General features: G+C 40.4%; 2 protein-coding genes across 2 annotated transcripts; both read right to left on the reverse strand.

Annotated features, from left to right (window-relative positions):
- Positions 1 to 36,566: 36,566 nt before the first annotated feature.
- Positions 36,567 to 103,372, reverse strand: LOC148641868 (uncharacterized). Its single transcript, XM_088616822.1, has 3 exons — positions 102,688 to 103,372; positions 38,035 to 38,235; positions 36,567 to 37,536 (listed from the first exon to the last, which is right to left on the reverse strand). Exons 1-3 carry the CDS (start codon positions 103,037 to 103,039, stop codon positions 36,668 to 36,670), a joined length of 1,422 nt encoding a protein of 473 aa, XP_088472948.1. The 5' UTR covers positions 103,040 to 103,372; the 3' UTR covers positions 36,567 to 36,667.
- Positions 103,373 to 108,200: 4,828 nt separating this feature from the next.
- On the reverse strand, positions 108,201 to 113,756 carry LOC148641869 (uncharacterized). Its single transcript, XM_088616820.1, has 10 exons — positions 111,832 to 113,756; positions 111,474 to 111,608; positions 111,221 to 111,355; positions 110,906 to 110,971; positions 110,342 to 110,433; positions 110,094 to 110,220; positions 109,879 to 109,999; positions 109,288 to 109,346; positions 109,066 to 109,180; positions 108,201 to 108,500 (listed from the first exon to the last, which is right to left on the reverse strand). Exons 1-10 carry the CDS (start codon positions 113,749 to 113,751, stop codon positions 108,484 to 108,486), a joined length of 2,787 nt encoding a protein of 928 aa, XP_088472946.1. The 5' UTR covers positions 113,752 to 113,756; the 3' UTR covers positions 108,201 to 108,483.
- Between the last annotated feature and the right edge of the window lie 30,423 nt (positions 113,757 to 144,179).

Raw genomic sequence — 144,179 nt, forward strand, 5'->3', positions numbered from 1 at the left:
AATATTGATGATATCTGAAAGCAGTTGCATGTGTGACAGTTTGTGGAGCGGTGTAAAAGAGTTATTTTTCTTAGATAAACTAACTTAAGGGTTTTGGAACTATCTGCGTAACTGTGGAGCACTATGGGGTTTTAAGTAGACAAAGAGTTCATTCTTGTACATATTACACCTCAATGGTACCTGGCACTACATCACAATATACCTATTGGATCAAAACAACTGATGACCAATCAATGATCAAATATTTCTTTCCTTGTTAGAAAGGAGAGTGAATAGTGTAACGCTTACGGCCGACAAGCACTGTGTGTAAGAGCCGGCGTACCAGAGCGGGTGACGTCACCGCCCTTCCCTGTGATAGCAGGACCACAGCTACTGGGCTGTGGAGAGATCTCTCTTTAGCTCACGGGGCTAGGTCGCTGCAGAGAGACGCGGAAGTCCCGGGTTCGAGCCACCTATACTTTGGGCCGATCAGATGCGGCAAGGGCGCCCGCCTGAGCCCCCGTTGCGTTACATTGGTGTCAGAAGTGGGATGGGATAGCCCTTCGCCGGGGACGGCGATTTAAGCGGGGGAGAGTGTAACGCTTACGGCCGACAAGCACTGTGTGTAAGAGCCGGCGTACCAGAGCGGGTGACGTCACCGACCTTCCCTGTGATAGCAGGACCACAGCTACTGGGCTGTGGAGAGATCTCTCTTTAGCTCACGGGGCTAGGTCGCTGCAGAGAGACGCGGATGTCCCGGGTTCGAGCCACCTATACTTTGGGCCGACCAGATGCGGCAAGGGCGCCCGCCTGAGCCCCCGTTGCGTTACAATATATTCCATGATATACATTCTAATCTTCATCTGTGTGAAAGAACTGAGCACTTTTTATCGTTACTATAAATTTTTGTGATTACTGACATTTGCTCTGCTTTCAATAATCAACAAATGACACAGTGGGTGACAGTAGACTTTGGATCACCACATAATTAAAAGCCAACTTTTATACTTGGAGAAAAGTGGAGAAACTTTGGAAAACATGGAGAAAAGCTGGGGTATGCAAAAAACAAATTCCTAATGCAAGAAATTGTATAGGGCTAATATAACATTATACTTCTTTAAATTCACAATAGAAGGGATGATCAAACCTCCCGCCAGTGTTTCAGCCACTGCCTGTTAAAAAATAGCACACTGCAGGTGAACCATTGTAAAAACTATTTAATTTCTGTTAACTTCTTTCTTTCTTATAGGATTGTTATTATGTAGATTAATCATTTAATCCATTATTTAACCTCTTACATTTAATTTTACTTCTTTTAGTCCTTTTGTACACTTGTATATACTTTTACATTTTGAATTTTGTATTCTGGTGCTTTTATATACGATCACTTTATTAGCGATATACAATTTCTTGTATTAGGAAATGTCTTTTTCGCATACTGCAACTTGCTCTCCATGAGACACACAGACAGGGAGAGAAGCTTGGGGTCAGAGTGCAGGGTTAGGCACACCTAGAGCAGTTGGGGTTAAGGGCCTTGCTCAGGGACCCAAGGGAGTAGGATTCCTCTGCCAGCCATGGGATACGACCTGGCAACTTTCCTGCCACAGGCACAGATCCTCAGCCACAGAGCCACCACACCGCCCCTTGATTAACAAAGACAATAAAAACTGACTCAGTCGGTATAGCATGAGCTTCTTAATCTCAGGGTTGTGGTTTGAGGCCCATGTTGTGTGATTTGGATGTTCTTATTTAAAAAAAACTTCCTGTTGATCCTTGACCATCTTACACCTTAATAGTTTACCCAGCACTAAATTATGCATGTATTTAATCAAATTACAAATTGTCTAGAAACAGATTTCTTTCCTTGTTTGAGCATTTGAGCAGATAAATTGGTTTGCCAGCATTGATCTCCAGACTGCCATAGAGCACAGCTGAGGTACAGCGGACCACAGGGGCACAGCTCCATCCCACTGTAATGTTTTTGGTGATAAAACCACCGGGTAAAGGTACATGGCAACATTCAGTTCAATTGGATATGATTGAATATGAAAGACTGATTAAACTGTCACCATTCTGTTAATGTCTATCTATTGCATTTATATGTGAGATATGCATTAAATTCTGTAATAGTGGCAATATTTTAAAATCAAACTATAAGATAGTCAGGTTGCACAAAAACGTTTTTTTGAAACTCATTTATAAGACCCACACATTGAAAACTACTGTCTCTTAAATATTTTGCACAAAAGAAGGAATTTGCTATGACGCTCCCTGGAAGTATACAGGCTGTGATGTGCTCCTGTGGACAGGACCTGCTTTACGAAGAGGCCCAAACAGAGCATAATAGGTAGGACTGCACTGTGTACAGCGTCTCTGGTTACTGCTTTTTACTGTTGGTAACAGCATGGCTATAGGCACCTTTTGTAAATATCCTTGTTCTATTCTGTATTCTATTTTGTCATCTCATTATAAAAAAACCTTATAGTATTTTGTTTTTCAAAGTAAAACAGTACTTTTATAGTAGTCTTATTGATAATTTAGACATTTTCACACTTTCAATTATGGTAAGGATAAAACTACAGTTAGCTACAAGAAGATTGAGCTGTGGAAAGTTGTGTTTGTGTTTGGTTCTACTCAAAGGTGAGAGAGAAGTGGGTGAGGCCAGGAGCAGAATCGTTAGATGCAGAGAGACTCAGGTCAATGTTTTGTTTAGTGAGCTGTGGGTTGCTTTCTGTGTGTATCTGTTTCATGTCAAAGGTGAGAGAAAAACAGATGAGGTGAGACTGAAAAACAGTGATCAAAAGAACTGAGAAAACTATATAGACAATTAGTCTGGTAGCCAGTTTATCTTGAAATGATCAAAACAATGAATCTTTACAGGACAGTGCCCAAAATGGCTAAGAATTATATTTTGAGATACAAAGAAAACCTTGTCAGGTCAGTAACATCACTACTTCTGTTAATGGAAATGTATAGAAAGGTGAGTAAGTGCACAGAAAGAGAGAGAGATAGGTCTGACAGCTGTTGTTTTGAAATGAGAGGATTTGTCTTGCCCAGGTATTAAGGATAGATTTGGGGTACCTCAGGTCTCTCCAGAAAGGCCACTTTTTGGATGAAATTTTGGATAAGGGAAAAAAAAAGTGAGCAGAAAATGTTATCTTTATGCAATGTATACTATGAGGTGCCAGAAAGTAAAAGCACCCGGAGAAAATGCACACAAACATGGGCAGAACATTCAATCTCCACACACATAGTATCCCAATAAATAAATCTAGGGCTCTACCATTGCGAGGCACCAATGCTGACCACTGTGCCACCCTGTAACCCTTGGACAAATACAGTAAAATTTATATGTATCAGTTCTAATGCCAAATTAGATTCCAAATTGAAATCAAAGGTTATATGTTGATGAGGTTTCATACCCTCAGGCCATATACCTATTTCATTAAAACAAAGGTTAAGAAAATAAAGAATTTAGAAACAGAAATGAATAAATGTCTGAAATCTGATATATGACTTGCCAGCTGCAATTGGGGAATTCAAATTGCCACCTGCAAACTGCAGCTCTTAGACTGGTCCAGAGCTCCTCTGCGACTGAGAGGGCAGAAGTATTACTGGGCGGTGACAGGTGAGAACAGTCCTGAGACTCATCAGTCACTCTGACAATGGAGCAGCAGGAGGTGAGACTGCAAACAAGTTGAGAGCGAGACAGAAGATCAATGACTGATATCAATGAACAGATAGAGCTGGAAAGCTGTCACACACCTGCATAATGTAAAATACCGTCATTTCTGCCATACACCGACAGCTGTGTTCCTGTGATAACTCGCGCTTTTGAAAAGTGCGCCATACAAATACTTGTTATAATGGGAAAAACACAATTAGAGGCAAACAAAACAAAATAATCTTACCATGCAAAAAAAGTACCCTAAATACATAAAATAAATAATACGTCAGGCATACATAGAAAACTAAAATTAATAAAATATTAGTTACATCCAACTTTTGTTCTACAGTAAGTCATTTTTTTTCAATCTCCACCAGCATAGCGCTTTCTGTACTGATCGTTGTCACCTTTAATTATAATAAAGAAGGCACAAAATAGTAAAAAATCTAAAAATAATGAAATAATCCAGCAAAGCTCATAACTGCTTAGTTTGCCATTTGTAAATAAACACTGAATTTGTAAAGAAATACTGAGCTTGTAAAGAAATACTGAGCAGCTACATGCTACTACACTGCAAGCACTCTTTTCTTATGCGTGTGATGTTAGATTCATAATAAGATTGCACTATATCCAATTCGTAATAGGAAAAATGGCTGTACAAGTATGTACAGAGCTTGCTTTATTCAAATCATATATTCTTTTATTATCTTTATCATTATCTTTCCCTCTTCATCGTTGTTGGTTTTCTAGACATAGAATATTTAGAAAAAGAATGAAAAAAAAAATTCCTGATCCTTTGCAAAGATCTTGAGACGCTTCAACAAGTAAGTCAGTAACGCCCCCTGCTTCCAGTGTGAATTCACACCCTAGCCACGGATATACACCCACATATGATTTCAGTAGAACAGCAGAGAAATATATCTGTATTTCTGTTCAATTCTGAAAAAAAAGATGGTGAATTTTCTGTTAATTTTGGAAAAATGAGCTTCACTTATTCATGAAGGTTTAGCTCAAGTTGATCATGTACGGAGTGTCGGTTTTCCGAAACAGGATGTCTGACTCTGAGGACGAGTTTCAAGACAATCTCTGCAGCATCTCTCAGATTCTGGTGAGGCGGGCCATGTTTAAAATCACACAGTGTGTGCAGGACAGTTTCGGGAGTGAAATGGCGCAACTGAAGAAGGAAATTGAGAACCTGAAGTGGAGATTGCAGCTGTGGGAGAAGGAGTCGGGAGCAGGAGGAGATCTGGGACAGAGATCATGTTGGACACACGCTTCCCCGTGAAGTCACTGCAGAAATAAAAGAAGAAATGGACACGAAACTGGAGCAGTCAAGTCAGTGTGTATGTTTAAAAACAGTGTCTTTAACTTCTTCACTGGTGAGAATATAGTGGAGACATGCAAAGTGAAGTGGGTGTAGCGGCAATGCTTGTTAATAAGACAGAATTAAGTGTTGCTGTGCTTTCCCAAATGAGGCCCTATCTCTCTCTCTTCATCTCTGTGGTGCAGCCACAGAGAAGCTATTCATGCAGGCTGATTTAAGGTTTCTTTTGATAAGGGACAGCTCTCAAATGGGGATGCACTTAGCTAAGCCTGGCTATCATGATCAATGGTCATCCATTGGCGCCTATCTGTCTAGGGAGTGCCAGATGGACATCTGGACTGCATTCCTAAGTGTCAGGAGTAAGTGACTCATTTCTCACCTTGATCAACCAATCAGGAACTGGTAGGGCAGAGTAACCACGTGGGTCTCTGATGCCCATGAAACTTTCAGCCAATAAACGAGCTGAAGTTCCTCCAGGTAAAAACAGGCAACACAGAGAAGAGTTCGAAGGAGAACTATTCAAAGGAGAATTCCAGGGGTGCGAGAGAATTCCAGGGCAGGACGGCCCAGAAGGGCTCCCAGGGGCTGGACATTCTCGCAGTGCGCCTCCTGACCATCCTGAGACTCAGCCCGGACCACCACATAACGGCCAGTGTGTCCGAGTGCCAGAACTTTGCTTTGTTCTAAGAGTCCAGAGCGGAGGTTGCCACGAGTAACCAAAGGATCCACCCGAGGTTAGCATCAGCAGCAAGCCTCGTGAACAGGTCAGAACTGTGGACAGCTGAATCAGTATTCAGAACTAGCTTCATCAGGAACGAACCGGTCCTCTTCCTGACCTGCTGGGACCCACAGTAACTTTTCTCCTGTGCACAAACTTTGCTAGTTAAAGCCAACACTAACTAGCCGGTCTTCAGAGAGCAGCGCAAGCATCACAGGATCTCCACCACGTTGCAAGCCACAACAGCACGGCCACTGCTTGGCACCGAGCCAGAGAGCACGGATTGGACAGCAACAAGCCTGCAGCTGTTTCTTTGTGCCCGCAGGAGATCTGAATCCCCAGAAATTGGATGAGTATTCAACTTCACTGCATTACTGCTTGAGAATTCAATTGTTATCCCAACCAGTTGATATCAATTTAATTCCTAAGAGTTATGTACTTGTTTTGAGTATCTAATGTACAGATGCAGCCATTCAAAGTGCGCGGTACAGACACATACCGGAGGTAATAGGCTACGGCGTCGCGGATCGTGACGCAAGATGACGCGGGGTACCGCGGTACGTGATTGGTTGACCGACAGGGGCACTCGTGGTCCGTTGGTCTGTCGTAGAAAGATTTACAGTAAATGTCTTTACTGTGCCCGTTGTAGTATTTAAAATTCATATGGAATTTTACCACTGAAGGGAAATCTTAGTGCCTGAGCATAAAAAGAATAAGAGCATACTGCAATGCATGTGAAGGCCATAAACAATATTAATTTTGGAACTTAAACATACAGTATATGGCTGGTCTTGGTACTTTAAAGTAAAAAATACACTTCTCCCTAAACATTTTAAGCATCGAAGTCTTTAACTAAAGAGATACCAGAGTCAACAAGCATACTTTTAGATTTTAATTAATAGGGAATATAATATGGAATCGCGTATCTAAAGAATTTAATAACGATATGATTATATTCGTGTACTGCGACAGGGCTGTGTAGGGCTGTTTCGCCTCCCTCTTCATGCGACTTCCCTTATAGCCTACTGGTCTATGTGCGTAACTAACAACTCACAGGTTGTGTGTTCAAATCCAGCTGGTGCTGGACTTTTCCTTTAAAAAACATTTCTTCGAAAAAATAGAATAGCGATATTATGGACATTTAATTGACTTTTATATTTCAAAATATCACAACATGATCGATTCTAAGTCGTTTTTGATAACAATCAACAAACAAACATTTCTTTGAATAAATGAGACGTTTCCCTTGGTCAGAGATATAAATATATAATATATAAATAAATTAAATTTAACTAACGTGAACTAGCGTGTGAAAAAGTGGTAGTTTTAAGCTTTTCTGCTAATATAATATGGGATCGCGTATCTAAAGAATTTAATAACGATATGATTATATTCGTGTACTGCGACAGGGCTGTGTAGGGCTGTTTCGCCTCTCTCTTCATGCGACTGTACCAGGAAGAGGATTTCTTTCTATTCGAAACATGTATTTTAAAAGAAGTAAAAACCTCACAGCGTACACAGATTTCAAAACTGATCAGGATCGTTATCATTGTCTTATGCATAATAATGTTCACTGCTCTGTCCAGCAAATTAATCATAAACTTTATTTTATATAGCATTTTAAACGAATAAGTAATTAGATTGCTCATAAACCTAATCACTTGCTTTTTCTTTTTATTTAGGCTCAGATTTCAACTATAGAAAGTATTATTAATAACCACAATAACAACCAACCAATATAAAAACAACCATATAAACATAATACCAACCAAAAACATAGATAACGACCACAATACAAAATCAAATATATCAAACCATTATACTCTCGCAAATTCCTCCAATTATCATAATCCCGCCCCTTATGCAAAACCAAACCCTCCTCCCATCCCAGTTTATCCTCTTTATCATAAACAAAATCCACCTCAATTTTCAACATAAAGCATTACTGCTTACTGGGTTTTTGAGGGGGGGGGTGTCTTTCGCTGGAAATCTCGCCTGCTCCTACTTTACGAGTACAACCCCCTCTCTGCCGGAGTGCTGGCTGTGACGAATTAAACCGGTTTCACAGGTATTTTCAAAGTAGGAAGTACAGTGTTAACTGGTAGCTGGGATTCATTCACAGACCATGTGACATGGGAGTCAGGAAACTAACACACAGCGCCACCAGATTTGATAACGCTATAAAAACACTATAAAATAATGTGACTAGGCACAGAACAAGTTTACAGCACAGTACAGTAATAAATGCTGACCATGACTTTAGAAGCATAAATTACCTTACACTCAATTTAAACACAAGCTGTCTTTAGCCCTCTAACCTGGTTCATACAGAAATGTAGAGATCCAGGCTCAGAACACACAGCTTCATTATGCAGGACAACTAGAGAAGACGTTTTACAGAGGATGGATTTTTAGAAACATCCCATCAGTGAGATCACTGAAGTCAACTCCTAGGTACTGTAACTGTCGTGTGGATAGTTTCACAAGAATCAGACAAAGGTTTAAGCATCGCTTGTTCTAAATAAAACTGCAAAAAAAACAAAAACAACAACCCATAATGTACTTCTTTGCGGCTCTGTTTGCCCAAATCATATATTCATAACGTGAAATTTAGAAAATAATATTACGTAACCAAAATCCGCAATATGGAAACAGAACCTGTGTAATTGTTGACGGATGATGTACTCGTAACATTTTTTCAAGACGAACTACAACATTTAAAAAATGACTTGTATGTATTTGATATCTCTAATCAATCCACGGGTCCCAGCACAAAACGAAACTAAAACGCATATCGTTTCGCGCTTCTTATTAGTTGCACAAAAGTAATTTGACCGTATGAAATGCATAATATAAACCTAGAAACATATAGGTGAGCAGTACTTAAGCACTGTAGTATCGGTGTTAAGACATACCTCTCAAATACTGTAAATCAAGTTAAAAATATCTCAAGACCGATTCTGGTCATAATGAAACCATGTTTCGTGTATGTTTTCTTTTTCATCTTGAAATAACTCATTTCTAAATACCTTTTTCACTGTTAACATCTTGCAGCAACTCTGCAACAAAATATACACTCTGACAGTTCATCCTGCTACCAACATTAAATAAAACAAATCTTAAGATTTCTATATTTATGTCTTTATTTAGTGGTTTCATTAGTGACAAAGGCTAAACTTTCTTGGAAAAATGTCTTTTATGTGTTGCGGAAAAAACTGACTTGCTTTAACAAAATATGTTTACAAATCCTTTCACCTGGCATTTTCGTAGTTAGAAATTATGGAACGCTCTGTTAAAAGCAAGGGAGTTTGTCCCAGCACAAAACAAAACTAAAACGCCCTGGGCATACCGTTTCGCTCCTTATTAGTTGCTCAAAAGTAATTTGACTGTATGAAATGCATTATATAAACCTAGAAACATATACGTGAGCAGTATTTACGTACTGTAGTATCGGTGTTAAGACATACCTCTCAAATACTGTAAATCAAGTTAAAAATATCTCAAGACCGATTCTGGTCATAATGAAACCATGTTTCATGTATGTTTTCTTTAAAGTACCGAGACCAGCCATATACTGTATGTTTATGTTCCAAAATTAATATCGTTTATGGCCTTCACACGGGTTGCAGTATGCTCCTAATCTTTTTATGCTCAGCTACTAAGATTTCCTTTCAGTGGTAAAATTCCATATGAATATTCAATACTTAAATGGGCACAGTTAAGACATTAAATATACATATACATACTGTATACAGTACAGTTTTCATACGGTAATATGTTTATGTTCCTAAATCAATCTCTTTTATGAGCATGTGAAAGGCATGGTGAATCGATTCTCAAAAATTACTGTACTTTGCATGATTGGAAACAAATGCGTGATTGCGAAATGCTGTGGTGTTACTTTTACAAAGACGGTCAATGAAAAAAAGAATGTTGACCAGGGCAATACTTTGAGTTTACACTTACAGCTTGTCCAAGGTCATTCATTATTAATACTATTAGTAATATCTTCATTAAAGACTTTGATGGCGACAGCTCAAACATGAGAGGTTGAGTTTTATTAGCTCCACCTTGCGGAAATTCAGGATACTATTATTTTGCTTGTCGTATTATAGGAGAATTTACGGTAACTAGCGGTATTTGCCGGTAACTCGCGGTATTTACCGGTAATTTGCGGTAGACTGCGTACAGCGTACCGGAAAATAATGCGGTATCGCCCGCGCATTTTGAATGGCTGCATCTGTAGAAGTTGTAACCAAGTTCATTCAAGAAACGGTCTAAATGAATGATGTACTAAAACGTATGTCCTCTTGATATGTGTAACTCTTTGTAACTGAATGAATGAATACCTTTTGTATTCTGCTAACCCTCACGATAAGATATATTAGGTTTACATGCATATTCTATGTATTAATAAATGTATCCTCATGTATTAGTACCTGTGTGTGTGTGTTGTTTGAGTTATATCGCATGGTTGGATTCTAAGGCCATTAAAAGAATCATTTTGTGACTTACTGCTACAATTAATAATTGTCCCAGTAAATGCCCAAAACCCTACAGAACTGGTGCATCATGAGAGCACACTACATGGGAAAGACTTGTATGATGTAGCAACGGGATTCTTTACTGGACGTTTAACTGTTTGTCGAGTTATGGTACTTAACATGTCTAAAACACTGAGAAAAATCCATCATTCAGACTAAATAATTGTATAAAATACTCAGAATTGATTTGTATCAATTGTGTAAAGTCAAAATCGAGGTCTTCTTGTCGCTGGGTGTTAACCAGCAGCCGGCAGCCATATCACTCTGCAACTCACAACTGGCAACCCACTGAAGCTAAGCATCTGTGAACCTGGTTAGTACCTGGATGGGAGACCTCCTGGGGAAAAACTAAGGTTGCTGCTGGAAGAGGTGTTAGTGAGGCCAGCAGGGGGCCAGTTGACGGGGACACTATACTGTAAACAGGCGCCGTCCGTTGGCAGAGACATAAAACTGAGGTCCTGACTCCCTGTGGTCATTAAAAATCCTGGGGTGTTTCTTGAAAAGTGTGGGGATATAACCCCGTGTCCTGGCCAAATTTCCCATTAACCCTTACCAGTCATGGCCTCCTAATAATCCCCATGTAGGAATTGGCTTCATTACGCTGCTCTGCCCCTCACTGAAAGCTGATGTACGATGAGTGTTCTTGTGCACTATGGCTGCCATTGCATCATCCAGGTGGATGCCGCACATTGGTGGTGGTGGAAGGGAGTCCCCATTACCTGTAAAGTGCTTTGAGTGTCCAGAAAAAGTGCTATATAATGTAAGCAATTATGATAATTATTACTTTGGGAAGACTTTAAAAGACTTTGGGAAGATATCTTTATTCTCTACAGAGATAAAATATCTTTATTCTCTACAATCTCAAGTTTAACTGCAACATAAATGCTGTTGTGCATTTAAAAATGGATTAAATGCTACATTAAGGTGTTTTTTGCAACAATTACGATAATAGAAAGAGAAACACTAAATACAAGTTTATTTAGTTGAGTGAACATTTATCATTTCCTGCCTTCTAGTGCTTTGTACTGGTTTATCTGAGTGCTATAAAATCACTGTGGTTTGAGATGCAGCATAAAGTGAATATCGGGCTGTCTCTAGTGCTCTGTACTAGTCTGTTAAGGTGTCTTGGTTTTTGGGTGCTGAACATGATCCTCTTGCCTGGTACATGCTTCTTCTCTCTCCTCGTGTCCCCCTTCCTCATATCTCTCCCCTTTTCTGTGTTTTCTTGCCCGATGATTCATATCAACCAGGCACTTCATTAACTAATATATGTCAGACAATTTCTTTGATCACTGTGTTTCAGATCCCTACAGCTCAGCAAAACCTGTCTTTATATTCCATCCATTGTGAAGGGATAAGAGAGACACCTGGGAAGTGAGATAATATCATTTTTTGTTTTTGTATTTTTACAAACTTTTTTTTGGAATTTTTTTGGCGCGCCTTCTCTTTAAAGCCCTGGCCAAATATGAAGACAGTACGTACAGTTATAATTCAAACGGAATTAAAAACTACACATCCCAGTTACCATGGTGGTGCTTGTGATCATTGCGTTTAACCAACGAAACAGGGCGAAAAATCAGTCACATGACTTTGGGGCAGAGTTTCAAAAGCTTAACCTATCAGCAACAAAGCGAAATTTACACGATAGGCTACCTCAAACTGTCAGTTACACGACTGTGAATGTCGCTTAAGCCACTCCTATTTGGCATTTTAGTTACGGAGGCGAGAAAATGCGCCCCCCCACCCCCCCACTCTGGGTGCCTGATTTGCCGCTATCTTTAACTGTTCCGTGTCCGAATCGCAGTAGCTACGCGTACAAAATAAAGTTAATCTCAGCTACAAAACATTTTTGTGGTAATAGGGAGCAAAACATCAGTATTTTCTGCTTTTAATTAGTGTACGATTTATAGTTGAAATCTGAGCCTAAATATAAAGTTAAAATCTCGACAAAGCAATGTAGGAAATACAGAGAAAATAAATCCTTTCTGACATCTAAAATCAGTTTTGATCAAGGTCTCTAAAACGAACAAGAAAAAGAGGATTTTCGGAGGGCAATTACGCTGTGTTTATATAGAATAAGTGATTTATGAGCAATCTAATTTCTTGTTCGTTTAAAACAGTGAAATGTCAGCTGCAAAAGATTGCACCAGAAACAGCACTCTCTCTGCCTGTCATAGACGTTCAGGAAATGGTGAATGAAGTCATGTCAAGTACAATAATTCGGTGATCAATAATAACAGTTGTAGGACAAGAAACAAAAGATAGTGAAAACTTAAGCTTTTTAAGGCTAAAACTCAAATTCATTCTACAAATTAAGGCAAATGAAAATTCAGGATGTTAAAGTGCTAGAGGTGTAAAAAGTTTTAGAAATGGAGCAGGTGTTGCTTTGAAATAAGCAAACAGAAAAAAAGCCACGACTATAGTGCAGAAGAGGGATGCAGGAACACTTGCTTAGATATACAAAAAAATCACAAAAAGGTGTATGTTACAAAAGAACATTGCGATCAATAAAGTCTTATCTATAAACATAAAACAGAGTGAGGAATCAGAAAATTAACATGCATAAAAAACAGCAATTCTGTCAGTGAGCTCTAAATGAATTAATAGCAACCATGGTTTCATGGAGGGCTTCTCAGATAGTTGGGCATTCAGGTAAATTGCCAGGTGAAAGGATTTGTAAACAGATTTTGTTAAACCAAGTCAGTTTTTTCCGCAACACATAAAATACATTTTTCCAAGAAAGTTTAGCCTTTGTCACTAATGAAACCGCTAAATAAAGACATAAATATAGAAATCTTAAGATTTTTTTTATTCAATGTTGGTAGCAGGATGAACTGTCAGGTTGAGCTGAGTGTATATTTTGTCGCAGAGTTGCTGCAAGATGTTAACAGTGAAGAAAGGTATTTAGAAATGAGTTATTTCAAGAAGAAAATTTTCAGAATAATTGCAAATATAGCAGGATAGAGAAAGTACAGAAAACAGGCAGTTTGATCAGTTTAGTATGAAAAGTCATTTAGCAAAGGGAATGAGAAGAGTGACAAACTAGTATACTTTAGATATTTTTTTCTGAACCAGGGAAAATTTGATCATGTTTCTCTATAAGAATAATAAAAAACTTTATTTTATATATCACCTTTAAAAGTGTCATCTCAAAGCAATACAGTAGATGTAAAAACAAATAAGAGGACCACAGATTACAAAGTAAATACATATAAGAAAGACAAGCAGTTAGAGGTCCTACCAAAATTAGAAAATGAAGCAGATACAGACACTGTCTTCTGAAAAGAAAGGTTCTGAGGTTAGATTTAAATGCACTCAGGGTACGTGACTGATATCACTGGGAATACAAATTGAGAGCTCTGGGGTGCAGCTAGAGAAGATCCTGTCACCCACAGAATGTAGATGTTCTTGAGGACAGCTAGAAGACCAGGGTCAGACGGACAAAGTGGGGAGTAGACAGATAATCAGCCATATACTGTAGGTACTGAATGAGGATGAGGATTTTGAAGTTGACTCGAAACCTGATAGGTAACCAGTGCAAGGACTTGAAAACAGTTGTAATGCATCCCTGATAGGATTCTCGCTGTCATATTCTGAACATATTGAAGATTGCTCAGTGTGGATTTAATTTCCCCAGTGAACAGGATGTGCATTTATTGATTCTAGAAAAAAAAACCTTTCTTAATTTCTCTAGTTCCCTTTAAAATAAACTATTATTCCACAATGCAGAGTATCACATGGACAGTATTTACACATGATATTTGTGATTTAAAGAAATTAACACAAGCAGCTTTTGGGGATTTAAGTGTTGGGTGAGTTATTGCAGGATAAAAGACTAGAGATGTTGGTAAGAAGAAGATAATTTTGGGAAAGCTGAGGAATACACTGATAACAGGAACACTTTCTAATGGGGTTAGGCATACTTTTGATGAAGATTATGAAGTTAACAGACTGTATGTTAACATAGATACTGAAATGAGGATTGTTTTTTAGATTTTGTGTAGTTGCTAGCATTGAACTGTGTGTTGGATGCACATGAATTGAAGAAATGGGCAAACATAGCTGATGCAGATTCCCAGAGCCAGCATATTAAGTTGTTTATAATTAGAGGCAATTTGTTTAAATAACTAGGTATGGATACTGATGTGCAAGAGAGGTGGAAAGGCTGTTTCCTTAAGCCAGCACTATAAAATATTTTATTCTCAGTGAGATGCTGCCATTTCATGGTCCATCCACACAGTGCCTTTACTTCCATCCATTTCTAATTTCTTTATCCAGTACAGAGGATTTGGAGCCTATCCCAGTAAGCAACGGACACAAGGCAGAATACACCCTGGACATAGCGCCAGTCCATCACAGGACAGACAGACACAAACACACACACACCAGGGCCAGTTTTCCCATAAACCAATTACCTTACCAGTATGTTTTGAAGCGCGAGAGGGAGTCATATCACACATATGGAGAAAAACCAGAGAGAACATGCAAACCCCACACACACACAGGATGGCAGGAATTGAACCTAGGACCCCAGTGCTGCAAGAGAGCAATGCTAACCACTTCGCCACCATTTGAAATAGATGGATATCTTAGTTATCTTTCTAGTTCACAGGTTTGCATGCATAATTTAATTTTGAAAGCCATTGAGACATCAGGTACTACTGTTGTATTTATGAAAAATAAACAAAACAAAAAGCATACTAACAACTGTGCCATCCTACTCCTTAGTTAATACATTTTATTATTCATAAACAGTTAACATTGTTAGCAAAATATTTTGAATTATATTTTACCCTATTTTTTCTTTAGTTTTGTATTTAACTTATTATATGATAGTCAGATTTAATGTATATTTGAACAATGAAAATATATTTTTACAAAATGTGCAACAACTTATTACAGTGCTAAATTTAATATTATTGATTGCTAATAGTTTATGCTAACACCTAACTTTCTTAATTAGATGTATTTAAAACAGTGAACTAAGTTTAACATACCATTCAGAAATACAATCGAGAATAGTTTTGTGGTGTTTGTATGGATGAAATGTTTCTAAAATGTATAACATAACAAAATTAAAGACGATTAAAATCTGTATTTCCACTTGTAATGTCATTAGACAGAACAACAACTTTCTGCTTTGTCTAAGGATGGTATCAAAAACTAGTCTAAGTGGTGAGAAAGCTGTGCTTAATGATAATTAAGTGACTTAAAAGTAAAAAGAGATGCTTCATATTGCTTGATTAATTTTAAAAACTAAGTTATAACTGCAGACGCGATTGCTGCCATCAGCGCTCCAGGCAGCAGAACGTTCGTTCTGTACTGCTGAGCTCCGCGCCTCTTCCCTCTCTCGGTGCCGCGCTCCTCTCTGACGGAGCGCAGTGGGCGGTACACTATTTTCAGAGCCTCTGATTGGGAAAAAAAGACCTGCTGATCAGTTTCACACAACAGGAAGAGAAAAGAATGGGATTTTTTCTCTTCGAAACGTGTGTTGTCTTTATGAAATTCGTGTATTTTAAACATTTAATTTATAAGTAAAAACCTTACAGTGTACACAAAGATTCTGAGCTGATCACAAGGAAGAAAAATCACCCATTTTTTGCGCATAAAAAGTGTTTTTTAACTCTCGAAACCTGTTTTTATAGGTTTTAAAGTCGTGCAATGTCTAAGTTAAGCAGGAACACATCATTTTATCTAATTTTTATTTCTTAAAAAAAAAAAGTAAAAATTGTTTGCCCAGCCTACTAACAGTCCTAGGCTAGGGCAGAGTTATACACCCTGACAGCCGCCGGGTGGAAAGACCTGCGGAAACGTTCCCTTGAACACCGTAGCTTTAGCAGTCTGTTCCTAAAAGTGCTCCCGGTACGCAAAAAAATCCAGGTGTTGTATCCTGGTACACGACTGCAGTACTGCTGACGGTAGTAACTCAAACTGTACTCGCAGAAGAGCCAAGGGTGGTAATTCAATTAAAGTGTGTTATTAAAGCCAGGATTTGGAACCTGGTCCGTGTTCTGAATTTTGATAGTTTGTCAGGCTTTCTCGAAAAATTAGTAGAGGTGTCTGACTGGGTGTCAGAGAAAAAAAAAGAAATTAGATGAATGCAAAGTGAAACTTAAAAAGAAATATGGACTGTCAGACGGAATTTGGTCTGAACAGGAATGTAGAAAAGTGTATGAACAATGGGCTAAAAATAAACAGAGAAAGGTTTTATTTTAGAGGAATATTTGAGAATTCAACAGAATAGCATAGAGAAAACGGAATGGGATAAGATGCAAAAATCCCTGACAGAAAAGCTAAAAGCAATGGCTGAACGAAACGAAGTTATATATGCAGAAAAATAAAAAGCAAAGGAAGAAATAGAACGCCTTAAGAGAGAATCTGGGTGAAGGGTGGGAATTAGTGTGGAGATTTTTGAAAGAGCATTACCCACCAAAAACTGATTGGAGAAAAGTAACATGTCAGCAGATGGAAAGTAAGGATGTTTCAGATTTTACAGTAAGGTTTATAACTTTATGGATAGTATCCTTGGGGTTAGCCGATGAAAAGGAAGTGAATGAGGATACTTCCACAGTAATAAAACAAACTTACTTGAGTGGGTTAAAACCTGATGTTGCCAAGAATGTACAACTATGCTTTTCTAATATTATGGAGAGCGGAGACAGATTTGATTTAATAACTTGCAAAGCATGTATGCAAAAGTGCGAGCACTGCTAATGGGAGGTAAAAAGACTTGATAACAGAGATAAGCCCTCGGTGGGCACTGCCCTGCCACTTTTATTATGATCAAGGCATACACTTCACAGGGAAGGTGTGTCAGGCAGTGGCTGTGCTGTTTGGGGTGAGATGGGACCTTCATTGCACCCATCACCCTCTGTCTACAGGAACAGTGAAATGAAGGAAAAGACCTCTGAAAGATCGACAAAACATCAGACTGAAGGAACACCATGGGTAGATGCTCTGTTTGCTATCCTGTGTAGCCTGCGGGCTGTGTAACTGAGCCTGTTTGATATCGTCACGGGCCAACCAATGGAACTTCGTGGAGGGCCAAATCTGGCTAAGGGATCGTTGAATTTGCTATCTAATTCTCTATTGTAGTATTGTACAGATGCAGCCATTCAAAGTGAGCGGTACAGACACGTACCGCAGGTAAGATGACGCGGGGTACCGCGGTGCGTGATTGGTTGACCGACAGGGGCACTCGTGGTCCGTTGGTCTGTCGTAGAAAGACTTACTGTAAACGTCTTTACTGTGCCCGTTGTAGATATTGAATTTTACCACTGAAGGGAAATCTTAGTAGCTGAGCATAAAAAGAATAGGAGCATACTGTAACGCGTGTGAAGGCCATAAACGATATTAATTTTGGAACATAAACATACAGTATATAGCTGGTCTTGGTACTTTAAAGAAAAAAATACACACCAGTATTCCATTTCTCCCTAAACATTGTAAGCTTCGAAGTCTTTAACTAACGTGATACCGGAGTCAACAGGCATACTTTTAGAATTTGATTAAAAGGGAATATAATATGGAATCGCGTATCTAAAGAATTTAATAACGGTATTCGTGTGCTGCGACAGGGCTGTGTAGGGCTGTTTCGCCTGCCTGTTCATGCGAGCTGTCTTGTAGCCGACTGGTCTAGGTGCGTAACTACCAACTGGCAGGTTGTGTGTTTGAATCCAGCTGGTGCTGGACTTTTCTTTTAACAAACATTTCTTCGAAAACATAGAATAGCGATATTATGGACAATCAATTGACTTTTATATTTCAAAATATCGCAACATGATCGATATTTGCGATATTTTGAACATATCTTCCCTTCTGACAGCGGTTCCTGCTTCTATTGTGTGTGTGTGTGCAACAGAGTAAATTTTTATAGAGAAATGGAGGCTGGACAGTATGCGTTACAATATAAACATTTATATTGATTTAAATCGTGTTCTGATTTAAATCGCAAACGCGTGTTTAATTATATGTGTTTTTTAATCATAATCAGGCTAATGCATTTCTACATTTTCTGTATGAACCAGCTTAGAGGTTCATACAGAAAGACAGCTTGTGTTTAAATTGAGTGTAAGGTAATTTATGCTTCTAAAGTCATGGTCAGCATTTATTATTGTACTGTGCTGTAAACTTTTTCTGTGCCTAGTCACATTATTTTATAGCGTTTTCATTGCGTTATTAAATCCGGTGGCGCTGTGTGTTAGTTTCCTGACTCCCATTATTTAAACTGCGACACTGATCATTCATCTCTAAATAAACTTTATTTTATATAGCGTTTTAAGCGAATAGGTAATTAGATTGCTCATAAACCTAATCGCTTTTTCTACATAAACACAGCGTGATTGCTCTCTGAAAATGCTTTTCCTTTATTTTTAAAGTAGGCTCAGATTTCAACTATAGATCGTATTATTATAAACTTTCTTGGAAAAATGTATTTTATGTAAACCATGTTTGCTATTAATTCATTTAGGGCTAAAATACGTTCATTGTCTTCCAATCGAGTCGAGTTGACATTGGAAGCCTGCCACACCCGGACTGTTAAACCAAGGCATTAGCACTTCAAAGCCCATTGAGGGTATTGAGCCAGTATTGGCTTTAGTATTCCCCCCCTCTCCCCTCAATTCAATTCAATTCAAGGTGTTTTATTTGCATGACAGATGGGTACAAGCAGTGTTGGGTATGTATATTGTAACGCTTACGGCAGACAGGCACTGTGTAAGAGCCGGCGCACCAGAGCAGCGCACCGAGGGAGCGTCTGCATTTATAACTTAGTTTTTAAAATTAGTCAAGCAATATGAAGCATCTCCTTTTACTTTTAAGTCCCTTAAATACATTGAGCACAGCTTTCTCACCACTTAAGATTGCTTTTGATACCATCCTTACACAAAGCAGAAGGGAGATCTTAGTGCCTGAGCATAAAAAGAATAGGAGCATACTGCAACGCGTGTGAAGTCCATAAACGATATTAATTTTGGAACTTAAACATACAGTATATGGCTGGTCTCAGTACTTTAAAGAAAACATACACACCAGTATTCCATTTCTCCCTAAACATTTTAAGCATCGAAATCTTTAACTAACGCGATACTGGAGTCAATAAGCATACTTTTAGAATTTGATTAAAAGGGAATATAATATGGAATCGCGTATCTAAAGAAATTAATAACGATATAATTATATTCATGTTACAAAAGAACTGCAACGGACATAAAAACTCCCTTGCTTTTAACAGAGCGTTCCATAATTTCTAACTACGAAAATGCCAGGTGAAAGGATTTGTAAACATATTTTGTTAAAGCAAGTCAGTTTTTTCCGCAACACATAAAAGACATTTTTCCAAGAAAGTTTAGCCTTTGTCACTAATGAAACCACTAAATAAAGACATAAATATAGAAATCTTAAGATTTGTTTTATTTAATGTTGGTAGCAGGATGAACTGTCAGGTTGAGCTGAGTGTATATTTTGTCGCAGAGTTGCTGCAAGATGTTAACAGTGAAAAAGGTATTTAGAAATGAGTTATTTCAAGATGAAAATTTTCAGAATAATTGCAAATCTACCAGGATAGAGAAAGCACAGAAAACTGGCAGTTAGATTGATCAGATTAGTATGAAAAGTCATTTAGCAAAGGGAATGAGAAGAGTGACAAACTAGTATACTTTAGATCTTTTTTTCTGAACCAGGGAAAATCTGATCATGTTTCCCTATAACGATAATAAAAAACTTTATTTGATATATCACCATTAAAGGTGGCATCTCAAAGCAATACAGTAGATGTAAAAACAGATAAAAGGACCACAGATTACAAAGTAAATGCATATAAGAAAGACAAGCAGTTAGAGGTGCTACCAAAATTAGAAAATGAAGCAGATACAGACACTAAGTCTTCTGAAAAGAAAGGTTCTGAGGTTAGATTTAAACTGGCCCTGGTGTGTGTGTGTTTGTGTCTGTCTGTCCTGTGATGGACTGGCGCTATGTCCAGGGTGTATTCTGCCTTGTGTCCGTCGCTTACTGGGATAGGCTCCAAATCTCGTACTGGATAAAGAGATTAGAAATGGATGGAAGTTAAGGCACTGTGTGGATGGAACTATACACAGTGTTAGAAACCCACTATGAAATGGCAGCATCTCACTGAGAATAAAACATTTTATAGTGCTGGCTTAAGGAAACAGCCTTTCCACCTCTCTTGCACATCAGTATCCATACCTAGTTATTTAAACAAATTGCCTCTAATTATAAACATCTTAATATGCTGGCTCTGTGTATCCGCATCAGCTATGTTTGCCCATTCCTTCAATTCATGTGCATCCAACACACAGTTCAACGCTAGCAACTACACAAAATCTAAAATATGAGCTCTACTTGCCACTTACAATACCAACAGTACCAGCTAACTTTAGTAGTGACATTTTCATGGATCTTTTTAACAATAAAATTTACAACATCAGACTTCAGACACAATTAAACAGGCCTCAAAAAAGTCTGGTACAACATTTTCAGCATGGAATAAACCTTTACTTTAATTGTATAAACCTTAAATGGATTCATATTCTCAATAAGATTTGGTGCTCAGTAACATGACTTAATAACAGAAGACATACGTATCATGCTTATCCTTCTATTTTTCATAATCGTAAACTCCTTAAGGCAGTTACATTTTCTCTGTTCTAACCTGGAGTTACAGAGAAATTTAAATTCTAATAAGAGATTTGTAATGAGGAAAGTCATACCAATCACTCATACCAGGATTTGCAATTACAATACAAATACTTTCTTTCTGTATGTGTTTATTTTGCAGTTTGAGTCTATGGCATTCCTTTGGGGGTCAATACTCCAAGGCATGACTTTTTTATGGGAACATGACATTTTTTTAAAGTCTTTTAATGCAAGCTTCATATAAACCCTTAGCAGTGGTTACTGTCTGGAGCAGGTACTTGAATGGCACAGATTCATTGAAATGATTCAATTTCTTTTGAAAATATTTGGGATAATACATATTCCAGAAATCACAGCCGTTGAATTATCCAGAAATTAATTTCTCTCAGGGTGTATTTAACCCCTCATGGATGGCATTGTATAAAATCAGTTTGTAGTTCCCCATTTGCCTCTATTATGAGATGCTGTGGACACTATTTTATACATTTTAGGAGTGTCCATAGGAAGGTATGTTCTAGAAAGAGTGAACTTCTGTTTTGCCATTATTTTTAATAGGGGCGTTACATGTTTACACTTGGTGCTCCTACTAGAGGAGAGGATATGATTAATCTAGGCTTATCACAGAAACTGAAACACATCTGGTTGGTGAGTCTACTGTGGGTAAAATGTTACTGGTACCGCATGTTGTAAAGCTCGGTATTTTCTCTCTTGGCCTGACTTTTTTTAATGTCTGAGTGTTAGAATCCATGTTGTTGCTGGTAAGGGAACGGTAGGTGCTGTGATTGACACAGTCAAAGCCTTGTACAGAGATACCATTGTAGCTGTTTGACAGTATTTTAGATGCCCTTAGTTAAAAGCATGGGAGGAAGTACTGCCAAGGGGAGGTGGGGGAGCAAGGATTTTTTCTTTGAGTTTGTGAGGTTATTTTTTGTTATATTGTGTTTCAGAAAGCAAGAAAATAAAATTTACTGTATGATAAAAAGAGAAAGAGCTGGAGTAGATCCTCAGATCAGTTTGCTACCATCAATCAAACAAAAAAAATGGAAAGAATTGTCTCCTCCTGATTGGAACCTTTCTTACTGTCTTATAATTTATCAGGCTACCTTTTAATTTCCACTGAGAGAAGGAAGTCACTTGTCATGCAGCTATTTTATTCTTCATTGCACAATATGCTCTAAGTTAGCAAATGAAACATGAACACTTATTGAAATAAATCAAGAATACGATTAACATGAATGTATAAACATCCAAACTATACTTTATCACATTTAATTATTGGGTTAGCTTTTTATTGAGCCAAAATGTTATAAATGTGTGAACGTCTGTAAAATGGAAATATTTATATTTTTCTCTTTTCTGTTACCTGCCTGACAGCATTTTGTATCCCATTCTGTATATTACTGGAAAATATTAGACCCAACCTAAAGAATTCATGGGGGTAGTGGGACACAGTACTGCAAAGAGTCTCCTAAAGGGACAGAGCTATTAGTACTTATGTGTTTGAGTCTGGAGAATATAGTAAACTCTAAACATTAAGGGAATGCATGGAATCGGAAAATATAAATTGCATAGTACACAAGACTTAACTGGTTTTATTCTAGGAAAGCAGACAAGACTGAGTCATGGGACTCAGAGGATCCAAGGCTAGACTGAGTATAATAGGCTTCGGGCTTCTATTGTGACATCTACTGTAAATTACAGAAATGTTAAAAGTAAACAAAATAAAGTAACTAAAATGTGGTCTGAAATCACCCCTTTAGACACCCCTTTTACTTCACTGGTGTCAGATATGAAAGGCAATAGTCTCCCGTTCTGTCTGCTGTGTGTTGCAGCAGAGGGACTCCCTGCAGCTGAAAGGGGCAGAGTAACTTGCATGCCCTCTAGTACAGTTTACACATGCATGACTTTAAAAGCTAGCAAGACAGGTTTCGATTCACATTAGCTGGCGAGCCTTGTTAAAAAAACGAATGATAATGTAACATGCCACTGTTCATGAACAAAGTTATACTGAGATTTCCTAAGATACGCGATTAAAAAATAAATAAATAAAAATTTGAATCTCCTGCGGAACACATTCCATAAGAATCAGCGGTTTTACAGTATATATCGCCTTTAAAGGTTGCTTCTCAAAACGCTTTACGGGATAAAAACAACCAGAACAGCAGCAACAACAATATTGTATTTCGTTGCACTTTGAAAACCAAGTAATAACTTAACTATACAGTACGTGCAAACGTTTCGTATGTTGCTGTCGTGAATGCCTGCGTACCCATAAGTATCTTATTTGCCTTGAGTCTGTCTACAGTATCTCTGTCCCACTACCCCCCTCTCTCCCTCAATTCAATTCAATTCAAGATGTTTTATTTCCATGACAGATGGGTACAATTCTTGTTGGGAATGTATACTTTGATATTTACACCCGGCGCGGCACCGAGGGAGCGTCTGCATTTATAACTTGGTTTTTAAAATTAGTCAAGCAATATGAAGCATCTCCTTTTACTTTTAAGTCCCTTAAATACATTGAGCACAGCTTTCTCACCATCCTTACACAAAGCAGAAACTGTCCGATGACTCACAGTACAAGTGGAAAGATTACAGATTTTAATCGTCTTTAATTTTGTCTTTAATTTTGCCTGTGGAGTGTATCTTATTAAGCTCTAAATTGCATTTTGAGCGCGGTTTTGACTTTTTATTAATTGCATTTTGGGCGCGGACAGCACATACAAGGGTTAATGAACTGTGCCAAGAAATTTAAAATAGTATTCTTTAGGTGTGAGGGTAGGAGTGGACCGCAGCAGGCATAATCAGCAAACCAGGAAAACAAAGAACAGGAGAGGTGAGATGTGTATCCAGAAAGCGAGTGATCAGAAAAAGGAAATGGAAAACGCAGAAAAAGGAAATGCTTTACAGGATAAAAACAATAACAACAGTAGTGGCTGGGCAAACGATTTTTTTATCGAAATACAAATTGAGATACTGTACTGTATAATGATGTGCATGAACAAAGGTATACTGCAATTTTCCTTAGATACACGATTAATGCTTCGTAGGAGGAGGCGGTCTTTTCCTCTTGTCTAACAGTCTGTCCACAAACAAAACATTCCTGTTAGACAAGAGCAATTGAAAAAAAACAATTTTGTCAATGAAAACCGGTGTGTGTGTCTCTCCCTGCAGGATGTCCCTCTCACAAACTGCTGAATGAATAAAATAAATGTATTGAAAACGCGTTTGCGATTGTCTGGTATTTAATTTGGTCCCTTTTAACTGTTTTTCGATCTACTGTATTGCTTTGAGATGCCACTTTTAAAGGCGATATCTAAAATAAAGTTTTTTAGTATTGTTATAGAGAAACATGATCAGATTTTCCCTGGTTCAGAAAAAAAGATCTAAAGGTCTACACATAACTTTCTTAATTCGATGTATTTAAAGCAGTGAACTACTGTAGGTGTAACATAACATTCAGAAATACAATCACGTATTTGACAAATAAAAACGATTACAATCTAATCCTTCCACGTTTGATCCCAAAATCCCAAGAAATATAAATCTTGATGGGTAGAAAGCTATGCTGAAAGTTTATTAAGATACTTAGAAGACAAAGATACTGTATCAATTTATGTTGCATTAGCCTGATTATGATTAAAAAACACATAAAATTAAACACGCGTTTGCAATTTAAATCAGAACACGATTTAAATCAATATAAATGTTTATATTGTAACGCATACTGTCCAGTCTCCATTTCTCTATAAAAATTTACTCTGTTGCACACACACACACAATAGAAGCAGGAACCGCTGTCAGAAGGGAAGATATGTTCAAAATATTGCAAATATCGATCATGTTGCGATATTTTGAAATATAAAAGTCAATTAATTGTCCATAATATCGCTATTCTATTTTTTCGAAGAAATGTTTGTTAAAAGAAAAGTCCAGCACCAGCTGGATTCAAACACACAACCTGCGAGTTGTTAATCAGGCACGTCGACCAGTAGGCTACAAGACAACTTGCATGAACAGGGAGGCGAAACAGCCCTACACAGCCCTGTCGCAGTACACGAATATAATCATACCGTTATTAAATTCTTTAGATACGCGATTCCATATTATATTCCCTATTAATCAAATTCTAAAAGTATGCTTGTTGACTCCGGTATCACGTTAGTTAAAGACTTCGAAGCTTAAAATGTTTAGGGAGAAATGGAATACTGGTGTGTATTTTTTTCTTTAAAGTACCAAGACCAGCTATATACTGTATCCAAAATTAATATCGTTTATGGCCTTCACACGCGTTACAGTATGCTCCTATTCTTTTTATGCTCAGCTAATAAGATTTCCTTTCGGTGGTAAAATTCAATATCTACAACGGGCACAGTAAAGACGTTTACTGTACAGTAAGTCTTTTTTACGACAGACCAACAGACCACGAGTGCCCCTGTCGGTCAACCAATCACGTACCGTGGTGCCCCGCGTCATCTTGCGTCATGATACGCGACACCGCAGCCAATTACCTGCGGTACGTGTCTGTACCGCTCACTTTGAATGGCTGCATTTGTACTATGCACCTGTGTAAGTTTAATGACAATAAAGTTGAATTGAATTGAATTGAATTATTTAGGTTTAATGGCATGGATAAATAGTTCTGCTTTTAGTCTGAGTATAACTCAAATGTATTAGAATGGAACTAACCATATGCTCCCCGCTATAATCACAGTTCTAGGCCATCCTCTATTAGGGTGATAGGCTCAATACATATTTGTGGGTCTGGTATCATTTGTGATTATTATATTGTTAATATCCTGCTTGAAAAACATGTAGACTAAAGCTGCTGCTTCCGTGCTGATAGTACACCCTGAAGAGATAACGTATGTCAAAAATGATTACATGGGAAAGGTTTCTACATCTCTTATCTAATGGCAGAACATGATTGGTAGAACAATATGGTTCTAAGGGGGGAATGAAGAGATAAGAAAGACACCTGGGAAGTGAAATAATAATATCATTTTTTGTTTTTGTATTTTTGCAAACTATGCAGTGTAGTGGCTTGACGTTTGCATTGTGCCCAATTATATAAAGATGCTGCCTTTCCTTGGTCAGTGTGATAAAGGGTTTGTATTTGGTAAGCTGGCTGTACGCCCAGAATGTAAAAGAACTAACTGTTGTCTAGCCTGCAACTTAGATATAATTAATTGGCATGTGTTGCTGTCTTATCATTTGTTTAGAATGTGTCATAGTAACTTGTTTGTTTTAAGGTATAAAAGACCATCTTTAGCTACTTATTTTTAAGTCTGGTGGTTGCAAGCCGGACTTCCATATGCATATGAAATAAAGAGACTTCTGCTTCACAGACACCTGAACATTGTCATTTGTATGACACAACAATTGTTCCTACAGGCTTTGAAACCCTGAGAAACATACACATAAGATATAACAGTTTTTTAGCCAACATAGAAATTGAGAACTTTGACCTAAGACCCTGCATTCAAGTATAGTGCCTCAACCAGTGTACAAAAACCTTATATGTAAAGTAGGGTCTAAACTACATAGTATTATGACTGGGGTCAGTTTAAAATTTAACAAGGTAAGCAGTCTTTCCTATAGTACCTGATTTGCTTCCTCAGAAGGTTTTGGGAGACATAAACTTGCAGTAAAACATAGATCATCCTAATGATTTACTATGGTTATTTACCTTCACTGTGAGTAGTCTAGACCAGTGGTTCTCAAAGTTCTACCACTTACACCAAGTCACAGATGCGGTTGACCACCTATACCTACGTCCACCCTGTAAAAATCATAACCTATTAATGTACTAAAAATAACTAATATTGAATTACATTTTATTAAAAGTACTAATATTTTACAAACATAACTGCATATTTTGCAAATGTTTTATTACTTAAAAAGTTAATGTCAAGAATGGAGCTGCTTTTTTTGAGCAATCAGAGAAGTGATATCTGGATCCAAGCTGGACAACTTTAGTCTCATGTTCTGGAATAGACGAAGACATACAATCAAGCACACCTTCTGATTCCTTGCACATCGCATTTATCAAACTGTTGTAATTAGAATTTCAGCACTGCTGGTATGGTTCACAAATTACCTCACTTGCATTTTCACTTCTATTCTGCATCTTACTCACACTTGCGCTATCACTATCACTGATTTGACTGTCTGCAGATGAGGTGAGGAAATCTCTGCTAAAAGTGAACACACGCAAGGCTGCAGGACCCGACGGCATACCCAGTCGCGTCCTCAGAGCCTGCGCCAATCAACTGGCTGGTGTATTCAAAGACATTTTCAACATGCCTCTGGCCCAAGCCGTAGTCCACACCTGCTTCAAGACAACCACCATCATCCCAATACCAAAGTGCTTAGTCCATTGCTCTACTCCCTCTATACCCACGACTGTAAGGCCAAACACAACACCAACTCCATCATCAAGTTTGCCGATGACACCACAGTTGTAGGTCTGATCACAGACAATGATGAGAGGGCCTACAGGGAGGAGGTCAATCTCCTTACAACATGGTGTGATGACAACAACCTCACCCTCAACGTCAGCAAAACCAAGGAGCTGATCGTTGATTTCAGGAAACTGCAAACCGGACATGCCCCTATCCACATCAACGGGACTGAAGTGGAAAGGGTCAGTAACTTTAAATTCCTTGGTGTCCATATCACCGAGGACCTCACATGATCTCTCAACACCACCTGTCTGATCAAGAAAGCGCAACAGCGCCTGTACTTCCTAAGATGGTTGAAGAAGGCTAAGATATGTCCCCAGATCCTCACTAACTTTTACAGATGCACTAAAGAAAGCACACTGACAGGCTGCATCACAGTGTGGTATTGCAACTGCAGTGCTGCTGACCGCAAAGCCCTACAGCGGGTGGTGAAAACTGCCCAGTCCATCACTGGGGTTACCCTCCCATCTATCCAGGACATTTATGACAGACGGTGCTTGAGGAAAGCTCTAAGCATTATCAAAGACCCCACACACCCCAGCTACAGACTTTATGATCTGCTACCATCTGGAAAACGGTACTGGAGCATTCGGGCCCGGACTACCAGACTACCAGACAGTTTTTACCCCCGCACTATCAAACTGTTAAATTCCCAGCCTCTCTCACTCTCACCTCTCACCTATGATCTGAACCTTCTTCCTTTCTTTCTTACAAAAAACCCAAACACACATTGAAAATCTACCTCTACCATACATGTCAAAAGCTCACTCCCCATAATTTCTATCCCTTTATTTTATTCTGTTGATGAATATTTTTGCACATAACCTGTTACCTTTTTGTTGTTTTGCACATTGCCTGTTGTTGTTTTTTACACATTGTCTGTTGTTTTTTGCACACTGCCTCTGTCAACCTCTGCCTTTCTTTTGCTACACAATTGTATTGTTGTTGTTTTTTTTTCTCTTGCACTACTTATGTCCGAGAGCTAGCTAAATAGCATTTCGTTATACCATATACCATGTATATGAGTGTAATGACAATAAACTTGAACTTGAACTTAAACTTGAACTATCATAGCTATATTTGCATTTCAGAGTCCCAGATTTGAGCCAATGATCCATGATAACCCTTCTGCTATGACTGCTTCTTTAAATTACACTTTGAACTTTTAAACTCAAAGAAAGATATTCCAAAGTAAGTACTAAACAGTATGAACAATAATAAGTGCAACGGTCGAACCACACTCACATATCACAACGTAAACAGAGTAACCATGCAATCATGACAACTAGTGATGCGTGGGTTGACTAGTTAAAAAAAAAGATTTTAGATCAGGTTGGGCAGGTGCGGGTTGAGATATGACCAAAAGCAAAATGTTGCAGAAAACCGATCATTTGTATCTTAAATTAAAGTGATTAAATTAAAGCGGCATACCGCGACACGCCCACCGGGGTATCACGCGGTATCACGTGTGTCACGTGTGTCACGTGACTAACTATCCGGCGTCGCCTTGTAAAACCGCCAGGGGGAGCTTAACCTCTCATGTACAGCATTCGAGCCTTTAATTTTGAACTGTGTATTACAGCATGTTAATCATCAGTCATTCAAATGTTGGTATATTTTATGAAAGCAAGATTGCTCAGTTGGACAAAAGTACACAACCTACCTTTATCAGAAATATTTATGCATCAAAGCCTTTACTGAAGATATTACTAATAGTATTAATAATGGATGACTTTGGACAAGCTGTATACTCAAAGTATAATTTCTTTAGCACATTTGTACAAGCACTTGGAATCTGTCCAAGCCATACTTTGTCAGGCATTTTGTTTTACTTCAACGGGCATAAAAACTTCCTTGCTTTTAACAGGGCGTTTCATAATTTCTAACTACGAAAATGATTTAAAATGCGACACCTATCATGAAAAGAAAAAAATACACACCAGTATTCCATTTCTCCCTAAACATTGTAAGCTTCGAAGTCTTTAACTAACGTGATACCGGAGTCAACAAGCATACTTTTAGTTGCTACAAGATGTTAACAGTGAAAAAGGTATTTAGAAATGAGTTATTTCAAGATGAAAAAGAAAACATACACGAAACATGGTTTCATTACGACCAGAATCGGTCTTGAGATATTTTTAACTTGATTTACAGTATTTGAGAGGTATGTCTTAACACCGATACTACAGTGCTTAAGTACTGCTCACGTATATGTTTCTAGGTTTATATTATGCATTTCATACGGTCAAATTACTTTTGAGCAACTAATAAGAAGCGCGAAACGGTATGCGTTTTAGTTTCGTTTTGTGCTGGAACCCGTGGATTGATTAGAGATATCAAGTACATACAAGTCATTTTTTAAATGTTGTAGTTCGTCTTGAAAAAATGTTACGAGTACATCATCTATCAACAATTACACAGGTTCTGTTTCCATATTGTGGATTTTGGTTAGGTACAGTATTATCAAATCCAGTGGCGCTGTGTGTTACTTTACTGAGTCCCAATCTGTGATTGAAACCTGTAAAACCGGTTTAATTCGTCACAGCCAGCACTCTTCAGGTGTGAGGGTCTTCTGCTCAGAATGAAACGCTAAAATGTTTGTGTATATTCTAATGGTAGTGGGGGCAGGGTGTGTGGGAACAGGTTTGTTCTTCAAACCTGAAACATTTTCTCTGAAAGGATTTTCTTCGCAGTTTAACCGATCTTGTTACAGCATGTTACAGTTTACTATTATTAACCATATTAATTTTAAGTGCTTAATGTAAAATCTTGTAAAAATATATTTTCATTGTTCATATATACATTAATATACATTAAGTCTGACTATCATATAATAAGTTAAATACAAAACTAAAGAAAAAATAGGGTTAAATATAATTCAAAATATTTTGCTAACAATGTTAACTGTTTATGAATAATAAAATGTATTAACTAAGGAGTAGGATGGCACAGTTGTTAGTATGTTTTTTGCTTTGTTTCTTTTTCATAAATACAACAGTAGTACCTGATGTCTCAGCTTTCAAAATTAAACTATGCATGCAAACCTGTGAACTAGAAAGATAACTAAGATTTTAATACTAATTAAATGACCGCGGGCACTTTCCACCCCCTCTACATTCTCAGAGTAGAACAGACTAACCTTCTAATGAAAGACGGTCCACCCCCCACGGACAGGAAAAGTGCCCACAGGCACTTAAACTTAATATGATCAGTAACAGTAAACAGTAACATGGTAAGAAGGAGCACGTACAAACGTTTTCGAAATAACCACATGTAAGACTCTGATGCTTAAAATGTTTAGGGAGAAAGTGGAATACTGGTGTGTATTTTTTCTTTAAACTACCAATACCAGCCAAATCCAACGTAGGGATTTCTATATGTCTTTATTTAGTGTTTACATTAGTGACAAAGGCTAAACTTTTAGCTTCAGTAACGTGTACATATCTCCCCTTTTTATAAAACGACTTGGTTGAAAACTGTTCCAGAGCCACTGTTGTTTCATCAGTGAAAAGTACATCATGAAATGCCTCTCCCTGTTCAATCCACTGGAAAAAAGAAAAGGAGCATAAAGCTTCTGATGGTCATAAACGATATTCATTTAGGAGCAGCATCAGAGGTTTGTTTTTAACTGCACTGCATTGGAGAGAATACCATAGTGTGTTTTTTTTTTTACTCCCTGGCGGAAACTGGCTTCCAGAAGAATCAGTATGGCTCAGAGATTAAATAAAACTTCACAGACATTAACGAAGAGCATAACGCGTGTACTGTATACACTGCAAGTACAACCCAACTCTCTGCAGGAGTGCTGGCTGTGACGAATTGAACCGGTTTCACGGGTATTTTCAAAGTAGGAGGCGAGATTTCCAGCGAAAGACACCCCCCCTCAAAAACCCAGTAAATACAGTACTTACTAGTTAAAGGCTAGGCTCCCGACTACGGCGAAAGGAACCCTTCTTTCATTAGAAGACAATGAACATATTTTAGCCCTGAATGAATTAATAGCACACATGGTTTACATAAAAGACATTTTTCCAAGAAAGTTTAGCCTTTGTCACTAATGAAACCACTAAATAAAGACATAAATATAAAAATCTTAAGATTTTTAAAATACATGACTTTGCTAAAATTTATTTGAAAATAAAAACAATTACAACCGCCAGGGGAGAGAGAGAACAGGGGAGGGATGTTGGTTTTGCATAAGGGGCGGGGCTATGGAAATTAGGTATGTTTGGGAATGTGTAGTTACATGTTCTGGCTGTTTGTGAATTATCGTTGTTGAGTATGGAGTGTTGAGGTATTGATTTTGTGTAATGCTTTATGTTGAAAATTGAGGTGGATTTTGTTTATGATAAACAGGATAAACTGGGATGGGAGGAAGGTTTGGTTTTGCATAAGGGGCGGGATTATGATAATTGGAGGACTTTGCGAGTGTAAAATGGTTTGATTATTTGATTTTGTATTGTGGTTGTTATCTATGTTTTTGGTTGGTATTATGTTTATATGGTTGTTTTTGTTGGTTGGCTGTTATTATGGTTATTAATAATACGATCTATAGTTGAAATCTGAGCCTAAATAAAAAGAAAAAGCAAGTGATTAGGTTTATGAGCAATCTAATTACTTATTCGTTTAAAAAGCTATATAAAATAAAGTTTATTATTAATTTGCTGGACAGAGCGGTGAACATTATTATGCATAAGACAAAGATAACGATCCTGATCAGTTTAGAAATCTGTGTACGCTGTAAGGTTTTTACTTCTTAAACTTTTAAAATACACGTTTTGAATAGAAAGAAATCCTCTTCCTGGTATAGCAAACCAGCACGTCTTTTTTCTCCAATCAGAGGGGTGTCAGATGGTGTCAGCCAATCACCATTCTGCGTTAGGTAGCAACGGGTGACTGTTCTCAGGCGGAAGATGTATACAGCTTAATGTTCGTGTTAAATATTTTTTTTTAATTAAAATTCATTCTATACAGCAGTCGCATATTTGGGTACCGTTTCATAAAACTTTCATGCTTAAAATGTTTAGGGAGAAATGGAAGACTGGTATGACTGTATTTTTTCTTTAAACTACCAAGACCAGCCATACACAGTACAGTTTACATACATACAGTAATGTTTTAAATTAATATCGTTTATGACCTTCAGATGCGTTATGCTCCTCTTCTTTTTATGCTCAGCTACTAAAATTTCCCTTTAGTGGTAAAATCCATATAAATATTCAAAACTAAGCGGATTAAAATGTGCACAGTAAAGACATTAAATGATTAAATCTTTGCACTACCAACCAATGCACCACGAGTGCCCCTGTCGGTCATTTTGGCCAGCCAATCACTTGCCCTGCGGTACCCTCCGGTGCCCCGCGGGTTTTTACCGCGCATTTTGAATGGCTGCATCTGTAATGACACAACTCCAGATCAGGACACAACTCATGAAACAGTGAGAGAAAAATAAAGAAGAGAGAGGATTAAAAGAGCCAGGTGGGAGAAGTTTGGTGAGCTAGTCAGCACAACAGAAGAAAAAAGCAAAGGTTATGTTATCAATTGTGAAGAACTTCACAAAAATGACTAGGCTACTTTGATGATGTTATCCTGTCAGTCGGATCCAACTCTTGGCGATTTTATAGGCCATCTCTCGCCACGCTTTCCAGTCTTCAACTTTCCCTTTCAGCTGTTCTATACCTAAGCCAGAGTCCGTTTTGATGGCATCGAGCCACCGCGTTCTTTGGCGGCCTCGTCTTCTTGTTCCACTGACCATTCAAAGCATCATTGCTTTCTCCAATGAATCTGATCGCATCACGTGACCAAAAAAAGTGAGCCGGAGTCTGGTGAACTTTCCCTCAAGCAAAATTTCTGGCTTGATGCGCTCCAGAACCTCTTTATTGGTGACCCTTGCTGTCCACGGTATCCGTTTAAAACAAGGAAACTAGATATGCTGTTTCAATAAATCTTGATCAAATAAATGTTCAGGTATTGTTCGGTGTAAGTTTTAATGGAGCAAGTTCAGACCTGCTTCGGGTCAGTACTTTTATAATTTTAAATCGGGTCGGGTGCGGGTAAAAAAAATGCCAACCCATGCATCACAACAATAGACTGCTGCACTGCGGCAAGGACTTATGGTGTATTTGATGAAAACATTAGCTTCATCTGTAGTCCTACTTCTTTAAATCTACTTACCCAATTTGTTCATAAATAATCCCTGCATCAAAGATCTTTTGGGAAAAATCTGACATACTCATTTTAACATTTCCTGTAAACACTTGCAAAGTTCAAATTAGACAATAATCAATATATCCTGAAACAAAGATATGTTATAAAAGTACTTACATAAAGTATTTAGTTTTATATGTTGTTTTTAGTGTGTTTTGCACAATTTTAGTTTAATTTTTTATTATATTAAAAAAACATGAAACAATTCACAAGTAGCAGGCTTTTTTACATTAGTGGTTTGAGTGTTCTGTGTGTTCTCCCTGCAAAGTGGTTGATATTGAAATATTGTGTCTTAAAAGTAAATGATTAAGCAAAACAATAAAAGTGAGGGTTATTAAAAAATCACGAATCATCCTGAAGAGAGCATGGCTGTGCTGTGCAGGCTGCAGTACCCAGCTGATCACAGGTCTCCACACAGCCCTCCACCCCTCAAAGAGCTATTTCCACACACACCAGATCAGATTGTGCCATCCCCACCTCTCTGCTCACCCCCTCCCCCAACACAGTACATGCAGTCTCTGTACACACCAGCTCAAAACATGCCATCCTAGCCTCTCTGCTCACCTTCACCACCAGCAAAGTACATGCAGTCTTCACACACACCGGCTCAGGATGGGTCATCTCTACCTCTCTGCTCACCAACTCCTAGGAACTGGAAGGTATCATCTTCAACTCATTCCCCTAACTAAGCACCACTTACAAGGACCAACGCACTGGTGAATTTACTGATGCCAAAGCCACATAAACTTCTCCCTGATATCCAACTTATACCCATCAGTCAAGAGAAGGAGGAGAAATTGTATGCTCAGTGCATAGGCATAGATGGGAGAGTGAGAGCCGACCTTTATGCTGCTCTTCTGTTTCAGAACTTGGTGACTTTTAAAACCTACTGGGGGTGGACCACATTTGTTAACTTCAACGGTCCCAGAGGCAAACTAGAAAATTACTTTCTAATCTTCGGGAAAGGATTATAGACATGGTTAATCAGAGATGGAATTCAGTGTCACTTAGGGACATGTTTCAGTGCTGGGGCTACTAACAGCTGACAATGTTAGAGAAGCCATACAGTATTCCAGTGTGATGTCCAGGACAAGGTCTGAGGTCATCTCCTGGATTCTGTATACCAGCAACCCCAAGGAAGACGAGGACAATAATGAAAAGAAAGAACTCCAGTACAGTATATGGTTGCCTTAGGGGACCACTTCAGACCCTCTAGATTCCTTGGCCAGTCAGTCCTACTCCCACTCTGACAGAACCTTTCTGCTGAAGAGTGTATGGTGGCCTCAAAAACCCAGGAATGGGGTCAAACAGTACATGAAGGAAAGCCAACAGAGTGGAGCTTCTAAGTCTTTGTCCTGCTGATGCCACAAGTGGATGCACCTGTAAATTCAACATTTACACAGGGAAAAGACAGGCAGTTGTCCCCTGAGAAATCCGCTGCCAGGCACAGAGATTGTGATTTATGTCCTGAGGACAAAGTTCTCACCAAAGCCCCTTGGAAGTGGGAGGGCTGCGATGTGTTTCAATGCCAGGTTGTGGACAGCAGCTGCTTCAGGAAGAGACACACGATGCAGCAAAAACAGGACTTTTCAGTGCGTGGGGCAAAAAAACCCCAATACAATATATTTTAATTCAATGTGTATACTGTGTGTTGTATTTAAATTGTTTGTGGTTTATTTTGTATGTCAAGTTGTTTATTCTTTCACATGTTTTGGCATTTGTTGTTGTAAACAGTACTTTGATAAAAAGCCTCAGTGCTTTTGTTTTTGACATCTGCACATTTTCAAGTCAGAGACAAATCTGCTGTCACCTATGCCATGAGGGTATTTGTAGGGTTATAAGGGATACAGTTCAGGCACCTCAGCCTCTCCAGAAAGACCACATTTGGATGAAATAATGCTCAAGAAAAACAAGTTGTAAACTGTTATCTTTACGCAATGTGTAATAACTGAGATGTCAGAAGGTGACATCACTAATAACATTTGCACATGAAACAGTGTCTGACTGGCCATTAGGTTTTAAAACTTTGTTATAATGTTACACCGAGCCAGTAAACCCCAAAAGGTGAATCATTGCTCATGTATTCATAATTTTACTGCAAAATTAAAAATAATAATTCTGTTTCATTCTATGTATCTTGTGTTTAAAGAACTAACCTACTTCAGATCAGATTTTGAAACCAAAGGGGTGCAGCTGCAGTAAATAGCTATAAAGCTGTGTTCTGCCATCTGAATGCTCTTCTGGAAAAAAGGTACTTCTTAATATTAAGTAATCTAATTTTCTAGCACTGTTTTATTGGATTTGAGATTTGGCCAAATAGGTGAATTACCTCAGCCATGTATTTTTCATTAAAAGATTAATGGAAGTAAAGTCTCAGAAGAATACCCTGCTTGTACATCATTCATAATCAGGGGTGTTTAATTATGTTAAAAAGTTATATGATAGGTATGTAGGTGATGGCTTTTGTACTCATCCTATAACACAATCAAGCTGATCTTTGGCAAAGAAATGGAACAATAAACTCACCTATAAACAATTTAGTGTCCTTTAAGTTCATACAATGCACCCCAAAATCTGCAGTATATGGAAGTCTAGTAAAAGGGCTTTTCATTCTGAACTTTAACAATATTGTCATAAAACACGTGTCAGGCATTTGTTGGGGAAGTGGGATTCTTACAAGGGCTGTGGTCATCTCATCAGGTGGATGCTGCACATTGGTGGTGGTGGAGGGGAGTCCCCATTACCTGTAAAGCGCTTTGAGTGGAGTGTCCAGAAAAGTGCTATATAAGTGTAAGCAATTATTAATTATTATTATTATTATCATCTTGAGTTTGTCTTCAGTGCTTGGAACTTGTGAAAACAAATTTAATGGTTGGATTTGGAGAATCTTGGAGATCACTTGCATGAACAATACTCCATGTTACTTAAAATAATGTTGTTTATGATGATGTTTAACTTAAGGGTGTTGTAAATGAAGCCCTGTACAGACACAGGCAGCTGTAAGCTTAAAGACCTCAGATCCTCATTTATTTCATGATATAGCCATGCCAAAATAGATTAAGAAAGACACAGAAATAATTATTTTTTTAATTAATAAATCAGTACACAGTGCTAACCTTCTGTGTATTGTCTTATCCTGTGTTTCTCTCTTGTGTGAACAAGTTGGTGGGTTTTTAAGTTGCCTGCCTGAAAAAATCTCTTTCCACACTGACTACAGCTGAATGGTTTCTCTCCTGTGTGAATAAGCTGGTGGGTTTTTAAACTACCTGCCTGACTAAAACTCTTCCCACATTGACTACAGGTGAATGGTTTCTCTCCTGTGTGAATAAGTTTGTGATTTTTTAAACCACCTGCCACAGTAAATCTCTTCCCACACTGACCACATTTAAATGGTTTCTCATCTGTGTGAATAAGCTGGTGGGTTTTTAAACTGTCTGCTCGAAGAAAGCTCTTCCCACACAGACTGCAACTAAAAGGTTTCTCTCCCGTGTGAATTAGTTGATGGTTTTTTAAAGTACCTGTCCTAGTAAATGTTTTCCCACACTGACCACATCTAAATGGCTTCTTTCCTGTGTGAATAAGTTGGTGAGTTTTTAAATGGTCAGAGCGACTAAAACTCCTCCCACACTGACTGCAAATGAAAACTCTCTCTCCTTTGTGTGTGCACTGGTCACTTTTTAATTTACTTGATTGATGTTCAGATGAGTCCTGATGAGAGTTCAGATTAATCTTCTCTGTAAAATCTTCAGATACTAAGGGACCGTGTATCTCACTCTCAGGCTCTGTCTTCATCATGTGCACAGAGTCCTGACCCTCAACACTCTGTCTGCTCTCTGTGTGCTGCTCACTGAGTCTCTCTTTCCCCTCTGCAGCAGTGAGCTCTGTCTCCTGCATCAGACTGGAGCCCCACTCCTCCCTACTGTGCTGCTGTTCAAGAGGAGCCCTTTCTCCAGCATCAGGGAGAGCACTGGCCACTGAGTCTGAAAACACAGGAGAAGAGAACAAGACCTTTAACATGGCCTGAGGGTAGAGATCAAAAGCTTCTCAGAAAACAAAATTTAAAGTAGCAATAACTGAATAATTATCAACAATGAAGACCAAAGAAAAATTTTGATGACAATAATAATAATAATAATAATAATAATAGAGATTAACATCTCTATTAACATTAACATCTATCAAACAACAAGCCATGCAAAGGCACAAGCACAAGACTACACATGCAATGCACACAAAAGTAGAAAGCTAATAATATTTCTGTTAATGTATGACTTAAGTTAATGTATGTTTGGATTATTTTATCTGCAGGGTCAGTCAAATTGGGGCTCCATGTCCTGATCTGTAAGATTAAACTCACCCAGTTCTTCTTTGAGTTCTTGTACAGAGACACAGTCAAGTTCATTACAATGTTCTGCAAATATTCTTGGTATCCAGATTATTAATCTTTTCTGTAAATATTAAGAGTGCAGGTGTCTTACTCTCAGGCTCTATCTTCATCATGTGCCCAGAATCCAGATCCTCGACACTCTGTCTGCTCTCTGTTTGCTGCTCACTGAGTTTCTCTTTCCCTTCTGCAGCAGTGAGCTCTGTCTCCTGCAACAGACTGGAGCCCCACTCCTCCTCACTTTGCTGCTGTTCAAGAAGAGCCCTTTTCCCAGCATCAGGGAGAGCCTCAGAGTCTGAAAACACAGGACAAGAAAAACAGTGCATTCAACTATCAATTCAGCAATGATTATCAAAAATGAATATCAAGGAAGAGTTTTGAGAAGTTAGATAATAATTATAATAATGCTAGAAATGAAAATAAAATGTAAACTGGCAAGTCAACCATATGTCAATTAACAGCTGGGTTATCTTACAAAAAGGAAAACATACTAATGCAATATATGCAATGCATATACATTAGTAATAATATATTGTGGATCACGTGGTTTTGGAGGGATGTCTGAACCTCCAGTCAATTATGTACATGTGACTAAAGCTTAGACCCTGTTGTAAGCGCTTTCCAGCACAAGACCCAAACCACGTGTCCTAGGCTACTGAAACACCAAGAGAAGGATAAGACAGGTCATGTGACCTAGTGATAATCAGCACACCAACCCTTGAGTGACTGTGTTCTCTGAAAACACAGCCAGGTTCATGCGATAATTAACACAATGTTTAACAACCTGAACTTAAGATAGTAAGGTTGATCTGCATGAATTCAAATCAGGATTGCTTCGATTTATTACAATAGGAAATTTTATTAGCAATAACATTATGCAAGTAAAAGGCTTATGGAAAGACATGAGAAAATGCTTAGAAACAGAATTAAAAAAGTGCAAGTTGCTAAGATATTATTGTCCAAAAAAGGAGAAACAATCCAGGTGTGTATGAAGCAGGAATTACCTTTATTACGTATGCATACAGGAGCCAAAGCCGATGAAGCACTGACTCAACTTACTGATACAAAAGGACACTTTTTATACAAAATCACAAACAGAAAACCCACCCAGAACAGTTTCAGTACAATTACATGCCATATATGGTGTAAAGCCAAGTCTGCTAGCCTTGGTACATGATAAACCATAAGAATATTCTTGGGTTCCTTTTAATTATTGTTTAAGCAGACATTATGTACTTCTAAATTTTGTTAATCATGGCTTAAGCAGATATCGGGCACTCTCAGTTCTGGCCAGGCTGCCCGAAGCTGGCTCTGCCCTTCACGTTCCGGGCACGCAGCCAGCTCACACTTAAGTTGCAGTTAGTAATTTTCCATTATTCTAGCAGGATAGTTAGTAAAATGATGTTAGTAAATTATTTACACAGTAAAAGCAGAAAAGGATAAAATAAGAGAAATCAATGTTTGATCCCTCAGTCCCCCCTTTAGAACATATTGACAATTTTCCAATCTTGTTCTACACAAACAAATGTAACAAACGTTCTGAATTGTCAGGACTGTCAGTACAACACTCAGCTCCAATTACTGCGCACATCCCCCCTTGAGAGGCTAACAAGTAGTCTAAAGCCAATCGATTTTGCATTGTGACAGTCCTCATGGCTACCATCTCATCATTGATTCTGCAGGAAGCCAGGGATAGGCATTCTTCCCACATACTAAGTAGGTGCGTTGGGCAGTAACCCATCTAACGAGTACTTCCCCACTCCCCAAGTATTAATGTCTCCTTTCATTATAAAGAATGGAGCTGTTTCTGTTTGATTACATACACATCTTCCCATAAACTGTGTATGCCGATTATGTGTCCTGTTAAAACATAACCATCCCCTGAATGGCCTGGCAAGGCACAAGGCAGGTGGTTAACTGTGATTATAATGAGGTGCGTACCAGCCCTCAAAATTTGTCGGATTCCACCCCTGCCCCTTAGCCATTTCTCTATATGGCTGCGTTAAGTTACCTCCCTTTACATTGGCATATATGCTCAGAGAAGTTCCATTTTTCCATTCTGGTATACCTAGATGGTCGTTCATATTAAAAGGAATTACCCCCCAAGGGCAACCCTCCTTATAACGTGTAAAGTGGTATGGCAATACATTCCCAACACAAGCTCTGATTATTCTTTACTGCGGAGAAATAAGCTAGTGACAGAAACACATTTTCTCCGTGTTCCCTACGTTGCTTCATGTCCCCTGTTGGACCGCCTTTTGATACATCAAACAGCAAAATGGCAAAATACAACATTTTTTAGTCATCAAATCTGCTTCACTTGGAGAAGCTCGCTGACAGTGAGCGACGCTGATCCAGCAGTCTTTCCCCACAAGTTTGATGGCTGATGCAGTGGTCAGCAGCACCTGGAACGGTCCTTCCCAATGGGGCTGCAAAGTGCGTGAAGGAAACTTCCTGACTCAAACCCACTCGCCAGGGAGCAGATCATGTCCTCTTTCTGGTTATGGTCCCCAGGCCTCCAGCACCTGGTCTCTGTCAAAAGCTGTATATACTACAACAGACAATCAGTAATTAAACCCAAAGTTCCTTTGGTTAAGTCTGGGCTACTCGGCAGCCTCACGGGCCGCCCTGTGTCTTGATGCATCAGAGACCATTGTCTCCAAAGCCAATGTTCAGTTCTAAACATGTCCACTTTTCTTCTCGAGGAGCCTCCTGTTATAGTTCCTGCAGCTGCTTGCCAGCATGCACCATCCTGATGTAGGCCTCACCTTCTCCTTCAGGTCTTAAGGCCACCTTTCGTGTTGCTGTATAGGCTAGAGCGTTCCCCTTAGCCACCAGTGAATCATTTTTACAATGTCCCTTGCACTTCAGCACTGCAACCTGTCGTGGCATCATTACAGCATCTAATAACTCCGCTACCAATTCAGAATTTTTTACAGGCGTGCCAGCTGCTGTGAAAAAGATCCTTATTCCTCCATAGTCTCCCAAAATCATGACACACCCCAGAAGCATACCGTGAGTCTATGTATATAGTGGCAATCTTGCCTTTAGCTTATTTACAAGCCTCTGTGAGTGCTTTGAGTTCGGCCTGCTGTGCTGGCTTCCCAGTACTCATGCTCCCTGTTGTGAGAACCTTAGTAACTGAGACTACAGCCCATCCTGTCTTTTTTTTCTCATGCATAAAGACTCATGTACTGCACAGGGTTACCGCACAATCAGGCCCTGGTCCAGCACTATACTGTTTCCTGCCTGCATTACTCTAAGGCACGGTCCCCAGCATTTTGTCACTGCATCCAACTGTCCAGAGCAATATCCAACCGGCCGAAACCTACCTTCGTGTTCCTGGGCGAGCACAGCAGTGCAGAGCCCTCACGCTCACTTACAGATACAGCCATTCAAAGTGCACGGCACAGACACGTACCGCGGGTAGTTGGCTACGTCATCACGCGTCATACCGTGATATGTGATTGGTTGACCGACATGGGCACTCGTGGTATGTGCTCGGTCATAGAAAGATTTAAATGTCTTTACTGTGCCCGTTTTAGTATTGAATATTTATATGGAATTTTACCACTGAAGGGAAATCTTAGTAGCTGAGCATAAAAAGAATAGGAGCATACTGTAACGCGTGTGAAGGCCTTAAACGATATTAATTTTGGAACATAAACATACAGTATATGGCTGGTCTCTGTACTTTAAAGAAAAAATACACACCATTATTCCATTTCTCCCTAAACAGTCTTTAACTAACATTTGAAATAGCACATCCTGTTCCTGTTTTGAGTCAACTTCAAAATCCTCATTCTCATTCAGTACCTACTGTAGATCACTGGCTTCAAACAGGGTAAACCAGTTTTTTAACAGGTTTGATTCAGGGTCCTCTGTGGCTCGACACCCATCCCCCCACAGCCACATGCTCCCTAACCCTTCACAGCTGCGATTGCCCAACACCTCCTCCATCCCCCCAACACCATGGCCACCTACAGCGACAACCCCCAACAGCTACTCACCCCCCCCATCCCCCACAGCTGCCACTCTCCAACACCTCGGTTATTAACACCTGCAGCACTGAAAGAGCTATGAGCACCATCCCCCAGGCCAGGCTGACCATCACGGCTGACCAGGTGAAGAGGGAAAAAAAAACCTTTCTTGATTTCTCTAGATCCTAGTTTCTCTAGTTCCCTTTAAAATAAACTATTATTCTACAATGCAGAGTATTACATGTCCAGTATTTACATATGATATTTGTGATTTAAAGAAATTAACACAAGCAGCTTTTGGAGATTTAAGTGTTGGCTGAGTTATTGCAGGATAAAAGACTAGAGATGCTGGTAAGAAAAAGATAATTTTGTGAAAGCTGAGGAATACACTGATTACAAGAACACTTCCTAATGGGGTTAGGCATACTTTTGATGAAGATGATGAAGTTAACAGACTGTATGTTTACATAGATACTGAAATGAGGATTGTATTTCAGATTTTGTGTAGTTGCTAGCATTGAACTGTGTTGGATGCACATTGATTGAAGGAATGGGGCCATTTCATAGTGGGTTTCTAACACTGTGTATAGTTCCATCCACACAGTGCCTTTACTTCCATCCATTTTCTAATCTCTTTATCCAGTACAGAGGATTTGGAGCCTATCCCAGTAAGCAACAGACACAAGGCAGAATACACCCTGGACATCCAGAATACACCCATCACAGGACAGACAGACACAAACACACCAATTAAACATAAACCAATTAACTTACCAGTATGTTTTGGAGTGCGAGAGGGAGTCATATCACACATATGGAGAAAAACCACGCAACCCAGAGAGAACATGCAAACCCCACACACACAGGACGGCAGGAATTGAACCTAGGACCCCAGTGCTGCAAGAGAGCAATGCTAACCACCTCGCCACCATTTGAAATGGATGGATATTTTAGTTATCTTTCTAGTTCACAGGTTTGCATGCATAATTTAATTTTGAAAGCCACTGAGACATCAGGTACTACTGTTGTATTTCTGAAAAAGAAACAAAATTAAAAGCATACTAACAACTGTGCCATCCTACTCCTTGGTTAATACATTTTATTATTTATAAACAGTTTACATTGTAAGCAAAATATTTTGAATTATATTTTACCCTAATTTTCTTTAGTTTTGTATTTAACTTATTATATGATAGTCAGATTTAATGTATATTTGAACAATGAAAATATATTTTAAAAAGATGCGGGGGAAAGTGCAACAATTTATTACAGTGCTAAATTCAATATTATTGATTACTAATAGTTTATGCTAACACCTAACTTTCTTAATTAGATGTATTTAAAACAGTGAACTAAGTGTAACATACCATTCAGAAATACAATTGAGAATAGTTTTGTGGTGTTTGCATAGATGAAACGTTTCTAAAATGTATAATGTAACAAAATTAAAGACAATTAAAATCTGTAATCTTTCCACTTGTATGTCATTAGAAAGTACAAGAAGTTTCTGCTTTGTCTAAGGATGGTATCAAAAAGTAGTCTAAGTGGTGAGAAAGCTGTGCTTAATGATAATTAAGGGACTTAAAAGTAAAAAGAGATGCTTCATATTGCTTGACTAATTTATACTGTACTAAGTTATAAATGCAGATGTGATTGATGTATTAAGCACCCCAGGAAGCAGAACTGAGCTCCGCGCCTCCTCCCTCTCTCAGTGCCTCGTTGGGTCTAAATATCTAAATATCTAAACATATATTAGATATCTATATAGCACGTAGTGTACAGCTTTTTAGTATAGATTACACTTTTCTAAAATGTATTTAAAAAATAAAAATGATTACAATCTAATCTTTCCACGTTTGATCCCAAAATAAAAGAAAAATAAATGTAAACGGGGAGAAAGTTATGCTGAAAGTTTATTAAGATACTTAGAAGACAAAGATAACAATTTATGTTGCATTTGTCTGATTGTGAATCAAAAAACACATATAATTAAACATGCGTTTGCGATTTAAATCAAAACACGATTTAAATCAATATAAATGTTTATATTGTAAAGCATATTGTACAGCCTCCATTTCTCTATAAACATTTAAAAGATCGTTTGAGGGGGGGTCTACTCTCAGTGACAGCTGACAATCCTCCATACAGATGCAGCCATTCAAAGTGAGCGGTACAGACACGTACTGGAGGTAATTGGCTGCGGCGTCGCGCATCATGACGCAAGGTGACGCGGGGTACCGCGGTACGTAATTGGTTACCGACAGGGGCACTCGTGGTCCGTTGGTCTGTCGTAGAAAGATTTACAGTACAGTAAAAGTCTTTACTGTGCCCGTTGTAGATATTGAATTTTACCACTGAAAGGAAATCTTAGTAGCTGAGCATAAAAAGAATAGGAGCATACTGTAACGCGTGTGAAGGCCATAAATGATATTAATTTTGGAACATAAACATACAGTACTGTATATGGCTGGTCTTGGTACTTTAAAGTAAAAAATGTACACCAGTATTCCATTTCTCTCTAAACATTTTAAGCATCAAAGTCTTTAACTAAAGAGATACCGGAGTCAACAAGCATACTTTTAGAATTTGATTAATAGGGAATATAATATGGAATCGCGTATCTAAAGAATTTAATAACGATATGATTATATTCGTGTACTGTGACAGGGCTGTGTAGTGCTATTTTGCCTCCCCTTTCATGCGACTTCCCCTGTAGCCTACTGGTCTACGTGCGTGACTAACAACTCACAGGTTGTGTGTTCAAATCCAGCTGGTGCTGGACTTTTCTTTTAACAAACATTTCTTCGAAAAAATAAAATAGCGATATTATGGACAATCAATTGACTTTTATATTTCAAAATATCACAACATGATCGATTTTAAGTCATTTTTGATAACAATGAATAGTCACCTTCTTCCCTTCTGACAACGGTCCCTGCTTCTGCTTCCTGCTTCTATTGTGTGTGTGTGCAATAGAGTAAATGTTTATAGAGAAATGGAGGCTGGACAGTATGCGTTACAATATAAACATTTATATTGATTTAAATCGTGTTCTGATTTAAATCGCAAACGTGTGTTTAATTATATGTGTTTTTTAATCATAATCAGGCTAATGCAACATAAATTGATACAGTATCTTTGTCTTCTAAGTATCTTAATAAAATTTCAGCATAGCTTTCTACCCGTTTAGATGTATATTTCTTGGGATTTTGGGATCAAACGTGGAAGGATTAGATTGTAATCGTTTTTATTTGTCAAATACGTGATTGTATTTCTGAATGTTATGTTACACCTACAGTAGTTCACTGCTTTAAATACATCGAATTAAGAAAGTTATGTGTAGCACTTTAGATCATTTTTTCTGAACCAGGGAAAATCTGATCATGTTTCTCTATAACAATAATAAAAAACTTTATTTTACATATCACCTTTAAAAGTGGCATTTAAAAGCAATACAGTAGATCGAAAAACAGTTAAAAGGGAGCAAAGTAAATACCAGACAAACGCAAATGCGTTTTTAATAAAATGCTTTTATTCATTCAGCAGAGAGTGAGAGGGACATCCAGCAGAGAGAGACACACACACCGGTTTCCATTGACAAAATTGTTTTTTTTCAATTCCTCTTGTCTAACAGGAATGTTTTGTTTGTGGACAGACTGTTAGACTAGAGGAATAGAGCACCTCCTTCTATGAAGCATTTCGTTGATCCGATCATGAATTCTTTTCCAGTCGCACGAAGTAAGGGTTGTAAAGCGCGAAGTAAAAAATGAAAAAGTAAAAAAATGTTTTGAATCCCCGGTGGAACCGGGCATCCATATGAATCAAGTAACAGGTTTATTCCATGCTGAAAAAAAGAAGAAAGAAGACACATTCCATAAGAATTGATTGAGCTCCGCTCTGTACCACGCAATGATCCCCCCGGAGTCTCTGCCCCGGGTTATTTGGGTTTTTAGACAGAGGGTAAAAAACTCTCTCTCTGGCTTGACCTCCCCCTCCATGGGTATTGTCTGTTTTTTTTGTTAACAAGGCTCGCCAGCTAATGTGAATCGAAACCTGTCTTTCTAGCTTTTAAAGTCGTGCGATGTGTAAACCACAATTCAAATAGAGAAAAAAGACCTGACTGACAAGCCGATACATACTCTTAGAGTTTGATTAATAGGGAATATAATACAAAAATATAGTACTAAAAAAGGTACTACCACTTTTAAAGGTGATATGTAAAATAAAGTTTTTTATTATTGTTATAGAGAAACATGATGAGATTTTCCCTGGTTCAGAAAAAAAGATCTAAAGTGCTACACATAACTTTCTTAATTCGATGTATTTAAAGCAGTGAACTACTGTAGGTGTAACATAACATTCAGAAATACAATCGAGAATAGTTTTGTGGTGTTTTTTTAGATGAAACGTTCCTAAAACGTATAACGTAACAAAATTAAAGACGATTAAAATCTGTAATCTTTCCACTTGTACTGTAAGTCATCGGAAAGTTTCTGCTTTGTGTAAGGATGGTATCAAAAAGCAATCTTAAGTGGTGAGAAAGCTGTGCTCAATGTATTTAAGGGACTTAAAAGTAAAAGGAGATGCTTCATATTGCTTGACTAATTTTAAAAACTAAGTTATAAATGCAGACGCTCCCTCGGTGCCGCGCCAGGTGTAAATATCAAAATATACATACCCAACACTGATTGTACCCATCTGTCATGCAAATAAAACACCTTGAATTGAATTGAATTGAGGGAGAGAGGGGGGGAGGGGGAGAGAGATAAACAGGACTCAAGGCAAATACAGATGCAGCCATTCAAAGTGAGCGGTACAGACACGTACCGCAGGTAATTGGCTGCGGTGTCGCGTATCATGACGCAAGATGACGCGGGGCACCGCAGTACGTGATTGGTTGACCGACAGGGGCACTCGTGGTCCGTTGGTCTGTTGTAGAAAGACTTACAGTAAACGTCTTTACTGTGCCCGTTGTAGATATTGAATTTTACCACTGAAGGGAAATCTTAGTAGCTGAGCATAAAAAGAATAGGAGCATACTGTAACGCATGTGAAGGCCATAAACGATATTAATTTTGGAACATAAACATACAGTATATAGCTGGTCTTGGTACTTTAAAGAAAAAAATACACACCAGTATTCCATTTCTCCCTAAACATTTTAAGCTTCGAAGTCTTTAACTAACGTGATACCGGAGTCAACAAGCATACTTTTAGAATTTGATTAATAGGGAATATAATATGGAATCGCGTATCTAAAGAATTTAATAACGGTATGATTATATTCGTGTACTGCGACAGGGCTGTGTAGGGCTGTTTCGCCTCCCTGTTCATGTGAGTTGTCTTGTAGCCTACTGGTCTATGTGCCTGAATAACAACTCGCAAGTTGTGTGTTCAAATCCAGCTGGTGCTGGACTTTTCTTTTAACAAACATTTCTTCGAAAAAATAGAATAGCAATATTATGGACAATCAATTGACTTTTATATTTCAAAATATCGCAACATGATCGATTCTAAGTCATTTTTGATAACAATGAATAGTCACCTTCTTCCCTTCTGACAACGGTCCCTGCTTCTGCTTCCTGCTTCTATTGTGTGTGTGTGCAACAGAGTAAATTTTTATAGAGAAATGGAGGCTGGACAGTATGCGTTACAATATAAACATTTATATTGATTTAAATCGTGTTCTGATTTAAATCGCAAACGCGTGTTTAATTATATGTGTTTTTTAATCATAATCAGGCTAATGCAACATAAATTGATACAGTATCTTTGTCTTCTAAGTATCTTAATAAACTTTCAGCATAGCTTTCTACCCGTCAAGATTTATATTTCTTGGGATTTTGGGATCAAACGTGGAAGGATTAGATTGTAATCGTTTTTGTTTGTCAAATACGTGATTGTATTTCTGAATGTTATGTTACACCTACAGTAGTTCACTGCTTTAAATACATCGAATTAAGAAAGTTATGTGTAGCACTTTAGATCTTTATTCTGAACCAGGGAAAATCTGATCATGTTTCTCTATAACAATAATAAAAAACTTTATTTTACATATCGCCTTTAAAAGTGGCGTCTCAAAAGCAATACTGTAGACCGGAAAAACAGTTAAAAGGGACCAAGGTTAATACCAGACAATCGCAAACGCGTTTTCAATAAAATTATTTTATTCATTCAGCAGAGAGTGAGAGGGACATCGAGCAGAGAGAGACACATTGACAAAATTGTTTTTTTTCAATTCCTCTTGTCTAACAGGAATGTTTTGTTTGTGGACAGACTGTTAGACTAGAGGAAAAGAGCGCCTCCTTCTACGAAGCGCTAGTTTAGTACTATAAAATACTATACTTTTTTAGTACTATATTTTTGTATTATATTCCCTATTAATCAAACTCTAAGAGTATGTATCGGCTTGTCAGTCAGGTCTTTTTTCTCTATTTGAATTGTCGTTTACACCTCGCACGACTTTAAAAGCTAGCAAGACAGGTTTCGATTCACATTAGCTGACGAGCCTTGTTAACAAAAAAACTAATAATAATGTAACATGCCACTGTTTGTTCATGAACAAAGTTATACTGATATTTCCTTAGATACGTGATTAAAAAATAAATAAATAAAAATTTGAATCCCCGGCGGAACACATTCCATAAGAATCAGCGGTTTTACAGTATATATCGCCTTTAAAGGTGGCTTCTCAAAACGCTTTACAGGATAAAAACAACCAGAACAGCAACAACAACAATATTGTATTTCATTGCACTTTGAAAACCAAGTAATAACTTATCTATACGTGCAAACATTTCATATGTTGCTGTAGTGAATGCCTGTGTACCCATAAGTATCTTATTTGCCTTGAGTCCTGGCTATCTCTCTCCCCCTCCCCCCCTCTCTCCCTCAATTCAATTCAATTCAAGGTGTTTTATTTGCATGACAGATGGGTACAATTAGTGTTGGGAATGTATATTTTGATATTTACACCCGGCGCGGCACCGAGGGAGCGTCTGCATTTATAACTTAGTTTTTAAAATAAGTCAAGCAATATGAAGCATCTCCTTTTACTTTTAAGTCCCTTAAATACATTGAGCACAGCTTTCTTGGGTCAAATTGGGTCGAAAACCTGGGCGTAACACCATTTCCTTTTTCTGATCACTCGCTTTCTGGATACACACCTCACCTGTCCTGTTCTTTGTTTTCCTGGTTTGCTGATTATGCCTGCTGCGGTCCACTCCTACCCTCACACCTAAAGAATACTATTTTAAATTTCTTGGCGCAGTTCATTAACCCTTGTATGTGCTGTCCGCGCCCAAAATGCAATTTAAAAAAAGTCAAACCGCAGCAGGCATAATCAGCCTCCATTTCTCTATAAAAATTTACTCTGTTGTACACACACACACAATAGAAGCAGGAAGCAGAAGCAGGGACCGTTGTCAGAAGGGAAGAAGGTGACTATTCATTGTTATCAAAAATGACTTAAAATCGATCATGTTGTGATATTTTGAAATATAAAAGTCCATAATATCGCTATTCTATTCTTTCGAAAAAATGTTTGTTAAAAGAAAAGTCCAGCACCAGCTGGATTTGAACACACAACCTGGGAGTTGTTAGGCAGGCACGTAGACCAGTAGGCTCCAGGGGAAGTCGCATGAAAAGGGAGGCGAAACAGCCCTACACAGCCCTGTCGCAGTACACGAATATAATCATATCGTTATTAAATTCTTTAGATACGCGATTCCATATTATATTCGCAGAAAAGCTTAAAACTACCACTTTTTCACACGCTATTTCACATGCTAGTTAAATACTTCGATGCTTAAAATCGTTAGGGAGAACGGAATACCGGTGTATTTTTCCTTTAAAGTACCGATTCCTGGAATCTGACAGGCTGACACCCTTCTGAAGTGGTTCCATAAAATCTGGTATACGGAAAAGAAAGCGTTGATACATACAAGTATCTTTTAATACAGTCTTTGCTGTGCTCTTGAGGATCCTTGTGATATTTTGAGCTCTAGTTGAATGATAAGTGTTGCATTTTAAATCATTTTCGTAGTTAGAAATTATGAAACGCCCTGTTAAAAGCAAGGAAGTTTTTATGCCCGTTGAAGTAAAACAAAATGCCTGACAAAGTATGGCTTGGACAGATTCCAAGTGCTTGTACAAATGTGCTAAAGAAATTATACTTTGAGTATACAGCTTGTCCAAAGTCATCCATTATTAATACTATTAGTAATATCTTCGGTAAAGGCTTTGATGCATAAATATTTCTGATAAAGGTAGGTTGTGTACTTTTGTCCAACTGAGCAATCTTGCTTTCATAAAATATACCAACATTTTAATGACTGATGATTAACATGCTGTAATACACAGTTCAAAATTAAAAGCTCAAATGCTGTACATGAGAGGTTAAGCTCCCCCTGGCGGTTTTACAAGGTGACGCCAGATAGTTTCCGGCATGACGTCAAATGACGCGCGATTAACCACGTGATACTGCGTGACACCGCGTGACACCACGACACGCCCACCGGGGTATGCCGCGAAATACCCCACCCATTTTGAATGGCTGCATCTGTACACTCAAGTGAAAAATTAATAATGCCAATGTAAATGTCGTATTTACAATTTGTTGATAATAGAAATGTTAAGTTCTTTTAAGCTTTGTGATAATTTACCCAGGCAGCAAAAGATCAGCTACACTGGGAAGATGCGACACCGAAGATATGATTAATAACCTTTTAAATCTGAAGGGAGATCTAAAGGGATCCCCCCCACACACACACACACGATAGAAGCAGGAAGCAGAAGCAGGGACAGTTGTCAGAAGGAAAGAAGGTGACTATTCATTGTTATTAAAAATGACTTTAATTCGATCATGTTGTGATATTTAGAAATATAAAAAGTCAATTAATTGTCCATAATATTGCTATTCTATGTTTTCCAAGAAATGTTTGTTAAAAGAAAAGTCACAGCACTGGCTGGATTTGAACACACAACCTTTGGGTTATTAGTCCAGCACATAGACCAGCAGGCTACCAGGGAAGTCACATGAGCAGAGGTGAAACAGCCCTACACAGCCCTGTCGCAGTACACGAATATAATTATATCGTTATTAATTTCTTTAGATACGCGATTCCATATTATATTAGATGAAAAGCTTAAAACTACCACTTTTTTTACCACTAATTTTCGTACTTAGAAATTATGAAATGCTCTGTTAAAAGCAAGGTTTTTTTTATGTCCGTTACAGTAAAAGAAAATGCCTGACAAAGTAGAGCTTGGACAGATTCCAAGTGCTTGTACAAATGTGCTAAAGATATGAGCAAAAAAAGTCATTCCTTTAACGTATTGGCTAGCTAATGTCCTGTCCTCGTTAGTTAGATCAACGAAATGCTGTGGTGTTTGTCAAAGAAAAAATAAAAGTATTTTCGCTTAAAATGACGGCTAGAAAGAATGTGGAATGTTTTACAAGGTGATTCGGGATACTTTCCGGCAAGACGTCAAATGACGCGATACACCGCATTATACTGCGTTTTGATGCGACACGCCCACCGCAAAAAACCCCACCCGTTTTGAATTGCTGCATCTGTATTATTTGACCTGCGTTATCATGCGGTATTATGCGGTTCTGTGTGAGAATATACCGTAACTTGTGGTATACTTCGGTATATAATAATAAGATTATTAGTATTGTATCATTCGTTACACTGTGGCTGTGTTGTCTGTGTTAAGCTGCTATTGCACTGCAATTTCCCTCACGGGATCAATAAAGTATCTATCTTTACATTTCTCCACAGTTTTAACAGACAAATATAATAGCTGTGCACCTGTGTCACATAACAATGGTACTTCTACATTATTCACAGTGCAATGTGAAACAAGTTCCCTCTTGTTAAACTCTGGGTCACATAGGGAGGCTACAAGAAGGCCTTATAGTTTCAATCCATACTTTAAGAAAAGCCCCTGTCTTGGCCACACTCATGTTTTTATCTGACACAGCAACCCCTTCTGCCTTTCTCTGTCTGTCGGGTTATAGGCTGTTGGTTTCCCGTCTCCCTTCTTATCTTCTGATTTTTTGCATCCAACCATTTTTTCTGCAAGTCTTCTGATCATGACTAAATTGTCGACAATAATGACAAATGACAAGCTGATTCCCCAAATGCTTGAGGATGGGCTCCCCAGATCTCTTTTTCTCCAAAATCTGAAGTTCCTATTTTAAATGCATGTACTTTAGTGCACATATTCCATTCTATTTATATATAGTATATATCTGTTTAAATTATCAAGGAGGTATCCTCATTGACATCCTCCTCACTAGCTAGTCCTGAATATTCAATCCACAGTGAAATAAACCTCTCTCTGAAATCTGCAACATCCTCAGATCCGCAGATCCTTCTGCTGTAACATTCTTCCAATCAGTCTTAGGTGGATATTGTTCTTTTAAAAAGCGCCACACCACCTGCCACCCCTGTTCACTATTCTCTATTCCTTGCCTCGCATTCCTGTCTCAGAGCCCCAGCTTTTCTTTCTTTTACTCTTCTCAAAATGCTTCTACCAGTTTAACACAGTAAATATCCATCAGTGTCTGGAGCGCACTCCAGGTCTGCTGTGTAGCAGCAATGCTTGTTAATAAGACAGAATTAAGTGTTGCTGTGCTTTCCCAAATGAGGCCCCATCTCTCTCTTCATCTCTGTGGTGCAGCCACAGAGAAACTATTCATGCAGGCTGATTTAAAGATGTTTTCTTTTGATAAGGGACAGCTCCCAAATGGGGATGCACTTAGCTAAGCCTGGCTATCATGATCAATGGTCATCCATTGGCACCTATCTGTCTAGGGAGTGCCAGATGGACATCTGGACTGCATTCCTAAGTGTCAGGAGTAAGTGACTCATATCTCACCTTGATCAACCAATCAGGAACTGGTAGGGCAGAGTAACCCACGTGGCTCTCTGATGCCCATGAAACTTTCAGCCAATGAACGAGCTGAAGTTCCTCCAGGTAAAAACAGGCAACACAGAGAACTATTCTAAGGAGAATTCCAGGGGTGCGAGACAATTCCAGGCCAGGACAGCCAAGAAGCAGAAAGGCTCCCAAGGGCAGGACATTCTCGCAGCGCTCCTCCTGACCATCCTGAGACTCAGCCTAGACAACCACGTAACGGCCAGTGTGTCCGAGTGCCAGAACTTTGCTTTGTTCTAAGAGTCGAGAGCGGAGTATTCAACTTCACTGCATTACAGCTCGATAATTCAATTGTTATCCCAACCAGTTGATATCAATTTAATTCCTAAGAGTTATGTATTTATTTTGAGTATCTAATGTAGAAGTTATAACCAAGTTCATTTACGAAACGGTCTAAATGAATGATATACCGAACGTATGTCCTCTTGATATGTGTAACTCTTTGTAACTGAATGTATACCTTTTGTATTCTGATAACCCTCACGATAAGATCTGTTAGGTTTACATGCATATTCTATGTATTAATAAATGTATCCTCGTGTATTAGTACCTGTGTGTGTGTGCGCATTGTTTGAGTTATATCGCAAGGGTAGATTCTAAAACCATTAAAAGAATCATTTTGTGATTTACTGTGACAATTGATAATTGTCCCAGTAAATGCCCAAACCCCTACAGCACTGGTGCCTCGTGAGAGCACACTACAGCTGCATACCCAATTTAGGGTGGGATACCTCTTTAGCCCACCGGTCTATATCCTCAGGTTTGGGTTTATCATCTAAGCGTTTTCATGTTTCTACTTCTTCTTGCAGATTACAGCACTTTGCCAACTCGTGCTTTACTATTTGCATTTTTCCCTTGAATTGTTCCTTTTCAAGAAATAAAAGGAACAATTTGTGATTGGTTAAGCATGTGCCTTATATGCCTAAGGTCAGAGGTTTGAGCCCAGCTGTCGCCGTGAGTTTTAACAAATAAACATTTCTTTGAAAAAGTAAAATAGCAAATATTACAGACACTATATTGACATTTTTTATATTTCTAAATTTCACAACATGTTCGAAGCTAAGTAATTTATTAATTACTATTAATTAATTTATTAATTACGGGACTTAATGACTCTTTGGCGTTACGAGTTTTTCGGTTTCTCAGCACTCGATGCGGTTTCATATTTACCGGTTTTAACACCTCAACACCCGAATCACCGTCAGACTGGGTATGACAGTCACAGTTAAACACCACAGGGTGCAAAGTCAGCTTTTGCTAAAAAGAAAAGCCAAGTGTTGAAAATGACATACACTAAGAGCAGATTGAAACAACAATCCCAGATCAGAGAAAATATTTTAGTAGCCTACCTCATCACTTTTCAGAGCAGAGGAATCCGATGTTTCGCCACTCATAGATGCCATCTTCACAGCAGTCACTATCTAGGCCTGACAGTTCAGGTGATGCACTTCACGACTGGCAAGTCATCTCTTTTTAAACATAAACGCCAAATCACGCTTATATAGCTCAAGACATTCTCAATTGGTTGGGTAAGGGTTAGGGTTATAAATGTAAATTATGTTCTGCATCGTAGAAAAACAGATGTTAATGAAAAAAATGCTAATATAGTGTCAAACAAATGACAAAGTTCAGGTGTCTGTGAAGCAGAAGTTCCTTTATTCATATGAATATGGAAGTCTGGCTTGCGACTACCAGAATTAAAAAATAAGTAGCTGAAGATGGTCCTTTATAACTTAAAACAAAAAGAGTTACTATGACATGTTCTAAACAAATGATAAGACAGCAACACCTGCCAATTAATTATATCTAAGTTGCAGACTAGACAACAGTTAGTTCTTTTCATGTTCTGGGCGTATAGTCAGCTTATCTTACTGACCAAGGACAGGCAGCATCTTTATATATATTTGAGCACAAAGCCTACGTCAAGCCACTAGACTGCATAGTTTGCAAAAAACATACAAAAACATGAAAATAATATTATTATCTCACTTCCTGGGCATCTCTCTTATTTCTTCATTCTTCAGTCCTCCCTAAAAAGGTTGTATGTAGAAACCTTTCCCAGGAAATCAGTCTTGACCTTCGTGATCCCTTCAGGGCGTACAATTAGCACAGAAGCAGCAGCTTTAGTACACACGTTTTTCAAGAAGGATATTAACAATATGATCATTATGAATAATACCAGACCCACAAATATGTATTGAACCAGAGACCCACCCCATGTTCCTAGCACAGACTGTAGCCAAGCACCAATGCCCTAATCATCTGCATTATAATTATGATATATTTTTATTGTTCTTCATCATAAATGTGCTGTGCTAAGTCATTAATGTGCTCAGAATTGTCTGGAATACAAGTACTGCTTGGTCTTCGCTCACCTAAGCAGCTGTCTGTCACCTTAATAGAGGATGTTCTAGAACTGTGTTTATAGCAGGGAGCATATGGTTCGTTCCATTCTAATACATTTAAGTTACACTTAGGACTTGGCCCTCCAGGAAGTTTCGTTGGTTGGCCCGTGATGATATCAAACAGGCTCTGTTACACAGTTCTGTTTGATCCAGCCCACAGGCTACACAGGACAGCAGGCAGAGCATCTACCCATGATGTTCCTTCAGTCTGATGTTTCGTCGATCATTCAGAGTTCTGTTCCTGCGTTCCACTGTTCCATTAGTCTGAGGGTGATCTCAGTCCATCTCACCCCGAACAACGTAGCCACAGCCTGACACACTTTCCCTGTGAAGTGTGTCCCTTCATCATAATACAACCGGCAGGGCAGTGCCCACCGGGAAAACAGATTATAAGAGCCAAGGTTTCCCTTTACAATTGTCAATTTGCCACTGCATGAAAGGTTCCTCAGGAGCAGGCCTTTTGTGCTGTAGCACCCGCACCTGAACAGTAGTTGAGTTCCTTTGATAAGCATCACATCGAGATACCACATAAGTGGCTACTGCTTCAAACCCGGTTCCCACCCAGTTCTGGGTAACCGGCACACCATTTGACTCACACCTGGGTGTCCGACAGTGCATTTGTCGGGCTACAAAGGGCATTAGACTGTAAGGGCATGCAAGGCATCCAGTGTGCTAGCAGCCCCACATACTTTTCTAACCATGTCCATTTCTCTGCTTTAGAGGCTTCAGCCTGAATGTCCTGTAGCTGTCCCCTTTTCACCAACAGAGGTTTCACAGAGGTCTCAGACTACTGCTCTACCAGGACTGCTCACCTGACAGCTGCATCTGCAAAGTTGTTCCCTCGAGTTACTGGAAACCCAGCATTCTCAACTGATTCTTTAATTCTTAAATCCCTATTCCTCCACCACCATCCAAAATTGTGGCATACACCAAATGTATATATAGAGTCTATATAAATCGCTACAATTTTCCATTTTAGCATATTTACAAGTTTCAATTAAATATTTTCATTAGGTCTGCTGGTTCTACTCCAGATTATTCACAGTTTATACAGCCAGGCAGGTAGCCTGCACAACACATAAACACGGCCCCTTGGCCACCGTATCCAGTGGTCCTGAATAATAACCCACCAGACGATGCCTACCTCCATGCTCCTGCGCCAGCACAGCAGTTCACAACCCATTTCTTTCACTTACACACAGATTACATAAAGATGATCTGTCTGAGGGAATCCAGTCCAGAGCCAGTGCCTGCAAGAAAGCTCGTTTCTGCTGCAGGGGTCAAGGCAATTTTGTCTTTAGACTGCACTACCTCCCTTTAGCCAGTTTGTCACCAGGCGAGCTCGTTCGGAGAAGAAATTCACACTGGCTTTATCATGTAGTTGGATTTATACCCTTTTTTCCGTCCGAAGATCTAATACTTGGAGCAGCCTGGCCTTATGGATTTCCTCATTAGGTAAACAATCACAATATCACATACTGTAGCTCTATTGAGGTAGTTCACATAAATGCTATTTCATACAGAAATTCCTTATAAATGCTGCAGGGCATCCTAGCCCAATAGGTCTGGGGTGTCCCCCACCCACATCAGTAGTTGAAACTGTACATCTTTTCCCAAGCATACTGTGACAGCTTGTATTTGCTTTAAACACAACCCTTGCCCCCCTTCTCCTATAGCCTCCTGTTTCCCGTTAGACAACTATATATCACATCTTTATGCTGTTTTAGTCTAAAAACAGGACAGCTGTGCTCCTGTGCCCCCCAGTTACTGCACACTGTAAGATTATTTGACTTTTATTTAAATCCTGAGATAAATTTAGGAAGGCCACAAAGGGGCTTACTAGATTAAATCTATTATTTCATGTTACAGCTTCTGACATGTTCTTTAAATGTGAAATCAAGCCTCTTTTCTTACAATTTCTCCAAAAAACGCGGTTTTTTTTTAACTGCGCACCAGCTTATTAGTAGTTTTATCTTTGGGGTTTTGTCCCCCTTTTTCCCCATCTGGATATGCCCAATCAGAAGATTTATCCCAGTCCTCATTATTTTTTTGAAGGGGTCTTACAGTATATCTCAGTATAATATTAAAGTTGCACTGTAATTGCAACAAACTGGCGGCTCCTTTTTCTCCTCCTTGGGAGTCTTTTCACCTCCCATTTGCAGCGCTCGCACTTCTGTCTATATGCTTCGTGAGTTATTAAATCAAATCTGTCTCCGCTCTCCGTAATATCAGGAAAGCATACAGATGCAGCCATTCAAAGTGCGCGGTACAGACACCGCGGTACAGATACCGCAGGTATGATGACACGGGGTACCGCGGTGCGTGATTGGTTGACCGACAGGGGCACTCGTGGTCCGTTGGTCTGTCGTAGAAAGACTTACTGTAAACGTCTTTACTGTGCCCGTTGTAGATATTGAATTTTACCACTGAAGGAAAATCTTAGTAGCTGAGCATGAAAAGAATAGGAGCATACTGTAACGCGTGTGAAGGCCATAAACGATATTAATTTTGGAACGTAAACATACAGTATATAGCTGGTCTTGGTACTTTAAAGAAAAAAATACACACTGGTATTTCATTTCTCCCTAAACATTGTAAGCTTCGAAGTCTTTAACTAACGTGATACCGGAGTCAACAAGCATACTTTTAGAATTTGATTAAAAGGGAATATAATATGGAATTGCGTATCTAAAGAATTTAATAACGGTATGATTATATCCGTGTACTGCGGCAGGGCTGTGTAGGGCTGTTTCGCCTGCCTGATCATGCGAGCTGTCTTGTAGCCTACTGGTCTAGGTGCGTGACTACCAACTGGCAGGTTGTGTGTTCGAATCCAGCTGGTGCTGGAATTTTCATTTTTATTTATTTATTTTTTAATCGCGTAACATAAACATATTACCGTATGCAAAGTGTACTGTATACAGTATGTATATGTATATTTAATGTCTTAACTGTGCCCGTTTAATTGAATTTAAAAAAATTATTTAACACGAACATTAAGCTGTTTACATCTTCCGCCTGAGAACAGTCACCCGTTGCTACCCAACGCAGAATGGTGATTGGCTGACACTATCTGACACCCCTCTGATTGGAGAAAAAAGACGTGCTGGTCTGCTATACACACTGTGCCAGGAAGAGGATTTCTTTCTATTCAAAACGTGTATTTTAAAAGTTTAAGAAGTAAAAACCTTACAGCGTACACAGATTTCTAAACTGATCGGGATCGTTATCTTTGTCTTATGCATAATAATGTTCACCACTCTGTCCAGCAAATTAATAATAAACTTTTTTTATATAGCGTTTTAAACGAATAAGTAATTAGATTGCTCATAAACCTAATCACTTGCTTTTTCTTTTTATTTAGGCTCAGATTTCAACTATAGATCGTATTATTAATAACCATAATAACAACCAACCAACAAAAACAACCATATAAACATAATGGTGGTGCTGGACCTTCCAGTTTTATTTATTTTTTAATCGCGTAACATAAACATATTACCGTATGCAAACTGTACTGTATACAATATGTATATGTATATTTAATGTCTTAACTGTGCCCGTTTAAGTATTGAATATTCATATCTAATTTTACCACTGAAGGGAAATCTTAACATAAACATACGGTATATGGCTGGTCTCGGTACTTTAAAGAAAAAAATACACACCGGTATTCCATTTCTCCCTAAACATTGTAAGCTTCGAAGTCTTTAACTAACGTGATACCGGAGTCAACAAGCATACTTTTAGAATTTGATTAAAAGGGAATATAATATGGAATCGCGTATCTCAAGAATTTAAAAACCAGACAATCGCAAACTCGTTTTCAATAAAATTATTTTATTCATTCAGCAGTTTGTGAGAGGGACATCCAGCAGGGAGAGACACACACACCGGTTTTCATTGACAAAATTGTTTTTTTTTCAATTCCTCTTGTCTAACAGGAATGTTTTGTTTGTGGACAGACTGTTAGACAAGAGGAAAAGACCGCCTCCTCCTACGAAGCATTTCGTTGATCCGATCACGAATTCTTTTCCAGTCGTACGCAGCAAGGGTTGAGAATCTCCGATTCACCATCGTACTAATGGTTTCCCGGAGATTGCAAGGCAAGGCACTTTTGCCTCTGGACCCATCGAAATTTACAGACGTGGTCCACCCCCAGTAAATTTCAAAAGTCACAAGATTTCGAAACACGAGGGCGGCGTAGCGGTCGGCTCTTGCTTTCCCGTCTATGCCGATGCACTGCAAGTACAACCCCCCCTCCATCTCCTGGGTGATGGGTAGCAGTTGGACATCTGGGAGAATTATTCGTCCCACTGGCATCTGTGAATTCCGCTGTGCTTCCTGGGGGGAGATAGACGGCGGGGACAGCATCAACAGATTCCTGCGCGGTGGTGAACTGAGAGGCCGGGATGGAGTGTCCTGAGGCGGTGTGTGCTCTGCGGGGGGCAGAGCTTCCGCCAGGCATTGCAGCCTGCGCGGCGGGGAGAGGCACTTTTCGTGAGACAGCTGCTCAACTGTTTGACTGCTGGAACTCTAGCCTCCCAATCCTCCCCAGTAATGCATCGTAATGCTCACGCTGCTGCCGAAATGTCTCCATACAGGTGCTGCTTCTACAGGTTGGCACCCTGGCCAGTGGCCGAGAGCAGAGACCCACGGCCTGTGGCAAAATAACATAATTCATGTAAGAAATAAAGTCACACAGTAGTATTCATCAGTCGCGGAACAGAAGTCAAAATAAACTTTTCTTTTTTTCCGTCTTACCGCTTTCGTTTTTACTGTCCTGGTGGTAGATCGTTTCGCCCGTGCGGTGTTTTCTTGAAGAACAGGCTACGAAGAAATAATTATAATTGAATTTAAAATTCAAAACGGCAATAATACCTTGTAATATGCGCTGTAATCGCGTATTTCAGATGAAGTCTGCTGTATTTGCTTACCCTTCGCTCTTTGGAAGCTGGGGCGGCAGAAGCACCCCGTCTCTTCCCGTAAAACGCCTTGGTCTCCATACTGTACTATGGTCGCTGTAGTGCAGGTTCGCAGTTTTTTTTTTGTGATGGGAGCTCACCCAATCCCTTGGTGTCTTTTATGCGTCACACATACTGTATTTCAGCGCCATATATTTCATGGATATTATGGAATATAATGGATGGATATCTTAGTTATCTTTCTAGTTCACAGGTTTGCATGCATAATTTAATTTTGAAAGCCACTGAGACATCAGGTACTACTGTTGTATTTATGAAAAAGAAACAAAACAAAAAACATACTAACAACTGTGCCATCCTACTCCTTAGTTAATACATTTTATTATTCATAAACAGTTAACATTGTTAGCAAAATATTTTGAATTATATCAATGCAATTTCAACCAAACCTGTTCCTACACCCCCCTGTAAACTACAGTAACACCGTATTTGATAACGCTTTAAAAACGCTATAAAATAATGTGACTTGGCACAGAACAAGTCACATCAAGTCAATTTAAACACAAGCTGTCTTTAGCCCTCTAAGCTGGTTCATACAGAAATGTAGAGATCCAGGCTCAGAACACACAGCTTCATTAGCGAATACATATGTAGGACAACTAGAGAAGACGTTTTACAGAGGATGGATTTTTAGAAACATCCCATCAGACATCCCATCATATTCACAACGTGAAATCTAGAAAATAATATTACGTAACCAAAATCCGCAATATGGAAACAGAACCTGTGTAATTGTTGATAGATGATGTACTCGTAACATTTTTTCAAGACGAACTACAACATTTAAAAAATGACTTGTATGTACTTGATATCTCTAATCAATCCACGGGTCCCAGCACAAAACGAAAGTAAAACGCATACCGTTTCGCGCTTCTTATTAGTTGCTCAAAAGTAATTTGACCGTATGAAATGCATAATATAAACCTAGAAACATATACGTGAGCAGTACTTAAGCACTGTAGTATCGGTGTTAAGACATACCTCTCAAATACTGTAAATCAAGTTAAAAATATCTCAAGACCGATTCTGGTCGTAATGAAACCATGCAAGGGAGTTTTTATGTCCGTTGCAGTTCTTTTGCAACATGAATATAATTATATCGTTATTAATTTCTTGAGATACGCGATTCCATATTATATTCCCTTTTAATCAAATTCTAAAAGTATGCTTGTTGACTCCGGTATCACGTTAGTTAAAGACTTCGAAGCTTACAATGTTTAGGGAGAAATGGAATACCGGTGTGTATTTTTTTCTTTAAAGTACCGATACCAGCCATATACTGTATGTTTATGTTAAGATTTCCCTTCAGTGGTAAAATTAGATATGAATATTCAATACTTAAACGGGCACAGTTAAGACATTAAATATACATATACATATTGTATACAGTACAGTTTGCATACGGTAATATGTTTATGTTACGCGATTAAAAAATAAATAAAACTGGAAGGTCCAGCACCACCATTATGTTTATATGGTTGTTTTTGTTGGTTGGTTGTTATTATGGTTATTAATAATACGATCTACAGTTGAAATCTGAGCCTAAATAAAAAGAAAAAGCAAGTGATTAGGTTTATGAGCAATCTAATTACTTATTCGTTTAAAACGCTATATAAAATAAAGTTTATTATTAATTTGCTGGACAGAGCGGTGAACATTATTATGCATAAGACAAAGATAACGATCCTGATCAGTTTAGAAATCTGTGTACGCTGTAAGGTTTTTACTTCTTAAACTTTTAAAATACACGTTTTGAATAGAAAGAATTCCTCTTCCTGGCACAGTGTGTATAGCAGACCAGCACGTCTTTTTTCTCCAATCAGAGGGGTGTCAGACAGTGTCAGCCAATCACCATTCTGCGTTGGGTAGCAACGGGTGACTGTTCTCAGGCGGAAGATGTAAACAGCTTAATGTTTGTGTTAAATAATTTTTTTTAATTCAATTAAACGGGCACAGTTAAGACATTAAATATACATATACATACTGTATACAGTACAGTTTGCATACGGTAATATGTTTATGTTACGCGATTAAAAAATAAATAAATAAAAATGAAAAGTCCAGCACCAGCTGGATTCGAACACACAACCTGCCAGTTGGTAGTCACGCACCTAGACCAGTAGGCTACAAGACAGCTCGCATGATCAGGCAGGCGAAACAGCCCTACACAGCCCTGCCGCAGTACACGGATATAATCATACCGTTATTAAATTCTTGAGATACGCGATTCCATATTATATTCCCTTTTAATCAAATTCTAAAAGTATGCTTGTTGACTCCGGTATCACGTTAGTTAAAGACTTCGAAGCTTACAATGTTTAGGGAGAAATGGAATACCAGTGTGTATTTTTTTCTTTAAAGTACCGAGACTAGCCATATACTGTATGTTTATGTTAAGATTTCCCTTCAGTGGTAAAATTAGATATGAATATTCAATACTTAAACGGGCACAGTTAAGACATTAAATATACATATACATATTGTATACAGTACAGTTTGCATACGGTAATATGTTTATGTTACGCGATTAAAAAATAAATAAAACTGGAAGGTCCAGCACCACCATTATGTTTATATGGTTGTTTTTGTTGGTTGGTTGTTATTATGGTTATTAATAATACGATCTATAGTTGAAATCTGAGCCTAAATAAAAAGAAAAAGCAAGTGATTAGGTTTATGAGCAATCTAATTACTTATTCGTTTAAAACACTATATAAAATAAAGTTTATTATTAATTTGCTGGACAGAGCGGTGAAGATTATTATGCATAAGACAAAGATAACGATCCTGATCAGTTTAGAAATCTGTGTACGCTGTAAGGTTTTTACTTCTTAAACTTTTAAAATACACGTTTTGAATAGAAAGAAATCCTCTTCCTGGCACAGTGTGTATAGCAGACCAGCACGTCTTTTTTCTCCAATCAGAGGGGTGTCAGATAGTGTCAGCCAATCACCATTCTGCGTTGGGTAGCAACAGGTGACTGTTCTCAGGCGGAAGATGTAAACAGCTCGTAAACAACAGTTCGTGTTAAATATTTTTTTTTAATTCAATTAAACGGGCACAGTTAAGACATTAAATATACATATACATACTGTATACAGTACAGTTTGCATACGGTAATATGTTTATGTTACGCGATTAAAAAATAAATAAATAAAAATGAAAAGTCCAGCACCAGCTAGATTCGAACACACAACCTGCCAGTTGGTAGTCACGCACCTAGACCAGTAGGCTACAAGACAGCTCGCATGATCAGGCAGGCGAAACAGCCCTACACAGCCCTGCCGCAGTACACGGATATAATCATACCATTATTAAATTCTTTAGATACGCGATTCCATATTATATTCCCTTTTAATCAAATTCTAAAAGTATGCTTGTTGACTCCGGTATCACGTTAGTTAAAGACTTCGAAGCTTACAATGTTTAGGGAGAAATGGAATACCGGTGTGTATTTTTCCTTGTGATATTTTAAGCTCTAGTTGAATGATAGGTGTCGCATTTTAAATCATTTTCGTAGCTAGAAATTATGAAACGCCCTGTTAAAAGCAAGGAAGTTTTTATGCCCGTTGAAGTAAAACAAAATGCCTGACAAAGTATGGCTTGGACAGATTCCAAGTGCTTGTACAAATGTGCTAAAGAAATTATACTTTGAGTATACAGCTTGTCCAAAGTCATCCATTATTAATACTATTAGTAATATCTTCAGTAAAGGCTTTGATGCATAAATATTTCTGATAAAGGTAGGTTGTGTACTTTTGTCCAACTGAGCAATCTTGCTTTCATAAAATATACCAACATTTTAATGACTGATGATTAACATGCTGTAATACACAGTTCAAAATTAAAGGCTCAAATGCTGTACATGAGAGGTTAAGCTCCCCGCTGGCGGTTTTACAAGGCGACGCCGGATAGTTAGTCACGTGACACACGTGAAATGCGTGATACCGCGTGATACCGTGACACGCCCAACGGGGTATGCCGCGAAATACCTCACCCATTTTGAATGGCTGCATCTGTAGTTGCTTCTTGGCAATATCAGGTTTTAACCCACTCAAGTAAATTTGTTTTATCACTGTGTATCTTCATTCACTTCCTTTTCATCGGCTAACCCAGAGTATACTATCCATAAAGTTATAAACCTTACTGTCAAATCTGAAACACTTTCTTCTGCTAACACGCTGTTACTTTTTTCCAATCAGTTTTTTGGTGGGTAATGCTCTTTCACAAATCTCCACACTAATTCCCACCCTTCTCCCAGATTCTCTCTTAAGGCGTTCTATTTCTTCTTTTGCTTTTACTTTTTCTTCAGGAATTTTTGTGTCTTATCCCATTCCATGTTCTGTTGAATTCTTAAATAAAACCCTTCTCTGTTTATTTTTATCCCAATGTTTATACACTTTTGTACATTCCTGTTCAGACTAAATTCAGCCTGACAGTCCATTTTTCTTTTTAGGTTTCACTATGCATTAACCTAATTTCTTTTTTTTTCTGACACCCAGTCAGACACCTCCACTAATTTTTCTTCACATCAAACCATGTTCTCATCTCCCACGCGCCCCGCGGAATCCCCCAGTCGAGACAAACCGACGAACTATAACAATTCGGGAACACGGACCAGGTTCCAAATCCTGGCTTGAATAACACACTTGAATCGAGTTACCACCGTCGGCTCTTCTGCGAGTACAGTTCGAGTTACTAACCTCAGCCGCAGTGCAGTTGTGTACCAGGATACAACACCTGGATTTTTCCGCGTATCGGGATACAACACCCGACCAGGATACAATACCTGGGTTTTTCCGCATGGGCAGGACGAGACGTTATTCCTTCAGCAATCCCTCTTTCTCAACCCCACCGTCCTCATCCAGTATATTTCAACTGGGAAAACACGTCCAGTATATTTCAACCGGGAAAACACGTCCAGTAGATTTCAACCGGGAAAACACGTCCAGTATATTTCAACTGGGAAAACACGTCCAGTATCTTTCAACTGGGAAAACAGCCGGCACACTTATCAGACGTCTACCACCACATACACCATAAACTCATTTTTCTTTTGTACTTGCTTCAGCTTCAGAAAAACCCTTGACAGCAACATGGAGAGGATAAGGGACTTTTTAGAAAAGAGGAGTCCTTACCTCTTTTTAGAAGCGGCCGCCTAACTTTTCCTCTCCACCTCTCTGACAGAGTTCCCTCGGCTGGGAGTACACTGCTCGCAGCGCCAAATTGTAGTGTCAAACAAATGACAAAGTTCAGGTGTCTGTGAAGCAGAAGTCCCTTTATTCATATGCATATGGAAGTCTGGCTTGCGACCACCAGACTTAAAAAATAAGTAGCTGAAGATGGTCCTTTATACCTTAAAACACAAAGAGTTACTATGACATGTTCTAAACAAATGATAAGACAGCAACACCTGCCAATTAGACTACATAGTTTGCAAAAAACATATAAAAACATGAAAATGATATTATTATCCCACTTCCTGGGCATCTCTCTTATCTCTTCATTCTTCACTAAGGATGCGCAAACTTTACAAACTTTGCACAAGCCATATCACCCTGCAACTCACAACTGGCAACCCACTGAAGCTAAGCAAGTGTGAGCCTGGTCAGTACCTGGATGGGAGACCTCCTGGGAAAAACTAAGGTTGCTGCTGGAAGAGGTGTTAGTGGGGCCAGCAGGGGGTGCTCACCCTGTGGCTCATGTGGGTCCTAATGCCCCAGTGTAGTGACGGGGACACTATACTGTAAACAGGCGCCGTCCTTCGGATGAGACAAAAAAACCAAGGTCCTGACTCTCTGTGGTCATTAAAAATCCCAGGGTGTTTCTCGAAGAGTAGGGGTGTAACCCTGGCATCCTGGCCAAATTTCCCCATCGGCCTTTATAAATCATGGCCTCCTAATAATCCTCCTCTGTGAATTGGCTTCATTACTCTGCTCTCCTCCCTGCTGATGTGTGGTGAGCGTTCTGGCGCACTATGGCTGCCGTCACATCATCCAGGTGGATGCTGCACATTGGTGGTGGTGGAGGGGAGTCCCCATTACCTGTAAAGCGCTTTGAGTGGAGTGTCCAGAAAAAGCGCTATATAAGTGTAAGCAATTATTATTATTATTATTTACTGAAACAGAGAAAAGGTTTATGACCCCTACCAATAGAAATAAAGAAAAGATCAATTTTCTTACTGTGATACCGCTGTCTTATAAAACAATTTTTAACAATGATGACTTTTATGCACTTTTACGCAGGTGCTACACATACAGCAATATAGGTTTTAACAATATAACTGAGTTCTCTAAAAAGTTTTCTAGAAAATGTTTTCTTTTAAAATAAATTCTGTACACAACAGACAGGCACCCCTACACGACCACACCCAGGCACCTGACGTTAAAGGTTATGGGATGTAGAGATATACTATGCTTCATATCTCACAAATATACGTTTGTGTATGCTTATCGGGGGTCCAGATCAACGTGTATAAGGACACGGTCCATAGGGATTGGCGGGGCCCAAGTCTGTCAGTCTCGGGTGATCTACGGATTTGTCGGAAATAGAGAGAAGAATGGACCACAGCGATCAAATACAGCACTATGAAAACTCACTTTTTTCAAGCCTCACACTACATGATTTGGTAGACGATGATGATTTCCAGCATTTCTCTGGTATGTATATTTGGCTTATTGAAAAATAAAATTACAACACTGCTAGCGCGAGCTTGTCTCTATGTATCTATGGCGTTACTAATAGATGCAGTGGATATACGCAGATATCAAGTTCGAGTGGACAACGTCATCAGAACTCCACAACAAAGTGAATAATAATTACGACAATGTTTTGAATAACGCTTTACGCTCTGAGTGAGTCAGCACATCCACTAATGATTGTAGCGAACATGAATGTCAGATGTACAGAACTTCATACTATGGCTAGTGAGTGCGTGTACCTATTCTTTTCCATTAGATGCTCCAAAAGCCCAGATGCCACAGCCCGCAGGCTCGGAGGGGGTCAAACGATTGGCTTCAGTGGTATTCTCCAACGCTGGTGAGTAATTATGATAATGTTTTGCATAATGCTTTATGGTCTGAGTGAGTCTTAAAGATATCCTATGCCAGATTGGAGTTATACATATTGCTAAATGCTTTGCAAGACCACTGTTTGTACCACAAGACAGACTCGATCATCTTTGTGAACCGCAAGGAGGAGTGGAATCTGGAACTAGGTGACTACTTGGGGGCGTTGACCAATGAAATCAATGCTGGCCAGCACATCACCGAGTTTGTATCAACAGGACCCAAGTCGTATGGGTACAAGCTGTCTGAAGGGAAAGCCTGTTTAAATGTGAAAGGTATTAAGCTCAATGTGAGCAATTGCGGAAAAGTTAACTTTGAGAGTCTGCGGGACTTGGTTTTAGACTTTGGCGTCAACCCTTATGATGAGGGCCGGGAATTTAAACACATTTCTATTCAACAGCCGATGATCATGTGTGTGTTAAAAAGGACTGGGGCATCGAGAAAACACAGAAAGTGGTGTACGACAAGTGGGTGCTGCAAGAAAATTTTACATTGCTGCCATACAGATATTAATACGATGGATGTCAGGTTAAAGGTTTTCATGCATTTTGTCCAGACCTTCGAATTGTGGTATAAGTTATTTTATAAAACAGCTCTTGGAGGGCGGTGATGCCATTATGACTTGTAAACCTGAAAACGTCATCTGGTGTTACAGCTGCTGGCAACCTCTTTACTCGGAGTTGCTTGTGAAAGTTCCATACATCCAGTTTATAGAAGGTCTACCGGCATGGTTTTCCGACAATCAGTTACTGTCGCCTGATAGAGTAAATTTGATTATAGTTGATTTGATGGAGTCTGCGTGTGAAAATAATGAGATAGAAAAAGCTTTTACCAAATACGTAAACCACAGAAACCTTAGCATTATGTATATTGTACAAAATGTGTTTTGTCAGGGCCAGAAAAGTAAAACCATCGCATTAAATACAAAGTACATGGTGTTGTTTAAAAACCCTAGAGATAAAGTACAGATTACAACACCGTCCTGTCAGATGTACCCTGGTAAGGCCACATTTTGTTGGGAAGCGTTCGAGAATGCTACTAAAAAAACTTTCAGTTACTTGCTGGTGGATTTAAATGCAGACACCCCAGATGACTATTGCTTGAGAACAGGTCTTTTCCCCCTAGATGTACCAGCGGCTTATGTATTCAAAAAATCAAAAAGTCGGTGATTTCGCAACCATAGACTCAGTCGAAAAAACACATTCAGTCCGACGACGTCCTTCACGCATTCAGAGAAACCTGACACTTACATTTTCTGATAAAAGCCGGCCCCAGTCAGTGGAAAGCTATTCTCAGCCAGGCCTCCGATGACCTTGTTCAGGCAATTGCTGAAATCACCTTGCACACTTCAAAAGGGAACATACTGTTATCTGCTAAACAGTTTGGAACCCTGAAGACTTTGAGTCGATGGCTGTTTCTCTTAAAAGAGACTTAGTGAACCAGTCCGGTGGTTTTATCGGGACACTGAGTATTGCAGTACCATTGATTACGGGGCTTCTACAACGGCGATAATGGAGCATGCTGAAAAAATGTACCTTGTACCCCAGAAACGGATCGATCGGCTCCGAGAGCAGTCTGGCAATGAGAGCGATGTGAGAAAAATAACAACCCGCAGGTTGGATGATGAAATGAGAGACATTCTTCAAAACGTACATCTGACCGAATATGAAAAAGTGAAATTGTATAGTCAGGTGTTACAGAGGTATTTGACCTTAGTACGACAGGAAGCTTCTGAAAAGGGGACTTTAACTTTTGTACTACCCAAAAATGCACCTGACGATCTATCACCCTCGTTGCCACAACCACAGTCATCGACCGACGCTGACATTGAGTATATTTTAGACAGTGTGTCTCAGAGGTTCCAGAGAAATGCAGAGATATTGTTAAAGACAATGGCTCGCAATAAGCTGTTAATAGCCTGGAATGAAAAAGGAAAATTTGTGTACAAGGCTCACCCATTGAGGGCTCTCACATGATTTATCTTGTCAGAGCTCTCACACAGCAGCAGCCAGTGGCGGCCAGTAAGAAGCCAAAAGGTTAGGATGTGTTCATGGGGGCTATGGCTGAAATCAGTGAACCAGGCACCTTAATCGCCAATGCTGGTAACAGAGAGCTACTTGAAAAACTCAAGTCTGCCCCGCTGGGGTGCACAGCATCTGTCAAAACTTTAAAACCCCCTGTAGAGATGTCATCTGCCATGCCGACCACTAAGCTAACAGCAGAAATGCATAGGAGACGATCATTAATACCGAGACCCACCTGATTGTCTTTGTAACATTTATTTTCTCCTAAGGGTAGTTATAAATGACTTGACTTGTAATGTATATTAAAAAGCGTGAGCTTTACCGTGAAATGCTTGTAAAAAAATGACTTGGATGCAATGTGTATTAAAAAAGTGTGAGCATTATAGCCTTATATAACCGAGAAAGTGTAATAATAAAATAGTGTTGTGAATTTAATACAATTTTTGGGTTTTTTTAAATAATAATCACACAGACAATGAAATTACATGAATTAATTTTTATTTTAGACGGCTGATTAACATTTATGGCGTGTTTTAAATTGTCGTAAGCACACGCATAACTGGACATTCGTATTTTCAAATGGTTTAAATGGGTTCAGGGGTCTTCTTCTCACACGCCATCGTTTTTTCCGAAACATTTCAACCATGCGATCATTCTGGATTGCAACACGTTCTTAAATGTGTCTAAAAGATAAGCCTTTAAGTCTGTGGTATAGAAAAAAGACACAATGTTGTCCGCAGGTCACTGCAAAAGTATCTTACAACTGTCTGTTGTTATAGAATATAGAATTAGCATTTCTGTTTAAGAAATCAATAACGTTCTTGAGGAAAGAAAAAAGAACCGGATGAAAATCTGTAATACACAATCGAAAAATTCTGCACCGCCATTATCTGGCATGTAAATAGCGAGCCAGTGTTCGCCGGGGAGGTTGTGAGGTTGAGTATTAAATAATAAACTCAGAGGCCGTCACTCCAGTCTGCATCGCTAGAGAACACACCCAGAAAACTATCTCTGGTGTAGCGGTCTTGGGTTAGAATGTCTTCCAGCTGCTTGGTGAAGGTTGTGGGGCTCCAGGTTTTTTAGCTGAAGTCGTAAATGACTTGGCGTCTCATATCAAGTTCTATCACATTGTTGAACAGAGCGTACTCGACCATGTTAACTGTAGTGGGTAGTGGTTCAGCTCTCAGATTACCCGTTTTAATAAGTGAATAATGAATAATGCACTCATCGTCGGGACTGAGGTTGAAAGCAAACAAAGTATAACCACACGCATATTCCTCACGGTCCACCAAAACTGGCTTGTCTTTCAGTTGCTTCCCGGCTGTTTCCACCAGATTAAAATATTCACGGACGCAAAGTCAACACTGTTCAACAGTTTTCGGTTTTGCGACATGTATGGCGCCCTTTTTCGGAACCCCAGATGGGGTCCATTCAAAACTGTGGACTTGTGTTGCCCAGCTGTGTCTTTGTAAAAATGCCCGGCTGGATACTGTCTTCAGCGTCTCTTCGCTGTAGTTCAGGACAGACTTTATGAAGTCCCTGTATGGATAGCAGATCTTGCTCCGACTGATCAGCCCATGGTGATGTCAACCTGGCTGAAGATGGATGAGATGTGGTGATTCACCAGGCTCACATGGGCTGCCGCATCAATGATCTCGCCGTCTGCTTCCGTTATTTTACAGGTCAAATAGAGCTGCATGTTGTTTAAATCTAAATAATCTTCTCATTTGCCGGTGATGTAAAATTCCAGAGGTGCATTTTCTGTAAGGGCCGTGAGGGACGGAACTTCTATGTAAAAGCTTTTCTCGATGCTTGTTTGGGTAGGCGCTAATTGAAATATGTCCAGCTCCGACTTGGCACATTCTGCAGACCCGCTGTGAACAAAAACCATATTTAAAATATTTCGCGTTTCGTGTCTCATCTATTGAGTCGTGTCACGGTCCTCCTCTTGGTTGGTCCGCAGCTTTAATGAGATGTGTGCCTCCTCTTGGCCATTCTTTTATCAGGCTTCGGTGGCCCCTGACGATAAAATTATGATGTCTGTCTTTTTCTCTTGAAGCCCCTTCGGATGTAAGCAAGACCCGAACCTTCCTGATGTTGTGCTACCACTTTAGACATGACAGCGCTTGTAACTTTGCTAACCATGTCTTTGGTGATGTTTTTAGCTGCCGATGCCATATGCAGCTTAGCTATTTGAAACCCTAGTTTCAGAAAAGGTACAGCTTTTCTATATAGTGCTCTTAAAATAACTCCTATACTAGCTCCATACTGAACTGGCAGTCCCGAAAATCCTGGTAATCCATACCCAGCCTGTGGTTAGTAGTAGTGTGTGTACAAAGAAGGATCCCCGTAGCTCTTGATGACAGTCATCCTTTTAGATGTTTGTCGCTTTCACAGGTCTGAAATGCAGCTTAACGATGACCTTACCAAATGCAAATGACACGTGCTCGTTTTGATCCGTCATTATTTCAATAGTGAAGGTGTTAAAATGATCGATGCTCACCGGCACGTAATGGGGCTTGTCATACAATACTGTGATGAATTCACCATCCACGCCTTTGAAGGGCACACATCGCAAAAGCGGTGCATAGATGTCGCCTATTAACTGGTCTTCTATGATATCTGTATATATATATACATGGTGTTAAACTGCTTCGAGAGCCTGGTCATGAAGCACATTAAGGACACCATTCCAAACACAGTGGACCCGTACCAGTTTGCCTACCGGTCCAACAGATCCACAGATGACACAATCTCCATTGCCATACACACTGCCCTATCCCATCTGGACAAAAAGAACACATACACAAGACTACTATTCATCGACTTCAGCTCAGCTTTTAACACTATCATCCCAGAGAAACTAGTCAAGAAACTCAGTGCACTAGGTCTCAACACCACCCTCTGCAACTGGATTCGGGACTTTCTGACAGGCAGACCTCAGGCTGTCAGGCTTGGAAACCACACTAACTCTGAACACTGGGGTCCCCCAGGGGTGTGTGCTTAGTCCATTGCTCTACTCCCTCTATACCCACGACTGTAAGGCCAAACACAACACCAACTCCATCATCAAGTTTGCCGATGACAACACAGTTGTAGGTCTGATCACAGACAATGATGAGAGGGCCTACAGGGAGGAGGTCAATCTCCTTACAACGTGGTGTGATGACAACAACCTCACCCTCAACGTCAGCAAAACCAAGGAGCTGATCGTTGATTTCAGGAAACTGCAAACCGGACATGCCCCTATCAACATCAACGGGACTGAAGTGGAAAGGGTCAGTAACTTTAAATCCCTTGGCGTCCATATCACCGAGGACCTCACTTGGTCTCTCAACGCCACCTGTCTGATCAAGAAAGCACAACAGCGCCTGTACTTCAGAAGACGGTTGAAGAAGGCTAAGATATGTCTCCAGATCCTCACTAACTTTTACAGATGCACTAAAGAAAGCACACTGACAGGCTGCATCACAGTGTGGTATGGCAACTGCAGTGCTGCTGACCGCAAAGCCCTACAGCGGGTGGTGAAAACTGCCCAGTCCATCACTGGGGTTGCCCAACCATCTATACAGCACATTTATGACAGACGGTGCTTGAAGAAAGCTCTAAGCATCATCAAAGACCCCACACACCCCAGCTACAGACTTTATGATCTGCTACCATCTGGAAAATGGTACCGGAGCATTCGGGCCCGGACTACCAGACTCAGAGACAGTTTTTACCCCTGCACTATCAAACTATTAAACTCCCAGCCTCTCTCACTCTCACCTCACCTCTCGCCTATGATCTGAACCTCACAGTGCCTTCTTTCTTTCTTACCAAAAACCCAAACACACATTGAAAATCTACCTCTACCATACATGTCAAAAGCTCACTCCCCATAATTTCTTTCCCTTTATTTCATTCTGTTGATGCATGTTTTTGCACATAACCTATTACCTTTTTGCTGTTTTGCACAACGCCTGTTGTTGTTTTTTGCACACTGTCTGTTATCTCTCTTTCTTTTGTTATACAATTTTATTGTTGTTGTTGTTGTTTTTTTCTTTGTACTACTTATGTCCGAGAGCTAGCTAAGCATTCCGTTATACCATATACCTGTATATGAGTATAATGACAATAAACTTGAACTTGAACTTGACTTGAAACCCACCCGTCATATCGATGGGGTACAGTGATTTTACACTTCCGACACCTGATTTGAAACCCAACGCCAGACGGTCATGCACGTGCATAACAAGCCCGTTATCCCCAACAATCCTTACAGACTGGCTAATGGGGTTGTATTTAAAACCTACATTAGTTAGCTTGGTTTTGTCCACAGCGCACTTCATTTCAAGCATGAGCTGATCGATACTGCTGTAGTACCCTCTGGGTCCGGTACAGGTCCATATAGCATCGATTTAATCGTTGATGAGCAGAAAATCTTAATCTCCATCAAACGTGTTTAGCGTTTAGCTCCACCAGACCCACTTCCCAGCTCCCATCCAGGTCAATCGCCTTTGCTAGATACTCTGTGAAGCACGTGCTGGTGTTCTTTGGAAACATCTTTGAAGATGAATTACTGGCCAGTGAAACATAGAAGCCGTTGGGGTTCATTTTTTTCAGCACCTCTATATGTCTCTGACCTTGGAAGCCTTTACCCAACTACTGAATTTATCGCTCCAGCCGCGCCACTTTGCCATGCCCCCTGGATGCTAAAATCTTTTGGATTTGGTAGATGCTCTAGGCATTGGGATTTATCTTCTGTAGCTCTTCTGCGTAGAAGGAGCCTGCGTAGTCCTGCAGTTTGTAATAGGGTCTCAGAGCCGAGGTCTTTGACAATGAAAATTTCATCTGTGATGGTCTGTTCATACCCCTTCTCAAACACTCCCTTTATTTTGGACACCCGTACATGATCACCCACATTAAATGAAAACTTTCATGGTTTTCTCGCAAAGTGATCACCATAGACTGTTCTCCACACCTTAAGATAAGATAAGATAGATAAGGCTTTATTGTCACCTGAGGGAAATGTTTGGGACACCCAGCACTCCTGTACATTAAAATAGAATGCAAAAAAAAAGAGAGAAGAAAAACATTGCACATTATTCAATTGCACATGTACGGTATAACACATAACAACATGTAACATTTATAACACATCACAAAACATACGAAGTGGGTTGCAAGAGTCAAAATTGTGTTTATCCTTGACATTTGCATTGACAGCTTTAATGGATAGTGGAACAAAGGAATGTTTGTATCGGTTTGACTTACATTTGGGAACCCTAAAACATTTGCCAGAAGGAAAACATTGATATTCAGAGTTGAGAATGTGGGAAGGACCTGATATAATTTTTCCTGCCTGTTTAATTATGGATTTTTCAAAGATTGTCTGCAGGGAGGGGTGCTGTTTCACTCCCATGACCTTCAAAGCTGTCTGGATGAGATGGGTAATTTGTGATTTAACATGAACTGATAGACTACCAAACCACACTGAAAATACCATATCTGATCATGCTCTCGATTACAGCACTGTAAAAAGAGAAGCATTACTTCCTGTTGAACCCCAAACACTCTTAGTCTTTGCAGGAAATATAAGCGCTGCTGAACTTTGGAACAAACACTCTTAACATGAGTAGACCAACACAGGTCACAGTCTATGCGTACACCTAAGTACTTCTATGGATCAACCTGAGTGATAAGTTCGTTGTGGATTACTACCTGTGAGTGATCACCAACTCTTCTGGGATCAAAAACTATTTAGTTTTTTTAGAATTCAAAATTAGGCTTGTCGTCACACCATTGCACAAATCTTTGGATTTCTGAGAGAGCTCACACAGCCCTGAGGGGCACCTCCACGGTTAACTCCTTCCACCTCTTCCATGGATACGATACCCCCTGTCTCAAGCCCTAAGCCTCTCCAGTTGCCAATCCAGCCCAAAGGTCACTGCTCGCCTCAGGCGGTCTCAGCCTTTCCTCAGCCACAGCCGCAGGTTCCAGGGTTTCAGATACCCAGACCTCAGCCTCAGCCACACGTCTCGGAACCCAGGTCTCAGTTTTTTTCGCTCCGGGGGGGATTTGCTTCCCAGCCTTAGCCCCAGATTTCAGCTCGGATGCTTCCTCAGTCTCAGAATACAGGTCAGTGGCCATCTTTCCTGCCATTTCCTGCAAGAGGGCATGAGCTAAGATTGCAGCCTCCAATCTCTTTCTCTGGGGCTCCAGACCAGTGTCGAGGCTTTCTCATGCAATGTGAGATGACCATGTCTCTGCAGCCCTCAGTATTTCCGAGTGATGCCACCCAGTTAGCTTTTATTTTTTCCTCTACTCTCAGGAAGAGCTCTGGCATGGGCATACGGCATTGTGGTACTGAGGAGACCTAGTTTGCCAAAACTATTCAGCCTTTACGCAAAAGCTTCTTCAGGTTTTTCAACCTACAGGGTATGCAAAAAAAATGGAGCATCATCTCCTTCACCTGTCTCAGTTAGCAATCAGTCACCAACCTCTCCGTTAGCAATTATGCTATTAAGTTTCAGACCTTAGCTTTGGAAACTAGGTGGAACAAAGCTGCCCGGTGTTCATATTTTTATCATGGCCTTGCTGAAAGGATCAAGGATGAGCTGGCAAGGAATGAACTCCCGGACTCCCTGGAGGAGCTCATATGACTTGCAACTCAGCTCGATAATCGATTCCGGGATGCTCAGAAAAGAATCAGAAACTGGTGAGACCAAACCCCCTGTTGCTACTACTAACTTGCTTGCCTCAGACTCCAATCTCACAGGCTTCAGATTCGGAAGAGCCCATGCAAATTGTGGAAACGAGACTCTCGGTGGAAGAAAGAGAAAGAAGATATCGAGGTAAACTGTGTGTACTGTGGAAAGGAGGGCCATTGAAAAAGTACTTGCCCTGAGTTATTGGGGAAATGGTGTCCGCTCAGTAAAAAGGAAGGAGCCTTACTGAGCGGAGCCTTTCAGTCTCCTCTAGTTGCAGATAAACTTCTGTTACCAGACTCTCTCCATTGGGCAGACGGTGAAGTGCATCTGTCTGCATTTATAGACTCTGGGCTGGCCGGTAACTTTATTGATGAAGACACTAGAAAAACAATTACAGATTCCTCTAGTTCACTAACTCTTCCCTCAAGGTCCAAGCTCTAGATGGCTCCCCTATTGGGTCAGGCCGAATCTTTCGGCAGACAATCCCATTAAGGCTTCAGATCGGCTCTTTCCATCAGGAATCTATTTCCCTATTCTGCATCAGGGCTCCGCAGGCGCCGCTAATTCTCACCTTTCCCTGGTTACAGAAACATAGCCCGCATATAGACTGGAAAAAGAGAGAATTACTCTCTTGGAGTCACAACTGTAACTTCCAGTGTTTGTTCGGCGCCAAATTACTGGCCTCTACATACATTGATCTTGACAAGTTACCTACTGAATATCGGGATTTTCAAGATGTTTTCAGTAAGCAAAAGGCTCTTTCGGAACTTCCACCCCACAGACCATATGACTGCGCTATTGACCTAGTCCCAGGGAAATTACCCCCTCGAGGCTGGTTATACTCCTTGTTTCCCACAGAAACCAAAGCTATGGAAGAATATATCTCAGAAAATCTCGACTCAGGATTAATTCGACACTCTACCTCTCTGGCCGGGGCTGTTTTTTTTCTTTGTTGAAAAGAAAGACGGCGGTTTACGCCCGTGCATTGATTACCGAGAGCTCAACAAAATTACAGCCAGCAGCCATATCACGCTGCAACTCACAACTGGCAACCTACTGAAGCTAAACAGGTGTGAGCCTGGTCAGTACCTTGATGGGAGACCTCCTGGGAAAAACTAAGGTTGCTACTGGAAGAGGTGTTAGTGGGGCCAGCAGGGGGAACTCACCCTGCAATCCATATGGGTCCTAATGCCCCAGTATAGTGACGGGGACACTATACTGTAAACAGGCGCCGTCCTTCGGATGAGACGTAAAATCGAGGTCCTGACTCTCTGTGGTCATTAAAAATCCCAGGGTGTTTCTCTAAAAGAGAAGGGGTGAAACCCTGGTGTCATGGCCAAATTTCCCATTGGCCCTTACCAATCATGGCCTCCTAATAATCCCCATCTATGAATTGGCTTCATTACTCTGCTCTCCTCCCCACTAACAGCTTATGTGTGGTGAGCGTTCTGGTGCACTATGGCTGCCGTGGCATCATCCAGGTGGATGCTGCACATAGGTGGTGGTGAAGGGGGGGTCCCCATTACCTGTGAAGTGCTTTGAGTGGAGTGTCCAGAAAAGCGCTATATTAAGTGTAAGCAATTATAATTATTATTATTATTATTACCCGAAGGAACCAGTACCCACTACCTCTGATACCGGCATTACTGGACAAGGCTTTAAGATCTTTTCAAAGATTGACCTCAAGGGGGCGTATAACCTGGTTCGAATAAAAGAAGGAGACGAATGGAAGACCGCCTTCAGCACAGAAACTGGACATTACGAGTACCTAGTAATGCCATTCGGATTGTGCAATCTGCCAGCTGTTTTTTAGCACTTTATGAATTACATCTTCTGAGATTACCTAGGTAAGTTCATCATCTATCTCGACAACATCCTAGGGTTCTCTCGTGATTATACGGAGCATATGCAGCATGTACGAAGGGAGCTAAGCCAACTCCGGAAACATCATTTCTATGTTAAAATAGAAAAATGCAATTTTCATTGCTCAGAAATTGCCTTCCTGGGGTACATTCTCTCCTGTTCAGGCAGAAAGATGGATCCATCCAAAGTCTCCGCAATTCAGGATTGGCCTGTCACCATTAACTAGAAACACGTCCAAAGTTTTATTGGCTTTGCTAATTTCTACAGGTGCTTTATTAAAAATTGCAGTTCTCTCATAGCTCCCATCACTGCCCTGACGAAAAAGGGAAGAATGCAAGGACAGTGGAAAGTGCAAAGGCTCAAGAAGCCTTTGAACAATTCAAAAGAAAATTCATTTCTGCACCTGTTCTGCGTCACCCGGACCTGGAGCGACAGTTTGAAATCGAGGTGGATGCATCTGAAGCAGGGGTAGGTGCAGTGCTCTCTCAACTGGTTGGCTCACCTCCAAAATTGCATCACACCAACCAAAAATAATTATGACGTTGGCAATAGAGAGCTCCTGGCTATAAAACTGGCACTAGAGGAGTGGACTCCTCCAATCCCTCCCACCCCCGGAGCATCCGTGGGAATCCCTGTCCGTGGATTTCATCACTGCTCTCCCTAGATCCCGAGGACAGTCAGTTGTCCTAACAGTAGTGGATCGATTCTCCAAGGCAGCTCATTTTATCCCACTGCCCTGTCTCCCGACCACCTCTCAGATGGTGGAGATCTTCCGGCTACACGGATTCCCTAAGAACATCTTCTCGGACAGAGCCCCAGTTTGTCTCCAAATTCTGGCGAGACTTCTGCCGGAGACTGGGAATCAGGACTGACCTGTCCTCCGGATACCACCCACAAATGAATGGACAAACGGAGCGGGTGAACCAGGACTTAGAAACCTACCTCAGGTGCCATGTATCGGCATTTTGGGTGCAACATCTACCCTGGGTTCTCGCGCAACAGCCTTGTGAACTCGGCCACAGGAGTTTCACCCTTCGAATGCCAATATGGGTTTAAACCACCTCTCCTTCTGATTTCTTCCCACAGCTCTAGAGTGCCAGCCGCAGACCTAAGGACCAGAGATCTGGAAGGAGTCTGGAGACTTGTGCAGGCAAAACTTCGGAGGGCCACCCAATGTCAGGAAGCCACTGCTTATCGACGCCGAAGACAACATCCTCCACTCTGGGTTGGGCAGCGGGTCTGGCTCTCCACTAAGCATCTCCAACTGCGGGTACCCTCCAAGAAACTGGCACCTCGGTACATCGGCCCATTCAGAATCATGGAGCAGGTGAATGCTGTCACTTACCGCCTTGCGCTCCCCAGGACACTCAGCTCAAAGAACTCAACATTCCACGTCTCTCTGCTGAAACCTGCACCTGCACTAGTGACACCTGGTGAGTCACCCACTCACCCTCTGGAGGATTCAGAAGAACCCCGGCCCCAGAGGATTCTTGACTCCAGATGGGTCCAAGGAAGTATACAATACCTTGGTCTTTGGTGGGGGCGTAAAGCTGAAGTTTGGTCCTGGGTCCCAGCGAGACAGTTGGCAGCTCCACAACTAATCCGGGCGTACCATGCAAGGTTCCCCAGAAGGCCTGGTCCAGCAGCAGGAGGTCACCCTTTCAGGAGGGGCCACTGTTATCCCCCAACGAGCTCCAGCGCCGCCGCATTAGCTCCACCAATTACCAATGAGGATTCCACACATGTTGGAGACTAATTGGGGACATCCTCTACGAGATCAGGATGGGCCTATCAGGTCAATTAAGGAACCTCGCACAGTATTTAAGCCCTGACGAACCATTCCTCAGGGCTCAGACATTGAATCACTAACCCTGCTTTAAGTTTGTCTCAGTTTCAGGTTCTCAGAAGTACTTCTCAGTGTTTCTTAATCGTCAAGTTTCCAGTTCCTCAGTCATCATTGCCACTAATCATCTCTTCATCACCTCAGACCTCAGCCTCTGTTCTGCCTGCTTCAGCTGCGCAGCTACTGCCTCAGCTGTTTCCTCAGTCTCAGCTCTCTTTGTCCTTTTCAGCACTGTCATTGAATAAATTCTCTCGATTGCCGCATATCTTGGCTCATTGACTCTAATTTTCGCAGAGCCCGTTTCAACACCTTGTCAGGGCCGGCGTAACAAATAAGATCATTAAGGACATCAATATATCGAAAGGTGTTTTTGTGTGTCAAGTACCGCCACATGTTTGTTAAAATAGTTCTATGAAACCTCTCTACCACACTAGCCTTCACATCGCTGGCCGTAACCAAATGTTCAATTTTCTCACATTTGAGAAGATTTTGGAAGGTTCTGTTAAGAAATTCTTTTCCCTCATCCATTTGTAGCTTTTTTGGGAGAGCAACCCCCTTGGAGTATATTTCAGAAAGGACCTGTCACAGCCCCTCTAGACTTGGTTTTCAGTGGCACAGTCCAGGCATATTTAGACAACGTCCATAAATGTTATGATGTAGCAGAAACCGTCGTTGAACTCACTATACTCTCTCATGTCCACCAAGTCGGCCTCCAACTGCAAGTCCATATCGGGCACCAGCATCCTGTTTCTCTTAAAGCTCACGCCAGCTGACCAGAGGGCCAGTCTGACACTCGGCCATAGCTGGTGCTCACACCCCGGGAACTCACAGACCTCACCAAACTTCCCACGTCACCATAACTCCCTGACTCCCTAGGGGTATAATAGAGCGCACTCAAACCCGCGGCAGTCATGATCGTCTACCAACCCCTCATTGCTAATATGAGCTTTCATACACTTAATTATAAAATGAGGGGACCACGAAGGCAGAGATTTGGACCCAGAGACTCAGGACCGCTCGGGGAAAGGCGGGACACCAACACTCATAATGAAACACCATTGGCTCGGGAGGGGGCGGGACATCCGGCACATAACGAAACACCATAGGATCAGGAGGGGGCGGGACATCTGGCTCATAACAGCCTCCATCTCTATTGGATTTAAATCTGGGGATTCAGCTGGACTTTTCACCCAGTTCACTCCCTCTGCTTTAAGCCTTGTGCTTTAAGCTTCACCGACAAAGTGAAGGCTGTGAAAACATTTGTTTGTTATTTATTAATAACAACTAATAATTTCAAACTGCTACTACTTTAATTATTACTGATTATAAATATTATTGACACTATTTTGAATTTGTTGGTATTTCTAAATATCACAAAACATTCAAAGTTAAGTGAGTTAAGTGATTACCATTTTCCAAGAATACTTGGGCTCATTATTGCAGTAAAAGAAACTCCTACTTTTATTGGTCAAATTTAGAAATATACAAAATGTCAATAAAGTGTCCATAATATTTGTTATTTTAGTTTTTCAAAGAAATTTGTTAAAAGAAAACTAAGGGCAACAGCTGGGCTCGAACATCCAACATCAAGCATATAAGGCACACACTTAAGCCATCACACCACAGACATAATCACGTGGAAAGGAGTGAAACTGAAGCAGACATATCCAAAGAAGTGTACTAATGTGATAATTTGAGCTACAGTACATGAATATAATTATATCTAATTTCTTTAGATACACAATTCCATATTATATTCCATATAAATCAAATTCTAAAAGTATGCTTTTGTTTACTGCAATAACGAGCGTATTCGCAGAAAAGGTTAAAACATTATAACTTTTTACAAAGTATATAAACTTAATATGGTCAGCAGAACCACGTAAAAATGTTTCCAAAACAACCAAATGTAAGACTTTGATGTTTAAAATATTTAGGAAGAAAGTGGAATACTGGTGTGTATTTTTTTCTTTAAACTACCAATACCAGCCATATACAGTTTACATAATATGTTTATGTTCCTATATTAATATTGTTTATGAGCATGTGGAAGCCATGGTGAATCGGAGATTCTCAAAACTTACTTGTGTAGTGTGCTCTCTGAAGGCACCAGTTCTGTAGGGTTTGGGCATTTACTGGGACAATTATTAATTGTAGCAGTAAATCACAAAATGATTCTTTTGATGGCTTTAGAATCCAACCATGCGATATAACTCAAACAACGCACACACACAGGTACTAATACACGAGGATACATTTATTAATACATAGAATATGCATATAAACCTAACAGATCTTATCGAGAGGGTTATCAGAATACAAAAGGTATATATTCAGTCAGTTACAAAGTGTTACATATATCAAGAGGACATACGTTCAGTATATCATTCATTTAGACCGTTTCGTAATTGAACTTGGTTACAACTTCTATATTAGATACTCAAAACAAGTACATAACTCTTAGGAATTAAATTGATATCAACTGGTTGGGATAACAATTGAATTCTCGAGCAGTAATGCAGTGAAGTTGAATACTCATCCAATCTCTGGGGATTCAGATCTCCTGCGGGCACAAAGAAACAGTTGCAGGCCGTTGCTGTCCAATCCGCGTTCTCTGGCTCGGTGCCAGGCTGTACTGTGCGGCTTGCGACGGTGCGCTGCAGATGGTCCCTGACCGGCTAGTTAGTGTTGGGTTTAACTAGCAAAGTTTGCACAGGAGAAAAGATGACTGTGGGTCCCAGCAGGTCAGGAAGAGGACCGGCTCGTTCCTGGTGAAGCGCTAGTTCTGAATAGTGATTCAGCTGTCCACAGTTCTGACCTGTTCACGAGGCCTGCTGCTGGTGCTAACCTCGGGTGGATCCTCTGGTTACTCTCTGGCAACCTCCACTCTAGACTCTTAGAACAAAGGAAAGTTCTGGCACTCGGACACACTGGCCGTTCCGTGGTTGTCCGGGCTGAGTCTCAGGATGGTCAGGAGGCGCGCCGCGAGAATGTCCTGCCCTTGGGAGCCTTCTGCTCCTGGGCTGTCCTGCCCTGGAATTCTCCTTTGAATTCCCTAGAAAAGTCCCAAAAAGTCCACAGAATTCTCTCAGGCCCTCTGTGTTGCCTGTTTTTACCTGGAGGAACTTCAGCTCGTTGATTGGCTGAAAGTTCCATGGGCATCAGAGTCCCACGTCGGTTACTCGGCCCTACCAGTCCCTGATTGGTTGATCAAGGTGAGATATGAGTCACTTACTCCTGACACTTAGGAATGCAGTCCAGATGTCCATCTGGCACTCCCTAGACAGATAAGCGCCAATGGATGACCATTGATCATGATAGCCAGGCTTAGCTAAGTGCATCCCCCTTTGGGAGCTGTCCCTTATCAAAAGAAAACATCTTTAAATCAGCCTGCATGAATAGTTTCTCTGTGGCTGCACCACAGAGATGAAGGGAGAGATGAGGCCTCATTTGGGAAAGCACTTAATTCTGTCTTATTAACAAGCATTGCCGCTACACTTGATATGATTGGAAACGAATATGTGATCGGATCAATGAAATGCTGTGGTGTTACTTTCTGTCAATGGAAAAACAAAAGTCTTTTCGTGTTGCAACAGTTAAACAGATGCAGACGGTTACAAAGAATACAGTAATACTTTGAGCTTACAGCCTCTCCAAGATCATTCATCATTAATACTATTAGTAATATCTTCTGTAAAGACTTTGTTGCATAAAATATTTCTGCATAATTAAAATATTTATGATGAAGGTGGAAGGTTGTGTACTTCTGTCCAACTGAGCAATCTTGCTTTTATAAAATATACCAACTTTTTAATGTTTAATAATTAACATGCTGTAAAACACAGTTTAAAATGATTAAAAGTCTAAAGAGTATACAACTTAAATTCTTAATTGGAAAAAGATTGTCCCTCAACAGTGCTTTCTGGCGACAGCTCAAATGCTGTACATGAGACGTTAAGCTTTATCAGCTCCACCTGGCGGTTTTAAAAGGCATTACAAGGTGCTTCCAGATACGATTACCATATTCTAATTATGTAAGCATATTGCACCACGCCCACCACGTTTTACCGCAGTGTACCTCACTCATTTTGAATGGCAGCATCTGTACGTATGCGTCGCTCATTCTTTTGATACCAAAGAAGCATAACCCAATTCTTCCTGGATTAATTGTGTTGCTTTATATTGTATTTTTATTGAATATTTTCATCTTATCTTTTGTAAGGGAATGAAAGTGAAAATGAAGTAGGGGTTGTGGCAACACATCCAGTACTTCAGGTAGTCTTTTACCAATAAGGAATGCTGGTTTATGGGTGGTCACAACCCCATTTCACCACTAGAAGGGTGAGTCAGTTTTCCTAATCTGGACCCTCAATTGATATGGATTGATCAGAATAATCTGTTTTCTAATACTTTCAGTAATGCTAGTTGCAATTTTGTTGAATTCTGTTCATCTGCTTTATTATAAATTGCTAGACATTTGCTCAGATGTCCCATGTTTCCTGAGATTTCATGCAGTAGGTTAAGCTTCTTTGGAGTATACCCATGTGATTTCTTCATTCAATATTAATAGAATGATAAAACATGGTGCTCATGGTACATCGGATATTTATATGGATGACTTTATGGTATGTTTGAGCAGTTTCTTAAAACTGAAAGTTAACAAATGTCCTTCCTTGCATTCCTTGCCAAGTACTGGCACTGGATTTATAGCCTTGTCTCTGGTGTTGGAGAATCTCTTCTCTTGACTTCAGAATCTCCAGGCCTATTTTGTTCATGGCCATGTCTGTGCAACTCTTATCTCTCCTTCAGAGAGAAATTCACAGTTTTTGTAGCCTTTGTGGAGCTACAAGGAATAACAAATCCCCCATTATTCAGATACAGACATGCAGACTGACTTGTCAGCAAGAAATGAGCACATATACCCAGATATCAGATAATATGACACAATATTTAATTTATAATGTGGCTTTCCAAACCTAAGAATAATCATTGGAGTAAACATGTTCAGTATTATTACTTATTATTAAATAATAATGGATGTTGGCCACTACACCCACAAAGACAATAACAGGGTGTATGAGGGGCCTTGGCCACTGCCAACAATATAATCAATGTAATCAACATCTGTCAACATCTGTATCTGTCACAGATACCTCAGCTCCCACCACAGGAGAGATATTGACCCGTCTAATATCAGCAGGTTTTCATGTTCTCAATCACAATTAAACACAACAGAATTACAACTACTGAAAGAAAACAATCAGTATTACAATTACTGTAGTGATGTAGGCAACCTCCTCTCTCACCTCTCTCATTGAGGCATAAAGCACTGAGACAGAATCATCAACCAGTATAATCTGGACTTTCTTATCGAGAGACCACAGATGGTGCGGATAGGCAATAAAACATCAATACCACTCACCCTGAGCACTGGAACCCCACAAGGCTGCTGTCTGAGTCCAAGGTTGTACTCCCTATTTACTCACGACTGCACAGCAAGACACAGCAACAACCGCATCATTAAGTTTGCCGATGACACCACTATAATAGGACTGATCAGTGATGATGACGAGTCCACTTACAGGGATGAAGTTGTACAGCTGCTTAGGTGGTGTCATAGCAATAACCTGGACTTGAACATAAAGAAAACGAAAGAGCTAATAGTTGACTTTCGGAGACACAGGCCACACACTCACAGCCCACTCAGTATTGATGGAACGGAAGTGGAAACAGTCACCAGCTTTAGGTTTTTGGGAATTCACATCTCTAAAGATCTAACCTGGACTGTGAACACTGACTCTATCATGAAGAAAGCTCAGCAGCGCCTTTATTTCTTGAAGTGCCTCAAGCGATGGGGGATGCCAATACATGTGTTGGTGAACTTCTACCGCTGCACCATCGAGAGCGTCCTCACCAACGGGATCACCGTGTGGTATGGCAACACCTCTACGCGAGAAAGAAAGGCACTGCAGAGAATGGTCAATATGGCCCAGAAGATCATCGGCTGCGGTCTCACTGAGATTAAACAGCTCTATGAGGACCGCTGCCGTGGTAGAATTCTGGCCATCACAGAGGACAGTCACCACCCCGGGCATGAGCTCTTCAACCCACTGCCCTCAGGCAAGAGATATAAGAGCACACGGACACTGACCACTAGATTCTTCAATAGCTTCTACCCACAAGCAGTGAGACTGGCGAACACATTTAGCCATCCCCCTTGGACCACACCTAAACCATCACCATCTACCTCTTTATGATTTATTATCTATTGCACATCTCCAGTCATTGTTTACACGTCTGTATTGTTTACATTCAAACTGTCTACATGTTTACTTGCACATTGTCTATTGTTTGTTTGTACATTGTCTTGATGCACTGTTTGCACTTTGTCTTGTTTTTTACACTTGTTTTACAATCGAGAGACTTTCTGTAAGTAAGAATTCCATTGTACCAGTACCGGTTACATATGGCAATAAAGTTCAAGTTCAAGTTCAGTATTACAGTTACTGTACTAATATAGACAGCCTCCTCTCTCACCTCCTCTGTCAGTGACGTATAGAACACTGAGACAGTAACATCAGTCAGCAGAGAGGCATTCTGCCCGGTCAGTGCGGTAAACCCACAGATGCAGTACGGCCAAGGGTGGTAACATGCACTGTACTTGCAGTGGAGCCGGGAATGGTAACTCGGTTCGTTTAAGCTAAGGATAAGAACTTGGTCGCTTAAGAGGTTGCATGGCACGCGTGGGAGGCAAAAGTTAGACAGAATGGGTTGGTGTGAGAACAAATTAGTTGAGGTCTCTAACTGGATGTCAGAAAGAAAGAAACTTGGTGAATGTGAAGAAAAACTAAAAAAGAAATATGGATTGTCAGACGGTATATGGTCTGAACAAGAATTTAGGACAGTGGACAGAATTTAGGAAAACTGTAGTAAAGACAAACAAACAGAAACGGGTCTTGTTTTAGGGAAACATCTAAGAGCCCGACAAAAAAAACTATTGAGAAGACTGAATGGGATAAGACACAAAAGGCTCTAACTGAAACTAAAGACATAGCGAGAGAAATGAAAAGCTTGTTATCAGTCATGACTAAGGAGACAAAATGGTTAACTAATATTGAAAACTGACAATTTAAAGAAAGAATTAGAGAAATGTCACAATTTTAGTAAAACCTCAAAGACAAAACTACGAATTAGCTGGTGTGCAGTTACTGTAAAAAAAACGGGACGTTTTTGGAGAAATTGTAACAAAAAGGCTTGATTTCACAGTTAAAGAACCTGTCAAAAGCTGAAAGGAGAGCCTTGCATGAAATATTTAAACTAGGAAGCATCCTCTTGTAGCATCCCTAAGGTTATCAAGATTTAAATACAAGAGAACTAATCTTACAGTATGCAGTAAATGGTGTCCAGGTTCCCCTATTGTGGGACACAGGAGCACAATTGTCTTGTTTATCAACTAAAACAGCAGAAGGTGCGATATAAAATTTTCCAACAGGTGCAGGAGGCTACAGGGATAGTGGGGGCAAATGGTTTGTTTAAAAGAAACTCAAGCTGTTACAATATGTATGGGAAGCACTGTAAAGTTTCAAATAGATGTCGGTGGGGGACACCTGTAGACGATACTCTGATTGTTTCCCCTGACGAGAGAATCCATAAGGCCGAGCTACTAAGTATTAGATCTTCTGAGAAAGAAAGGACATAATGCCAGTTATAAAACACAGATCTGTTTGGAAACTGTGATCTATCTGGGTCAAAGGATTAGTAAAGGACAAAGGGAACTCACTGAGGCTAGATCTCAGGCTATTCAAGGGTTTCCAGTACCAAAGATTGTGAAGGAATTGCGATAATTTCTGGGTCTGTGTAATTTTAGCAGAGCCTTGGTGGATTCCTTCTCAGAATGAGCTCAACTGGTGATGGACTTGCTTAAGGGAGGGTAGTGCAGTCTAAGGACAAAATTGCCCTGACCCCTGCAGCAGAAACCGCTTTTAATGATTTGAAACAAGCTTTTGCAGGAAATGGTCATGAGATGGATTCCCTCAGATGGATTAACTGTTTTTATTTCTGTATGTAAGTGAAAGAAATGGGTTCTGGGCTGCTGTGCTGGCGCAGGAACATGGAGGCAGGCATCGCCCAGGGGGTTATTATTCAGGACTCTTCAATGTGGTGGCAAGGGACGGGGGCCCTGTTTAAGGGCTGTGCAGGCTACCTGCCAGGCTGTACAAGCTATGAATAATCTGGTGTTAGACAAGCAGGCCAAGCTCAAGGCGCTCATAGATGCTTGTAAATATGCTAATCATCAAATTGTAACTATTTATACGGACTCATGGTATGTTTTTAGAGTCTGTCATGACTTTGGGAAGTTATGGAAAAACAGGGGCTTCCTTGCAAATACCAGGACTCTGGTCAAAAATGCTAAGCTAGTATCAGAGTTATTGGAAGCTCTGTCTCTTCCAAAACAAGTAGCTATGGTAAAATGTAAAGGTCATAACAAGGAAGACTCCTTGGTGGCCAAGGGAAATGCTTTAGCAGACGCGGCAGCCAGGAAAACTGCCATGAAATACTGGTGGCCAGATCAGGAACCAGAGCTCAGATCATTGGCCTTTCAACAGAGTCAAATTAAAGAGCTTCAGAAAGAAGTCCCGAAAGAGGAAAAATGGGCATTGGAGAGAAACATAAGTTTGGGGGAAAATGGTTTGTGGCGGTTTTTTTGGCATGCCCAAAGTCATTGATGCTTTTTGTTGCGAGGCAAATACACGTTGTGGGACACCCTGGGGAGAAGCAAATGGTTCAACGGTTCGTACAGAATTTGGCAGGAGTTGGTTTTTCCACATATGCCAGGGACGTCATTGAGAGATGTGGAGTGTGCCAACTAAATTCCATGTCACACCAAGCGAGGATTCCCCAACTATGACACCCAGCACCAGAAGATCCATTTCTGCACTGGCAGATTGATTATTGTACTCTACCAAACTGTAAGGGAAAGACAGGTTTGCTGGTCATGGTGGATCTATTTTCCCGGTGGGTGGAGGATTTTTCTGTAAAACATGCTACAGCTGCAGTAACCGCCAAATGCCTGGTAACGGAAATAATTAATTTCTATGTGATACAGTCTTCCTTCATTTGAGATTTGAATAAAGGTGTGAATGACCTCAGCCATGTTTTTTATTAAAAGGTGAACTGAACTGATGAAAGATTGTAAAAGGAAAGATGTTAAAAGGTTATATGTATATACTGTATGCAGGCCACAATTCTGGAGGGCTGTGGAGAAATAGGATCACCAAGGCAGGGACTCCAGTTAAGAATACTGGGTTTTTCTCTGAACTGATTTGTAGCTTTGAAGCTGCCGACTGAAGTAGCTGTAGTAAGCTGTAAATAACACAATAAATAAATAATTCCAGTAACCCAAGGGAACAACCGTGTAGATGCAGATGCCAGGCGAGCGGCACTGGGAGAGCAGGAGTCCGAGACCTCTTTTAAGCCTCTATTGGTGAAAAAGGGAGAATTCAGGTTGAGGCCTCTAATAGACATCGTTGGAAAAGAATGTGAAAAGAATGTGGAGCTGCATGATGATGGGGTGTGGGGCCATCAGCACACCAGATGCCCTGCATGCCCTCACAGCCTAATGCCATTTTGTAGCCCGACAAATTCATGCTGTCAGATACCCAGGTGTGAGTCAAATGGTGAGCAAGTTGTCCCGAAACTGGGTAGGGACTGGGTTGAAAGCAGCAGCCACTGATGTTGTATTTCGATGTGATGCTTGGCAAAGGAAGCTCAGGTGTGGGTGCTATGGCTCAGAAGGCCAACCCCTGAGGGACTTGTCAGGTACTGGCAAATTGACTATTGTAGCTTGCCGAGAGGTAAAGGAAACACTGGATTCTTAACGATGGTGAATTTGTTCTCCTGGGGGGCTGAGGCCATTATCTCTGTAACTCACAAACATTTGATGACAAAGATAATCCGATGGTGCGGACTGCCCTGCCGCTTGGATACTGATCTAGGGGCATACTACACTGGGAAGGTGTGTCAGGCTGTTACATTGTTACAGTCTGTGGGGATGGTGGAATGAATGGAACTCTGAAAGACCGACTGATGAAATATCAACGGAAGGAACACCGTGGGTAGATGCTCTACCTGCGGTCCTGTGCAGTCTGCAGGCTGGAGCAAATGTAACTGTGAGACTGAGACCATTCGAGATCATCACGGGCAAGCGAAAAAACTCCCTGGAGTGCCAAATTTGGCTAATGGAATGTTGAGTTCGCTAACTAATTCTCTATTACAGTATTATAGGTTGTTAACTGAAGCGGTGCACAGGGCTCGTGAACAGGTGCTGGATGCTTGGGGACCTCCAAGAGAGGGAAGACATGACCTGATACCTGGTGAGTGGGTGTGGGTGAAGAAGAGATACCCTGCCAGATGTTGCAACCCTACTGGGAGGGACCATATCAAGTGCTACTGACTTCCAACTCTGCCTTCTGAGTGACAGGATGGGATCGCTGGATCCACGCATCGCACTGTCACCAAGCCACTGCACCAGAGACTGAGTGAACAGAAAGAAAAATGTTGTTACTGTTTCTGTGTCTGATGCTTCCTAAGGTGGGCCAACAGTGTGCTTGTTAGGCCTGAGGATCATTACTGGGGAATATGGTATTGATACATTCCTGGTGTTGACATATCTATCAGCCAAAAATGATCATCAGAGTTGGGTCTATATTGCTATTCCAAGATCCTGACGATAGATCCTCACATGGCTGAGGTCTGCGTTTGGGTCCTGGGGTGGAACTTTATTACAATATTTATTTGTAGGATTAGTATTGTTTATATGTGTAATTGTTACCATCACTTGTACAAAGACATTAATCACATCTTGTTGTAACCGTGGAACGCACACTGTTATGGTAATACATGCCTGTACACCTAGAAAGGAAAGATCTGCCCTGACATTGTTTGTGTAAAAAATTGGCAGCACTGACGTATGCCATATTTTATAAGGGGGGAATGAAGAAAGATACAAGATGTGAAGAAGTTGTTAACTGATTCCTTTCTGCATGAAGACAGGACTTCTAAGTTACAGGCTAGAGTTATGGCAGGAAAGGGGGATAACTGATAAGGATTCCAGATGCCAGCTAGGAAACTAGCTATAAACACGTTCAAAGTTAAGTGAGTTAAGTGATTAACCTTTTCTATAAATACTTGCACTCGTTATCACAGCAAAAGAAACGCATACTTTTTAGAATTTGACCAATAGGGAATATAAAATGGAATCACATATCTAAATGAATTAATAACGATATTAATTAATTTAAGGATCTAAATATATGTATTTACAGATGCAGCCATTCAAAATGCACGGTACAAACCCATACCGCGGGCAACTACGAGTGAGCCACCGCGCCGTACCGCGGTATGTGATTGGCTGGCCAAAATGACCGACAGGGGCACTCGTGGTGCATTGGTCAGTAGTGAATAGATTTAATCATTTAATCTCTTTACTGTGCACATTTTAATCCACTTAGTATTGAATATTTATATGGAATTTTACCACTAAAGGGAATTTTTAGTAGCCAAGCATAAAAAGAAGAGGAGCATAACGCATCTGAAGTTCATAAATGATATTAATATAGGAACATAAACATATTATGTAAACTGTATATTGCTGGTATTGGTGGTATAAAAAACACCAGTATTTCATTTCTCCCTAAACATTTTAAGCATCAAAATCTTACATGTAGTTATTTCAGAAACGTTTTTTTCGTGCACCTTCTGACCATATTACTGTACGTTTATATAGTGAAAAGTGATCGTTTTAACCTTTTCTGCGAATATGCTCATTATCGGAGTAAACAAACCATACTTTTAGAATTTGATTTATAGGGAATATAATACAGAATCGCGTATCTAAAGAAATTAATAATGATATAATTATATTCATGTACTGTAACACAAACAGTGGTATATACACATATCTGTTGATATGTGTAAGGTTGTTTCAGTGCTTGTCACCTGACTGCGTCAGTGGTGTGATGGTTTACGTGACTGACTTATAAGCGAGAGGTCAGGTGTTCAAATCCAGCTATCACCACGAGTTTTCTTTTAACAAACATTTATTTGAAAAACTAAAATAGCAATAGCAAAATAGCAATATTATGGACACTCAATAGACTTTTTTATATTTCTAAATATTACAACATGTTCGAATCTAAGGCATTTATTAATAACAATGAATAGTTTCAAACTGCTACTGGATATCATTATCATCAATATGTGAAAAAAGTTAATCCTGTTTTTTTTATGGTCTGTAGCTTAAATCCTGCTTAACTAAAACTTAGACACAAGAAGAGTATTATTGGACAATGTTGTGAGGCTAAAGAAATCAATAACGATATTAATTCAAAGATCTAAATATATGTATTGCATACGCCTGACATTAGAGGGTGTGTCTGCTCGCCTGCGCAGTGACGTCACCGTCTTTCCCTCTGAATAGCTACAGTAGCAGGAACCTGTACCGTGTGGATCCCTTTAGATCTCCCTTCAGATTTAAAAGGTATATCAAAAATATATTCAGTGTCACATTAACATTGGAATGTTCTTCCAAGTGTAAAAAGAGGCGATACACAACGTGTCTCCTTCATACATTTTCAGTTTACAGACCGTACAAGATCATTTTTTATGAATAATGTATTCTGTATTGCATTAAAATTGGAACGTTTTTCACAGGTGTAAATCCACCTTTTTTCTAACCGCTTTATCCAGGACAGGTAACAGTTTCACAACTCACCCCCCCCCTGCCTGTCTGACTTTCTTTTTAACCCTTCTGTGCCCGAATTGCAGTGGGTAAGATTCGGGTAAATTATGTGAGTCAGATTATGAATGAATAAAAGCCTTTTATTAAAAATGGGTTTGTGTTTGTTTGGGTGCTGTACCAGCTGTACCAAAAACTAAAGTGCCCTTTTTCATTCAACGAGTGTCTGAGTCACTGTGTCCGTCCTATAGAATAATGCCATGTCTTTTATGTGTCGCAAAAAACTGACTTGCTTTAACAAAATATATTTACTAATCCTTTCGCCTGGCAATCTACCTGAATGCCCAACTATCTGAGAAGCCCTCCGTGAAACCAAAAGAACCACAATTGAATGAGTGTTGATAAGAGAGAGAGAGAAACCCCCCATTTTGATTTAAATCACAAACGCCTGTTTAATTAAATGTCTTTATTGATTCACAATCTGACAAACGCAATGTAAATCGTTATCTTTGTCTTCTAAGTATCTTAATAAACTTTCAGCATAGCTTTCTCCCCTATTAGATTTATTTTTCTTGGGATCAAACGTGGAAAGATTAGATTGTGATTTTTATTTTTTAAACACATTTTAGAAAAGTGTAATCTATATTAAAAAGCTGTATTTATTTAATACCACTCAATACTTATATTAATAGAGATAAACTCTCTATTAAAGCTCAGATCAAAGATCAAACAGCAATATCTCATACACTGGGACTGATCTATGATCTGTGATGTGGTTGAGTGTGTTTTGTGGCGCTCTAGCAGGCTAGCTGGTGTCTGTGTGGTTCATGCCAGCTAGCTGTGCCGAAAAATAAAAACCAGTTTAACAACTCTTAAGCATACTGTCGTTTTTGTTAGACCATTAGACATGCAATACACTTCCTCGTGATCATCTTAGAATCTTTGATTAAGCTGCAAGTTTTTTTTATTTTTAATTATACATTTTAAACACTTTGATTTTGAAAACGGAACACACATTCCATACAGATACAGTACAATTACATTCTCCTGTCTTCCCGTGGTGTAAAACGAATAAGCAGGTGATTGAGATAACAATGCGGTGCCCACACTGGGGTAAAGTTAGCTTGAAATTTGAAAATGATATTGGCACGCCTGTAACTTTTTCACAAAACCTCCTAGAGTTATGAGCATTTGCTGTGTGTACATGGTACATCGTGACTGTTTCACAGCCTTCACTATGTCGTTTTTAAGCCATTTTTTTGACCACGCTCGAATATTCTTTTGTTCATATAGAAGGGAAACACAGAAAGCCTTCAAACCAAATGCATTTTAAAGACCATAACCATGTTCACAGCTTGAACATAAAACTATCAGTGAGCTAATTCTCTTTTTTTAAACCTACGGTTCTTCATCGATGCGTAATTACGCACTAACTGGAACCCAAAGGGATCGCTGTGTACACTTGTTCACAACGCGAGAAATACTGCTTAATACAGCTTAGTGTGAAAAACCTGTATATCACCATAGGAAGCATAACAGCCTGGCCTCCAATTACTCAGACTGTAAGCACAGGAATAAAGCTTTGTTTGATTTCTGAAACCCTTTCTTTATGTCCTATTTTCATTCAGGTAAGGGTCAACTATATACACGATACTGCTGACAGCAGGAAAATTCCTATACTTTACTCAGCAGCATGAACGCTTCGCGTTGTGAATCTGTTTTTCTAAGAAAACATGTCTCCACGGGGGAAGGTGGAGTGTGTGTCTTTCATTGGAAGACTTGCCCTGTTCTACTTTGAAAATACCTGTGAAACCAGTTTGTTTACAAACAATGTAGACACAGAGACTCAGACAGTGGAGTGAAATTCGGCACAGGCAGCACTCCCGGGGGCAGGGGGGTCGAGAGAGAGAGAGAGAGAGAGATGCGAAAACCGTGCAGCGCCAGGCGATGCGCAATATTAATGTAGGGATTTTCGGGCTCACGTGGATTTGCGCCCTACACCCTGCGGTACTGCTGTGTACATACAGTACGAACATATAGAAATATAAAAATTGCCAATATAATGCCAATAGTATTTCCTATTTTAGTTTTTCAAAGAAATGTTTATTTGTTAAAAGAAAACTAATGGCGACAGCTGGGTTTGAACACCCGACCTTATGGTTATAAATCAGTCACTTAAGCTATCACGCCACCAAGGCAAGTCATGTGACAACCACTGAAACAGCCATACAAATATCAATGGAAAGTCTTATACTGCTGTTTGTGCAACAGTACATGGATATAGTTATACCGTTATTAATTTATTTAGATACGCGAATCCATAATATATTTCCTATTAATCAAATTCTAAAAGTATGCTTTTGTTTACTCCAATAATGAGCATATTCGCAGAAAAGGTTAAAACGATCACTTTTCACAAAGTATATAAACGTACAATAATATGGTCAGAAGGAGCACATAAAAACATTTCTGAAATAACCACATGTAAGACTTTGATCCTTAAAATGTTTAGGGAGAAATTGAATACTGGTGTGTATTTTGTCTTTAAACTACCAAGACCAGCCATATACAGTACAGTTTACATACAGTAATATGTTTATGTTCCTAAATTAATATCTTTTATGAGCATGTGAAAGGCATGGTGAATCGGAAATTCGAAGACTTACTTTGTATAATTGGAAACGAATGCGAGATCTGATCAACGAAATGCTGTGGTGTTACTTTTTGTCAATTAAAAAATAAAGTATTTCCGTTTACAAAGACGGTTACAAAGAATGTGGACCTGGGTAATACTTTGCGTTTACAGCTTGCCCAAGGTCATTCATTATTAATACTATTAGTAATATCTTCGGTGTATTGGTGCTTGAGGAAGAAAGAAGTACCAGAAAGCATGGTGAAATCACAGTTGGAGTACACCAAGGATCAGCACTAAGTCCTTTCCTTTTTATAAACATTATTGACACACTGACAGAGGAGGTAAGAACAGAAGTGCCTTGGGAACTCATCTTTGCTGATGATGTGGCACTGATGGCAGATTCAGAAGTAGAACTACAGGAGAAAGTGTTCAAATGGCAGAGGAGTCTGGAAAAGGGTTGACTGAAAATAAATGCAGAAAAATCTGAAATAATGGTAATGGAGAGAAGAGGAGATACAATGACCAATGTTGAGGAGACAAATGGAGGAAAACTGAAACAGGTTGATGGCTTTAAATACCTTGGATCAAAACTGGTAAAGGGAGGAGAAACACTGGAGGCAGTAAAACAACGAGTGAAAGCTGGATGGAACAAGTGGAGAGAAATAACTGGAATTATCTGTGACAGGAAAATTCCTAGAAAGTTAAAGTGCAAAATGTACAAGACTGTGCTAAGACCTGTACTACAACACGGAGCTGAATGCTTGGCAGTTGGAAAGAGGGAAGAGAACTTGATGAGAAGAACTGAAATGAGGATGTTGAGATGGATTCTGCAGATTTCAATGAAGGATAAGATCAGAAATGAAGAAATCCGTAGACAATGTAGGGTGGTGGATGTAGTTGAGAAGATGCGAGAGGCGAGGTTACGATGGTATGGACATATCATGAGGAGGAACTTTGAGGAAGTAACAAAGAGGGTAATGGAATTTGAGGTGGAAGGTAACAGGGGAAGAGGCAGGCTAGATTGTGTGAGAAAAGATATGGAGGTGTGAAGTGAGTGAGGAAGATGTGCTCGACAGAGACAAGTGGAGAAGAGCAACCAAAGCAGCTGACCCCAGGACAGTCTAGGACTAAGGCTGTGGAAAAAAAATATCTTCGGCAAAGACTTTGATGCATAAAATACTTCTGCATAATTAAAATTTTATGATAAAGGTGGTAGGTTGTGTACTTTTGTCCAACTGAGCAATCTTGCTTTCATAAAATATACCAACTTTTTAATGTATAATGATTAAAATGCTGTAATACACAGTTTAAATTTAAAAGTCTAAAGAGTATACAACTTAAATTCTTAATTGAATAAAGATTGTCCCTCAGCAGTGTAGCGGCAATGCTTGTTAATAAGACAGAATTAAGCGTTGCTGTGCTTTCCTAAATGAGCCCTATCTCACTCTCCATCTCTGTGGTGCAGCCAAAGAGAAAGTATTCATGCAGGCTGATTTAAGATGTTTTCTTTTGATAAGGGACAGCTCCCAAACAGGGATGCACTTAGCTAAGCCTGGCTATCATGATCAATGGTCATCCATTGGCGCCTATCTGTCTAGGGAGTGCCAAATGGACATCTGGACTGCATTCCTAAGTGTCAGGAGTAAGTGACTCATATCTCACCTTGATCAACCAATCAGGGATTGGCAGGGCGTGGTAACACCACTTGGGTCTCCAATGCCCGCCAAACTCTCAACCAATCAGCACACATCTGTGTCTTGGTCAAAAAGGGAGCGCAAGCTCAGATCGGGTCTCTCCTTGGCCATTTTTGCGCATCCTCAGAGACAATCACGTGACAACTGCTGTTGTCTGCACTGGGACTTGGACTTTGTTCTAAGCGCGAGGCCAAGGATCCAGTACGTACTCAGAATTCTACCAACGTGAATGCTCCGCTTGATCAACGGCAGCCTACAGTTGGACCCTCGTCGACAACCTGAATAGCTTATTCAGAAGCAGCGCTGGACCGGGAACGAACCAGCTTCTTCCCAGGCAAAAGAGTGACTTGCGAGGACCCGCGGTCACACTCTGTGCATAGAGACTTTCTACTAGCCAGCCGGACTGCTGGTAGATCCCCCCGGAGCAACGACTGCCCTGCGCGCCGCAGTTAGATTCCTCCGCCCGTCCTACTCAAAGCTGCACTTCGACTGGTTGGCCGGTAGCCAGAGGACGCCGGGACAACGGCCATTGGACAACCGCTGGAACAGAGGCTGCAACAGAGCCTGTCAGGTGGTTTGGTGTTCGTGCCGGGAAATTCCAAATCCATACACAGTGGATAAGTAAACCCCATGTTCTACATTGCGTCTCGAGAATTCAATTGTACCTCAACAGAAGTTGTTATCAATTTAATTCATGAGTAATGTATTTACTTCTGAATTTAGAGTAACAGTGGGTAATAACACTGATTAGTGATTTGGTAACCGAACGATATATATCGACATATATTCTCTGTTGTGTATCTCTTTGTGTTTGCATCTCTTCGAGGTTATATACCTTGTATATTGATAACCCTCACAGTAAGGTCTGCCGCTTGTATCCAGGCAGACTAGTATACGTTTGGTGCACAATTTATATTAATAAATGTATCTCGTGTATTGAACCGGTGTGTGTGCGTTGTTAGTTGTTCTGACGATTGATTTTCTAAAAGCCACAACGAACCACCTCGTGATTACTGCTACAGTTAACAATTGTCTCAGTAAACCCATCAAACCTCTACAGCAGTGATTGGGATTTGAAACCGATTGTTTTCTGGTGACAGCTCAAATGCTGTACATGAGAGGTTAATCTTTATTAGCTCCACCTGGCGGTTTTACAAGGTGATTCTGGATACTATTATGAGAAATGACGCATTATGATGTGTTTTGATGCGACACGCCCACCGCGTTGTACTGCAGCATACTCCGCTCATTTTGAATGGCTGCATCTGTATATAGCTGTTAGTATTGCTGTAATCCATTTTCTTTGTAAACAAGGTTTATTTTTAATTTGACTTATTCACGCATGATGAAGTATTATCTACACTATATTATATTATGCACACATGTTTTTCTTAATATAAATTATAAAATATTCAATGTTAAGCTATATTAATAATGAAATAAAAACGTGAATTAGCAAAAATGAATACTGTCAACTGTTCAACCGGTTTAATTCAAAACACTTTGTTCAGTGGGGCAATTTAACAGACGCCACAAGCCTTAAAATGAAATTGCATATATTGTAATTAGAATCAGGAATAACAAAGCGGTATTAAAAATACCACTGAAACTATAATAATGTGTCTGGTCATTATTAACAGTACTGATTTAATAATAATAATTTCAAGCTTCTTGTATCTTTTTCAGAGTCATTTGTTTCTTCAGTTTTCATAAGCTTCACTTATTAAAATACCTATTTATGAGATAACTTTGTGAGCAAATGACACAGAGCCTGCAACCCACTGAGATTCGGACACAGAATGGTTAAAAATGGGAACAGGTAAGTCAGGCAGAGGGAGGGGGGAGGGGGAGGTGTCTTCCCACCTCTATGACTAAAGAATGTGTCAAAGAGAAATGGCTTGAGCGTCTTACAGAGCCGAAAACATTTGGTGTGGTCTTCTCTGCTTTAAAGGTACACTCCTTGTGGATACATTTTCTCCTCATGGGAAATACGTTTGCCCACTAGCTAAAACACAGAAACAAACTGAATACAAAATGTACTTGCAAGAATAGTGATACAAACATTTAAAAAAAACATACTTGCTTTATACTGTACAGTGTATTAAAACACTCTATGGTCACTACGCTGTCCACTAAACCTCTTTCCCACAATTTCACGGGGGCAAGGTCACGTAGCCGATTCACAGCTGGATACAATTTTATCTTGCAGAAATTCAAATATTTGTCAACATATTTACTAAAACTATCCATCTCAGTAATCTCACTGTTTTAGTCTCAGTTAGCCCCAGTGCTCACTCAATGTTCACACTCCCAGTAAAATAAAAAAACCAGTTTCCCGCATTGTCACCTTGCACTGGGGGGGGGAGGAAAAGTGCCCACGGTCATTTTTTTCCACTGACAGACAAAGCTGTGTTGTTATAACACAAACTCTGCTTAACAGAGCCGCTTGTAAAAGCAAGGTGACTTTCTGCTATCTAAACCATTTTTTACAGCTTTTGAAGTCACGCAATGTTTGAGTTAGGCAGGAACAAGTCATTGTATCTTATTTTTTATTTAATTTATTTTAAATAAATATAAGGCAACCAGCAATCAAATGTCCTGTATTTTCTTAACACTCGTTTTCCAGTACTGTAGTTTTAAAACTTCAACAAAGACGTGCAACATCCAAACAGTGCAATGTTGTATTGTTTTAAAGCCACTACAGTATAGCTTGTGGGAAATATTTATTTGTACTGCATCAACGCTTAATTCGTTCAGAGCGCCCGACATTACAAACTGTCAAAGGTCATTCATTACTATTATTATTAATAATATCTGCCGTACTGCATTGAAATTGGATCGTTTTTACAAATGTAAACCCACCAGTCTATTTTGTAATCATTTTTCCCAGGACAGGTAGAAGTTTCACCTACACTATTTGGTTACATTTTTTTATGATTTTGACAGACTTCAGAATTACTAACATAATGCTTACTGTGGTGGAAGAGCTATTGAGCATAGAACAACTTTCCACCTCTGAAATGATTTGCATATGTAGTTTTTTCTTATCTGTGTGAATACGGGAAACACAGAGGGAGATTCACAAATTAAAGAGAGGTCTGTAACACCCTGTCTCAAAAACAGGCTTTTTACTAAGAAAACAAAGGTTGTGAAAACACTGACAAATCACCCCCAACACAATACAATTTTAAAATACAAGCAGTTTGAAATTATTAGTTATTAATAAATTCATAGTTAATAAATATCAGGTACGTTATTATAGTTCAGTTTTCAGCAGTCTTTTTAATACTGTATTGTCATTCTTGATTATAATTATAATATATACGATTTCGTTTTAAGGCTTGTTGTAAAGGCTTGTCTTTGATTGCCCCACTTGAATGAATAAGGTATTTTGAATTGACTTGAATTAAACCGGAACTGTTTTTTACTCCCACTGTTGAAAGTATACACATTTGCTCATTCATGTTGTTGATATAATTTAACTTTGATCACCTTGTGATATATAGAAATACCAAATTCAATACAGTGTCCATAATATTTACTATTTTAAAGAAATATTTATTTGATAAAGGAAAACATAACCTGAGAAGGAATTTAACCCCAGCTTCCAGAACATGCACCAAAGCCATTATGCCAACAGGCCACTCGGCAGCTTTGGCTATAGCTAAAAAGGGCAGGCAAAATGTTTCCAAATAATCGTGAATGAATGAGTCAATTTAGATCCTTTAATTAATATCGTTAATTTATTTAGTTAGGCGATTCCATATTATATTCACTATTAAGCTGATTCTAAAAAAAATGCGTTTTTTACTGCGATAAGGAGCACAAGTATTTATAAAAAAAGTTAAAAAATTATAGCTTTTTATACAGTATATAAACTTAATATAGTCAGAATGAGCAAAACTTTTCCAAAATAATCACAGTAAGTGACCGAGTGAAAGACTTTGATGCATAAAATGTTTATGCGGAAAGTGGAATACTGTTGTGTATTTTTTATTTAAACTACCACTACCAGCCATATACAGTTTATATAATATATTTTTATTCCTAAATTAATATCATTTATGAAATTCAGAGACTCCTATTATATTTATGCTCAGCTTCCAAAATGTCCCTTATTGTAAAATGCCATATTAATATTCTATATTAAGCGGACTTAAACATGCACAGTAGAGATTAAATGAAGCAATCATTTCACTAACAACTAATGCACTACAAGTGCCACCTGTCGGTCACTTTGGCCAGTGAATCACATACTGCGGTAGCCTGTAGATCATTTCCCGTGGTACAGGGTTTTACAGCACATTTTGAATGGATACATCTGTAGGTGTTGTAGTTTTCTGCATTGTATGGTAAAGGCATTAATTAAAGAACCAAAAATTACTCTTAAGATATGCTGCTGATGCTTTCATGTGGTAAAGATCAATCTTTATTTGTAATACAAACACATATCATCACAGGTCTTTTAACAATTGAGGACAACTAATTCATTCCTAATTATACATTTTACATAAATTTACATGTGTATATTTTTTATTTCTGTTAGATTTCCACAAACTCATGGCTAATGTGGTTTAAATGATCAATTATAACGTTCAAGGATTTTTCACATTGCAAAGCAGTGTCTCGTTGATCTTAGCTGTTCTTGTACCTTTTAACATAAAACAATAACTTTGTAGACGAATATTCAATATATTCTACTCTTTTTCGTGTTATGATGAAATAAGAAGACTGGTAACCAGAATCAAATACCAGATGGTGAAATGTTGAGCAAATATTATGTGTACCTTCAATTAATCTCTGTACTCAGGCTAGTCACATGATACAAGAAAGTAGGGTCACACAACCAATATTTTTAAGTCTGAATTCCCTATATACACCACAATTATTTCAGAAATGTGTTAAGTTTTTAAAACATAATTTTTATCAGCAGCCATATCACCCTGCAACTCACAACTCACAACTGGCAACCCACTGAAGCTAAGCAGGTGTGAGCCTGGTCAGTACCTGGATGGGAGACCTCCTGGGAAAAACTAAGGTTGCTGCTGGAAGAGGTGTTAGTGGGGCCAGCAGGGGGCGCTCACCCTGCGGTCCATGTGGGTCCTAATGCCCCAGTATAGTGACGGGGACACTATACTGTAAACAGGCGCCGTCCTTCGGATGAGATGTAAAACCGAGGTCCTGACTCCCTGTGGTCATTAAAAATCCCAGGGCGCTTCTCGAAAAGAGTAGGGGTGTAACCCCGGTGTCCTGGCCAAATTTCCAATTGGCCCTTACTAATCATGGCCTCCTAATAATCCCCCTCTATGAATTGGCTACATTACTCTGCTCTCCTCCCCACTGATAGCTGATGTGTGGTGAGTGTTCTGGCGCACTATGGCTGCCGTCGCATCATCCAGGTGGATGCTGCACATTGGTGGTGGTGGAGGGGAGTCCCCATTACCTGTAAAGCGCTTTGAGTGGAGTGTCCAATTTACATTTACTGTATATACGAAGTTTCTGCCTTTAAGACATCAAAAATGCTAAAAACGAACTAATTCAAAAAAACGAACGCTGAGGACAAAAAATGTTACCTAATTTCCAACTAAATTGCCAAAAGTAAATTAATTGTAAAAAAAACGATTTACAATCGAATGACCTTATTCTACGATTGCTGAGTCTAGACGAGGTGTTTTCAGCCGGTACTGTATGATAGACGTTTTCAGTACCACGAACGAACAATAACAGTTCAGTTTCCAGTAAAGAATCCCGTTGCTACATCACACAAGTCTTTCCCACTTCACTCTGCACCTCTCCACTATATTCTCACCAGTGAGGACGTTAAAGACACTGTTTTTAAACACACACACTGACTTCATACAAGTCACTGCACTGACCTGACTGCTCAAGTTTCGTATCCATTTCTTCTTTTATTTCTGCAGTCTGTCCCTGATCACCTCCCACTCCCGACTCCTTCTCCAACAACTGCAATCTCCACTTCAGGCTCTCGTTTTCCTTCTTCAGCTGCGCCATTTCACTCCCGAAACTGTCCTCCACACACTGTGAGATTTTAAACACAGCCCGCCTCACCAGAATCTGGGAGATGCTGCGGAGTTTGTCTTGAAACTTGTCCTCAGAATCAGACATCCTGTTTTGGAAAACTTCCGAAACTTCATAGACGATCGATTTGAGCAAAACCTCCATGAAAGAGTGGAGCTCGCTTTGCAGAATTAACAGCCAATTCGCCATCTTCTTGCTGACTTGTGAAGTCTGCACAGACCTGCAGCAAAATAGGATCGCGCCTCCAGGAGTTTAAAAGTTTATTTTTTCAAAAGAGCCATTTTTGTTTTTATTATTCATTTAAAGTAGCTGATTCAATCACCGCCACGAACTGAAATGTATGTACAGCCGCGCCGCATGATGACGTCACTCACCGGAGCTGCTGGGAATCCAAAACAACCAAGTCGCAACGTAATGAGGACATTGTTGCAACAGTGAAGGGTATCTGTAAAAGGACCCTGCCGGACCACAAGGACGTGATATCGGCCATTGACTCTGTTCACAGGCTCAGGAGAGCGAACATGTCTGGGCATGTGGGCCCCAGAACGATTATAATACAGTTCACCAGTTCACCAAGAGGACGGCGAGGGAGACGCTGTGGCGTGCGGCTAGAGGGAATGAGTATGTGATTGAGAACAAACCGGGGTTTGCAGAGGACCTGTCCGCCGCGGACAGGAGCACCAGGAACCAGCGGTTGCCCACCGGGGTAAAGTTAGCTCGAAGTTCGAAAACGATTTTGGCACGCCTGTAGCGCTTTCACGAAACCTCTTAGAATTGCGAGAATGCTTGTTTTGTGTATAAAATACATTGTGGATGCTTTCTCAGCCTTTACTTTTTCGTTTTTATGACATTTTTTTGACCAAGCACGAATATTCTTTTGTCCATATCTTCGCAATGGAAGCACAGAACGCCGTCAAACCAAATGCATTTTAAAGACCACGACTTGTAGATATTTCCACACTCTTTACATCAAACTATCAGTGAGCTAATTATCTTTTTTTAAACCTCCGGTTTTTCATCGATGCGTAATTACGCACGAACTGGAACCCGGGGGACCGCTGTGTGCACACGTTCACAACGCGAGAAATACTGTTCAAATCGCTTCGTGCGAAAAACCCGTATATGACCATAGGAAGCAGAACAGCGCAGTCTCCCATTACCCAGACTGTAAGCACGGGAATAAAGCTTTGTTTGACTTCTGAAACCCTTCCTTTACGTCCTGTTTTCATTCAGGTAAGGGTCAACTATATTGAAAATACTACTGACAGCAGGAAGATTAAAATATTCTTTACTCAGCATCTTATTAAAAACAGCTCCCATGATGTTCAAACCGATTTTTTACACAGAACACTGACACAGCTTTGCATTCTGAATCTCTTTTTCTCATGCTTTTATTTAATATGGCACAATGCACTGGGATAGGGGTATTCTGTTCACAAACCCATAGCATTTAAACCACAGCACCCACAATGCTGCAAGTGTTTTGCACACTAAGCGGGTCCTCTGACTTTTCCCAGCTTTATTTTGGGTTGTGGAACCTTTCTTTATATTTTTTAGGATTTTCTGAAGATAACACTACAGGTGGGATGGGTGGGTTGTCTTCATGGCTCAATAGCATTTCAAATACAGCACCCACACTGCTGAAACCAAGTGTTTTACACACCAGACAGGCCCCCGAACCTCATACAACCTTACTGTGGCTGTGGCCCCTGTCTTTATTTTGTAATGAGTTTCTGAAGATAACACTACAGGTAATACACTGGGACAGGTGGGTCGTCTTCATGGCTCAATAGCATTTCAAATACAGCACCCACTCTGCTGAAACCAAGTGTTTTACACACCAGACAGGCCCCCAAACCTCATACAACCTTACTGTAGCTGTGGCCCCTTTCTTTAATTTTTTATGATTTTCTGAAGATTACACTACAGGTAATACACTGGGACGGGTGGGTCGTCTTCATGGCTCAATAGCATTTCAAATACAGCACCCACTCTGCTGAAACCAAGTGTTTTACACACCAGACAGGCCCCCGAACCTCATACAACCTTACTGTAGCTGTGGCCCCTGTCTTTATTTTGTAATGAGTTTCTGAAGATAACACTACAGGTAATACACTGGGACAGGTGGGTCGTCTTCATGGCTCAATAGCATTTCAAATACAGCACCCACTCTGCTGAAACCAAGTGTTTTACACACCAGACAGGCCCCCAAACCTCATACAACCTTACTGTAGCTGTGGCCCATTTCTTTAATTTTTTATGATTTTCTGAAGATTACACTACAGGTAATACACTGGGACGGGTGGGTCGTCTTCATGGCTCAATAGCATTTCAAATACAGCACCCACTCTGCTGAAACCAAGTGTTTTACACACCAGACAGGCCCCCGAACCTCATACAACCTTACTGTGGCTGTGGCCCCTGTCTTTATTTTGTAATGAGTTTCTGAAGATAACACTACAGGTAATACACTGGGACAGGTGGGTCGTCTTCATGGCTCAATAGCATTTCAAATACAGCACCCACTCTGCTGAAACCAAGTGTTTTACACACCAGACAGGCCCCCAAACCTCATACAACCTTACTGTAGCTGTGGCCCATTTCTTTAATTTTTTATGATTTTCTGAAGATTAAACTACAGGTAATACACTGGGACGGGTGGGTCGTCTTCATGGCTCAATAGCATTTCAAATACAGCACCCACTCTGCTGAAACCAAGTGTTTTACACACCAGACAGGCCCCCGAACCTCATACAACCTTACTGTGGCTGTGGCCCCTGTCTTTATTTTGTAATGAGTTTCTGAAGATAACACTACAGGTAATACACTGGGACAGGTGGGTCGTCTTCATGGCTCAATAGCATTTCAAATACAGCACCCACTCTGCTGAAACCAAGTGTTTTACACACCAGACAGGCCCCCAAACCTCATACAACCTTACTGTAGCTGTGGCCCCTTTCTTTAATTTTTTATGATTTTCTGAAGATTACACTACAGGTAATACACTGGGACGGGTGGGTCGTCTTCATGGCTCAATAGCATTTCAAATACAGCACCCACTCTGCTGAAACCAAGTGTTTTACACACCAGACAGGCCCCCGAACCTCATACAACCTTACTGTGGCTGTGGCCCCTGTCTTTATTTTGTAATGAGTTTCTGAAGATAACACTACAGGTAATACACTGGGACAGGTGGGTCGTCTTCATGGCTCAATAGCATTTCAAATACAGCACCCACTCTGCTGAAACCAAGTGTTTTACACACCAGACAGGCCCCCAAACCTCATACAACCTTACTGTAGCTGTGGCCCCTTTCTTTAATTTTTTATGATTTTCTGAAGATTACACTACAGGTAATACACTGGGACGGGTGGGTCGTCTTCATGGCTCAATAGCATTTCAAATACAGCACCCACTCTGCTGAAACCAAGTGTTTTACACACCAGACAGGCCCCCAAACCTCATACAACCTTACTGTAGCTGTGGCCCATTTCTTTAATTTTTTATGATTTTCTGAAGATTACACTACAGGTAATACACTGGGACGGGTGGGTCGTCTTCATGGCTCAATAGCATTTCAAATACAGCACCCACTCTGCTGAAACCAAGTGTTTTACACACCAGACAGGCCCCCAAACCTCATACAACCTTACTGTAGCTGTGGCCCATTTCTTTAATTTTTTATGATTTTCTGAAGATTACACTACAGGTAATACACTGGGACGGGTGGGTCGTCTTCATGGCTCAATAGCATTTCAAATACAGCACCCACTCTGCTGAAACCAAGTGTTTTACACACCAGACAGGCCCCCAAACCTCATACAACCTTACTGTAGCTGTGGCCCATTTCTTTAATTTTTTATGATTTTCTGAAGATTACACTACAGGTAATACACTGGGACGGGTGGGTCGTCTTCATGGCTCAATAGCATTTCAAATACAGCACCCACTCTGCTGAAACCAAGTGTTTTACACACCAGACAGGCCCCCGAACCTCATACAACCTTACTGTGGCTGTGGCCCCTGTCTTTATTTTGTAATGAGTTTCTGAAGATAACACTACAGGTAATACACTGGGACAGGTGGGTGCTATTCATGAGTCAAAAGCTTCATCACAACATCTGAAAATTTTAGATTTTACATTCTTTTTATTTCCCATGTTTCGTTTAGTTTTTTCCTAATTTCACATTTTAAATAAGCTATATCTGTAATCACAATGAAGGTGTGGTATGCAGTCTTGATGATGTGACTGTGTAACCATCAGGCACGAAGGAGAGAAAAACAAAAAACTCCAAAGGAGAAAAAAAATCTCTGGGGGTCCAAGGCCTGATGGTTGACCTCCCCTCCAGGTCCTGGTTGTGTATGACAAATAGTTACTAGAAACAGTTCACATGCACAACCATGCAGATTGACACGGTGAATTCTATTTCATATATTATGTGAGACTAGATGTTAATGTTGAGTGTGTCCCATCCACTGGGTTGAGCAGTACAGGATCTTGAGTTTTGTAGGCTGGGTTCCTTGCTTCAGAAATCCAGGAGGATCCCTTGTCATGGGGGACGGAGCTCAATATCAACCAAAGGCACCGAAGAGAGAACAGTGGCAGGCATGGTGTGGAGAAAAAAAAAGGGTTAGACACAGAAAAAACAATTGCAACGTGGTTGTCTACTTACCCACTTGATATCTATGTTTCTGCACCTCCTAAAGAATTAGATCACTTGGGATAAAGAAGACTACAGAGACGATGTAGAAGACTACAGCATTGTTAAATATGCTTATAGGTATGGGGCATCCTTAAAAAGGTCTGACATATATTTCCACAATTTAGGGGCTGTGTGCCTAAATGCTCTGCTACGTGCTTGCTATTGTTAACATAATCTGTTCATTGATCTAGACAGCATCCTACAACTACCTTAACCTTACTGTAAGAAAAGTATCACTTTGGTGTCTAGGCTGTTCTTTTTCATGAGTCTCCACTCCTGGAGATGTACATGGTACGATATTGAAAGCCAGTGGGGTTCGGACTTCGATGATGCAATTGTGTTTTATTGTTCCGGTTAGAATCCTTTTAGCACTGTGCCCTGTCTGAAGGTAGATAGAGTACTGTTTTGGAAACCTAATAAAAAGGAATCACCCTAGATACACTTCTATTTGATAGAAGCCATTTTTCTTTGATCTTTCTCACAACGGAGTGGAATTTCTTGATTAATCTATCTTACTAGGATGGATACAATTTTATCTGGAAATCTTTCACATAAATCATGTCATGGTGACATACTGTCGTTTTACATTTCTTTGCACTACTACAGTGATGTTAACAGTGTGTAGTGATCATATTTAAAAGGGACTGTGTTGTGTCATGATTAACTTTTTTACTGTTTTCATACAGACTTTGTTTGGTTTCTGGCAATAGATAACAAATGGTTTCTAGTGATTTTGTGTTCTAGTGTTTTTCATTATTGTTTGGCAAAGTGTACGAAAGTTTACTCTTACCCAAGATAAAATTTTTGGGGGGATATTGAAACTTGTACTTACGTGTCTTTTGGGGGTGAATTCTGCTGAGAACACGTTGACAGTCTTCTTGAGTTTCCAGCATGTCTTTTATGTAATGCTCGGGAGTAGGGGGTGGATGCTCACTCATCAACAGTGCCTGAAATATAAAACCGTAAGAAGGGTTACGAACTGCAAAGGATCCAAGGAGTATAAATGGGTCACAAATCAAGATCTAGGTATTTGCACAATTTTCCAGATCTCTCTTAATCAAACTCCTTTTTTCTTACTTTGTGTTTTTACAGCAAGACGTTATATTGTTTCTGTGCTAAATGGCAAGCTCTTTTAGGTGTTCATGGTTGTGTCTTTGTTTCTATACTATTGGAAAGAAACCTAGTAAGTGATTTGATGCATCCATGTCTAATCATTAATCTGACACAGTAATTCTATCTTTGAGATGCCTGTGTCATGTAATAAATTGCACAGATTATCAGTAATCTTTTATGTGTGCCTTCTTTGGTGTGTTTTTTGAAAAGTTATCTCTAATTTATAGAACCATTAATGCCAGAAGACAAGCCTGCAATCCAAACTTCTTAACAATAACAAACAATTATAACGTCCACTGAAATATGTCATCCTACTGTATGTTTCTGCTGAATCTAAAACTACATGTCCTGCTTAAAAATCCCTTTCATAGTGATAGTTTGCATGCAGAGCATACTCACCAAACTGGGGTTGGCAAAATGTACATATCCATGTTACTTCATTCTTTGCGCTTTCATACTCTTCTTTTGAGATGCACAATTCATGGAACCAGTTTTCACAACTGTCACACTGAATCTACACGGACAGTAAACCTTATATCAGTTCAGCTATCACCTTTCACTGGCATGTTTTGTTATTATGTGCTTACATTACACATACAGATAGAGATGATGTTCACTTACCCAGTTTGTCTGCCGCACTGGTGTTTCTCCACACATCAGGCACATGTCCTGGAGAGGAGCTATAATAAACATGCCAAATAGACTGATTTTTCCAATGTTATCTACAGATCATTGTTGCATAATTGAAGACAGTTTGATAGAGACCTTTTCGTATGCACTTTCCTGATTAGGTGTTCTACTGCTTCTTAAACCGCACATTGTCATGTCTCAGAATACTCCTGTCAACACCTGTTACCCTTTTTTGCGTCAGCGTGTGTTGCTATGATTTTAAGGGGGCACATGATAACACAGCTATCATGTTTCAGTTTGCTTTGCTTCACTATGGGCAATTTAGACCCACACTTTTCCCAGACAATGGTTGTGTCAACCACGACGAAGGCCAAAGTGTCATTGAATTTTAACTGTGTGAAATGTGATTTAATTAACTTTTCATCACTGTGTTATATAGTACAAAAAGAATACCCAAATGAGTTCTGCATATAAATAAATTGAGAATCTTTTTCATCCAGACTTGTTACAGAGAGAGAACATGCTTCAGGAAAATAATATACACCAAGAAACGTAGGCAATGAGGATCAAATGGTACAATACCTGAAGCCTCAAGAATTCTGATTGACAGGTCTTCCCGCAACTTTCTCATTTCTTTGGCACTGCTGTTTATTTCGATATATGTTGGAATATCCGGGAAATTGTTAATGATGTCTGCGCCCATCTAACAGACAAAAGTTTGTTTCAATTATTTCCCTAAAAATCTCTCATACAATAGTTTTAAGTCCAAAATTTAGGCGTGGAAAGGTTATGCTGACCTGCATCACAAAGACCCCACAGCTTGAGGCATCTGCTTGCCTGGTGTGACCAATCACGCTTGGGTGCCAGTTGATATTCAACCAGTCTTCTTTTCCTAGGACATTCCTTCGCATCTTAAAAAAGTCCCTGTGAATCAAAACAATAGGTTATTGATAAATGAGGAAATATTTGTCATGCTGAACTTGAACCTGAAATGTATGTGTGCCCCTGCAGAATTTCACCACGAAACTAATGCTTGATTTCTTACCTGAACCTTTTTGCCGCTGCAGTGGAGTCTCCCATCTCATCACTCCCCATAGGGTCGACCACAAAGACTTTCTGGGATGGAGCATACAGATACTGCAAGAAACAAAGGGCCCATCATCAGACATGAAGTTGCATTTAATGTGGGGCCAGACACACAGGCAGTTTCAGGAGTTTTATGTTGTTTAAACAAAGGTTTTTAATATTTGAATATTTTATATATATAATATTTATATTTATATATTATTTAACATTTAATATTTTGCAAACCTCGGCAAAGACAGTCAGGAAATGACCTAACAGTACTTTTTTTCCTACATGACACTTTGACTTGTTTGGTTGTCTGTTCATTACACAGCAGTATTCACAATAATAATTTAGGAAAAGTGCACTGTCACCATTGCCTTGGACACTCACTATCAATGTCCACCTTTTTTAACAGGAGAGGAACACATACATTGTGACTTTGTAATTTTTTTAGATGCAACAAGGATAATCACTTGAACTGTAATGGTTCCAGGTGTAATTATAAACCTACGCTGTTTTGGATTACCTGCACCACACTTACCAACAATTTCCAGTGGACACCAGTGTTAAAAAAGCTAATAATGGCTTCATAGTTTTCAAAGTTGACCTGTAATGAAAAGAATGACAAGATTAGTACAACAGGCTGCCTCACAGGGATGGTGTGCTACCTTTGAATTTTGATTTCTGACTATAAAGGTAGTTTCTTTAGGCAGCACCATGGGCACAGTTGTGACCTGTTTTGATTGCTTGTAGCTCTCCTTGTTTCTCTATTGATAAAACAATCATCAGTTAGTGAAAAACCATGTTTGCCCCCTCACTAATGTAATCCATCAACATTTGTGTTTGATGTCCTTACCTTGGACAAACGTTGTCTAGCCATGCGCTCTCTATTCCCACTCATGATTACACCAGTTGTGTAGTGGTTCATTAGGAAAACCTTCTTCCCCAAGTCCATGGATTCTTTCGCTACTTGAAAGTAACACTCAATGGTCTTATGGAAAAAGCAAACACAATTGAAGAAGATGTGATTTCACGCACTCACACACATTTGATTACACAAAAGCTCAGAAACCTTAACAAATGCATGCAATCAAACACTTTCATCTTACCTCGCCTATGAGCCACTCATCTGGTTTCAGAGACACAAACTCCGAGTGTCTGAGAATATATGTGTCTGCACTGTGCATGGATGGCAAAACTGCAACCACTAATTCACTCGGATTGATGTTCCAAAGGGCGTGTACCTAAAAAAGATTTACCAAGCCAAAAGCATACACAAGAGATCACTGGACCTAACATAATGAAAATTGAGATTACACACCACAAGTATAACACAAGTATGTCAACAAGTATAACAAGTTAGAGAGAAACGACAAAGAACACCTACAGTAGTAGAAGATGACATTCATAAGCTCTGAAAAAGAAGTGAATGTCCACACAGAGAAATATTTGAAATACAAATCCTACCTTCTTTTTGAAATCTGTTTTCTCTTTTATAAGTTTTGAGATGGGGCGTGCATCACAGTGTGGTGTGATCACTTCAGCCATGCCCACGGCAGCTTGCTTGGGTGACACTTTCCTTTCTTCTTTGTGCTGCCATTCTTTATATTCTGTGGTTCCTGCTTTCCCCTGCTGTACTTGCAGGCCGTTGCTGTCATCTGGCGATTTTTCATTTGTTTCAATATTTCTATTGCTAACTTTTTTTTCCTGTGTTCTCATTTTTTTGGGGATTGGAATTTTCTGTGGTGCGCTGTAGAATTTATTTTTTGTTTCTTTGCCTACACCTGGTGCTCTCTTTGCCCATTGTTCCTGTGCATGTTCATGACGTGTCTTAGTGGTGATCAATGGAGCCGTCAAAACCTTTTTGGGGAGAGCATTTTGGATTATATGTTCTCTGTACCGGCCTTGGAGGGATTGTCTCATTATCGTAATAAACTCTGCTGGCCTCAGTTTCCTCCTGTGCTGAAGTATTGAATGCTTGACAATGCCAAACCAGGTCTCAACATGACAATTAGTGGCTCTTGTTTGTGCTACCTCTGACATTGATATGTCTTTTTTGCTGTCTGAAGCATATCTTGCCAGGTCACCCAACAAAATTCCACTCCACAGTGGAAATAGTGCCATGTATCTTTGCAACAGAAATCTTATTATGTCTTCACAGAAATAGGGGTTCACATTGTGTTGTGTCCCATAGTCATCATGTCCTTGAGCTGATATGCTGTCTTCATAAATACCTTTGAACTCCACAGCGAAAGGAGAGCGGCCCAGGCTGCCTCTCATTTTTGGGTACAGTACCTCATCTGTGTCTTTGACTTCTGCTTCCTTTTCCATCTGGTCTGGTGTGGTTGTTTGAGAAATGTAAGCGTTAAGGAGGCAGACACTAGATTGGACTTCATTTGTGAACCTCCTGCTTGAGAGTACAATACACATGTGTTTGAAAACATTTCTGGCGACACTCAAAGTTGTGCTGTTTTGCAGGATGGCAAAGGAAAATGTTGCAAAGTCTCGCAGTCCTTTGTCTGTTGTTTTTTTACTAATTGCTTGAGAGACAGCCTTTATGACATGGGCAGAGCAAAGGTGCAGAACAGTGAACATCTGAAGTTCTGTGTACTTAAGTTTGCCTTGGCAGACTTTCATTGCACGATTTAAGTATGCATGGATGGTGTCCCCATTGAAGGCAAAAAGAACACTGTGAATCAGGGCCCAGCTGTAGTCAGTTTCTACATGCTGCACTCTCTTGGTAGTACATGTTGAGATGTCAAACATGAATTTCCGTAGCCAACGTTCTATACTGACAATGGTGTGGTCAGTTGTCAACATTTCAGACACTGGTAATGGAGGCTTTCTTTTTCCACCTCCAGGTAACGTAAGACTGTAGTACAAAATTCTTTTGTTCTCCGATGGAATTTTTCTGACTACCCCTCCTGTTGCATCCAGGTAAAGGCTGACTTTCTCCTTCATCTTTAGATGGGCAATAAGAATTCGCATACTCTGTTCTGTGTAAAGATAGGCAGCAAATGTGTCTAACTGCAAAATCTGTATATATCCTGGGAAATGGACAATGTCGAAGTCGCATGCTTTCATATATTTTTGTGCCATATGTAATTCAAACACTGGATCATAGTGAATGCGTTTACTGTTCCTGAACTCTGATGAAATGACTTTCAGGACATTCTGTGTTAGTGGTTTAGATAAATTGCCTGCTGCAATTTCAGCAAGCGGTGTTCTGCTCAGGTTCCTGTAGTACACATTGCTGATTCCTTTTGTGAGGGCACGGGCAATCTTTCGACGATAAGGCTGACGTGCTTGTCGAAATTTTGTTTCCCTTTTACTGTGCTGTATTTGCCCTGCTCGTACAACATCAATTGTGATGTCATCATTGCCCATTGGTTTGTGTCTTGTTGTCATAATGTATTTTACATTGCAGGACCTGAAGGTACAGACTGCTTTTCTCATCAGAAAGTTTTTTTTTTTTCTGCTGTTCTCTTTCCTGATGTATTGGTATTTGAAGGCTATTGGGCAACAAGGATTTATCTTCCTGAACTCGTTATATAAGATCTGGGTCCATGGTCGTCTTAGTTTAGATGTACCTTTTAGAGGTGCTATTTTTCTCCATTGTTCAGCCTTTAAACATACTTGGAAAGTTTTAGGCACAGACATAATCTTTCTTAATCCCCTTTTATCCTGAGGTGATGTCCCAGATGAGCTTGCCCCCTGGGAATATTCACTGTGCTCTTCAGGCTTTTTTTCTGATTCTACACAGATTTTTTCTCCCTCTAACATGTCACCACTGTCTGTGCTGCCGTGTGCTGCCCATGCATCTTCTGTATCTTCTGATGAACTTCTGAGCTCTGTGTTGCCTTCCAAACTATGTCCCTCACTTTGACTTGAAATATTGACTATAGATTGTGTACTGTCATCTGGTTTGGAATCCCTACCAATACTCTCCTCTTTCTGCGCCCTAAGCACTTTGGTTCTTAGTTGTTTTCTATCTTCATGCCAAATCACTGATAACCATTTCTTGTTGCTGGGGCATTCCTCTCCAAGGAGTCTGTTTGACAGTGTTGACCACATACTGTCATTCCACCTAATTTTTTTTTCGAGTTTAGAAAACTTCAGAAATTCGTTGATCACATTCCCTACTCCACCAGCCCTTGACCACAGGTCTGGCCTTCTACTCCTCTGTCCTCCTTTAACATGTGGCATTGCCAGCAATCTGAAAAATAGAGAACATATCTGAATGGACTGGAAACATAATTGAAATTCAATGCCCAATGGATGTTAATAGTGTAGGAGCGCAACAGATGTACAAGTCCATTAAATGGTTTTAGTTCTGTGTTTAATTTTACGGGCCCTATATTTTGATATAGCATCAATCACAAAACAGCATTCTGTCACTGTCACAACCACCAGCTAGCGGAGAATAACTCACAAAAGAACTAACCACTACCAGCAGCGGGTTAATTATAACAAGCACCGCCGCACGTGTTAATCCATCAGCACACACTCTACTGTGCGGCAAGCAGCACAATTTTAACCATCCAAACCCTCGGTATTGAGTCTTCTCTTTGAGAGCTCTACCTCGCGTTTACTCTAAATCTCGCTTACTGGTTACTGATCTCCCTTTTGCCTCTCGACCTTGGGCCTTGCCTTCTGTTTCGGATTGTTTGCTTCTCTCTGTACTTCCTGGATTTTGATCTACCTTTCGCCGATCGACTATGATCTTGCCTGACGTTTCGGATTGTTCTCTTGTCTCAATAACTACTTGCTCCTGCGTCTGCACAGGATCTGCATACCTTTTCACTGAGGATTCCTGGCAGCCACCACATAAAAAAAAACTAGAAAAGAAGTATGTGTTTCTTTTAAAAAAATGTTTTTAAAGAAGTCAACATATCTGGGTTGTGTTTGCAAGATTTTTAAAAATTGCAAAGTTTTTGTGGGTATGATTGTAAAAAATCAAATCATAACTGAAGAAGGCTCCATGGTCAAAACATTGTGTTTTCTTTCTTCTCTTTTCAGCATGGAATAAATCTGATTACTGTATTGACCATATACATTTTCTTGCATTAGGACTTCATATTCTGCATACCTCAGCTTGCTCTCCATGAGACACACAGACAGGGAGAAAAGCTGGGAGTCAGAGCACAGGGTCTGCCATTGTACAGCACCCCTGGAGCAGCTGGGATTAAAGGCCTTACTCAGGGGCTCAACAGAGTAGGATTCCTCTGTCAACCATGGGATGTGAACCAGCAACCTTCCAGCCACCGGTGCAGATCCTGAGCCACAGAGCCACTCCTCCGCCTATTGTGCCAATTCTTTAAAATTTGTCCAAAAAGATGCAATTTTGAAAAAAAAAACTGTTGTAAATAACATCAGTGGCTATTGAAAAGTACATAGAAAAAAAGAGACAAGTTAATAAACTTGGAATGACTACTTACAGCTCTGGAAAGATCGAAGATAGTGTTTCAGGTTGTTGTCCTTTAATTGATCCTCAACCAAAACAGAAATCCTCAACAGTCGAACAAGTCCATGTGATGAAAACCCTTATGCTCTTTAAATGGTTTTTAATGGATTGTGCATCTGTACTTAATTTTTTTCCACTCATAAGCTTTTGGATGAGAGATTCTGACCACTGTATAAGATCAGAAGCAACAGAAAAAACAGGCCTCTTTTCTGCTTATTTAACACACTCCTAATGCAAACAACACATTATGAATACAATGGAAAGGTTGCACCCAATGGGATCAAGCAGCTTAAAACATATGTTCTGGGGACAGGAAAGTTGTTATAGAGATAAATGGTATTCATGAAACAAATTATGTAGCAAAAAACTTTGCCAAAAGTCACAACCCATTTAAAATATGTCTGACAGGTTAAATGAGTTTGATATCTCTTAGGTTTGAAATGCACTCCAACGGCTGTATGATGCAAGCTCAAGAGTCAAAAGAACAGTAGTGAACTACAGTTCTTACAATTATAACAAGCAGCCGTGTGCTCTTGTGAATGATCTACATCATACACCCTTACAGACTTGGAAGTTTGCACAGTTTGTAGTCTTTCTAATTCAAAATTGGTTAAGTGTGAAATAGACGGAATGGTTTAAATAACCAGACAAAACAAATAGTAACAAACATTCCTTACCTTGGTCTTACATGGCACAGTTTGTTTATTTCAGGCTTTACTTTTTACTTTTAAATCCCTTCTAAACGAAACATGTCCCATAACTCCCTATGTACAGGGTGAGGCCTATTTATAATTTAACTTAATCTTTAAGTTGTTAATTCCTTACAGGAGCAAGCAGCTTGGAGCATGCGTTCTCAGCACTCCACGTGCCACATAGAGAAAGGAAAACTTTTTAATGGTGTTCATGTACATTACAGCTACATGAGTTAAGCTTTTGAAGGCTGATTTGTAGAGAGGTAAAAACAAATTAAACTGGTTCATGACAGTTCAAGAGAAAATTTTTATATTAAACTCTCTCTCAGATATCAGAGTATGCCAGTTTGACTGCTGTAAAAGTATTAAAAAAATAACAATACCTCTTGGTTATATTATATTGCGAAACCCAAGTGTAACTAATATTTAACAAGTAATAGTTTAATTCCATGCTGAAAAGAGAAGAAAGAAAACAAAGTTTCGGCCATGGAGCCTTCTTCAACTGTAACCCTTGAAGAAGGCTCCACAGCCAAAATGTTGTGTTTTCTTTCTTCTCTTTTCAGCATGGAATTAAACTATTACTTGATCCTTTGCAGCCTACACCTGCTGACACAGCTAGCCATCTGAACTAATATTCAACAGGTTCCACTCACATAGAGATTCAAAAATGCTTTATTATCATGACTGTTAAATCACAGAGTTGCCAAGGCCAATACAACATCCAAAAACATCCACAAAGAAAATACAACATAAGCAGATATTCTGCTACAGATTATTGTCTATGTGGCATTCTAGTTTGTGTTATGTTTGTGTACTCCTGTGGTTTTATAAGTGATTTTTCTAGTTTTTTTCTGTGCTGTGGTAGATTTAGAAGTGTGTTATTTTTGTTGTGCTATACTTCCTCCTCTGTATGCAATTGCATTTGACCTCAAGTACAGGCAGCAAAGCTATTATCAAACTTTGGTTTTGATCTTAACATCATCAGAGGGGTTACTGATTTCTGAACAGACTTAGAGTGTGAAAGTCAACAATGTATTATCCAACAACAGGTATTGTTTTACTGGTTCCCCCAAGGATGCATATTGTCTCCGTTACTCTTTGTCCTGTAAGCAAACACCCTCAAGAGCTCTCACCACTCCAGACACTTAATAAAATTTGCAGACGACTCTGTCATTGTTTGTCTGCTGCAAGTAAATGAGTGTAGCTATGGACATGTCAGATGAGTATGATAGGAGGTGTGAAGAAAACTTCCTGAAGACAAATGTGTCCAACATCAAAGAAATGATAACAGGTTTCTGGAAAAAACCCATACCCCCACCCAAACCTAAAGGGGGAGAGAATTAGCTGAGGTGGTAGGAAAAAAAATTAGTAGTTGTGAAATGTTCTGAACCCTAAGTGAAATTTCAAAACAACTTAAAAAAACAGGTCCAATGTGGACATGATCCTCACAAAAGGACAAAATTGTCTTTATTATAAAGGCAACTTAAGCATTGTAATGTTAATGATTCATTGTTGATCTTCTCCTATCGGTCCTTCCTCAATTTGTTTTAATTTTCACTCTGATGTGTGGTTTGGAAATTTCAAGAACCAACTGGGTTGTCTTGTGAAATTATGTCCGTCTATTGTTCACTTGTTCTGCGTACAGCAAAATACATCTGTAACGAATCTTCACACCCCTTGTCTAACTAGTTCCAAGTTCCAACCAACTACAAAACCAATAGATTAAAATTCTGATTCATAGCTGCAGCCATTTCCTTACTTCATACTTGATTTCTGGGCTATTTTTTATATGCATGTTATTGGTAATTTATGTATGTTATTGTTATTGTAGACAGTAGTTAGTACATCACATTCAAACACTTTAAAAAACAACCTTAGGCCTTCAAGGCTTGAAAATATAGAGCTCTAAAATATTGGAATTATTTGAAGACAATATCAGGAGTGCAAGTGGCAGGAAAGAGATGAGCACAACATGTATTCTTATATTATTTAGTATGTTGTTTAAGAATAAAATAAACTGTGGGAAGACTGCAATAACAGCAATAGTACAATAAAAGATGAGAATAACAGTGGAAAAAAAATTACAGGATTACTAAAAAATAAGGAACTTAAAATGCAATCCAACATCAGACAATACTGATAACAGGGAAGAAAGTGCAAGAGACTCAACAGCTGAGGAGAAGGGGAAAATATCACATTGAGATAAATAAGGAAAAATGGGTCACAGGAAAAAATTAAATCAAAGAGCAAAAGGGAAAAACATGGAAAAGCCAGCAGAAATTCTAGCACCAGCACAAAAATAAGGGGACAAAACAGAAAGAATACAAAACAACTGAACAAAGGAACAAGACATGGAAGAAAAGAAAGCCCATGCATTCATGAACCTACACCAAAGAAAAGATAAAAATAGCTTATCTCCACAAAGAGTTAAAACCCATCGTAACCATAAATACTGTAGGGAAAAAAAGTCCCTAGAAAAGCTGTGTCCTGTTTTCTCTGGTTATCTCACCTTTTGGAAAGGGTGATTGTATGCAAAACATTAATGCTAAAACCTGTTTACATATACTGTATCTACCTTCCTGCCTGGGCAGATGGCAGATCCACCACATTCACTTCTGTCAGACCTACCCTTGTAATCCATTACCATGAAAAACTCAAATCAGCCCAGGTCTGGAAACAATGCAAAAGGAGACATACTGTATGGAGAGAGGACCCAGAATCCCCCCTGTAGTAGACTGCTACTGGGCAAGGGGTAAAAAAAATAGAAAACCAACCTATTCCTTTTTTAAAAAAACCCTAGAAGCAGGCACACAGGCGAGCTCAATTTCTAACAACACATAAGCAAAAGAGGCATCTATAAGGGCAGGTGACTGGAGATCTCAATAAGAGTCAACACAAACACAAATGATACAAAAACCAACACAGTCTTCCTAAAATAATTTATGTAAGTATTTTCAAACCGCTTATACTTTCTGAGTACGCTAAAAAAAATCAGTTGTGGACTGTACCTCTTACCCCACATTGAAAGTTTGTATATTTGTTATTTGTTCAAAATAGAGCCTATTGCTTTTTAGAAATCAAAGACACAGGTCACTATTTTTCTGTTCATTTAAAGTGTGTGTTGAGTGCGTATGTGGTCAGATATGTGCCAGCTTCATATGAAGTCGATCTGACTTCTATTCAGGACACTGTATTTGGCAAGCTGCCTGTAATAGGGTATTGAAGATACTGGTGAATAGCTAGCCCAGGTTACTGTTCACACAAATGCTCCGGCAGTTGTTAGGGTCAGGTGATCAGTCCTGGATTCCAGGCCAAAGGAAAACATCCGTACTTCAGGATGGGGTTGAGTATTTTAAACTAGGCTCATCACTAGGCTCATGCAGTTATGTCACATGATGTGGCTGTTTACCCTGTCTACGCCACAGGCCTTTTGTAGTTTAAGGGTATGGAGTTAGTATACTTGCTCCAGCTTTGTGTTTGGGAAATCCAAGGGATATTGGTTGTTTTTTATAGACAATTCAACAATGTTCTGTTTTTAAGACTTTGTACCATACACCGATCCGCCCCGGAGACCCAAGTGATTCTGGTTTAGGTAAGCCAAGGGACAATGATCTTCACGTTACCAGGGGGACAGTGGGTGGACAAGTCTCCCCTAAACAATGTATCTTGTCAGATTATGATGTCAGTCCGTTTAATAATGTTGTTGAACTCCCTTCAGCCAAAATACAGAGGAGCCCAGGCCCAGAATGTTACACATACTGACAGAAAGTGATCTCATTATGTGTGTCATGATGGTGCTGTCTGGCTGTCCTGCTGGTCTGGATGAGGGGTGCGTAGTGTGGTGCAGGTACTTGTCCCATCCTGCTCTTGGTCCAGGTTGGAGGGTTGCACCGATTCTGAGTCTTGTTAGCTGGTATGGATTGGTTTGGGGGTGTTGATACCAGAGTGGTCCAAGAGGGGGGTGCAGATGTCTCGGGGGCATTCTTGTTTTTCTATGACTTCACGTTGATTCTGTTGGTTCTGAGTGTCTTGGTTACATACGCTTGTGTGTATAGATGAAAAAGCTATTGAAGAGCACCTCATTCATCTCGGTGGAAGTTCCCATGTTCAAAAAATCCTAAAAAGAGAATTAAAGTTTCACACAACAAAGCATGACTGTGAAAGGTCAGGAGGCCTGACACTTGCACAAATGCACAACACTTGATTACAGTCAAAAAATCATGAAGCCATGAAGACGACCCACCTGTCCCAGTGTATTACCTGTAGTGTAATCTTCAGAAAATCATAAAAAATTAAAGAAAGGGGCCACAGCTACAGTAAGGTTGTATGAGGTTCGGGGGCCTGTCTGGTGTGTAAAACACTTGGTTTCAGCAGAGTGGGTGCTGTATTTGAAATGCTATTGAGCCATGAAGACGACCCACCTGTCCCAGTGTATTACCTGTAGTGTTATCTTCAGAAACTCATTACAAAATAAAGACAGGGGCCACAGCTACAGTAAGGTTGTATGAGGTTCGGGGGCCTGTCTGGTGTGTAAAACACTTGGTTTCAGCAGAGTGGGTGCTGTATTTGAAATGCTATTGAGCCATGAAGACGACCCACCCGTCCCAGTGTATTACCTGTAGTGTAATCTTCAGAAAATCATAAAAAATTAAAGAAAGGGGCCACAGCTACAGTAAGGTTGTATGAGGTTTGGGGGCCTGTCTGGTGTGTAAAACACTTGGTTTCAGCAGAGTGGGTGCTGTATTTGAAATGCTATTGAGCCATGAAGACGACCCACCCGTCCCAGTGTATTACCTGTAGTGTAATCTTCAGAAAATCATAAAAAATTAAAGAAAGGGGCCACAGCTACAGTAAGGTTGTATGAGGTTTGGGGGCCTGTCTGGTGTGTAAAACACTTGGTTTCAGCAGAGTGGGTGCTGTATTTGAAATGCTATTGAGCCATGAAGACGACCCACCTGTCCCAGTGTATTACCTGTGGTGTAATCTTCAGAAAATCATAAAAAATTAAAGAAAGGGGCCACAGCTACAGTAAGGTTGTATGAGGTTTGGGGGCCTGTCTGGTGTGTAAAACACTTGGTTTCAGCAGAGTGGGTGCTGTATTTGAAATGCTATTGAGCCATGAAGACGACCCACCCGTCCCAGTGTATTACCTGTAGTGTAATCTTCAGAAAATCATAAAAAATTAAAGAAAGGGGCCACAGCTACAGTAAGGTTGTATGAGGTTTGGGGGCCTGTCTGGTGTGTAAAACACTTGGTTTCAGCAGAGTGGGTGCTGTATTTGAAATGCTATTGAGCCATGAAGACGACCCACCTGTCCCAGTGTATTACCTGTAGTGTTATCTTCAGAAACTCATTACAAAATAAAGACAGGGGCCACAGCCACAGTAAGGTTGTATGAGGTTCGGGGGCCTGTCTGGTGTGTAAAACACTTGGTTTCAGCAGAGTGGGTGCTGTATTTGAAATGCTATTGAGCCATGAAGACGACCCACCTGTCCCAGTGTATTACCTGTGGTGTAATCTTCAGAAAATCATAAAAAATTAAAGAAAGGGGCCACAGCTACAGTAAGGTTGTATGAGGTTTGGGGGCCTGTCTGGTGTGTAAAACACTTGGTTTCAGCAGAGTGGGTGCTGTATTTGAAATGCTATTGAGCCATGAAGACGACCCACCCGTCCCAGTGTATTACCTGTAGTGTTATCTTCAGAAACTCATTACAAAATAAAGACAGGGGCCGCAGCCACAGTAAGGTTGTATGAGGTTCGGGGGCCTGTCTGGTGTGTAAAACACTTGGTTTCAGCAGAGTGGGTGCTGTATTTGAAATGCTATTGAGCCATGAAGACGACCCACCCGTCCCAGTGTATTACCTGTAGTGTAATCTTCAGAAAATCATAAAAAATTAAAGAAAGGGGCCACAGCTACAGTAAGGTTGTATGAGGTTTGGGGGCCTGTCTGGTGTGTAAAACACTTGGTTTCAGCAGAGTGGGTGCTGTATTTGAAATGCTATTGAGCCATGAAGACGACCCACCTGTCCCAGTGTATTACCTGTAGTGTTATCTTCAGAAACTCATTACAAAATAAAGACAGGGGCCACAGCCACAGTAAGGTTGTATGAGGTTCGGGGGCCTGTCTGGTGTGTAAAACACTTGGTTTCAGCAGAGTGGGTGCTGTATTTGAAATGCTATTGAGCCATGAAGACGACCCACCTGTCCCAGTGTATTACCTGTGGTGTAATCTTCAGAAACTCATTACAAAATAAAGACAGGGGCCACAGCTACAGTAAGGTTGTATGAGGTTCGGGGGCCTGTCTGGTGTGTAAAACACTTGGTTTCAGCAGTGTGGGTGCTGTATTTGAAATGCTATTGAGCCATGAAGACAACCCACCCATCCCACCTGTAGTGTTATCTTCAGAAAATCATAAAAAAATAAAGGTTCCATAACCCAAAACAAAGCTGGGAATAGTCAGATGACCTGCTTAGTGTGCAAAACACTTACCTGCAGCATTGTGGGTGCTGTGGTTTAAATGCTATTGGTTTGTGAACAGAATACCCCTATCCCAGTGCATTGTGCCACATTAAATAAAAGCAAGAGAAAAAGAGATTCAGAACACAAAGCTGTGTCAGTGTTCTGTGTAAAAAGTCGGTATGAACATCATGGGAGCTGTTTTTAATAAGCTGCTGAGTAAAGAATATTTTTATCTTCCTGCTGTCAGTAGTATTGTGAATATAGTTGACCCTTACCTGAATGAAAACAGGACGTAAAGGAAGGGTTTCAGAAATCAAACAAAGCTTTATTCCCGTGCTTACAGTCTGGGTAATTGGAGACTGCGCTGTTCTGCTTCCTATGGTCATATACCGGTTTTTCGCACGAAGCCGTATTGAACAGTATTTCTCGCGTTGTGAACGTGTGCACACAGCGGTCCCCCGGGTTCCAGTTCGTGCGTAATTACGCATCGATGAAAAACCGGAGGTTTTAAAAAAGATAATTAGCTCACTGATAGTTTGATATACATCCACAATGTATTTTATACACAAAACAAGCATTCTCGCAACTCTAAGAGGTTTCGTGAAAGCGCTACAGGCGTGCCAAAATCGTTTTCGAACTTCGAGCTAACTTTACCCCGGTCTGTTGCCCCAGGTTGAAGCTGCCAGAAGAGAGGGGAGGAGAGCCTACTTTGTGGGAGCGAGGGCCTTTGTAGACGGGAAGGAGATTCGCTCCCAGTGACTGCTCGGTTAATAATTATGTTTGGTTTTATTTGTTATACCAGTATATACTAGTGTTTATTAAGTGTTAGTTTGGAATGGTGTAGTTAAGTATTAAGGACTGTTATAGTTCTGGTTCTTTGAAAAACTCAATAGTTTAGATAATTTAGAGTTAGTTATTTGCTTTTGTGTATGTCTTTTTCATGAATGCCAGAGGTACTCGAAATGTTGTTAAAAGAAAAACGTTTTTTTTTTTGTAAAAAACTGTGCGCTGAGTTTTATTTTTTACAGGAAAGGCATGCATGTTGAAACTAAATTCTATAAATAATTGAGAAATATTAAAGCAAGGAAAACATGATATATGTAAAACATACAATTTGATCACATAATTACTTAATCACCTGTAAAATGTAAAATGTTCAGTTACATTTATTTTGAATATCCTTTTTCACACCAGCTTTTGTTCAAGTTATGTTTATGTAACCAGGTGGTTATGGAGGGAGTATTTGAAATCTGACACTGAAATTTGTAGCTGTCGCTTTAAGGCATGGACGTACAGTATGAGTAATAATAATAATAATAATTGCTTACACTTATATAGCGCTTTTCTGGACACTCCACTCAAAGCGCTTTACAGGTAATGGGGACTCCCCTCCACCACCACCAATGTGCAGCATCCACCTGGATGATGCGACGGCAGCCATAGTGCGCCAGAACGCTCACCACACATCAGCTATCAGTGGGGAGGACAGCAGAGTAATGTAGCCAATTCATAGAAGGGGATTATTAGGAGGCCATGATTGGTAAGGGCCAATTGGAAATTTGGCCAGGACACCGGGGTTACACCCCTACTCTTTTCGAGAAGCACCCTGGGATTTTTAATGACCACAGAGAGTCAGGACCTCGGTTTTACGTCTCATCCGAAGGACGGCGCCTGTTTACAGTATAGTGTCCCCATCACTATACTGGGGCATTAGGACCCACATGGACCACAGGGTGAGCGCCCCCTGCTGGCCCCACTAACAAGTGACGTTAGCGCGCCAGTAAGTGTGGGGGTGGACATTGTAAAGTTAAGTGTGGGGTGTGGATGTGTGATGTGAATGCAGAGGTAAATGTTCACAATTCAGTTGATTTTGTAAGTATCGAAAATGAAGTTTGGTAATCCTTGAAAGAGACGTATATTGTTGATATATGAGTGGATGGTGACATATTAGAGAAGATGTGTGGATGTTTGGGGATGAAGTGATTCCAATGCCCATGAGGTTCCAGTGCTGTGTGTGTGAGTTCGCGGGAATAATGTCCATAACGTTGAATGGTCATGCATTTTTGTTAGATGTTTGTGTTTCTTTAACCATTGTTTGTGGAGGAAATTATTTGTTTTGTACTTTGAGAATGACCTTATTTTGTTTAACTTGTTCAGAGTGTGTTAAAAGAAGACTGATCTTCCATGCGTCTTGGTTAGACAAGAGATCAAAGAGTAGTTTTTTAAAAAATTATGTGATGTAATGGGACCAATGAATAATGTGGCATCAAACTAATGTGGGGTATTTCTTTCCTTAGGGAAACTGCCATTACCTTATTTTTTTCTTTGTCTTTGTTATTTTAGTAGATCTTTGTGCATCATTGTATATGTATATCTATCTATGCATATGTGAAACTTTTGGTTTAACGGTTATACTGCTTCCAATCTAAGTTTCTGTAACAGGGATTCTACATTCTCTCAGATTTGCTGAGGTGTGGCCCACAAACAGATAATAATAAAAACATTCATTTTTATAATTTTCATTCAGATCCTGAATAAAAATAACCCTTTTTTATTCATTGTAATACTGTGTGTTCTTTGCTGGGCTACATTTAATACATTTCAAATAAGTTTAAATCAAAGCATCCAAGAGTGTATATATATATCAGATGTACTCATCAGCTGATTCCTTAAGTTAGCAATTAGCATAGAAATGCCAGCAAATATAAAAATAATTATGTCTCCTAAAGAAATAGAACAGCTCTGTATGGAATAGCAGATGTTAAGTACAAAAATAAAAGTACATTCCTTCAGACATACTGAAGAGAAGAAAAATAAACAACATTTTGGCTGTGGAGCCTTCTTCGGTTGTGAGAAAGAGAGGAAAGTTAGCAGCTGATAAAGCATGGGAGAACGAAAGCTGGAAGTAGAGAGGAGGTGGAAGCAGGAGAGACGCAGAGTGAACACTCAGGTGGTGTGAACTTGAATCCAGCAAATTAATAGAGAGGATAAAAAATGCTTCTGTTTTTAGACATAAACCTATCCATTAACCATCCATTACTCTACTTCTGTCTATTACCCACAGATTCAAACAGCCAATCATGGCTAAAAATATTGGCATGCTTGCACTTTTTGCAAATAACTCACAAATAAGTTGAAATTGGCCAAAGTATTTGGTCTCCACAATTCTTTATTTCACTGTCAATATTACAGAACATTTGTTTTTGATTCAGAACTTATATATCCTTTTAAATCAGAAAATAAAAAGAAATGGCATTAACAAAATTATTGACACCCCAGACTCAATATTTGGTTGGTCAAAATAAGTGCTTCCTATAGCTATAGATAAGCTTCCTGCACCTCTATACTAGCAGTTTGGTCCACCTGTCGCTGACTTCGGTCCTGACTCCTGTCTAGTGCGTATTTAGGACCCTATGTAGACAGTAAAATCCAGAAGAGACTGAAGAAGGGCAACAGGGAAACACGACAGGATCAGGATGGGATGACTGATAGGGGGGGGGTGACAGCAGTGTTCTGGTGCTTGGGGGCGTGGCACAGGCAAACAAGTCCAAAACAATCCAGAAGGGGAAAACAGGAAGCAGTCGAAAAGTCCAAAGCCGGGAGATCCATCCAAACAAAGACACGGGAATGGGAATGAGGAATCAGGAACACGGAAATAAAATCATAACGGAGCCGGGTGCTCCAAGCCCCGGACCAAGATTGTCAGGACGCTGGGCATTAAGACCTGCCCCCGGGCTATCCATGAGCCAGTGGGATAGGCAAGCCTTGTGGCGTCCATCTTCCAAAACCAAGCCCCGAAGCCCGGAGGCGCCAAACTTAAGTAGTGACAGGAAAATGGGAGACAGGAGCACATAATCATGAAACTAAAAACGAAAGATCAGAGCACCTTCTAGAGTAGGGATGATGACCGTGACACCACTCTTCTTGTGCAAACTGTTCCAGTTCTCCCAGATTTGAAGGGTTCCTTTTCCCAACTGCTGTTTTCAGATCTCTCCATAGGTTTTCAATGGGATTTAGATCTGGACTCATTGCTGACCACTTCAGAAATGTCCAGCATTTTGTCTTGAACCATTCCTGGTTGCTTTTTGAAGTGTTTTTAGGGTCATTGTCATGCTGGAAGACCCATGACCTTCGACGGAGACCCAGCTTTCTGAGACTGGATATGACATTGCACTCCAAAATGCCTTGGTATTCTCCTGATTTCATGATGCCATGCACACATTCAAGGCACCCACTGCCAGTGGCAGCAAAGCAACCCCAAAACATCACTGAATCTCCTCCATGTTTCACAGTAGGGAAGGTGTTATTTTCTTTGAAGGCTTCATTTGTTGTCTGTAAACATAGAGATGGTGTGCTTTACCAAAAAGCCCGACTGCAATTTGCCAAAACACACCTCAACATGCCAAAATCCTTCTGGGAGAATGTTCTGTGGACAGATGAGGCCAGATTAGAACCTGAAACTGTTTTTAACACTATCAACTCCATTGTAAGTCCATCCAACTACGAGTGTCAATTCACTTCTAACGCTACACTTTCCATCACTAAAAACAGCCACCATATCACCCTGCAACTCACAACTGGCAACTCATTGAAGCTAAACAGGTGTGAGCCTGGTCAGTACCTGGATGGGAGACCTCCTGGGAAAAACTAAGGTTGCTGCTGGAAGAGGTGTTAGTGGGGCCAGCAGGGGGTGCACACCCTGCGGTCCATGTGGGTCCTAATGCCCCAGTATAGTGACAGGGACACCGTACTGTAAACAGGCGCCGTCCTTTGGATGAGACGTAAAACCGAGGTCCTGACTCTCTGTGGTCATTAAAAATCCCAGGGCTTTTCTCGAAAAGATTAGGGGTGTAACCCCAGCGTCCTGGCCAAATTTCCCATTGGCCCTTACCAATCATGCCCTCCTAATAATCCTCCTCTATGAATTGGCTTCATTACTCTGCTGTCCTCCCCACTGACAGCTGATGTGGGGTGAGTGTTCTGGCGCACTATGGCTGCCGTCGCATCATCCAGGTGGATGCTGCACATTGGTGGTGGTGGAGGGGAGTCCCCATTACCTGTAAAGCGCTTTGAGTAGTGTCCAGAAAAGCGCTATATAAGTGTAAGCAATTATTATTATTAAATTATTAAAATAATTTCTCAAAATATCATAAATGCAAGTGATCTCCATTTTCCTCTTAACGCAATCATTTTTTTACAACAGAGAAACTATTTCGTAATAAACAAAGCATAATGCTGTAGCGGTGAGGCTTAATAATAATGCAGAATTAAGTGTTTCTGAGCTTTCCCAAATTAGGCCTCATTTCTCTGTTCATCTCTGTGGTGCAGCCACAGAGAAAGAATTCATGCAAGCTGATTTAAGATGTTTTCTTGTGATAAGAAACCAGCTCCCAAAGGGGGATGCACTTAGCTAAGCCTGGCTATCATGATCAATGGTCATCCATTGGCGCCTATCTGTCTAGGGAGTGCGAGTTGGACATCTGGATTGCATTCCTAAGTGTCAGGAGTAAGTGACTCATATCTCACCTTGATCAACCAATCAGGGACTGGTAGGGCCGAGTAACCCACGTGGGACTCTGATGCCCATGGAACTTTCAGCCAATCAATGAGCTGAAGTTCCTCCAGGTAAAAACAGGCAACACAGAGATTCAACAAGATTCAGAAGGGATTCTGGAGAGGATTCTGTGGACTGTTCTAAAGGGAATTCAAAGGAGAATTCCAGGGCAGGACGGCCCAGGAGCAGAAGGCTCCCAAGGGCAGGACATCCTCGCAGCGCGCCTCCTGACCATCCTGAGACTCAGCCCGGACAACCACGGAACGGCCAGTGTGTCCGAGTGCCAGAACTTTCCTTTGTTCTAAGAGTCTAGAGTGGAGGTTGCCAGAGAGTAACCAGCAGCAGGCCTCGTGAACAGGTCGGAACTGTGGACAGCTGAATTGCTATTCAGAACTAGCTCTTCATCAGGAACGAACCGGTCCTCTTCCTGACTTGCTGGGACCCACAGTCATCTTTTCTCCTGTGCACAAACTTTGCTAGTTAAAGCCAACAGTGAGCATCAGCAGCGCACCGTCGCAAGCCGCACATCACAGCCTGGCACCGAGCCAGAGAGCGCGGATTGGACAGCAACAGCCTGCAACTGTTTCTTTGTGCCCGCAGGAGATCTGAATCCCCAGAGATTGGATGAGTATTCAACTTCAATGCATTACAGCTCGAGAATTCAATTGTTATCCCAACCAGTTGATATCAATTTAATTCCTAAGAGTTATGTACTTGTTTGAGTATCTAATGTAGAAGTTGTAACCAAGTTCACTTTACGAAACGGTCTTAATGAATGATATACTGAACGTATGTCCTCTTGATGTGTAACACTTTGTAACTGATTGAATATATATCTTTTGTATTCTGATAACCCTCTCGATAAGATCTGTTAGGTTTATATGCATATTCTATGTATTAATAAATGTATCCTCGTGTATTAGTACCTGTGTGTGCGCGTTGTTTGAGTTATGTCGCATGGTTGGATTCTAAAGCCATCAAAAGAATCAACTTTGTGATTTACTGCTACAATTAATAATTGTCTCAGTAAATGCCCAAACCCTACAGAACTGGTGCCTTCAGAGAGCCACTATGATTACATATTTGGCGTCCCTGAACGAATATGAATCACTACATTTATTTGGCGTCCCTGGGTGGGCGTGGCAAGACTGAAATGAGTCAACCAAGCGAATAATTCATATAAAACGCCGCGGGTTTCATACACGACAATACAGTGTGCTGAAAGCCGAAAGGAAAAAAAGTTCCCCTTGCTCTTTAAGCAGTGCTTGATTGTTTTGTGATCTTTTGCGATCTACCGGGTTGATTGCATACTTGATCTTGTGGTTTTCTGTGGTAAAACTGTGATTTCGTACTTAAAAGTAATACTCTTTAAGTTTAACGATGGTTGCTAAAAGGTCTGAATTCGAGTCGCTATTAAGCACTCTCTCTAGCAGCGACAAGTCTGACCACGATCTCTTCCATATCTCCGTCAGCGGAGAAGCTAGTAGAATAAATCTCCATTCTCTGAGAGAGCTAGCGAAGGACATAGAGAGATTTGACCCCGCAGTGTCAGAGAATAATATCGAGAGTTATATTCAGGACCTCAGGTATAACCTGCAGTACCTGCCAAACGCCACAGAACAGGAGAAAGTGTTTCTGGTTAGAAAAACTACCAGCAGAGCTGTACATGAGTGGATGGCTAGGCAAATGAAAGAAGTCTGTAATGATTTTGAGCAGCTTTGTCAAGCACTTATCGAAGAATACAGTGCGTTTATTGACCCGACTGCCGCGATAGCCGCCGCTCTTAACATTAAGCACGAGAGAGCAGAGTCCCCTCGCGAATATTACGAGAGACTTAGACGAACTTATTTTGCAGGGCGAAATGATGAGGGTTGCGAAGAGAACACACATTTCAAGGGTTTATTCATTGCGAATCTCCACCCGTCAGTCAGAAAGATGATCTTGATGCATATAGATGCACAGACCATGAAAATGACTGATATTAAGAGATTCGTGCAGAAAGCCTGGGAGTATGATGTCCAAAGTCGCTCTGAGCAAAAAGCTGTTAAAGCGACTGTGTTCGCCGTCAGAGCCAGCAGGGTTAATTCCCCCCTGCTCGAAGGAGCACAGGCTAAGCCCCGTTCCAAAGCACTCACACAGGACCGCACCCGGCGTCCTAAGTGCCATGAGAACACCAGGGGAGGGAAAGGGCTAGAAAAAACTGAACAAAAGGATTCAGTAGCCGCCCGCCTGGCCAGGCTTGAACAAGCTTTATTAGGACAGGGACAACCGCTCCCCAAGGCTGCCGGAAGCGTGAATGAGCTGATACTCTCCACTGGAGGAGGCGGAGACCCGCCCCCTCTCCCTCCCTCAGTCTATCTGATTGAGCGGAAGGGTTCCTGCCTGGATGAATTCAGCCACTCCCAAGTGAGTGCTGACTCCACCCCTGAAGTCACAGAGCAGGCAGTAAAACACAGAGGAAAAGCAGGAAGCTTTTACCTCAAGGCTGCCATGGGAGATGTCTTACACAGTGAGACACTGATTGACACTGAGGTTGAACGGTGTTTGATGTCACACGGCAAGCTCAAAAGGGTTGAAAAAGAAAAGGGCATGCGACTCAGAGAGGAACCTTTGGTGGATCGCCAGAAAGGCAAAGTGTGGAAACAGGTCAAGGCTCCTAAGCCTTCTGTACAGAAGGAAAGGGGGGCCAAGAGGCAGACTGTGCTCACACAGTGCCCACCGAACACAGAAGCCTATGTGGAGATTCCTTCTGTTCCCTCTGGACAAGAAATAAAAATATTTCCTTGTTCCCCGGAAATACAGGGAAGTCGTGTCCCGGCTGAGGTCACAACAGCCTCCCTGCCACAGGAGCGGTGCTCCAAGCAGCCGCCTGATCCACCAGGTAAAGCACACACCTTTTACGTCCCTAAAGAGGAGCAGATCTCCCCACCTGGCGATGAAAAGGAGCTTTCCCTGTGCACCCTGGCACCCAAGAGGGGTCAGGAACACCACCCTGCAGTGGTGGAAGGGATCCAGATGGCAGGAGAGCAGGTTGGTGATGTAGCCCTCACCCTTAGCCCTGACAGGTCCTCTATTAGTGAGGATCTGCTTGAGCAGCTGTCACAGGGCCACCGCCAGGTGCCCCTAGTGCAACATTCACAGGTTAGACAGGAGGTCCAGCTGGACGCTGAGACTACTGTGCTGTGGACACACCTGATCCCAGATGCCGATTCCCTCTGCTGTGACCCAGGGAACCTGCAGTCAGGTAACATTATTTCTCACAACTACCAGGTAGTGAGTGAGACTCACCTGATTGTTCCTGCCTCAACGGCAGGGTTGCCAACACACCCAGTCCCCCAGAAGGGACAGGGAATGAAAGCCGAGCCGGTTTTCTTACAGCCACCAGCTCAGTCTGTCAGTTTGAGTCTGACCAACAGTGGTTCAGCCAGACTGGAGCTGGATGGTAAAGTCACCCGCCTGCCAGTGCAGGACATCGCAAAGAGGGATGTCAGAATCCCCGCCTGCACTGACATGGGCCTGGTGAGTGATAGTAAGTTCAAAGACAGTGAACTAGCTATCCCACTGCTGGGGCAGCTCCCTGAACCCCTAGCGAGGGAAGGGGGGAGCGAGCAGGTGTCCTACACCTACCCCCAGCGAACGATTGTAAACATGCCGATAGAGGGATTCCTCAATCAGGAGGTGTGCAGGGTGAACCTGAACAGTGAGAATAGGGTAACAATCCCAGATCACTCAGGTGCTCCAGATGACCACTCAGCCGAGGGTCAGGCATGCTCCACCGCTGCACCGCCCCCTGCAGGGTTCCTAGAGCACAGGCATGAACAAATCGAAAAAGCAAATGCCCTGGAAAAGGAGAAGCAGCATCAGCAGCTGCGTCAGATCTCCACAGATTTCCAGGATGTTGGTGCCCAAGATGCCACAGGGCATACTGAGAAAGACACCATGTACACGCTGCGCCAGCTTAGAAAGGCAACAGTCACTCAGAAGGAGATGACTGGGATCAGCCACCCGAAAAGACTTTTGGGAGGACTGATTGCTGCCACCACTGTTGTGCATTTGCTATTTCTGGTAGGTTTGTGTGCTACTGGCACTCTCACCCTGACTGCCCCAAGAAGGCAGGGGTCAGAGATGCCAGAGGGTAGTGACAGACTGTATCGACAGCAGCAAAAGTTGGAAAGCTTAGGGAATACCCTACAGGCAATTTCCTATGCAACAGGGTTAAATCTTATTCCCCAACCAGTGGACATGATTGTTGGTGTTATACAGTGGGTTTATGCTTGTGTGCAACAGGCCAGAATGTTGACACAAGACCTGTTAAGGGAGTTTAGTGCCACTGTAGCCAGTCTAACCACGGCACAAATCCCAACCCACTTGATTCCACTCTTCTCAGTAGAGGAGTGTGTGACATTAACCCCATCGCTCATAGCTCACCCAGAAGGCAATCCAAGATTGAATTTGGTTCCAAATCTTGAGATGGGTATGGCTACCAAAGCTATCCATTGGCTGTGTCTAAACGATTCACCAATGAAGGGTGTAAAGCTACTAATGGGCAGAGGGAGGTTAATGAACCCCATGAAGAGCAGGTGGGAAGTAAATGGCTGGTCAGCACACCACATTTAACTGACACTATGACTTGTGACGGGCATGATACAGCTACCACAATGCAGCTACCTAACCAATAGTTTTCCTGTAAGTTCCCGAGGAGGCCATAGTACAGCATGGTAACTTAACACTGTACGGTCTGGAACCAGACAATATAAGACCAAACTTGAGGTCATGGATGCCTTCAGGTGCCACACTAAGGAATTGGATAGAAATCCAAGAAACAGTAAGCCCTGAAGAGGTACAGGTAGTTAGTTTGCTTTAATGGAACAAACCTCCAAATCACCCTAGCAGATACCCAACACAGGTGTTGTGGTTTATCGGGGGGCTGGGAACAGGAACTGTTGTTATTGTAACACTACTGCCGGGAAGCTGGATCATGACTGACAGTGTACTCTGAATGCTGTACTCTCACATCAAGATGTACTCTGGGTAGCACGAATGAGTCAAAGGTAGCATGTCAAAAGAAAGGAAGTGACTTCTCCCCAAATATCTACCACAGAGGTATCAGATATTGACAGTGAACTTCCTGATGTGTAATTCCTAGACTGAGATAATGTCTCCTACCGTGTTTATACATACTCCAGATGTTATTCATCCTGTTTGTATCCAATGCTGGTTCCGGTATGAATTCTCGAGGAGTAATGTAGACATTTAAGGTTAATGTTCTAATGGCAAGGGACATCACTTAACTCTGTTTTGTTTTGAAGGCAACAATGCCTCGGGACCTCGTGGCCTTCAAAAAGGGGGGATATGTAGCGGTGAGGCTTAATAATAATGCAGAATTAAGTGTTTCTGAGCTTTCCCAAATTAGGCCTCATTTCTCTGTTCATCTCTGTGGTGCAGCCACAGAGAAAGAATTCATGCAAGCTGATTTAAGATGTTTTCTTGTGATAAGAAACCAGCTCCCAAAGGGGGATGCACTTAGCTAAGCCTGGCTATCATGATCAATGGTCATCCATTGGCGCCTATCTGTCTAGGGAGTGCGAGTTGGACATCTGGATTGCATTCCTAAGTGTCAGGAGTAAGTGACTCATATCTCACCTTGATCAACCAATCAGGGACTGGTAGGGCCGAGTAACCCACGTGGGACTCTGATGCCCATGGAACTTTCAGCCAATCAATGAGCTGAAGTTCCTCCAGGTAAAAACAGGCAACACAGAGATTCAACAAGATTCAGAAGGGATTCTGGAGAGGATTCTGTGGACTGTTCTAAAGGGAATTCAAAGGAGAATTCCAGGGCAGGACGGCCCAGGAGCAGAAGGCTCCCAAGGGCAGGACATCCTCGCAGCGCGCCTCCTGACCATCCTGAGACTCAGCCCGGACAACCACGGAACGGCCAGTGTGTCCGAGTGCCAGAACTTTCCTTTGTTCTAAGAGTCTAGAGTGGAGGTTGCCAGAGAGTAACCAGCAGCAGGCCTCGTGAACAGGTCGGAACTGTGGACAGCTGAATTGCTATTCAGAACTAGCTCTTCATCAGGAACGAACCGGTCCTCTTCCTGACTTGCTGGGACCCACAGTCATCTTTTCTCCTGTGCACAAACTTTGCTAGTTAAAGCCAACAGTGAGCATCAGCAGCGCACCGTCGCAAGCCGCACATCACAGCCTGGCACCGAGCCAGAGAGCGCGGATTGGACAGCAACAGCCTGCAACTGTTTCTTTGTGCCCGCAGGAGATCTGAATCCCCAGAGATTGGATGAGTATTCAACTTCAATGCATTACAGCTCGAGAATTCAATTGTTATCCCAACCAGTTGATATCAATTTAATTCCTAAGAGTTATGTACTTGTTTGAGTATCTAATGTAGAAGTTGTAACCAAGTTCACTTTACGAAACGGTCTTAATGAATGATATACTGAACGTATGTCCTCTTGATGTGTAACACTTTGTAACTGATTGAATATATATCTTTTGTATTCTGATAACCCTCTCGATAAGATCTGTTAGGTTTATATGCATATTCTATGTATTAATAAATGTATCCTCGTGTATTAGTACCTGTGTGTGCGCGTTGTTTGAGTTATGTCGCATGGTTGGATTCTAAAGCCATCAAAAGAATCAACTTTGTGATTTACTGCTACAATTAATAATTGTCTCAGTAAATGCCCAAACCCTACAGAACTGGTGCCTTCAGAGAGCCACTATGATTACATATTTGGCGTCCCTGAACGAATATGAATCACTACAATGCCAACAATGACACTTTAGACAGAAACTGCACAATGGAGGTATTATAAATATTTTGACCAGCAAAATTAAAACACAACACTACGAAATGTACATCACAACAGGACAGCCTAATATTTTCAGCAGTTTCATATCCAGAAACAAAAACATAAACAAATTGTTTCTGAAGGTATCTACCATTTCAATTTAGAGAATGTCCGAAGTCCATTGGTAATAATTGATTCTCCAGCAAAATGTGGAAGTAGACATCGTGGGGCCAGCATCCACCAAATTTTAAGGGTTCTGGGAAACTTCTCCCCTGATGTAAGTTCTTGAGATCTCTGAGCCCACAGACCAACTTCTACCTCAGTCGTGTTGGGCTCCCTCCACTCCTCTGACACCTTAACTCATCGGTCTGACCACAGAAAGAACAGAACAACCAGATGGCAGCACGCTGAACACACCAGAGACTTTCAGTCCCCCTGAAATCTCCAAGGAATAGTCCCCAGAAAATCGGTCTGCCCATTGGAATGACCTGACCTGCATGGATTATTATTACCTATTTTCTCACCCGGCTCTTGAACAGTACGGGGTGACCCTGCTTGTCTGAGAGAACAAATTATCTGTAACACAGCCTGTCCATCTGCATAGGTCTGTAATCATTCAATAACATTTAGACCACCAGCACCCCTTATTCTAAGAGTCTTAGATTTCAAAAGGGTTAGACAGGCAGGGACAGCTGAGCATTACCTGGAAAAGAAGGACATGGAGACAGAACCACATGAGCTCTGAACAGTAATATGATTTGATGCCAATGGGGGGAAGCTGGAGAGAAAACTACAAGGCCATGAGCTGTGAACAGTAATAAGTGATGTTGGAGGAAGAGTTAGAAACAAAACTGTTACAAAAATGACAGAATTAGGACTGATCTGACTGACCACTTGAACTTACAGTATATGATTCTAACGCAAAGGCCACTGGTATCTCCTGAAATTGTGAGAGACAGTCAATGACACAAATTGAGAAGGTGAAACAGATCAACATAAGACATAGAAGTGTAAGTGCTGTCTGTTTACACATCTTCAAAGAGAAAAGTCCAGTCCAGCCCGAAGTGTCTCAGACTGCTTTTTCAGTGTCAGTGGGGGGCTTATTTTTTTAATGCCCAGCCAGGGTGTACCAGATGATGACTCCTAATTACAGGTAGCTTTAGCTTTTGTAGCCAATTACACCACACAGCAATGTTAAGGGTGCTGGGAATCCCTATTATGCCCACAGACAAGGCAAAATGGGCCTAATACATCATTTTGCTTTTGATTAACTGGATACCTGTGAAAGCTATTAATACAGCCCAATCAGAATACCTCTACTTAATTAGAGACACCTGCTCCCAGAAGAGCAACATAACCCAGTACCCAGAGGAGCAGTCCAGCAGTAGCTCTGGTCTGGGACCTGGTCTCTGTCCTCCTCAGTGCAGGAGCTTTCCAGTCCTGGCTGTCTTGAACAGTGCAGTGCTTATGTGCTCAACCCTGTTTTTCTCCCCGACCACCTGCAGCTCTGGGCTGCTGGAGCCTCCACAGCTGTTCTGGGTCAAGTCCTGGTGCTCCAGTCTGGTTCTGGGGGCTGTGCTGCAGAATATTTTCTTCAGATTCTGCTGTCTAAGGGCATTTTCACTTTTTCTCCCTGGGGTTTTTGAAGCCCCTCTACCCAGGCTCAGAACATGTTCTCAGTGAGGGTGGAAGTGTGCCTCTGATGTGCTGGGTGTGGGCAGAGCTAACTGCTCAGTTCTTCTTGACCCACTAGCTGTGTGTTCATACCCAGTTCTAGAGCCCGTCTCAGTCCAAGACCCAGTCAGACCAGTGAATGAGGTTCTGCAAAAGACCTGTGCTCCCCCCTCCCTCACAGGCACTGGCCAGTCTATACAAACCTTCAGTGAGCACAGCCCTGTTACCTGACACCTGCCCTCTGTAAGATCCCTGGATCAGCTAGCTACCAGACAGGAGATAAAAGCACAATACAGATGCAGCCATTCAAAATGCGCGGTAAAAACCCGCGGTACGGTAACCTACCCACAAGCCACCGCGGGGCACCGGAGGGTACCGCAGGGCAAGTGATTGGCTGGCCAAAATGACCGACAGGGGCACTCGTGGTGCATTGGTTGGTAGTGCAAAGATTTAATCATTTAATGTCTTTACTGTGCACATTTTAATCCGCTTAGTTTTGAATATTTATATGGATTTTACCACTAAAGGGAAATTTTAGTAGCTGAGCATAAAAAGAAGAGGAGCATAACGCATCTGAAGGTCATAAACGATATTAATTTAAAACATTACTGTATGTATGTAAACTGTACTGTGTATGGCTGGTCTTGGTAGTTTAAAGAAAAAATACACACCAGTCTTCCATTTCTCCCTAAACATTTTAAGCATGAAAGTTTTATGAAACGGTACCCAAATATGCGATTGCTGTATAGAATGAATTTTAATTAAAAAAAAATATTTAACACGAACATTAAGCTGTTTACATCTTCCGCCTGAGAACAGTCACCCGTTGCTACCCAACGCAGAATGGTGATTGGCTGACACCATCTGACACCCCTCTGATTGGAGAAAAAAGACGTGCTGGTTTGCTATACCAGGAAGAGGATTTCTTTCTATTCAAAACGTGTATTTTAAAAGTTTAAGAAGTAAAAACCTTACAGCGTACACAGATTTCTAAACTGATCAGGATCGTTATCTTTGTCTTATGCATAATAATGTTCACCGCTCTGTCCAGCAAATTAATAATAAACTTTATTTTATATAGCGTTTTAAACGAATAAGTAATTAGATTGCTCATAAACCTAATCACTTGCTTTTTCTTTTTATTTAGGCTCAGATTTCAACTATAGATCGTATTATTAATAACCATAATAACAACCAACCAACAAAAACAACCATATAAACATAATACCAACCAAAAACATAGATAACAACCACAATACAAAATCAAATAATCAAACCATTTTTCACTCGCAAAGTCCTCCAATTATCATAATCCCGCCCCTTATGCAAAACCAAACCTTCCTCCCATCCCAGTTTATCCTGTTTATCATAAACAAAATCCACCTCAATTTTCAACATAAAGCCTTACACAAAATCAATACCTCAACACTCCATACTCAACAATGATAATTCACAAACAGCCAGAACATGTAACTACACATTCCCAAACATACCTACTTTCCATAGCCCCGCCCCTTATGCAAAACCAACATCCCTCCCCTGTTCTCTCTCTCCCCTGGCGGTTGTAATTGTTTTTATTTTCAAATAAATTTTAGCAAAGTCATGTATTTTAAAAATCTTAAGATTTTTATATTTATGTCTTTATTTAGTGGTTTCATTAGTGACAAAGGCTAAACTTTCTTGGAAAAATGTCTTTTATGTAAACCATGTTTGCTATTAATTCATTCAGGGCTAAAATATGTTCATTGTCTTCTAATGAAAGAAGGGTTCCTTTCGCCGTAGTCGGGAGCCTAGCCTTTAACTAGTAAGTACTGTATTTACTGGGTTTTTGAGGGGGGGGGGGGGGTGTCTTTCGCTGGAAATCTCGCCTCCTACTTTGAAAATACCCGTGAAACCGGTTCAATTCGTCACAGCCAGCACTCCTGCAGAGAGTTGGGTTGTACTTGCAGTGTATACAGTACACGCGTTATGCTCTTCATTAATGTCTGTGAAGTTTTATTTAATCTCTGAGCCATACTGATTCTTCTGGAAGCCAGTTTCCGCCAGGGAGTAAAAAAAAAAACACACTATGGTATTCTCTCCAATGCAGTGCAGTTAAAAACATACCTCTGATGCTGCTCCTAAATGAATATCGTTTATGACCATCAGAAGCTTTATGCTCCTTTTCTTTTTTCCAGTGGATTGAACAGGGAGAGGCATTTCATGATGTACTTTTCACTGATGAAACAACAGTGGCTCTGGAACAGTTTTCAACCAAGTCGTTTTATAAAAAGGGGAGATATGTACACGTTACTGAAGCTAAAAGTTTAGCCTTTGTCACTAATGTAAACACTAAATAAAGACATATAGAAATCCCTACGTTGGATTTGGCTGGTATTGGTAGTTTAAAGAAAAAATACACACCAGTATTCCACTTTCTCCCTAAACATTTTAAGCATCAGAGTCTTACATGTGGTTATTTCGAAAACGTTTGTACGTGCTCCTTCTTACCATGTTGCTGTTTACTGTTACTGATCATATTAAGTTTAAGTGCCTGTGGGCACTTTTCCTGTCCGTGGGGGGTGGACCGTCTTTCAAGGTTAGTCTGTTCTACTCTGAGAATGTAGAGGGGGTGGAAAGTGCCCGCGGTCATTTAATTAGTATTAAAATCTTAGTTATCTTTCTAGTTCACAGGTTTGCATGCATAATTTAATTTTGAAAGCCACTGAGACATCAGGTACTACTGTTGTATTTATGAAAAAGAAACAAAGCAAAAAACATACTAACAACTGTGCTATCCTACTCCTTAGTTAATACATTTTATTATTCATAAACAGTTAACATTGTTAGCAAAATATTTTGAATTATATTTAACCCTATTTTTTCTTTAGTTTTGTATTTAACTTATTATATGATAGTCAGACTTAATGTATATTAATGTATATTTGAACAATGAAAATATATTTTTACAAGATTTTACATTAAGCACTTAAAATTAATATGGTTAATAATAGTAAACTGTAACATTCTGTAACAAGATCGGTTAAACTGCGAAGAAAATCCTTTCAGAGAAAATGTTTCAGGTGTGAAGAACAAACCTGTTCCCACACACCCTGCCCCCACTACCATTAGAATATACACAAACATTTTAGCGTTTCATTCTGAGCAGAAGACCCTCACACCTGAAGAGTGCTGGCTGTGACGAATTAAACCGGTTTTACAGGTTTCAATCACAGATTGGGACTCAGTAAAGTAACACACAGCGCCACTGGATTTGATAATACTGTACCTAACCAAAATCCGCAATATGGAAACAGAACCTGTGTAATTGTTGATAGATGATGTACTCGTAACATTTTTTCAAGACGAACTACAACATTTAAAAAATGACTTGTATGTACTTGATATCTCTAATCAATCCACGGGTTCCAGCACAAAACGAAACTAAAACGCATACCGTTTCGTGCTTCTTATTAGTTGCTCAAAAGTAATTTGACCGTATGAAATGCATAATATAAACCTAGAAACATATACGTGAGCAGTACTTAAGCACTGTAGTATCGGTGTTAAGACATACCTCTCAAATACTGTAAATCAAGTTAAAAATATCTCAAGACCGATTCTGGTCATAATGAAACCATGTTTCGTGTATGTTTTCTTTTTCATCTTGAAATAACTCATTTCTAAATACCTTTTTCACTGTTAACATCTTGTAGCAACTAAAAGTATGCTTGTTGACTCCGGTATCACGTTAGTTAAAGACTTCGAAGCTTACAATGTTTAGGGAGAAATGGAATACTGGTGTGTATTTTTTTCTTTTCATGATAGGTGTCGCATTTTAAATCATTTTCGTAGTTAGAAATTATGAAACGCCCTGTTAAAAGCAAGGAAGTTTTTATGCCCGTTGAAGTAAAACAAAATGCCTGACAAAGTATGGCTTGGACAGATTCCAAGTGCTTGTACAAATGTGCTAAAGAAATTATACTTTGAGTATACAGCTTGTCCAAAGTCATCCATTATTAATACTATTAGTAATATCTTCAGTAAAGGCTTTGATGCATAAATATTTCTGATAAAGGTAGGTTGTGTACTTTTGTCCAACTGAGCAATCTTGCTTTCATAAAATATACCAACATTTGAATGACTGATGATTAACATGCTGTAATACACAGTTCAAAATTAAAGGCTCGAATGGTGTACATGAGAGGTTAAGCTCCCCCTGGCGGTTTTACAAGGCGACGCCGGATAGCTAGTCACGTGACACACGTGATACCGCGTGATACCCCGGTGGGCATGTCGCGGTATGCCGTGAAATACCTCACCCATTTTGAATGGCTGCATCTGTATTCAGCCCATCTATTCTGTCACTCTCTCACCTCTCACTCTGGGGATAATCTGCTTGGGAGGAGGATGGGCCTCTGTACTCTGCAGACTCTCCTTTTAAGATGAACAGTTAATGACAGAGCAGTGCAGGAACATTTTAGAGATGAACACAGGGACAGTACCTAACAAGTCAGTATCTGATCAGGCTCTGTCTCTCCAGTGTGGCTGTCAAACCCAAACAGATTCCTCCAATGTAAATTGCGATTATGTTGGAAAGTGCCATACATTGAAAAGAGGCCTCTGTTGAGGATGAGAGAGAGAGGTTAATAGACACACTGACGGGACACTACAGTACATTAACATAGTATCAGCACCTCACCCTATTTAACACCCCACACCTGTCCCTACACACACAGCATCTCTGTACCTCAGCATTTCCCTCAGGGGCTGAATCTCTTGCTCCTGCTGCCGATTTCTGTTCTGAATGACAACATCACTGCGGTTACCCTCCCATCTATCCAGGACATTTATGACAGACAGTGCTTGAGGAAAGCTCTAAGCATAATCAAAGACCCCACACACCCCAGCTACAGACTTTATGATCTGCTACCATCTGGAAAACGGTACCGGAGCATTCGGGCCCGGACTACCAGACTCAGAGACAGTTTTTACCCCCGCACTATCAAACTGTTAAATTCCCAGCTTCTCTCACTCTCACTCTCAGCTCACCTCTCACCTATGATCTGAACTTCACAGTGCCTTCTTCCTTTCTTTCTTTCTTACCAAAAACCAAAACACACATTGAAAATCTACTTCTACCATACATGTGTTGTAACAGAAGAAATAAGGTTCTTGATCCCGAGATGAAGTAAAACAGATGAGTTTATTGCATGCAAGGAACAATAAAGCCGAAGTCTTGTTTCCCGCAAGAAACAACAAAACCGAAGTATTGTTCCCCGTACTGTTACAAACTTTTGGGTTATATACAGTTTTCTTCTCCGTTTCTGACGTCACTCGGTCTGATGGTAAAGAGGGGGGTTCATGGTATTTGGCCAGTTTATGATGTTCTGGGCAAATGGTCAGTTTAACATTACACCCAGGGGGGTTCCTAGGTGGCATCTGCAATCCTTATCAGTTAACCCCCTTTCCTGCCATAAACCCCTGCTTGTGACTTGGAAGTCTAAACCCCCTACAGAAAAGATTAAATTCAAACCCCCGTCTTCACATCTTTCTTCATTCCCCCCTTATAAAATATGGCATACGTCAGTGTAGCCTATTTTTATACATACAATGTCAGGGCAGATCTTTCCTTTCTTGGCGAACAGGTATGTATTGCCATGACATTGTACGTTCCACGGTTATGGCAAGATGTGATACATGTTTTTGTGCACGTGATGATTACAATTATACATATAAACAATACTATTCCTACAAATAAACACTGTAAAAAAGTTCCGCCCCAGGCCCCAAACACAGACTTTACCCAAGATCCAATTCCCCAATTTTCAGTATAATAGTCCTGATATTTCTGTCCCTCATTGTAAATGTGTTGGGCCAGATCTGAGATGTGCTCAGAATTATCAGGGATATATGTGCAGCATTCAGTGCCAATTACTGCACAAGTTCCTCCTTGGGCCGCCAGTACATAATCTAAAGCTAGTCGGTTCTGCATGGCCACTGTTCTGAGGGCTACCATCTCATCATTAACAGCCTTCAGACTAGATGAGGTAGAATTTGCTAATTCTTCTAAAGTCGAGGCCATTTGAATTAACTCTCGACTCAGAAAGTTCATGCCGGCTTGTGGAAATATTATACCTAAATAATATTCCCAATCAGCCAATTTTCTTTGTGGTCTGTGGTTAGGTCCGAAGGGGGTGTGGGTTTGAACACGGATATGAGGAACCACATATCCTAAATAACATGAGCCAGACCACTGGGCTGGCAACCATGGGTAGGCTCGTTTTCCACAAATGAAATATGTTCCGTTTGGCGCTCCCCATGCCTCTGTAAATAAGAAACTTATACCGAATTGTGGGGTGTGCCGATCCCATCCTGGAATTTGGAAGGTAGAGGTGGATATATTTGCAGCGATGGTAAGGTTGCAACGACTCCATCCAACCAAGTGCAGACCATTAGTGTGCTGAAAACATATGTTTCCCTCACGTTCCTTATTTAGAGTCAGGTATGGTGGTGTATGGCTTCTGTTATATTTAGGAGCATAAGAGCCTGTGAAACTCGTGGGCTCTAAGCCTCGCTCCTGTAGATATTGTAATGTTGTGCAGGTTAAAGTCGTGTTATGGCAACCCCCATAGTTTGTCATATTAAAATCTCCTAAATTATCCCTCCAAATGATCATGCCTATGACTTCCTCGAGACACCAAGGAATGGCCCCCATAGGAAGTCCTCCCTGTACATATTTGGGTAATGCGGCACACACCCAGCAGGCACTTTGGTTGGTTTTCTTAGCTGTCAGATAGGAGAGGCCTAAAAAGGAATTAATTCCATGTTCTCCTTTGTGGGAGAGATGATCATTAATCCCTGCGGAACATAGTTCTACAGCAACAATTATCATTATTGACAGAAATGATTTCATTCTGGGTCTGGGGATGAGGCTCGTCGGCAGTGTGACGCGTGGATCCAGCGATCTTTTCCTTCCACTCGAACCGCAGACTCGGTTGTCAACAGGATCTGGTAGGGTCCGTCCCACCTGGGCTGGAGAACCTGTGAAGGAAATTTCCTGATCCACACCCACTCTCCTGGGATGAGGTCGTGCCCTCCTTCAGGTGGTGGTCCCCACGCCTCCAGGACCTGCTCACGGGCTCCTTGGGTGGCCTCTGTCAGCAACTTGCAATACTGT

This window comes from Lepisosteus platostomus, chromosome 23 (genome assembly GCF_059453375.1).
Source record: "Lepisosteus platostomus isolate fLepPlt1 chromosome 23, fLepPlt1.hap1, whole genome shotgun sequence".
NCBI lineage: Eukaryota > Metazoa > Chordata > Actinopteri > Semionotiformes > Lepisosteidae > Lepisosteus > Lepisosteus platostomus.

Bases quoted from the DNA above. Each gene is read 5' to 3' on its own strand.
- LOC148641868 (XM_088616822.1), bottom strand. From the start codon at position 103,039: ATGGCGAATTGGCTGTTAATTCTGCAAAGCGAGCTCCACTCTTTCATG. The intron at 38,236-102,687 runs GTCAGTGCAGTG...CTGTGTTTTCAG, and splicing joins TACGAAACTTGAGCAGTCAG to ACTCTGAGGCTCTCCCTGAT. The intron at 37,537-38,034 runs GTAAGACACCTG...CTGTGTTTTCAG, and splicing joins GATGAAGATAGAGCCTGAGA to ACTCAGTGGCCAGTGCTCTC.
- LOC148641869 (XM_088616820.1), bottom strand. From the start codon at position 113,751: ATGGGCAATGATGACATCACAATTGATGTTGTACGAGCAGGGCAAATA. The intron at 110,221-110,341 runs GTAAGAAATCAA...TTTGATTCACAG, and splicing joins GCAGCGGCAAAAAGGTTCAG to GGACTTTTTTAAGATGCGAA. The intron at 109,181-109,287 runs GTAAGTGAACAT...CTGTCCGTGTAG, and splicing joins CAGTGCGGCAGACAAACTGG to ATTCAGTGTGACAGTTGTGA.